The sequence below is a fragment of the Akebia trifoliata genome, chromosome 16 (assembly GCF_017979445.1).
Source record: "Akebia trifoliata isolate Shusen 1 chromosome 16, ASM1797944v1, whole genome shotgun sequence".
NCBI classification, from domain to species: Eukaryota; Viridiplantae; Streptophyta; class Magnoliopsida; order Ranunculales; family Lardizabalaceae; genus Akebia; species Akebia trifoliata.
The window spans coordinates 1-116,359 of NC_141390.1; the positions used below are offsets into that span (position 1 = coordinate 1).

Consider the following 116,359-nt stretch of genomic DNA (forward strand, 5'->3'; position numbering starts at 1 on the left):
AAGTGGGTTAAAGGAGTAAAAGAGGAAATATTGTAAAGTTAGAGGGGCAAAGAGGAAAGGTAATAAAATGAGCCCCACAAAAACTGAATATATATAGGGTCAGGTTCAAGAGCCAATAACATAGCCAACATGTTTTGTCCTATATGGGCTAGAAGTTTCGGAATGTGCTGATTTTTTGTAGGGGTGATCTCTATGGTGAGGGCATCATCCTCGCATAAAAATCAGCCCATTCTGAAACTTCTAGCCCCATCAAAAGTGGTTTAAAAATTAATGGTAAAAACTGACGGTCCACTATTCAGCTTGTAAACTTCTAAACATACATAGAGAGTGAATGCACACACCATCGTATGATAGTGCTCTAAGGACATGTCTGCTTACAAACACAAAGCATTCTCTTGGTTTCCCAACCTGTTATGCACAAAGAGACACTATTGTGCAACTTTACTTTGTATTTTTATTTTTTTAATGTTCAGTCTAATAAGTCTATGAACATATTCATCATAGACGATGAATCATGTCAAGTTTAACTAAGAAACTGATATAGTATTAATCTCTCAGCTTCTACTTGCTGTGGGCACTAAGCTGGAGCATGTAATTACTCAGTTGGCCCATGATGTTGCTGAAAAACATGTAGCCATAGAAGGGGAGTTGGTAGTACAGCCTTCAGATGATCACTTCTGGTTCCGTCGCCCCCGAATTGTCCTCTACTTGATTCATTTCATCCTCTTCCAAAATGCTTTCGAGATCGCATTTTTCTTCTGGATATTGGTATGTAGTGAATATTTCAATCAAGAACGGTTATTTATTTTCAATTTGGTTGCAGTAGCTTTCAAAATCTGATGCTTCATCCATTCAAATGTAGTTTCAATATGGCTTCGACTCCTGCATCATGGGACAAGTCCGTTATATTATTCCAAGACTTGTAATTGGGTAGAAAACCTCTACTTCCCCTGCTATATATATATATATATATATATCCTTTTAGTCTGTAAGTACATAACAATTCACACAATCTGACATATGATGTGGTTTTTTTTTTTCTTCTTCTTAGAGTGTTCATTCAGGTACTCTGCAGTTATAGCACCCTACCACTGTATGCCATTGTCACACAGGTGAGTTGTTATTTCACCTAAAACTTGTCCTTTGGAACTTTTGAATAAGGTTGATGACAGGAATTTTCTTGATTTTTGATTTATGAAGATGGGAAGTTCATTCAAAAGCGCTGTATTTGAAGAGCATGTACAAGAGGGCCTAGTTGGCTGGGCTCAGAAAGCAAGGAAGAAGGGACTCCGAGGGGTTAATAAAGGCCCATCCCAAGTGCAAGTGGGTTTGAAAGATGGTCCTAGTTCAAGTCCTAGCGTGGGGGGTATTCAGTTGGGGAAGGTGGGACAGAAAGAATCTCTTTCTGCAAAGGAAGAAGGGAATGCTATTCAACCTAGCTAGATCAAGAGTCATGATCTCTCTCTCTCTCACTCACTCACTCACTTGTTAATCATATATGTTTAATGTGTTGGAGTGTGTACTTTCTTGTTCCTTGCCCTTACTCTCTTTTTTGAGCCACATCACCGAGCAGGTGATGATGGTTCAGGGCAAAGTTTTTTTTAACTTACCTTAAAATATGTATGGTTCTGTAACATGATATATGGGAAATGAATTAATCTTGGGTCTGTCTAGCTGATGAGTTGGTGGGTCACACTTTGTTTGCTGCTTGATAATTCATTTTAAGCAGCACATCTATCTAATCCATGAATACTGTATAGGTTACAATTCCTCAGAGGGAATTCATATTACAGCATTACTATAAAATCCATGACTGAAGCACCATAAATACTATATTAAAGGAAGGATTTATTGTGTTTTTCTCTCCTGGCTTAGTAAAATTCGAGGATTTCTCTCAGTTTTTATTATTTACAAAAGAAACTAAAGAAGGTGCATTTACAGTCATCGGATTAAAAGTGACTATCAGATTTTTCCATCTTAATTGCCTCTCAATGAGTACTGTGTGTTTAGTGTGATTGCTTTATCTGCATGTATTCTTGTTGTTGCTTATCCTTAATGCAACTATCTAATGCATGTCATCGATGTATCTTTAGACACCAAAACCATTAACTATATAGGATGAAATCATATTTGATCAAAGCTACTCTTAGATAGCCCTATTGCAAGGCTCTAAGGGCTATTTCCTTATTTTGCTCCTTATGCAAATGCAATAATTTCAGAGGGCTACTATTGGCACCCCAATTTTTACTTATTACACCTCCAATTAAAATAATGAAATAAGTAAATGGTTAAGAATAAGTAAAAGTTCTCTCATTTTCTTTTATTTTTGTTAAGATTTTATATAAGCCTAATCATAATCCTAACCAACTATTGAAATTGTTTGGACAAGTGTTGTAATGTTGAGATAATAATTTGAAACAAACCTTTTTAATGTTTAATGGTGTGTTCTCATCTTTAATTGGGGTGTGATAAATAATTTATAAAATTGGGGTGCCAATAGCAGCTCTCTAAGTTTATGATGCATCAATTTTTACCATGATAACAAATAATGTAATAAATAGGTATTAAACGATATAACTCCAACCTAGGCATTAAACAACAAAAAAAAAAAAAAACTATTAAACAACGTTGTTATTCAAAACGCTAAGCATATAGAAAAGCTCTAACCGAGCAAAGAGTCCAAAATTGTCAAAATAATTATACTTTGCAGGAGCAAAAATGGCTCTAGAGTCTATTATTTGAAGGAGGGGAAAATGACCTGAAATTCCAAGAGCTAATCCAGCATCATCTACTCGGCCTACTCGATTGACAAGCAAAGCTATTGTAAATCAGAAATGTTTTATCTATTTGAAATTGTATAAGTCAGAAATGAATTAACAAATATGAAGCTATCTTTGACAGAAATCGTTTAATTAATAAGTGTATAATATGTTGCAAAAGTAATCATTATTTTAATGATCAAGCTAAAAAATAAAAAACAATTTTGACATTTACATTAGATCCATAAGAATAATTGACAAACCCCAAAAATGGATAATTATAGATTCCAAAGATCGTGTAATTGATAATAAGAGAATGTTAACAGAAAAAAAATTTGCAAGTTATAATTGAAGAAATAAGTGTCAACTAGCTTTATTGATAAAGTCTTTGGGTGATGATATCAAAGATTTGGGTTCAAATCCCACCAACATCAACTTATTGAACTCATTAAAAATAGGTTGTGTCTATCATATATATATACATTGAAGGAAGCTTAACGCCTTAATCCTATAATTTGGAGAAAATATAAAAATTGTTTGTTAAAGGACTTTTTATCATGTTTTATCTTAAGTTATCGTCCAACTTTAACATCAAAGGCTCTTTGTCAAGTACCACATCAGTATCTAGTGACAAAGAAAATACCACAATCGATCATTTTCATTTAAGACCTTACGGTGTTGATGATTGGGAAAAAAATATATATTATATGTATAATGTATTAAGACTTGTTGTAGGATTAGGTCATTTAGTTGAAAAAAAAATTACTAATTGAACTAATTAGTCCAAAGATTTAGAGGTCATTTAGTGGAAAAACCCTACATAATGGTTATTAAGTAAATTTTTTGAAATTAAATGAGGTTTGTACTATATACCTTATTATCTAGGGAGGTATGTTTTTTTTTTTTTTTTTAAGAATATAATAATAATAAAATATAAAAAGAAAAAGGAACGGGAGATCCACCGTAGAGGAATGCTTTCGTGTGGGTGAGGTAGCATTCATCAGTGAATCCCTATTTTTTATTTCCTCCAATAATTTCATTTGTCCATGCCCTCTCACTCTCTGTCATGAAAAAAAATTTGCTCATATTTGAGTCCACAATTCTCAGGACTGGCTCCTTACTTCCCAAACTCTCTCCTCTTTGTCCGTCTCCTATTAAATTGGGTTTTGTTACTCTTTCCTCTTTATTTTATCTAATATCTTCTTTCAAGATTTCTCAATCTATATAGATTACTTCTTCTTTTTTTTTTCTTTTAATTTCAATTAATGCCATTGTAGAACAAAAAAAAAAAAAGATTTTTTTTTCTGGATTCGATTTTGTAGTATATATGTTGATAAAATTGGGGTGTAATCACGGTGGGTATTCCTAGGGTTCCTTTCTTTTGAGAGAGCGAGGGATTGGGTTTTGGTTGAATCGAAATTTCTTGGATAGGTTTAGAGGGAAGTTGTAATTCCATGACGAGTTCTTGTTTCTTTGATGGTGTTGGTTAAGAATTAAGAGGCGAATTGAAATATCCTATAGAAATTAGAATAGAAGAGTTGTTGTTCATTCCACTTTCTCATGTTAATTTTGGAGTTGGATTTCAATTGTTTGTGTTAATCTGTCTCATTTGATTTGATCTGGGTTTCTGCTCTTCCCTTGTTTGCCCTACCCAAAAAAAAAAAAAAACTTGGCATTTGTCTTATATTTCTGCATTAAGCATCATTTCTGGGTGTTAATAAAACCGATTAATCATCCTTACTTGTTATATTTCTCTCATCCGAGGGGCTTGGATTCAGTCATTTTTGCAATTTTGGAGAAATTGAGAGTGATTTATTGGAGAGAGAAGATCGAAACCTTTGGTTTGGGGGGAAGAGAATGGAAGAGGAGATCATTTTTAAGGAAGAAAGGGACGGTGGTTTGCATTTGGAAGATGAGACCAATTCCAAAGATCCCACCTTGACCTTGTGTGCTGCAGAAATGGAAACTGATGAAAGCAGAACCGATTGCGAAAAAGTTTTAACATTGGAAGGAAGTGAGGGCGAGGGAAGTAACATGGTTTTCTCTAGAGAAGCACAAGCACCACTTCTCAACAAAGACCCAAGAACATCTGGGGGTGGGGGTTGTAGTTGCAACAATCCCAAGAAGCTCAAATCAAGGATGACAGTCGAACTTCAAAAAAAGGACAATAATCATCGGCATGAAAAGAAGCTCAGCAAACAAGATAGGATTGATTTGGGCCGTGCGTTTCAGAATGCTGTTAGCTCTCACGAATGGGAGCTCGCGGAGAGTCTGATCCTGTTGGCAGACCCACAAACTCTTAATGATGCCTTGTGCATCTCCTTGGATTCCATCTGGTTCTTAAGTACACAACAAGAGCTACATGGGATAACGAGCTTGATCAAGAAGATCATTTTTAATGGTGCTTATGACTTTACAAGAGCAGCTCTTAGAACTTCGTTTCTTGCTTCATGCGTCTCTGCGTGCCAGAGCCGAACAATGAGTTTGGCAGATACAGTGACTCTTATGGCACAAAGGTAAAACTTATTGCTCCAATTTGTATCTCCACTTAATCCTTTGCTTCGCAATCATCATGATATGTATATTTTTTTTCTATTAGTAAAGAAAAGGGTAACACATAGATACATGGAAACAACATTCCAAATAAGTTGAAACGACCTTCCTATAGATAATAGAAAACAGCGACGGCTAAGGTCCTTTGCTGCTGATAAGATCCCGTCTAAATACTTCATCCTCAATGAACGAACCTTTGTGCTCCGTAAAAGAAAAAGACCATTTAAACTAAAATGCTTTGATGTTGATGATAGTAGTTTTTATTTCTTCATAATTTCCTTTAAAATCTCTATGATTTGCTTCCTCCCATAAACCCAAACAAATAGCAAGCAGAAGCATTTTCCAAAGAAGGCGCTCTCTCAAAGAAACGGAGGAAAAATGCCATCTACCACAAACTTAGAACTCAAACCCAGTCATTGTCAATATGGCCCCAAATTGATAAAAGAAATAGTTCTAAATATCTTGGGTCAGCAAATGGTTTGTAGGTTGTCCACTTGATTTCGCATGTAACAACAATGGGTAGTCTTCTAGACGTGGGATGTAAATCAAGTCAGCAGTCACGGGTTCCAATGGAAATTCTGTAATTGTTTGGGTTGTAGTTTGTTTGGATCTAGAATTATTTTTATCCATTTTATTTTATTGAGATTAGTTTTGGATTAGAATTTTTTTTTTAGATGTCTTTTAATTTTTTTATAAGTCATATAAGAGTTTAGGTACTATTCATGTCTTTTTTCTTTAGGCCTTATTTTGAGGGAGATCAAAAGTTGTCATATTGAGTCAATTTTTGTGTCATTTGATAAGTTATTCAATAACCTATCCAATGAGTCCAAGATTTCACAATTTCGGTAAATTTTGATAAAGTTATGGTCAAAATACCAATGGGATGTCAGTCTTACATGAGATTGACTTCTCAAGATTAAAATAGTCAACTTTCAATTAATTCTACGATTAGGGTTTTGAGTCTAGCTTATATATATATTGCAATTGTAATTAGTTTGTAGAAGTTGATGGAATAAAAAAGGAATTTTGTAGTTTTTTCCAGTGATTGGAGGCCATCCATCTTGGTGTATTCGAAGGTACTATCTTTCTAAAGTAGAACAACCTTTGAATTGAACAAATCCAGGTTGCCTTGCATCACATCTAGATCTTAAAGATCAACTATAAGGATCTCTTACAGAGATGTGTTGCACTGGAAATAGAGTATCTTAGAAAGAATCCTTGACCATGAAAACAAAGAAGCTTAGATAAGTATTGGTGGTACACATGGTCAATGATTTTTTTTTTGTAAGTAAAAAATTTATTAAAGAAGAAAAAATTCCTAGAAATACAATAGAAAATAAACATACAAAAGAGAAAGGAAGCAAGCAGATTACAATACTCTCGAGCCCCACATGATATGTCCCATAGAAACCAAAAATCCTCAAAAAAGCTCATCTACATTCCTTAAAGCTCCAACTCTGAGAAAAGATTAAACTAGTAATGGATATGAGAACCTTGTACATGGTATGCTCCTTCTCTTCAAGGCTCCTACAATTCCACTCCAACCAAATACCCCAACAAATGGCAAAATTGGTTAACAACCAAAGATCTTCTTGCTTTATGTCAAAGATCTTTGTAAGGCACTAACCATAAAGGCACCATCTCTAATCCAAATCCAAGTTTTTTTATAATAAGAGGGTATGCCAATGAATCCACAAATGCTATAATTGCGTGAAACAATTTCCAATCATTAAGATTCTAATTAAAGCCAAGGTTTAATGCAAAGCTTTTCACCATCCTAGATAGCAAAGTCCTCCACTTTTTATGAGAAATAGCACATAGAAGTCAGAATGAAGTTTGGACAGGGGATTCAACGCATCGTAAATCCTCCCAAAAGTGAACTCCTTCTCCATTGACAACCAAAAATGTAATCTCTCTAGAACTTTAACTATGCTTTGGGGATACCTTTGCAGATGCTATGATTGTTAGAATTTCTAAGAGAACTTACCCTCTACTCAAATTTCTCTATTCATATTTCTCCTTAATGTTCTACCCCCACACAAAGACAAGTGGTCCTCCTTATATATCCTTAGTTGCTTATTTAGGAAAGACAACTCTAAACCCTCAAGGGGTTGGCTCAATGATAAAACTAGCGACGAGGCTTACTCCCTTTAGTTGTGTGTTCGAAATTGGGTTGTTTCTTGAGTTACGTTATTGCATGTTGAGAAATATCCGTGAGGTAGGGAATTGTAACTGTTAGGACTATTCCCATCCCAAAGGGTGTGGGGATATCTTGTTATTTCATAATAATAAATAAATAATTGAGGGAGAGACAATTCCATGGTTTTGAAAGTTTTGATTCCCAAGCCTCCCTGAACTTTTGGAAAGTGATGGTCTTCCAATTAACCAAATGATACCTAAAAATGTTCTACTAATAATGTCATGCTTTTCTTGGTCAATTGGAGGAATGTGTGTTCTGTCAAGAGTTTGGGGCAATCTCGGCTTCAAGAAACTAGGGATTTTGAATGAAGCTTTGTTAGGAAAGTGACTTTGGAGATTCGGCGTAGAATAGGAAGGATTGTGGCGGAAGGTGATATTGGCAAAATTTGGGGAGGATCCTATGGGTTGGGTGAGTGGCGATGCTAAAAGTCTGTATGGTTGTGGGGTGTGGCAGGGTATTTTAAAGATTTTGCCTCAATTAAAAAAATGGTCACTTTTTAGGTGGGGAGGGGGAACAAAGTTGGATTTTGGGACACTTGGGGGGGGGGGGGGGCTCTTTTAGGTAGAGATTTATTGTGTTATATGCGTTATTAGTAAAAAGAACCACCCTATAGCCATCTTTCGGGTGTTGGATAGTGGGACTATAGAGTGGGACTTGGGTCTAAGGAGGTTGTTGAACGATTGGGTGATGTTAGAGGTTTCCGAGTTGATTATTTACCCTTGATAGTGTGTCAAGAGGCGTTAGGGAGGAAGATGTGTGATTGTGGGCACCCAATAAAAAAGGCTTATTTTCGATTAGAGACTTCTATAAAGATCTATGTAGGAGTGGGGATTCGACTTTTCCTCATGTCGTGGTTTGGGGTCCGAGCCTGTCATCCAAGGTAGTTTTTTTTTGTTTGGACGACCGTATGGGAAAGAATTCAAACGCAAGATCTTCTAAGGAGAAGGGGTTTTTGTGGCTTGAACGGGTGTTGCATGTGTTTGTCAAGCGAGGAAGAGGTGGCAAAGGTGGTGTGAGCTCATTTCTTATCCTTGTTTGGGGTGGATTTTTGTGTTCCGGGTTAAGTTAGAGGTGTCCTTGGGGAATGGTTTCAATTGGGATTGAACTTTCGCCATGCCAAGAAGTTGATTTGAAGTTTAACCCCATTTGTGGTCTTTTGCGGAATTTGGACAGAAAGAAATGCGTGAACTTTTTGAGGAAATGCGCAATCGGCTCAAGAGTTGATTATTTCAATTCTTGGGCTCTTATTCTTTTGGTGCAAAATTTTTAAAGAGTTTAAAAGGATTTTTTTTTTTTTGTGAGGGCTTTTTTGACCGGTGAGAGAACATTTGTAGTATTGAAATCCCTAAGTTGTTTTTTTTTTTTTTGGAGGGGGGGGGGGTGTTTCTTGGGGAGGAGCATCTCGACCTTTTCCTCAATTAATGAAAAAAACTAATAATTCCATAAGATATCTCTAATTATTTATCTAGCAAATGTGCCACTGAGTTCGGCATTAAAAATGTGGACACAAAAGAAACCTATAAGTTGCTAAGGGTGTTTTTAATCAAAATCATCTTAGCCTCTTTGGAAAAGTACTTAAACTTCCAACTGAGACTCTCAATCATCGGGTCACACAAGGCTTTCTATTTACAGATTGCTTCTAAGGGATGACCTAGTTTAGTAGGTATGGAATCAATGTTGTCTCCTAAAGTGCTCACCAAGAGTTGAAGTTTCGCTATCTGCTAGGCCACTTGAAGGGAGAGAAATCAAGGAGTTTTTCAAGGAGTAGCCAATAATTTTCATGAGTTGAACTTGTAAATCTCAGAGCTGATGTTCTATTGGAGTAAGCTAGATCCAGATTTTAGATAGGTACTTTTTTTTTTGAGGGGTTTGTTTTTAGATGGGAGTCTTTGTACTCGATGTAATATTGTAAAGTCTAATTCTCCTTTGTTCTTTGGCTAGTTATCTCAGCCACATTTCTCTTTGATGGGGATATCAGATTATTACTCTTTAACTATTACCATAAGAGAAGGGAATCACGAGCTTCCTTGTGGATTGGTTGGTGATAGCTACGGAGAGGACTTGAAGATCCCCCATGTGCAAGATCTTTTGAAGAGTACATTGGAAAGTGCATATGGGTTGCATTTGGATCGAGGAGGACTTTTTGATTGAATTAGAATGACCAACATGTGACCATAGTGCTAGAATACTTAGGATTTATTTCATTTTCTATTTTGGACTTTATTTTAATTATTATTATTTTTTAATGTTTTGGGCTTATTTTTATATTTTATTGGCCCATGGTCATAATATAAATTTTTGGGGGTAGTTTCGTACTTTAGGTTGTCTTTTATTTAAGTTTTTAAGGTTTGAAATTTTAGGAGAGAAAAAGTTACGAAAATTAGATATTTTTTGTAATTTATCTTTTACTTAAGGGTAGTTTAGGTCTTTTCTCTTTAGGGTTATGTTTTTACTATTTAAGGACATCTTTATGTTATTTTATGGAGGCTGTTTTTAATATAATTTACAGAATTTTTCGTTTTCCTATCATGAATGTTGGGGCATTCATCTTAGTGAGTAGAATCATTTATCTCTTTTATTTTTTTCTTGGTTTGCAAGTATAGTTTAATTTTCTTCTTCTTTCCATAGTTTTCTATGATTTTTTTCTCTTACGAGACCCTAGGTGAGCCCTTACCAACATTTTTTTTAGATATCCTACACATACTAGAACCTACCAAAACCCCTCTCAAAATTACCATGTTGCTACCCAGCCCTAGCCCAAACCAGTCCAAAATCGACCAAAATCAACCAAAATTCATCCCTATTTGCTACTCAATTATTTACAGCAAGCTTAGACCATCCTAAATTCTTATTTTTATTCATCTAACCTTATTCCAACCCTAGATCTAACCTTTAGGAACATCAATTCTCTAGATCTTCTTAGACATTGTTAGATTAATACCCTAGGCTAGTTGGAAGTTCCGCCTTCCATAAGATCCCTTAATTTAATATTTTAGATTCAGATCGGTGGGACTTAAAATATTGTCTAGAATTATTTGTTAGTTATTTACTAGACTTTTCTTATTTTTTTGTGATAGAATCTGGTAGCTTGTAATATTCCTTGTCATTGATAATTTTTTTCATAATCTCATAACCATCATTTTAATTAGTTCATAGTCATGCATCACTCTTTCTCAATAAAAAAGAAAATTTACTTATAAAAAAGAATTTTCGAACCCGTTTCAAAACAACATAACAAACCTTCTAAAGTATTGCATCTGATATGTGGAAGGGCTAAGAAAAAATATTATTGTTGGCTTCCAAGAAAGATTATATATCAATCATCTACCTTTATCCTAGAAAACTTCCAAACTACTATTCTCTTCTTCTTTAGAGACTATCCTATCCAAAACCTTAATGATTATGATGAACAAGAAATGCAATGAAAGATATTCTTATCTCAAATCTTTGGACCTTGTTAAACAACTAGAAGGTGATCCATGCATCAAAAGAGAAAAAAGTATGGGAAGAAATGCAATTTTTAATCTATCGCCTCAATTTATCCCCAAATTCCAATTCTCCCTAGGACATAATTTAGGAAATTCTAATTTATATGGTGACCTTTTCCATATTGATCTTACACCATTCCAAGGACATCGCATCTACTTCTAGAGCCTATACTTTCACTATGTCGTTGGCAATTAGGACCCCATTTAGATTTTGATGACCTTTGATAGACATTCCTTGTTCTTGAGACAGGATATAGACCATGATCTAGGTGTTAAAAGTTTTGGCAATAGTCTTGTACACACTCCTCGTGAGAATGATGGGCCTCAAGTCCACATGTTGATGATCCCTTGCTTCTTGGAGATCAACGTGATAAAAATATTGTTAAAAATTGTAGCCCAAATGGACCTTTTCTCGCACCACCTCCTAAAAATCACTAATTACAATATCTCAACGATTGCCTTAAAAAGGGGGGAAAACGAAAGGGAAAAAAAGAAAAATAGTAATCCTTGGGACCTAGAGTTGTATCCCCTTCCAACACTTTAGTTGAATTCCAAATCTCCTCTTCCTCAATTAGTCTTTACTTTAATCTATTACCTTGGGTGATTCTCTATCTTAAGAATTCCCACCAAGCCTTAATCTTATCCTTGAAATTTGGATCCTTGAGCCGCATGTTCTCGAAAATGGAGGGAATATGATAATTGGATCAGTACCCACAGCCCAGTATCAGAGGAAAATGATCCAATGTCAGTCTTTGAATGATTGATTGAAGCAGATTAGCACAGAGCTCTTCCTAAACCTGTTGATTAAATTAGTGTCTAGTCTGCTCAGGATTGAATCGTCTTAGTTGTTGCACCAAGTGAAATTTCCTCCAACTGAAGGAAGATCCGTTAAAAGATTTTTGGTCACACAATCATAGAATGCTCTTTTGCTCTTTTTGACTCTGCTACCATGTCTGTCGAAAGAAAACATAATTAAATTGAAACCCCATCTATGCACTAAGGGAAATGCCACTATATAATGCCATCCAACCCCTCCTAGAACTAGTTCATGAGGGTGTTGTTCGTTGGGCAAATAATAGGACTGCTCCAACTAGGTTATCCTCAACATCGATGGGGTATTTATAATAGGTTAAAAAACATTAACTTTTTCCCAGCAATATGTGAATGCATCTTAAAGTTTTTCATTGCATACAAAAGTATGCAATGTCATAATGACCTATCGATGACATATGTAATTTATTGACCGGAAATAGCATAAGCAATCATGTAGCAACTATTACTATAATCTGTTGCAGTTGGGCATCACTTCAATTTTGGGAAAGGGAACGAGTTTTAGCATTTAGTTGTATCAAATAATTTTTATTTTTATTTTATTGTTTAATTGTCTCAAATATTGCTTTTAAGTATGATATCAGCTCATGGATGTGTTTGTTTTTCTGCATATATAGCAATAATATTTGAAGAATTATACAGTAAACATAACTTGGTACTAGCTCATCCTCTAGTAAGATAAACTTAAAAAACAGTTATTTCTAGATTTGTTAGTTTTAGTTACTATTGATGTTACCTAGTTCTGCAATGCAATGCTTATGTTCTATTTGTTTAACCATTGCTTCTTAACAGGTTGCATGAGCGGCTCCAGGAATGCAATGGGGATGAGGTATTGAAAGCAGAAGCTGGTGCCAAGGTCCAGAAATTTACTGAGTGGGCATTGAAATGCATAGGTTTCCATTCACGTTGTCAGGGGAATAGGGATAGGGTAAATCAGAGCTCAGCAGTTGAAATCCAACTCCAATTGTCTGCGTTCAAGGCATTCCTAGATCTTGCTGGTAATCAGCTTACGGGAAAGGACTTCACAGAGGCCTTTGATGCGGCATGCTTCCCTCTCACACTCTTCTCTAGCTCTTTTGATCCCGGTTGGGCATCTGGGATTTCAACAACTGCAATCCAGGGTTTGTTGGGAATGTTGGTAGAAGGGGGTGCAGACAATGTCAACCAATGCTTTCTTGAGGCATCACGTTTTGGGAGCACTGAGCTTGTTCGCATTTTACTGCAGGTAACTTCCAATTTGAAATGTTTCATTGTATAAATAACTAATATTTATACTTACTAAAAAAAAAAAAGACTAATATTTATAAGAAGATTAGTTTGGGAACACACACTCAAGGGTCAGAATATATTTAGTACCAATGTTTTTCTTTCCTAAGCTGCTGGATTTCCTTATTCCTCCTTTTCTTTTGATGATGAAATCTGTGGTTTAGATTGCTCAAAGGAACAGTTTGGACATTGATGTGGACCTGGCTTTGGGTTTTGCTTCCCACTACTGCAAGATTGGTACAATGGAGTGTCTGGTGGAAGAGGGTAATGCCGTTGCCTTTTTAGGTCCTTTGATGAGAGCTGCAGAGAGGGGATGCATGCAAGTTGTTCAATGGTTTGTACAAAGGGGCTGCCAGGACATGGAGCTCTGTCTTGCCCTTACCGCTGCCACCTCCAGCAGCCAAGTCGAGATTGCTGCTTACCTCCTCCCGCACGTCCCCCAGCATGTCCTTGCTGCCCTGAGCATCGAGATTCTCAAAGCGGCTGGTGAACGAAGTGGTGGTTCCCTTGATGGTGTTGCCTTTCTCCTTTGCTCTGACTTTCTTGGGGACCCAGCTGCCACCTACTCTGTTGCAGACAGCATTGCTAGGTCAGATGATGAGGCTGTTGCTCCCGAACTGAGGGCATTTCTGCGGGAGCATTGGTCAGAAGCAGCCTTCTTGGATGGCTTGATGTTTGAACAGGACCATTATGTGAATGTGATGAGGATCTTGAGGTGGGGCGAGTCTCCTATATGTCTGAGTGACCTCCCTGCACCCTTGAGGACAACTATAGCCTATTTGCCACTCTACAGGGAATGTGCAGATATGGGTGGTAGCTTGTTATCACAACGACTAAGGGGACAACTCGTGGAAGCAGCAAGAAGGCTCGGAAATGGGCCTGTAGACGAGACAAGCCATGGGAGGGAGCTCCTGGCTGTTTTGGAGCAACATCTTCCACCGTTTTTGCTTGGATCATCACGTAATAATGTTTCTTCTTAGTGGGGTCGATTTAGTATCATCTATCAGATTTTCAATTCAATTCTCTCGTATATATATATATATATATACATACATATGTCATCATGTCATAAAGAATGATAATCTTTAGAAGGTTATATAGCTTATGAAGTGATTTCCATTATGTGGTTTGGCTAGCTTATATAACTGTTCACTACATCATTACTCTACTGGTCCATTCATGCATGTGCCCATTTTGTATATGTAAGAGTAACTTCAGTTGGATTGAGGATGAGAGAGTACGTTGTGCTTTGGTCATTCACCACCCTTGTACTTACACATGCATAATACTACATTCTTGTCCATCTTTTTTGCTCACCAGTTCTGTTTTTTAAGCTCCTAGTGATCGATCAGATTGGTAAATCATTTCCATAGAAACTGTGTTCATCTTCTTTACAAAGGTTCATCCAATGAACTTAAAGCATGATGGACTTGTCTCAAAAATCTTAAAAACCCAGCCAAGTTGGCTCGATTATATTGAATTTAGAGTTATCTAAGACCCTGAAACTCGTTTGGACCACATCTCAACCAAGTTAGACTGTTATATTGATGTTTATTAAATTCCTAACTTTAAATTAATTACATGCCCCCTTTGACTATGTTGTCCCACAACTAAAGTAGATATTAGTATTTTATGTGCCACATATTGGTAAACCCCACCATTTACCACTATGGATACAAAAAATTCAATTTAAATTGTTACACTTTTAACATTTGGTACGAAATCAACCACATAGCCAACCCACCCTAAAAAAGGAAGCACATCAATGGTTATTGTTGACACACCCCCCTCAATTTTTGGAATTTCTGCATCACCCCTCATTTTGGTGATTACTTGCCCCGATCCCATAATTTTTTGTTTTGGGATTTAGATACCCCTTTACATTTTGGTGAATATTTGTCATTAGAGACATCCTATGTATTTTCAAATTGATAACCTGCCATATTTGACCTTGTTGCCCTCTCCCCTCAATTTTTAGGGTGATTTAGACACCCCTCATACATTTTGGTGAATATTTGAGATATCTATCTAATAACATGTGGCCAAGGCACTTGAGCTTTTTTCCTCAATTTCTGCAATAGTTTGTAAAGTTCATGTTTAGTTTGTTTTTTCTGTTTATATTGAAGGCCATCTCGACCTCTTCCGTTTTTCTTTATCAATAAGTTTGCCCTTTTCTCATTCCTAGGTTTAGAAGTTTTTTTTTTTCTTTTGTTATTATTATTATTTTATTTTTTGAGTAAAGGAGAGTTAAAGGTACTACTTTCTCAATTAGCTGGAAGGTGGAGGTGTTGCCAGTGGAGGCCTTCGTGAATTGATACCATGTATTGCAAGAACATACTGTGAGGTGGATGGAATCTTCATGGAGGTAATAATCAGAATTCAGAACTACTATGTAACTAATATTCTTTACTGGGTCCTCTCAGCACTGCATACTGCTTCTTTTGGTTGGGTGCATATACAAACTATTTGCAAGGAAAATTTGAAGTTACAACAGCACTTCATGCATGATATATTGGATTGATTATACCCGTACATGTAAATAGCTGAAAATGTCGAACAAAACAATGGAACATTAAATAAAACTGCAAATAAGTTCTTCCTAAGAAAATTGATGACAACCTGCAATGTGTCACTGGCTCTACATGGAAGGGATGGAGTATAATTTTATCAGCTGACTCAGAACTCTTCCAACTCGACTTAGTTTGGCTTTCCAATTATTCGTGATTTAAAATATGTTGGAGTTGGACCATATTTTTCACCACACAAGTCCTGAATCTCCATGTCATAATTTCCCCCTCTTACCAAATCCACATTGGACCTGAATATCCATGCCATTCTCTCCCTCAAATCCACCATTGACATTAAGTACTACCCAATTCACATTTAAGGAGACAAATGAGAGCCAAACTCATCTTATTAGTCAACCTGAGATAATTTCAATCCAGTGTGAACCCTCTTCCTCTCTTCCTGCCGAGGCCGAGATGACCAAGTCGTTCTTGGCTGACACTTACAACAACTATGCATCCTCTTTCTAACACAGTCATGGTGAGCAGCACGCCTAAAACATTCTTTACCATCTTTATTACTGTAGATTCTCAGTCAGTAGTTACACTTTTTGTAGGTAAGGAACATGTGTGGGATGGGGTTAATGTTCATTCATTGAATTGAAAATGTCTAAGTTCTAGCCTTTTTGCTGTCTAAGCACTGTTTCAAGTATCCATATGTATGATTCCTTTCAAAGCCCTGGTATGAGCTTGAAGCCTTAGCACAATTGGCTTGACATACTGCAACCATGAGGTCGCAGGTTCAATCTCAGCTCTCTGTTCCACCTCCAACACACCCACCCTTCCACACAAAAATACACAATGACAGATATATGTGATTCCTTCAGTTTCTGGACTCATATTTCTCAAAGAGCTAGCTCCTTCAGACCCTTTGATTCTTTTTACTAGAAAACATATCTTGGGCGATCACATTTTGTTTCTTTGTTCTTTTATTTTCTCTTACAAGCTACTGAGATTTTTGGATGGTTAGGTGCATAATGATCCTCTGCGTGCGCCTGTTGATGGTCCCACGCAATGGGTGAGTTTGATTTTCATATTCTTGGTTAAAATTCATGGGCTTTTTTTGTATAAACAAGAGTTAAGTTTTCTTCAATCTTGGAAATTGGTGCTTTTCATTCTTGGGAAAAAAAAAGTCCAAATAATATTCATTGACATTCTCCTGCTTGTTTCATAGCCTCTACGCAATTTGGAGGAGCTACTGGAAGAACTCATCGCAATTGCTGTAAGTTCAGTGCACCCTAAACTTTGTAAAGATAAAATTTGGATGCATAGTTGTGTCAGGATGGGAAGAAGCTCTGTCCCTACCCATGATATTCACAAAGCACACACGCAGGCTATGTTTTCTCTTGGTGCTAGTATGTTGTCGATGTGAGTAGTAAGGGTTCATCAATTTGCTGAACCCTCTTACTGATGGTATATATAGTTTACGCTTTAATTCTTTATAGAACATAAATGTTTTATTTTGGAAGGAAACATGTTAAGGTGTTTTTTTATATGATAGGTTTGGTATAGTTTAGCCATCTTCAACATGGGGAACCTTACTCATTCAGCAAACCCATGCTGCAGTTGGTTGACTTGTAATGCATTGGGGTGAAAGATCCTGGTAACCATCTGCATTCATCTTCTCACCAGGGAGATCTTGTAAGACAAAAGTTATCGATGACTTCAACCATCTGATGTATAGAATTTTTGGAAGACTTTTTTGATCGATTAAAATTTTGGAAGATTAGTTCACCATCTTCCCCCTCCTAAACCATCCACAATTTTTTAATACAATCAAATAGTTGGAGCAAAATGAGTTGAATTGGCCCGGGTGTTCACTTTGGTGGGAGAGTAAAAATTTATTTTTCTCAACTCCTTTATTTTTGTGTCCCACATGTATAGCATGCCAAGGGGAGAGCTTCCGTCCTAATGCTAATAATCATCTAAACAGTTACTTAACCTTAAATCATTTTAGATTTTAATACTTACATTGCTTTTATTTTATTTTCTTGGTATCTCAAAGAGGGTCAGCAAGGGGAAACAGCCGTTCAAAATAGATCTCTCACCATTTCGTGCTGAAGACTCTTGAAATCACTCAAAGGGTAAGCAAGCAGAGAGGAAGGACACTAAAATTGTATTCAACCCACCTTGTTGATTGATCAAACTTCCTTTGGTGTTTATTCATTTATTTGTTTATTTGAAGTGATGAAAACATGCCACAGACCAGGTTAATACTTTTATGGAATGCTAATAATCCAGTATGTAATTGAGGTGATGAGACTCTCATTAATCCTTGCCAGACACTGTATTTGGGATTTGTGCCCATAGTTCAGAAAATGGTTTCAGTTTGGCAGCAAACAAACAAACTGTTCGTGCTGGAAAAATGTAGGGAATATTTTGGATCAAAAAGTGAAAGGCCTCTCGCCTGGGTATTTGCCACATGACATGCACATACAGGGTCAGGCCTCAGCATCCCCTGAGAATCCCAAGAGGGGGAAGTTAACCTGAGTACCTAACCCTCATCCATCCCATCCCATCCCCCCCGCCTTAACACCCCACCCCCGCTTGTTTTTTTAATTTGTTCTGAATAGTTGCATGTCAGACACACTTAGAAACTCTCATTCAGCTACTACCGGACATATGATACTGCCTCTTTACATTTGTGTTGATCTGGAGTATCTCATCATTGGACCTCAATGGGGAGACTGACTTTACCAAAAACTACCTTGATCCGATGATTTAAATCATCAAAAAAATGACAGTTTGTCTACACTGCTTTCGCAACATATATGTGATCATAGGAGAAAATAATTGGCCAAGGGTAGGGACTCCATTTAGAGTCTTCCTCTGGACACCACCTCAGTTCTTTTCCCCACCCATCGCTGATTTTGGGCTACTTAAAGACTGATATGAATAGTGTCTCCTTGATGCAAATTGTACATGCGTTGTCAAAAGTAAATAATAAATTTCATTAGACCATCATCAAATTATTCATTGCTCTATGGTGCCGTGTCGTTCTAAGAAAATGAGCAACTTCATGTCAAATGAAACAATCCCTGCATTTGTAGTCACAAGGGGGTGTTGGTACAAATGAGCACATCTGAGATGGATGCGTCTTGGGATGGGATTCCAGACTTTAAGCCCTTTGAGGATCATCTCCCTAATAACTCATTGCTAATAGCTATCCAAAATATTGATCTTTCCTCAAATCTCTGGGTAGCATGGCGTGCTGTAAGTGCAGTACTGGGGACAATGAATGGTGATTTCAGGACATATTCTGATTCCAACTCCCAGTTTACTCAACCAATGCAAGTCGGAGCATTTATATCCCAACTACCAAGTTAAGTTAGTCAATGGCGCCAGTGATTAGTGGGTTTGGAATAATAGTGTTGACCCATCTAAACAGCTCATGTCTAAGTTCGGGATGTCAACCCACTGGACCCGTTTTGACACATTTAATTGTTGTGTCGTTAAGATATCATTTTAATTAATTAATTAAACATAAGAGGTATCTCAAATACCAACAATATTTAAGGATTTTTAAAATTACCCATATTTTTACTAGAAGTTTGTATAACTTTTTCATAATGCATTTTTTTTAATTTTATAAAATACAGGTGTTTAAAGTTATTTTTCAAATAATTAAGGGATAAGTTTTAGTTTGCTGTTGACTGCATTATAGAGGCATCCAAAAACATACCCAATGCTACAGGGATGTAGAGGACAAAATCCTGAACATTGAAAAAAAAATTGAGGAAATGGAATTTATTTTTTCCACTTAAGATTAAAATATTACTGAAACAGTTACAGAGTTCAGATTACCTATTTAGTAAATGTTTCGGGTTTGGGTGTGGTAAATTTTCAGAGTACCCTTACCTCAACATGACAAGACGGGAACCATTGCCATCCCTAATGCAACAGATACTGCTTCATTTTCGAACTCATTGGCCCTGGGAAAATACTCTCTTTGAAGCTTTCTTTATTTGAAAGAAACTCCAAACCATACTTTACTGTCGAATCCAACATTTAAAAAAAAAAAAAAAAAGGCTACAAATTAACTGAGGCTAAGGGCTGATGAAAAACATTTTGTAAGTAATGCATCTAATTATCATCTCCAGGAATATGTCTTGATTATACAATAAAACCATAAATCAGAATTTAGTGTAGAATTATTCTCTCTACCACCCAATTGTGCTAATGCTCATTACTCCAAAACCATCCAATTAATGGTCCACCACTGCAATGGGTCATGACCAAAATTTCCATGCAAACAAGCATGCCTGATAAATCACAACCACAAATGAAGATTTATTTAAATGTCCGAACATTCGCTTAGAAATGAAAGAAAAATTTAATACAGAGAAAGGCCTAGGTGTTGCAGGCATCAACAACTCTCCATCACTGTCTCAACTCAAGGGTTTCTAGGTTATGGAAATGTCTGGTTAAATTACCGATCAAAAACTGCCTTTTACAGTTTAAGACAAAATGTATGATAAGCTCATCACCCAATTCTTGGAGCAGATGCTGGAAGAAAAGATGTCGACAAAATAATTGAATTGAGGCCTTATACCTACTAAGACTTCAGATGGTGTTCAAACAATGATGCCATCTCGATCTGCAGAAAACCAGATAACCACAACAGAATTCAGTCATCCAACCAAAAAACTGATTAATGAAGAAAAACGTGACAGGAGATCTAGGCCTTTTTAAATACTTTGCATTGGGAAACCCACCAAGGAAGACCTAAAGAACAGTTTGTACAGTCCTACAGGTATGTACACGTGAGGATGCTCACTGGTTCGAAATGATGGGGCTCCTAGTAGGTACTTTGAAAACCCTTGGGAGTCAACTAAGAAAATCAACAATATTCAATGCAATCAATGTATTCAATTTTGGTTTTTATATCTATTTCGGTCAGTATGGAAATGAAAGTATCTCTCATATAAATGTTTAGATCAGTGTGAATTAATACAATTTTAATGAAAATATTGAGAAATTCTCATTGAAAAAATATAAAATGATATATTTAAAAAAAATGAAAATACACTCAAAAGTAGGGGAGTTGATGACTATCTGTTTAACTAGAACCAAAATGGAACCGGACACGAAAACCCGAGCTCTAGATCCCCCTTTTCCTATACCAGATCAGAGTCAAGCATATGGAAAAACATTTAGATTTTATATAAAATGAGAATGTCAGTCACTACAGCACCCTTTTTTTTTCTAGGCAAGCAAGGGGTTAATGGTCAACAGAGGTGAAGGTTCAACTGAATTTGATAAGTTGCTAGGTCATGGGATCACCACTCCCCAAGCTCCTTACATAAGGTGTGTTTGAAAAGCACGTCTTCACGGTTTGAGAGTCTAACTAGCTCAAGTTGTTGAATTATGAGTGATTGGAAGAAGCAAGTAATGCGAGTCGCCAACTACTTAAAAATCGGACTTTTCAACTTTCACCCTAAGAGGTGAAAGTTAGCAACCCACTTGAGATGACCTAAAAATCAGGTAAAATCTCGCTATTCTTCTGTTGTTTTCCCTTTTTTTGTTAAGCTTCGTACTTTTGAGACCTCTCGTCCCCTTTTCTAATAAAATTTCAACTTATCAAAAGAAAAAACTCTCACACTGACCTTTCAAAAGTCAATCTCAAAGGAAATGCTATGACGCTTAGAATATATCAAAATAACATGATATACGGATACCTAATTAATCGTAATTCATTTTTATAATAGATGAATATTGTGTGTAATTTATAAGTACTAAGTAAAAGCAATTTATATCCTTTACTATTTTAAAAAAAAATTATCTATTTTTTTTAGAACTTTTTTAAATATATATATTTCAATTGTTTGCCAAAATATTCAGTGATCTTGAATTTTTATTTTTTATTTTTTATTTTTTTCGTTAAGTTGTGATCTTGCATTTTTTACCTCAAATTTGTTGTTCACCGATTAGTTCACTAAAGGAATAATGATTTCTACATAAATATATACAAAAAGGAATTGTCAATTAAATTTCATGTCGAGCCTTCTCAAATAAAAACATTTTGATATATTTTGTAGAAATAAATTAAAAATTAAGACTCCACACGCGATATGTTATCAAAATATCCCACCTATTGGAAATAATCTAGTTATTTCAGTATATTTCATTCCTAGTTGTTTTAGTCCTAGATTATTTCCAACACATACATTCCCAGTTAAACTAGGTTGCATCACCAGCATCTGATCTCGTTCATCTTTAATTTCATCTGAGTATTGAAGATGATGTTTGTAGACCCATTGGTCGGGGAAGGTTGAAACACCTCTATGAATAAGAAAATTTCACCCCTGGTGCAAGGAACTTGCATCAGAACACCTAGATGGAAGGAGACCACCGCTAATTATAAGCCATAGACATATTACAAATGCATAATGTCAAACATCAACTGGTAGGTTCCACCAACGACTGGACATCCTGACCATCCTATCTACCAAATTCTTTGAGATGTAATCCAAACTAAAAAAAAAAGATGTTGGATCTCTCTTAAGGTTTGGACCATATCATCAGAGTAGTTTTTGATCTATGAGAAGTTAGATCATTGGAAATGGTGGACCTCAACTCTACCGCATGTGCCTGTGTGTGACCCGTGTAGTGGATGATGACGCTTATTTTTTTCTTTTCTTTTCTTTTTTGAGTTGTGCCTTCCTTGTGTGAAATTTTTTGCCGTGTTTTAAATTTAATGTTAGTTATTGGAGAGAAAAAGGAACCCTTATAGAACCCTCAACACAATTTTTTGTGACACCACAAAATTGTGAGACAGCAGCTACTTAATAACAATACCCATTTCATGGTATATACTAAACTTACAGCTGTCAGAGCAGCCTCAGCACCTTTGTTTCCAGCTTTACCCCCTGCCCGATTTAAAGCCTGTTCGTATAACCAAACACATACTTGTCAGGCCTCAGATCCATTTGATAATAAAAGATGTGCCTCTTTCATGAGGTAGGAGCAAATTATTTTGTCTCTAGAATAACTTTATCTAAGAAAGTGCAATTGGTTAATTTGTGAACATTGGTGCACCATGAAAGAGCAGGAATATCGCAAGTTTACCTGATCCATGTCATCGCAGGTCAGAACACCAAATATGCATGGAACTCCTGCAATATCAGCAGAAAGAAATACATTTTTACATTTCATTTTTCAACCAAATTTATGGCTCTCGGAGATCTTCAAATTAGAGGATGGCAATACAGAAAATATCCTAACTATATAATAAATGCAGGAATTGTACATAGTCTATAGTTAATTGGGCATTCTGTTCATTCACAACTTATTAGAAAACAGAATTGCCAACATTCCCAAGGAGTGGGCAGTATTCTGAAGTCTTCCTTGCTAAGAGGGAACTCATTTCCCCTTTCTATTGTCAGTAATTTTCTTTCCTTTGATGGGGAAGAAAGTTCAGCTCACTCTCTAATAACACCTTGTTAAGACAGAGATCTTAACAGATAGATTAGACCAAGGGAATATAAAAAAACTATCATCACCATCCTTCAAGTTTTTCCTAAAACAGAGAAAGACCCACTTGTGGCCCATTTAATCTTTTTTTAACAACCGACAATACTGGGAGCTAATCTCTTTTTCATTGAAAGATAAATAGCAACCAAGCAGTTTTATGATGACCATAGTTACTCTTAGTCTGTTATTTTTTATATTGGAAGCATTTTCGCATGAGATCATTGTATGAAATTCGAAAAGTTCGACACTAGATCACACTGTAATTCAATCTTTAAGTTTCTCCTTCTAAGTGATCATTGATATTTTCTCATAAGTAAAAAAAATTGATGATTGATTTAATTCTATCTACAAGTAATAATGTTTTTCTTTCTTTTTTTTCTTGAAGAATTTTCAAGAATCATTGTGTTTCAACAGATTTGTTTCTAGGGCTTAAAATGGGTCGGATTCTATCCAAAATCCAAGTGATCCATATCCAATTTTTAGCTTAGGTTCTCAAGTATCTGAATTAAAATATGGGTCGGATATGGGTTGATGTCCCTTGACCCAAATCGGATACAGATCGAATACAGACCCATCCCTATATCCAAATGATATATTATTTTGTACATTGTATATATTATATTTTTATATTTTTTAGTCTATCATTCATCAACAAATGAGTGTTAGGGGTAATGGTCAAAACTTCTTTTCAAAAGTGGAGGGGTCTTGAGTTCAAATCACATTTAAGCCACATTTTTTAATAAATTACTTTGTAATTGTTGGAAATTATCCGGCCCGACCAATCCGAATCAATTAATTTAGTCGAATCGGATCCAGATATGAGTTTAATAGAAGTAAAAATTTTGGATATGGTTTGAGCTAGTAGGATCCGAGTCGGATCCAGATTTGGACCCGAATTAAAAATCTAGATATGATATTGATAGACATATATGGCCCGAACCCAACCTGTTTTAAGCCCTACTTGCTTCCAACATCATTATGGTTACAAGACTTGGATTTGGTAATCAAACCCCATCCACTGAAGACTCAGGGCCCGTGTGGATACAGGAGCCAAAAGTACTTAAAACATAAGTACTTTTATAAGCACTTTTTGAAGTACTGTCTGGAGTAGGTAGATAATTGTTGTGTGTTTGGATGCAGATTCTGAAAAGTACTGTCAGAAGTACTTTTGATATAGTTTTGTGTTTGAAAAGTAATTTGAATTCTATTAAAATGATCAAAATGCCCTTATAAGTATCAGTTACTATTTTTAATATTATAACTCAATAAATTATTGTTCAAAAGAAATAAAAGTTATTGTTTTTATCCATAAAAACTAATATAAACACCCAACAATTATAAACAAATAGAAGATATTGTGAGCAAATATATACAACCACTAAAAATATGAAAAAGCTTCATCATATCAATGGATAGTAAATTTGTGTAACTGTTCACATCAATCTTGCAATAAGAAAATTTCAACCATGGTTGGAATGTTCATGGATAAATCATTGAGTAACCAATTGGGGGAGGTAGAAATCCAAATTCAAATGCTACATTAAAAGACTACCACCACATCAATAGATATAGATAATAATAAAATATTATTTAATAGCATTTTTGAGGATATGCTTGTAATTTTCAAATTTTATGAGGGGCATTCTTGTCCCGAATGCTACACCAAAAAGCTACCACCACATTAATGGATAGTAATATAGTATTACTGCAATTGCATTTTTGAGGATATGCTTGTAATTTTCAAAATTTATGAGGAGTATACTTGTCCCAAATGTTACACCAAAAAGCTACCACCATATTAATGGATAGTAATATAATATTATTCCAATTGCCTTTTTGAGAGTAGGTTTGTAATTTTCAAAATTTATGAGGGGCATACTTGTCCCAATCCCGTCATTTTGACAATGTTTTGTAGCTCTGCGCAATAGTAGTTTAGAGAAGTAGCACTATCGGTATTCCGTGAAAAAGCACTAAAATGACTCCACAGTAAAGTAGTTCTTTCCAGGAGTTATTTATCCAAACACCTTTAAAGTGCTTCCGACTTGCCGCAAAAGTCAGAAGTACTTAGAAAAGTCAATCTACACAGGACCTCAACTTCTAAGAGTAACTGAATATTTAGTTAGTCTTGATCATATTAATTGAATATTAAGAAGATTCACGAGGATTTTGTAAGCCAACCATCAGCAACCAAAAGCACCCAAAAAAAAAAAAAAACTCTATGTTAGGAGTGGGAACGTCGTCAAAAACTTGAAATTGGACTATTTTATGTGAGGAAATCAAAGCTAAAAAATGATATAATGCAAAGAATACTAGAGCAATTCAATATAGGGCAAAGAGAAATAGATTTGAGATAATATATATAAAGAAGTACTTTGGAAGACCAACCTGAACTCAGACCCGCTGAAAGAACTCCAGAGGCAGCCGAATTAGCAACGGCATCGTAGTGAGAAGTATCACCTCTTATCTATTGACAAAAAAAATTGGCTGCCGGTTAGTGCACTAGCAAGAAGCACGTACCCGACATCACCCATAGAAGAAAAAGAAATGAACAAAAGCTCTTGTGATGAGATACTATTCATTATAATCAACACAGCATATGCATAAATGGTATCACAAGAAGAAATAGACAACAATATGCTTAATGTAGGAGGGGGGCAGGTCAGTGGTTATTCCATAAAAGTGGGAGGGGCAAGGAAGTAACGTCTACTACTTTTTTTATGGGAAAAGCAAAAGAATATGTCTACCAGTACAATTCTTAAAAACAATTATGTCTGATAATGCATTAATAAAGTAACTCAGGTAATTTTTGTTAATATAATCTTAGATTTTAAATATATCTAGAACTCAATGATGGGAGGTACAAAATTGCTGGCATTTAGCCAGTGATAAGCGAGACATGAAGTTTTCAAACAATAATATGATAAGGCCAAAGGATGAAGCTAAAGAAAACAATGTGAAATAACTCAAATAAACATGTATGGACAGATTGTGGACAGAATGAGCATTTTTGTTTTTGGATAGATATAAGACCTTATTAATAAAACAAGCAAAAAAAATGCAAGTACAACTCCAGAGGTAAAGAGAACATGCCAAGGCTATAGAAATGAAAGGAAAAAAAAAAACAGCTTATTATGGGCCGAAAAAACAGCCAAACCCCATTTGAATACAAGATCTCCAAAGAGTTTTCCCTTGCGCTCTTTAAACAATACAGACAGTAAAGTTTTAATGTTGAGAATGATATTTTGGAGGTCTTCTTTATCACCAAAAGCCCTATGGTTTCTATTCTTCCAGATTCTCCAATAGATAGGAAAAGTGGGCATCCTCTAAATGATATACTCTCTCGAAGAAAAAGTTATAATATGCCAGATACAACATACATATATGCTGGAATCACGTAACATCCAGGTCACTATGAATTAATGGGGGGGAAAAAGAATACTGGGTGTTATGAGCTATAGATAATAGATGAAAAGAAGGTTCACAGATTCGATGTCTCCCTTACAAGAGAACAAAAATACACCACATAAATTTTCTTGTCTGAGGATACAGTAAGGATTTTTTCAAGAGAAATAATCACAAGGGAAAAAAAGAAAATGAAGGAAACTTTGGAAGGGATCATAGTTCCCCAATGGGGAGAAAAAAATCTAACTGGAAAAAACAACATGCGGTCCCAAACCTAGGATCTCCTGTCCGAAATGGATGTGCTACTCAAAATGCTTGAGAGTTTTGAGAAGAGAGTAGAAATCGAGTCTAACTCCCAAACATCAGTCCTTCTGAAACGAAAAACCCAAGACAAGTCATTATCATTTCAAAAAGAAAATTTCCGAAACAAGGGATCACTCTTGCACGATAGGGCGGGAAAACTTACTTGAGGGGACTCTCACCACACCATTTGTCTTCCTAAAATCTAATTTTATCCCCTCTTCCAACCTTAAAGCCAATTCCCCACGAAAATTCCAACTATACTTTCATAATCCCTTTCCACACGCCTCACCCATAAGAACCTTGGAAGACCACCTTCGAAGCTTGCTCTATTGAAGGTCTATGTACACCACCTTTGTAGAAGGTACTCTCGACATTGTCAAATGGCCACTAAAGACATAGATGTTGTCAAGTACTATAATTGATTTGGATGCTTGATGATAACTTATCTAGCTAGAAGACACTTGAAGCCCTATCGGTAAGACTTGACAAGCTGGAATAGCTAAGGCGCCAAAATGTCAAAATGGGGACTCCAACTCTATTAGCGGTGGGGTGGGGTTTAGTGGGAGGGGAGGGGGAGCAAGATAAAGCTTTGGTGGCCCAACAGTTGAAGTCTACCGAGGAGAAACGTTGCCCCTTAAACGGGAAGCTATTTTCTCACCCAAAGGAAAAAAATACAATGGTCGATAAGGAAAGAGAAGTAGAGCCCCTAGAGTGAGTCCTCAAAAGTAAGGGGTTAGTGAGGCTAAACAAAAAAGATGCATGGCCTTGCACGAGCTAATGCCTAAACCTAGCAAGACCAAGTATTGACAGTATGCAGAACCTTACCAAGGAGGTCAAATCCATGATGCACAAATTGGAGCACTTTCTAACTAATACTTTGAACTCAATGATTATGGATTCTAATTACCTATTTTTATCCTAATTAGTGGTTAAACATACTAACCAATTCAGATCCACAAATTGAGATATGTTTTGTTCAGTTGATTTAAAACACAAGCAATCTCACATAAAGCATGCAACCAACACACGAGATATTTTACATGGAAACCCCAACAGGTAAATATCCACAGACCTAGTCCAAACAAATGCACTACAACTATTCAAGAGCACAAACGTTAACACACTCAAGACAAATTGTCCAGACTCCAGACTTGAATCCACGATCTATCAATAATTTGATTCACCACACTTTATGTATCCACACAATCCGAATCTAAGAACCACAATTGTAGCACACTAACCAATCTGATAGCCACCGGATTAGTGGCACAAACTCATTTCCACAAGCAAGATCAAACAGAAATAGATTTATAGTTGATTGATTATTAATCCCCAGACAAAATGATTTGAAATAAGATTCTTAAGTTTGAAAAGCAACTATGGTTTTCAAGAGAGAGGAGATATTTTTCGTTCTCTCTCAACCCTAGAAGATGAGAATGAATTATATATGGAAGACAAAATTCAAAATTTTAAAAAACTAAAATAGTAAACTATGTTCGATCAACTATAAGGACATTTAGATCGATTGGATCCTTAGTTTCCAAATTTTTGCATCATGAAATTAAAAACAAATTCCCATCTTTCAAGCATAAATTAATAATAATCTAACATCCTAATGTGAAGCGTTTCTAGCACTTAACAACCTAAACGGATACGATGCGCATGTTAGATTCTCGATCAAAAGGCCAAATTCATCGTTTTCAATCTTCAGACAGATTGTGACACAACGCATTCTTTTGAAAACAAAACTATGCCAGTAAATATATTCCTAACACTAACTAGTCAAGTGATAGCAAGTAGCAACCCCACTTGCCTACACGAGAATGAAAGGGACTTATCTCACCTACTCAAGGAAAGAAGCAAGTGAGTCTCAGGCCCCCACCCTTATGAATATAGCCACCTCTGTCAGGGATGGGGAATGAGACATTTTGTTGAACTCAACTCATTACCTTGAACTTCCAATACCCTTTTGTCACCTCCTACTCTTTTGTCTCCTCCAACCTTTTCCGTCTCTTTCCCAAGCCTTACTATATTCATTTGACCTCAAAAATCATTTGTGACACCATGGTGACAAAACAGCCATCCACTTAGCTCAAGTGGAACTCTTAACCTCCCAAAATGAATTATGACACCACGTGAGCAAAGGCCTTATCCACCTCATACAACGCCCTAGAACATTGGCGACTCCACTGTGAATTATCACACCACGTGAGCAAAGGCCTTATCCACCTCATACAACGCCCTAGAACATTGGTGACTCCACTGGGAAGCTAATTCACACCAAACCAAAAGAACTATCAAAAACCAACCAGTGCCATCCTGGAGCAAGACTAGGCCAGATAACAAAGTCAACCAAAAGAACATTGGTGACTCCATTGGGAGGTTAATTCACGCCAAACCATAAGAACTATCAAAAACCAAGCAGAGCCATCCCAGAACAAGACTAGGCCAGATAACAAAGTCAACCAAAAGAAAAACACCCAAGTCGTGAATACAATATATAATTTCCTCCTCAAAGGTCTTTAACGAAACCAATACTTCGTCTTCAATAAGCTTCATCTTAACCACTCCACACTAGAGTGGTCAGTGGAGCTAACTCTCCCCCCCCCCCCCCCCCCCCAAACACTCACACATACCCCGAGTCCAACTTTGAAGCAGCCAACCCACTTCAAAATCTTGGAGGAACCCTTCCTTTAACTTGGCACATGCCCCTCCTTATATTTTCAAAATGAAAACATGCCCTCGGCATTTTTGTGAGTATTTGAGATGCCTCCGTACTTTTTAGACTGCTGATATGCCCTCCTTGACCTTGTTCTTCTTTTATATACTAATAAAAAATGACCTCAATACCTTCCCCTCGTCAACATTACCATCAGTCCATCACCATTGCCACCATAATCATCATCATATTCTTCGTTTCCTCACTGTCGTAGTCATGATCATCATCATTATCATATCGAGAGATTGAAGATGGCTGATTTTTGGCAGAAAAAACAAAGGTTTCCAAGTTATTTTTAGTTGATAAGAGAATATTGAGGTCAGGGGGTGTGTCAAATATTGGAAAATAATAGTGTTCTAAATATTTACCACAACGTGGAGGAACCACGTGTGATATGGAAGAGAGAGTTCCTTCAAACTTTGAAGCGGTATGGCTGCTTCAATCCCCCGCCCCAATTCGGCTAAGATGTAGTCGCTCATAAAACCTTGTGCTATCCTCTTTGATTACCTCCTTCTAAGGATTTGGGAGAATCTGATGCAAAACCCCATCAATGGTCGACACTATGGTATAATGAAAAAGGAGAATGTAGAACCGATCCTTTAAGAGCGAATGTTGATTATAAAATTTGGTTTGAATAATCATTATTAACAAGAAAAGAAATATTAGACACTTTAATAAACTAATCATTCATTTTTCTTATAAACCTAGAAAAGAAAGAAAAGTATGTAATGAGCGAAAAGTAACGTAGAAAAACACGCCACATGGGTAAAACAATAGCATCTAGAAAAGACCAGTTGATATTGTGAGAGGAATTATACCACAGCTCCAATACACAAAACTGCTTGATATCTTCCCAATTTCCCAAGCCTTTCCGCAGCAACAGGAATTTCAAAGCTACCAGGAACCCACACAACCTGGCAAAAAAAAAGTGCAGACAACAATCGCTGAGCAAGTTTAGGCCAAGAGTATCATGTTAGTCAAGTTCACAAAATCTTTGCATTTTTTTGTCATGCTATAATCATGTTCAAATGGTGCTTATGGATTGGTCCAGACCATTCAATTGGTTGGCTAAGAGTCTTGGATGGACGATGGTCCAAAGTTATCTGAAACCAAGTGATCATTAGATTCTTAACTGGAAATTTCTTAATTTCTTTTCCCACAAGTGGCTGATAAATATGTTTGGGGGCTATGGTCCATCTAGAAGTGGTCCCTTGTCTGCATTGGTTGTGAACATACATGTGCTGTGCATACAATACAGTGTAAAGGACAGAAAGAAATTGCATCAACCATGAACGAGTTATTAATATAGTTGAGAACTGCATTGTATTTCAAGGAATTACATACATCGATATCATCTTCTCTAACTGAATATCTCTTGAAAGTCTCCAAAGCTCCGTCCAACAGAAGCTTCGTCACAACCTCATTAAATCGTGCTACAACCTTTGCAACAGGAGAAAATGAAAACATATAAATTACAGATATCAAAGGTTGACAGTCACTAAGAAGAACCCACCGATTAATTCCCAGATGGCAAAAACCTACCTAAATGATAAAAATAAAAATAAAAATCCTATGAGACAGAAAAAAATGATCAACTAAACACAACATATTTGGAAATTTATAAATGCTGGATCATTTTAGCAAATCTCTCTCACTTTAAAATAACAGCGATGACTAGTAAAAGTAAGCTCGAAATCCCAATCAGAACTAATTGATAGAATTGAAGCAATCAGGTTCCTAGCTATTCATGAAACTCCCTATTTGTATACCACATTTTCTATAAATTCTCATATCAAAACAATTGGAAAATAAAAAACACTTGTTGCATTAAACGAAGTTACCATTAAAAAACACAAACATCAATCTGAGAATTAAAACCCATGATGGGTACTTCTCTCAGAAATCAAAATCCACTTGACTATGGTGATGAGACATACAAATTTGATGAAATCATTGAAACCCTGATGACATTATCCCAGAAACACTAGAATTCAGAGTTCAAAGCTTTTTATTATTATTATTATTGAAGAGAGGAATTTATTGAGCTCTATATCCCCAAAATTTGAACTTTAAACTGCATTTGGTTCTGGATATTAAAATAAAAGATACAAGTAATGGTGGAAAGCCCACAGTCAATCCATAAAATAAAAATTTTAAAAAAAAAAAAAACTTACGACAGCGAAGCGAAGACCCTCTCCTTTGGTTATAGATCCCACCAGATGCCGAACAGCAGATGTTTGTGCGAACGAAGAACGTCCCTTTCTCTCAAACATCACCATTTCGGTGTTGGGTTTGGGAGAAATTGTGCCTGAAAGAAATGAAATTAGAAACAATCATCAATCACTAAAGGACGGAACGACCCAACAGAGAGAGTGAGGTGAGACTTGAGAGAGAGAATGATCCATCCGAACTCGAAAGGAAGGAAGTGGGTGTGAATAGAATGACACTTACCTTGAATCGAAGTTGAAGTTGAAGCAGAAAACGAAAGCAGGGATCTTGGAAAGTACACAGGAAGAGATGAAACGATCCTCTGAGAATGGCATTTCGGTGCAGAGCAAGGCCAGTAACTTAGTTGTCGCGGAAGGAAAAAATCGGTCGCTGAGAAGGAAGCCATACCTCTCTCTTTCTCTCTGACGGCAAGTTGGTCTGATGGGCAAAGGGCGGAGAGAGCGGAAAAATGTTAAAAGAAAGAAATGCACGATTGCACGCTAAAGGCACGACAACAACAATAAGTTGAGACTTGAGACTTCAGAGAGAGAGAGAGAAATCTCGGTTCTTACTTCTTACCATCACAGCGATTTCAATTCAATATTTTTATTTTTTTTTTAAAGTAGTGCTGGGGTGACACTAGATGTACTGCGGTTTTTTACATTTTCAACGTGATGGTGATCAAATAATCGTAGATGCTGTCTCCTCACGATACGACAAAACACATCTACGGTTATCTGCGCACTCCACGTCAGAAACGTAAAAATCGCAGTAAATCAATAGTCACTCCAGCATTAGTGCTTTTGAGGCAAGTGGCAAAATAGTGATAGTGGTAGATACACTATTTTTGTTGATTTGTGTTAAAATTTAAAAGCAATGAATTCCTCAATTTTTAATAGAGATGTTCTTTTGCCACAACTACTTTATTTTTACTATTTTCACACCAATCTAAAATCTTTAATACAAAAGACTAAATTCCTAAATAATTATAAGGATTTAATCTAATTTCAATACTGTCACATATGTTTATGACTAAATAACCATTAATGTTATTGACAATTACAAGATGACTAAGGTTAGTGTATTTGTGCGTCCAAACAATTACAAGAATACCATGGCAAAGACTTCCATGAACACTTTTAAACAAAAGATCGATGAATTCGCCATTATTTAAAAAACAAGATTTTACTATTTTTTGAAAGTGATGAATTTATTGTTTTCACCAATGTCAAGCAATGAAATTTAACTCATAACGTAATTTTTCAATTTAGAAATTTGTTTCATTAATATTATACATTTTCATTTTGGTATTTAGTGAAGTTGAACGAGAGTTCTTTCAAAAACAATGAATCTGTTACTTTATTTGTTTAATGCAGTGAATCTTATGCTTTTGAAGGTAGCACATTATTGAATAGATCATTGTGAGATATCCTAAATGCAATGATAGTAATTAAACGAGCACTTAGATAGAAAATGATACTCTAATTGAAATTAGATATTGATTTTGCCACTTTAAACAAAAACAAAAAAATTGAAATGCATTTGTTCTTCCATATAATTTTTCATTCTTAAAAAAAAAATGAAATAATCGCTTGATATTGGCGAATTTACTTTTTTTTTTTTTTTTTTTTTTACAAATTGCACAACGAAAAATCTATCTAGAATTAGATTTATAGGTATTTATTTGATACAAAAAAACTATGCATCATTCAAAATTGTCAAATCCAAGCATAATCTTATTTATGGCACAACTTTTAACTTGGCTGTTTGTTTTGCTATTATTTATGTATTTTGGATATTTCATGAAGCTCCATCAAATGGAAGCTCATCACTTTCAAAATGAGTGAATTTTTTGCATCAATAAAACAACATATTCACTAATTTCTTTGTTTAAAAGTATAGAATTTGTTGTTTTTACTAATTTATGGGTAAATTTTTACAAAATCTATTTAATAAAACACAGTTGAGTTGGAACAATTGTGTGTGGCACAAATGTCATATCATCTACAGTTTTGTGAGTTAAACCTCCAATCAAGTTATAGTGTCATGGGGCTCATTATATTTTCTTTATTATTCCCCTCCTCTAATTTTATTATATTTTCTCTTTACCCTTTTAATCAATTTTATTATATTTCATCTTTTACTGCTTTAATTTTAATTTTATTTCTTTTATTATTCACCTCCTCTAATTTTACTATATTTTTTCTTCTATCATTTTGATCCACTTTATTATTTTTTATCTTTTATCCCTTTAATTCTAAATTTTTTTTATATACTCTTCCAATTTTATTTTTTTCAATTTTACATTCGTAACCCGAAAAGATGATGCCCATCCTTCTAACTGTACTATATTTTCTCTTTTACCCTTTTAATCTACTTTATTTTTTTCATCTCTTATCCCTTTTTTAATAATACCCTTTCATTAAGTTATAATCTCTTGGGACCCATTTTCTTTCATTTACTCTTCACCTCCCCTAACTTTACTATATTTCATATTTTACCTTTTTAATTCACTTTATTATTTTTTATTTTCGACCCCTTTAATCTCAATTATTTTATAACAATTTTGTAAGTTAAACCTCCCGTCAAGCGATAGTTTCATGTGACCCACTTTATTTTTTTTACCATTCACCTCCTCTAATTCTACTATATTTTCTCTTCTACTCCTTTATTCCATTTTATAATGTTTCAATCTTTTATCTCTTTAATCTCATTTTCTTAATAATACCCCACTAACTTTATTTTTTCACTTTTACTTCCTTATTCTAAAAGAGGGTGCCCACTCTTCTAACTTTACTATATTTTCTCTTTTAGTCATTTAATTCATTTAATTATTTTTCATCTACTACCCCTTCTCAATTTTTTTAATAATACATCTTCCATCAAGTTCTAGTTTCTTGGAACTCACTTTATTTCATTTATTGTTTACCTCTCCTAACTTTACTATATTTTATCTTTTACCCCTTTAATCCACTTTATATTTTCTGTTCATCTTTTACCTCTTTATTCTTTTTTTTTATTATAATAATACCCCTCCAACTTTTTTTTTTGCTTTTACCCATTAACCCGTGAGAGGATACATGTCTCGTAGGCATGGATGAACTAAAATAGTTATATAATAAAAACACATCTGAGTTGGAATAGTTTTGTGTGACATAAACATCTAATCAACTACATTGTTGTGTGTTAAATATCCCATCAGTTTATAGTGTCATGGGACCTACTTTCTTTCATTTATCTTCACCTTCTCTAATTTTACTATATTTTCTCTTATATTTATTAATCTACTTTATTATTTTTCATCTTTAACCCCTATAATCTCATTTTTTTTAATAATATCCCTCCAACTCTCACTACAAAACAAAGGGCTTTTAGAGGCTTTTTTTTTTTTTTTTGTGATTTAGTGAAGCACAACTTAAACAACAACATCAATGGTGATTTTAGATCAAGTGCCTCCCAAAAGACTAAATCAGTGGCATTTGGTCAGAAACGCCTCAAACGATCAAAAAATCAAGGTGAATTTTGGTAAAATGCCTCCAAAAAGACGATTAGTAGATTTGATTTTTGCAAAACCGCCGATGAATCTAGGTTTATTTTGGTGCAAGGATTTCTCTCTTTGATTTTTAGGGGTGATTTTCTCGTAGGAGCTCTAGAGACTCTCAATCTTCCTCTCTCTTTTCATCTCATACTCTCTATCTATCTCTCTTACTTTGAATCCTATAAGACTTGAGATTCCAATTAGATTATGGTGGTTTGATTGTTGGTCGTGATTTCCCCTTTTTCACTATTTGATCCTCCTTCTTGCAACCATCTTCCTCTCCCACTATTTGATCTCTCTTTAAATCTTCAAAGTTCAAACAACATTAAAGATTACAAGTAATTTCAGATCCTCATTGATGGTCTCTTGTTCTATTTATAAGATTTTTAGTTTTAGTTCTAAATTGGATGTTTTAGTAATTTTAATATAATCTTTGTTTGAAATTTGTGGATTCGAGTAGTATGGGATGGATTGAATTCCAGAGTTCCATTATCATCGAGCTTGTGTGAACTATTCATTTCTTCATTGATTGTAAGTTCCACTATTTCTCCTCTCAAACTTGGTTCTTAAAGCATTTTTTATTTTCAAATACTCTTAACGCGGTTTCCATGGCTGGTGAAAAATATTTATGAATATCTAATTTTCTTGTTCACATGAAACCTTAATGGTTGACTTCAAGAAGTCTCAATTACCTAATTTAAATCAATAAAATTTGTTCTAATTACGGTTTTGATACACTATTCATTTTATTTACGAAACATGCATGTGGTACACTGTTCACTGTTAAACATGTACTAAATTGTAAGTTTAAAAGTGACGAACTTACAATTTGTAGATATTAAAAATGATGAACTTAGGATTTTGTAGACACGTGAAAAATGAACAGTGCGGGAATTAAAATGAACGATACAACAAAATTGAAATTTTGACATATTCAATGCACGATTTGGAGATTCACCCTTATTTATCACATCCCAATTAAATATTAAAACAGACTCTTCAAATAGGTTTGGCTCAAATTATATTATTAACATTATAACACTTGTTGAAATTAACAATTTTCATAGTTGTTTACAATTATGAGTAGAGTGCTGATTTTCTAGCTAGAAAGACTTCATTGGGTCAATACTCGACTAATGTGGCACAAATACATAATCATAAATCTTTTCCCTTGGGATACACAACTGCAATTGCATAACATGAGGAACAAGATCTATGATTTCGTGTCCATGCCACATCAATCAGTATTGACCGAGTGAAGACTTTCTAGTTAAAAAATCATTGTTGTTGTGATCAGGCTCATATAAACTCTGAAACCTAAGGGAGGGATTACCGTTGGTGCTCCATCTTGTACTTTTTCTTAATGATTCACTTATTTTATTTAGTTTTAACTGTGGTATAATAAGTCAAAGTTGGGGTGCCAATAACATCTCTAAACCAAGTTAAGAGGCTCTCATCTCTTCTGCGTGTGTGGTGGAAGGGAGAAAAAACGAAGTAGGTGTTTGTTTCCACTTCTAAACGCAGCGTTTCGCATTTTTGCGCTAATAATCTGTGTTTTTTTTACTGTGATTATCGTTTGATAAATAATAATAATAATAATAATAATAATTTACAAAAAATGACGTCACGTTTTTAAACGCAAATATTAAAAGCGGATATCAGTAGCTTTTCCAAACTGCGTTTGCGTTTGCGTTTGCGTTTGCGGAAGATTTTTTTACCCAAAAACGGCTCGTGAGAAATTACCGAAATTGCCCTCATATTTCGCTGAATTTACAAGTCATATCCTCATTGATTTTTTACCCCTATCTTCTTGACAGAGGCTCACACACCCTAACCCTAACCCTAACCCTCACAACAGTCATTACTGTTTCGTTGATAGCTCTGATCGACGACGACAAGCAGTTATGGTTTCTGATCGACGGCAAACACGCGATCGACGATAAACATTGATGATTTCGTTGGTAGCTCTGACGACAAACTCAGACAACCTTTCGACAGCAGCCATTACCATTTTCGTTGGTAGCTCCGATAAATGACAAACATTGACGATTCCTGAATGACGGTAAGGCGAACCAGCATTTCGTTGTCGAACATTCGCTCCAGATCATTGATGAATGTGTGATTTTTTTTCCAGATATTTGAAGGTTTTTGAACTTTAATCTTTGAAGATTTTCGAGCTTTGATCTTCGAATTTTTACCCTTCCAGATCTTTGAAGGTTTTTGAGTTCCAGTTTTTATTTGATTCTTTGACTCTTTTTAGAATCTGTGGGTTGTGGAGTTCTTGTAGAGTTGATTGTTTGATGCTTAGGAATTTTTTTCAGAATTTCTTAAATTTTTGTAACAAAACTTAGGGTTTTTTTAGAAATCGCATCGCATGTTATCGGGTGTTCGATAATTTAATTTATAATTTTATAAAATTATAAATCGAATTGAATGTTATTGTGTATTTGATAATTTAATTTATAATTTTTTTTTTTTTTGATAAATTGAATAGAATATTATCGTGTATTGGATAATCTAATTTACAAATTTATAATCGAATATTATTGGGTATTCCATAATCTAATCGAATACCCAATAACATTTAGTTTGTAACATCCGTTGGATTTCAAATTCAAATTGGGAAAAATAAAATCAAAATCCTAATGTAGTTTGAATTGAATCGAATATTATCGGGTATTCTAGATTCTTGGTGGTGTTGATGTTTTAAGTCACAATTGTTCTAACACAATGTTGTTGTAGTTGTAGTTGCTTTGTTAAAAATAAAAATAAATATATCAATAAGGTTTTTTGTTTGGGAATAATCCTGTTCGTAGTGAAGGTTTTGTTAAATTTGTGTTAAATTTTATTTGATGGAGTAAAATTTGGGTTTGGGTTCAATCCAAACCCAAGACCCTTATAGTTGTGCAATTGCCTCGAGTCTAAGTTTGATTAGTGGGCCTAGAATCTGCATAATTAAGATTTAATTAGGACATTCTTGGAGTTTAATTAGGTGTTATTAATAAGTCAGGCACGTGGGTTAATTTTTGTAGGAGTTTTTAATTTTATTTTGGAGGAATGGATAAGTTTATAAATTATTGGGATATATTTTGTAGTTGAATGAGAATTTTTTTTGAGTTCAAAATCTTGTATGCTAAGAGAGATTCTTCATTGAGTGGTGTGAGAATTTTTAGGGCTATTCGTTTGAATTTTAAAAGTTGACTTATTTTGCTTTTTTAGCTTTTAAGCCAAAAAAAAAATCACAATAACAGTGGTTGTTTCAGCTTTTTGTGCTCCCATAAGTATCAACAAAAGAAAAAAAAAATGGCTCTTATTTTGAGAAGGAGGCGCTTTTATTTTGCTTATGCGCAGGGTCGATTATTGAAAACGGCTTAGATACAAAGACCGAAATACCCTTCACCTTTGTTTGAATTTCCAACGAATAATCCTAAACCCTATTTCGTTCGACTCTCAACGAATGTAAAATCCCTTATTCGTTTCTCTCGTTGCAGCTCGCAGCCTCTCTGTGATATCTTCTTCTTCCCCAAACCTTTTAGGTTTTATACTTGAGAGATACCAAGCCTGATTTGTGCGGTTAACGAAATTGAAAGAGGTTTCATATTCATCCACCATTGAAGCTCACTCCACAAACCCTAGAACCAAAGGGGCTGTTCGTTTGAGATTCAGAAGCCGGTCTTTTCGCAAAAATTACAGGTATGCCTCTCGCTCCTTCCTGTGTTTCAGTTTTGATTTTGTTTTTTTTTTTCCCCCTCTATTTGATGTTAATCTGTAGAACCCATTTCTCCATTTTATTTCTCTTTCATGAATTTTCGATTATGGGTTTCTTCTCTTCTCTGGTTTTTTTTTTTTTTTTTTGTGGTATTTAAGTAGATTTCCCTTAACTATTTTGTTGTTTCTACGTCCTCAAGTCTACAATTGGTACAAGGATAGGAAAATCACACTTACAAATAAAAAGCCTTATAATTGTAGAGATTTGGGAAGAAGGGCAAATTTCTTTAGGAATTGATAGGGTGGAACAATGACGATGTATCCTGCGATTTTGTTTTAAAGGGTCATTTCTACTCTTCTATCAAACCCCTCTTCAAACAAGATCATGGATTTGGAATCGAAATTTTATGATGGATTTATTAGTTTTAGACAAGATCATGGATTTAGAATCGAAAGGGCATCTTTGGGTAAACGCAGATTTTTTTTATGTTTCATGGATTTAGAAATTTTCACGATTTTTTTTAGAATCGAAAGTTTCCATTTAGAATTGAAATTTTTTTTTATGTTTCATCAAGTTATAAATACTCAAAATTCTCATGATTTTTAAATTCTTGATAAAATCTTGATTTTTTTAATCAAAAAATAAAAAAATAATTGTTTTTCAACCTCTCAAGATTGAAATGTTTTTAACCTTGTTCAAGTCAGGCTCCTTTTTTTTTTTTTTTTGATTTTCACAACTTGATGACATATTTTATTAAATAAAAAACTTGAGAGAGGTTATTGGCACCCCAACTTTTACTTATTGCATCACAATTTATTCAAAGAAAGATTTATCCGAGAGAAGTAGTTGCATTTTTTATTAAAAGACTCCCTTGGAGTTCTGACAACTACAATGGAAATTTTAGGGGCTGTTCTTTTGAGTTCGATGTAGAGTTCAGAAATCTTGTAGAAGGTATATACATTTTGAGTTCAACGCAGAAGTGTTGTGCTGATGAAAAAAAATATTGTAGAAGGTATATACATGTTGATTTTAGCTAGATTGGGTGGACATGCCTATCTATTTCGACCTTCCAATCGTAGTGCCATCATTTTGGATGGCACGAGCACGGTAATGGGCACGGCCATGTGGGCACATTCACCACACAACATGCCACATGTTGGCATGATGTTATGTATGCCATCCATTGTTGTGATATTTGGAGAAGTCCATTTATTTAAGAGGTAAAACCATACTTGTAAGAAAAATCATAGTTGGAGTGATCCTTTTTTTGCTTCAAGATAGGTTTGATGCGATGTATTGATAAAAATTGGTATTGGGGATTCTAGTGATGAGAGGTACAAGTTGAAAAATGTTTGATGTGAGTAGTGGTGGGGTTAAGCACCTTGGCTAGTCTACCAACGTACTTGATTTCATTTATGGATCTTGTTTTCTTCTATTCTTTTTCTCTTTTCTTATCTGTTTATAAGTGTGGGGGTGAGGTGAGGTGGTCGGTGGAATATCCTCTCTAGTACCTTGTCATTAGAACAATTAGACAATTGAGATAACGCCACTTGAAAAAAAAACATCAAAATACCTTCGTACAGGAATTGGAGTTCATTGATCTTCTTATTTTGTTTTAAAATACATTAACCATACTTGAGCATGAAAAAGTTCCATTATTATTTTTTATTTTTTTCTGTTGTTGTTGCATTTTTAGCCTTTAATTTTGTCTACAAAATACATTGAACCGAATGTAAACATTAATAAGTTTTAAAACGTGTTTAGGTAAATTGTTACTGCTTAAGCCCACGAAACGGCAATGTTTTATAATGTTTAGACGAATTTTTTTAATAAAACTATCATCTAAAGTGTTAACTTTGGTGTTACAAGAAAATTATAACAACAAGACACATATTTTTCACAAATCATCGACTAAAGTGGAAGAGTAAAAGATGATGGTTTTCTTATATCAGAAAACCCATTTCAGGAATGTATCCAACTGTTCCTAATTGCAATTTTTGGTATGGCATATGGGTCAGTCCAAGAACAAAACAATATGATTGTGGATCTCTCACTCGAAAATATGGTCAGACCCACAAAGTTCCTCCCACCAAAAAATCGAAAGAGTTGTGATTATTTGACACTCTTTTTTGGTGCACTCCCTTCATAGAATCATATGAAATCATAAATATTTGTTCGTATGTATCTCGAAGCAATGGATCTATGGTTCTGTGAAGGATTTGTACAAAAAAGATCGCCAAATTATCACAATTCAAATTTAAATGAGACTAATTTTACCTTTTTGAGTTTTGACGAACTAGTAAAGATCACCTAGATAAATTGATGGTTGTTTGATCATTGTTGTATTGAAGGGAATAAAGATCAAGGTAGCATTAGAGGATTCTAATGAAAAAAGTTGAGAAAAATATCTAGTTGAAACAAAAAGTTGTGTATTACTTTGTTAATTTTGCTGCTCATGTAAAGATGGACTATCTGTTTTGGCCTACAAAACTTTGCAAAAATAAGGAAGAGTGAAATCAAGAAAGAGTGCAAAACTATGTGGAATTGCTAGAGTACCAAGCATGTTAGTTATGACCAAAACAACGTTATGAGTTTATTTATTGTACTGATTTACAAGTTTATTTGTTCTACCCACCAGCTGAATTATATACCATTCTTATATATACCAACTGAACTATATACTGATTTACAAGTTTATTTGGTGAATTATATAGATATTTGTTGTATAATGGTTCAAAACATGTTGATGTACGTATTATGTATTTTTTTTTAATGTTAATGTGTATGAAATATTGCATGGATGATAGATTATGTATTATGCAATGTATTATACATGTATTTTTTTTATCAGAAAAATTTTATGTCCATTTTTAAGAGGAGATGTTGCCGAAATTTCGATAGAATTATAAACTTTATAAATTTATTTAAATTAAAATAATTATTTTATAATTGTTTAATATAAATTTATTATATTTATATATATGTAGTGTAATTATATATTTATTAAGGTATTCTGATAATTTTTTATGCATTTTGGGTGCATTATCAACATTGAGGGTATTTTGGTCATTTTACTAGAATCCAGTAATAAAAAGCTGTCAAACGAACATGCTTTTCTGGCTTTTGTGCTTTTATAACAAACAAGCTTCTGTTAGATGTGGCGTTTTAGGCTCTGGGCTTCTGCTTCTTCCAGAAGCCAGCTTCTGGAGCTGAAGCTGGCTTCTGTAAAGAACAAACCCAGTCTCTATAGTTGCAAACTAGCAGGGCATGTTGATGTACACAAGAATTTGTCTGATTTTTTTAGCCAATGCGTTTCTAACCTGCAATAGTGTTTAAAGTTCAATGATTGATTTGAAAAGACAATAAAAATTTTAAGTGCTGATTTGACTGAAGTGATTTAAACATGTGATTCTTAATACAATCTTGAAGGTGTTTGGGATTTGAGTTTGTTAAAGAAGGACAATCTGCATTTGCTGCTGAATACGTCTTACGTAAGTATTTGCTTCCTCATGTTATTTCTTCATCTTTACTTGATTGACAACTTAAGCTGCTTTTCGTCTTGTGAATCTAGTAAACTTTCTTGTTTGACAATGCCATTAGGTTCCTCGTTATGATACATGCTTTGTACGGTTCTACTATTATATGGGCTATAATTTGGACATTTTAAGGAGTTGTTTCATGCAATTATGAATAGGGGTATTCTAGTAATTTTTGATGCATTCTAGGTGCATTATGTTGGATTGCGTATTATGCAAGTCTTTTGTTTATTAGGAAAATTTCATATGTCTATTTTTAAGAAGAGATGCTATCGAAATTTCTATAGAATTATAAAATTTTTATAATTTTTTAAAGAATTATAAATTTTTTAAAATTAAAATAATTATTTTTATAAATTTTTAATATAAATTTATTATATCTATATATATATAATGTAATTATATATTTATAAGGGTATTCTGGTAAAATTTTATGCATTTTGGTGCATTATCAACCTTAAGGGTATTCTGGTCATTTTACCCTAATACAGTAGACTCCAGAAGTTGTATCGAACAATAATTACCAGATTCTGGTAAATAACACAACACTTTTATGAAGCTCTATCAAACAAGTTTTTCAGTGTTTCAGCTTCTGACAGCAGAAGCTGACAGTAGATTTAGGAAGCTGTATCAAACAGGGCCGAAGGGTTTTATTGGCTCACGTACCTCCCTGCGGCAGAATTTTGGATCTTTAGTTCAGATTCAACTCCAGAGAGTCCAGCTCTCATTGGTTCTGTCTCTATCTCTCTTGTTCTTGATTATAAGCATTTCTATTCAGCACTTAGAGCTTTCACTACTTATTATTTCAGTTTTACAAAACACGCAAGTCATAGAAGAAGAAGGATTGGACGACAATGGCGTTCGTGCTTAAAGCTCCAATTGGTCTCATCTCTCTCCAAGAAAAACTAAATCTTGTGCCCTCTTCTCGCAACAACTTTACTCTAAAAAGTCGCAGATTTCTTACCATACGGCAATCATCTTCTATGTCAACCCATACAACAACTGAACAACTGGAGAAGAAACCTTCCTACTCTTTCCCAATCATGGTAACAACAAACCCAACTATCAATTATCTTAGTTTCTTCTCTTTCTCGAGTGCCCTTTTTTTTTTCTTTTTCGAAAGATTATGTTATTTGCCTTACTTTAATTTTGATTGTTTTATATGTATTTTGCATTTGGTATAAGGGATGAGATGATTATTCTTAGTGGATATAAGATGAGATGTAGTAATACCAATGGTTGTAGTTACTCTAGAATGGATATAGAGGTTTTTTTTTTTTTTTTTTGCAATAGTTTTGATGTAGATCTGCTTGTCTTTCACATATTCTTTTTGATATGTAAAGAGATGTATTAATAGAAATGGAAGGAACAAGGAAGGAGGTCAAGGAGACTTACCTACTTATAGAATGAAAGATAAATATGCATACACTATGAATTATGTACTGAATCCCATCTTAAAAGGAAATCCTCAAAAAATGCACCCCACCCGAAGAACATGAGACGCTTCAAAGGTTCTGATGTTTCGTTCTTTTCAGATTCCCCAATGAATATTCTTTGAAACGCATAACTGAACGACTAATTCTAAATTTATGAAACTTTTAGCCATGGTTTAAATTTCCGTAGCATTCTAGAATACTTCTGATTTTTGCCGTTGGAATGAAACATTGATCCCAAAACAATTAATGTTTCAGTCGAGATTGTCTCAATTTTTCCTTATCCAAAATATTCTCTTAAGATGAGATTTTAAACCTTGCTCCTAGCCTGTTACCTTTTCACATTATCATTTTCTTCTTTTCATTTTTTAGTTTTTCTGTTCTTTTTTTGGTTGTTGTTGTTGTGAATGTCCCATCACACAAAAGGGGAATACCATTTGTGCATGTATGTTCGACTATGTATAATTTTTTTTTTTGTTGTATTAGGTTACATCGTTTCCTAGAGACACTAATTCTTATCTCTATTTGCCTGGTCTGACTCTTTCCCACTCCCTCAAAACATGGTTTAAGGGCCTTGGTGAGTGAAAATCCCTTTGAATTAGGATCATCTCGGACTCAACATCACTTGGAAATACATCTTTAATCCAATGCAACTTAAAATGAGAACAATTAGATGGTCAATGGTTAGAATTTTCTCTATCATGATTGCCCAAGCAAATGCCACTTTAGACAAATAAAAGCTCTTGAAAAATGAGAGCATCTCCAACAACATCTCAAATTTTGGTGGCAATTTCAAAATTTGGAACAACCTCTATTAAATTCTCTCCAATGCAAGTGTCAAATACCCTTTAAAAAATGGAATATGCTAAAACCAATGCTATATTTGGCATTAGTTTTGGAATATCTTAAAATGTGCAAAAGTGTCTTGGATTTTTTAAACCAAAAATATAAAAAAGTATCTTTTAGATTTTTTTTTATCAAATTGCCATCTAAAACATACCAACAATATTTTTTTTAAGATGAAGCATTGGAAATGCATGTGCCAAATATAGTAATTTTGCACTTTATTGTCTTAAAAATGAAATTGATAGAGGCAAATAAAACATTGCCATTGGTGATGCTTTGATGGTTAGAAGCGTCGATGAGACAAGGAAAATTAACCGATAATGTTCCATTTCAATACTTAAACCTTTCCTTTTGTCATCCATCCTCGAGGACACCATGTTCTCATTTACTGTTTCTCCATTGTGCATTTCTTAACATTTGCTTTTCATCATCCGTTTTCTCAATATGGAAAATAAAAATAAATGGATTATAGAAAATTTTACTTCTAGAGACTTTCCCAAAAGAGCATGAACTGAGGTAGTGAGAGCAGAAATGAATACAACTGGATTAATAAAAGACGTGGCTTACAAAACTGAATGGAGGAACAGGATTTGTTCAGCCTACCCCAAATTTTTAGGATAAGGCTTTGATGATGATGAAACTTGCCAAATTATTAGACTATTCATTATAATTTGGCATGATTTAATTATTAAAAAAATGCTACCTAGCTTGTAAAACTAAAATATAAAGCATGTATATTGTACATGTATTCATGTCCTGGATTTTGGGGATGAAAGTCATGTTCTCGTTTCCCATACTAGTGTTTGTATCCTTATCTACAGCTCGCCTGAAATTATTTGCATGTATGATTAATTCTCTTTCGTTGCTTGTAATCTTTTGCAGGTGAATGGTTGCACTGGCAAGATGGGGAAGGCAGTTATAGAAGCAGCAGTTTCTGCGGGACTCCAATTGGTTCCTGTGTCATTCAGCAGTGAAGAGGAGTCTGATCAGTTAGTGCAAGTAGGTGGTAAGGAGATTCATGTGCATGGTCGTTCTGAAAGAGAAGGCATTCTCGCATCTGTCTTTAATGAACATCCGAATGTTGTTGTGGTGGACTACACTGTACCTGCTGCTGTAAATGGTAAACACTTGTTGATCTTCTGTTGGCCATCCTTGTTAGGAGAGAAAAAACCTTATAATAAGAGAATGAGTTTCTGGCAGACAAATCAGTAGATTTCATAGATGTGACAATGCTAGAGACCTGATGCAGTGACCTAATGTACAATCAGTGATATGATATCAGAGGATATTTCTATTCTATTAGCTCATAGAAGCATTGAACTAATATAATTATAAGAACATGCTAAAACTATATGAATATTATTCACCTTATACAAGGGCAGGCTTTTTGAGGATTTTCATTCAATAGGATGATCTGATTCATTGGCATTCTTAGTGTCTTGTATTGTTTGTTTCTTATGTATGTTCTGAGGGTTAAGTAATTTCTATCTGAGCAACCCCCCCTCCTCTATATTTTGGGTTTTCTCTGCTCCTTTCTCTTTTAATAAATCGACTTTTGCCGACAAAAAACTGATAATTTTTCCGGTCACCCTATACAACTTGTCTCAGACACTTCTCCGGATCCCAATAATTTAAAAAAATTCAATTTTTTTTACATGTAGCTTTATTGCAAATGGTGCTATTACAGTTGTGCTATGATCTAGACCTCTAAATGGTCTATAGCCTTTATAGCCAGCCACATGGTGTACATCTGAGGAATTATACGATGCCAGTACCATGAATCTTTATTCTCCATTCAATTCTATTTTGATATATTTCCTACATTTGTTATTGATGTTTCTGTCTTCCATTCTTCGAACTTTCTCTCTACCCATACCACTGATCCACTCACTTTTTGATTTTCTCTTACTCATTTAGGGCATTCAGTCTGCAGCTACATTCTACTTGTTATGTCATTAGTCTTTGTCGTACATAAACAACTCATCTCAATTGACTCCCCTTTCTTCTATTCCCTAGTGGTGCTACTCCAAAAATGTTATTTTTTCGCTATTGTCTCATCCTACACTTTTCACTCATCTATCTCAAAATCCTCTTGTTGGCTGTACTCTCCTCCTATGAACTGGTTGTTTCTTGATTGCCCGACATTTCGCTCCATAAAGCATAGAACTGATCTTGCTGCCGTCTTATTAACATTTTGTAGGAGTATGGAGTCTCCCAAGTCCAAACTGACCCAATTAGATGATCTTAGCAATCTAACCTCTAAACTTATTTTCCCTCTAGACTGTCCACTATTGTTTTTAATGTCGAAAGAACATGGTAGGTCAGTTGGATTGACTTTTACTAGAGATGCCCCCCTATATGCATATTCTTAAAACCTGATTGGACTGGATAGTTCAACTAGTCAGCGAAAAAACAGTCCCGATATATCATCCCAAAATTTTATTTTTCATCTATACTTCTATTTTAAATAAAACATAATTTAAAACAGTTATTTACTTAAATAATCACATTATGATGCTCCGGATTCACTATGCTATCAAACAGGATTAACACAATTACATCTCTTGTTCATTGACGGTTTGCGGACACTGTCGAGGTGGAGCTCATTGAATGGTTCTCATGTCTCCTGATGTGAGCCACAATTGGAATGAGTTTGTTTATAAACTATATATTTAAGTTATAAGGTGTGAATTACTTATGACTGTCCTAATATTTAGTCGTTTATGGTTTATACATTATTTTAGTGTTTTTGCATTGTATATCATCTGTTTTTTCCTTTGGTTTCTAGATAATGCGGATCTGTACTGCAAAGTTGGAGTTCCCTTTGTAATGGGAACTACTGGTGGAGACAGGGAGCGATTATATAAGACTGTGGAAGACTCGAAAGTTTATGCTGTAATCTCACCACAGATGGGAAAACAGGTGGTTAACACTTCTGATTTTAATTCAATTGAGAATTCTTCCTAGTTTTTTTTTCTCATTTTTCAATGACACCTGTTTGGGTTGTTTTTTATTTAGGTTGTTGCATTTATTGCAGCTATGGAGATTATGGCTGAGCAGTTTCCTGGAGCCTTCTCTGGCTATTCTCTACAGGTATGCTCTTATTCTTATTCTTGAAGGACTATCTATTCCCTCAGCGTTCCATTTTATGTATAAAAATTGCAAAATTTTCTGAAATATTCAAAATTTAGTTCAGGAAATAAATGTTGAGAACTTATATTTCACAAGATCACCTACCTGATTTGAAAAAAGAAAAGAAAAGATGGTGGTAGGGCATCATGACTTTTGTTGGAGTAAGTTGTAAAAGAATTGAGACAGAAAAAGAGTTGGAACCTTGACCTTCTAAATATTGAGAATAGGACTTCATATGCTGCCATAAACATCAATAGATTCTCTTTTATATAAATTGTCCACATCTCCAGATTTGCAGCCATTTACTGATTTTATCAAGAAGAAATTAGAAATCCTTGTCAATTGTGTCCCATTGAAATGTTTTCTGCATCTTTTGGCTTCAGTTAATATCTATCTTAATTCAAATTTTTTTTTTTGGTTTAATAATATCATAGATTGACCTTTAATATTATATGCAACGAAGTATTATTATATATTATAGTTCAAGGCTGGTCATTTTTCAATTTTATTTGTTATAGATATCTTCATGATCATATCTTACATCTTCACTAATTTCCAGGTAATGGAGTCTCATCAAGCTAGCAAATTGGACACATCTGGAACAGCCAAGGCTGTCATTTCGTGCTTCAATAAATTAGGCGTCTCTTTCGAAGTGGATCAGGTGTGTAAAATACATAGATCACATAACAGACATTTCAAGAAACTCGGTTTCATTCCTACTAATATTTGACCTTGTTTCAACCTACCCAAGAAAAAGCAATGAGAAGCTAACAAGATTCATTACAAAAGTTGGTATTTCAATTCATAAGGCCTAGTAAGCCAAGGTGATAAAAGACTGGTCAAGTCAGAAAGTTGATCACCACGATTATGATTCAAAGACGATAGTTTTCAAATAGAAAACCCTTACATGCAGATTGAGAGAAATTACAAAAATAGGATTAGAAATACCATAGGTGGTCAGAAATTGGGTATATATGGTTTCACTGTGAACTTCTAAAAAATATAAAAAATAAAAATAAAAGAATCGAGCTGGAGTGACCTCAGCGGGGGACACCTTGATGTGGTGGCGCATGCATGTCCGTAGATGTGTTTTATTCATATCATGGAGAAAACTCATCTACGGATATGTGTGTGCTACCACGTCAAGATGTCCCCCGTGTGTCCCCCACTGAGGTCACTCCAGCATTAATCAAAATAAAAATACAACTATCATCGACTACAATAAGAGGAGGTTTTGAGGTACATCGGTTGGGCAAGCATTGACCCTTCATAGATTTGAAGGTCGATTGACTCATCTGTGATGTGATTCTTCAGCCGTTAGTTAAGCATAGAAGGGATAGCTTGTGTTTTGGAATAAACTATTTTAATATAATCTTTTGTTCATCCACTATATCCAACAGTTTTATAACCATTACGTTTTTTGTGCTTCATGAATCCCTATGATTGACTAATATAGTGCTTATATTAACAGATACAACAAATTCGGGACCCCCAAGAGCAACTTGAGATGGTGGGCATCCCAGAGGAGTACTTGTCTGGCCATGCGTTCCATATGTATCATCTTACATCACCCGATCAAACGTAATCTTTGGTGTATATTTTTTTTGCTTGGATTTTGGCAACTTTTGTTTCCCTTCACATCTTATAAGGCATTAAATCGTATTTGTATGTGCAGAGTTTCTTTTGAGTTTCAGCATAATGTTTGTGGTAGGTCAATATATGCAGAGGGTACTATTGATGCTGCCATTTTCCTGGCTAAGAAGGTAATAAGTGCTCCTCGTCCTTTACCTTCTAACGGTTTGATCAATTTGTTTACTTTGCGATTGTTTAAAATATTTTGCTTTAATGCAGGTTCAGTCCAGGGCGGAGAAGCGAATCTACAATATGATAGATGTGTTGCGTGAGGGTAACATGCGGTGATTGATGAGTTTATTTATCTATTTAACTACCAAATTTTGTTGTAATAACTTGATGGTGTCGAGCTTAAATAATGTGGAGGATTCAAATTGAAAAATCAGGTAGAAGGCAGTTTGGAGTTATTTGAAGTGTTTTTTTCTATCTTTGGCGGTAATGAAGGAAATCAAAGTTGCATGTTAATGAGGGTTTTGTAAGCTCGGTCCATCAAGCCACCAAAAATATGGAAAATACATGAAGAGAAATGGTTTTGGTTTTTACATCCTCTTTTAGTCTCTCGGGTTGGTTTTAAAATAGGGAAAATTACTTCGTACGACTCAGTTCTTTCCAACCTTTGAACTGCAATTGCAATTCATTCCCGAATGAATAGTGGAACAACATAATCATAATTTAAAAAATTTAGATATAATTTTTATTTTATTTTATTAATTTTGATGATTTATGACAAAGTACAAAGAACAGGGAATGATTGATTCGATTTTTATTTCTCTATTATTATATATGCATTTTGGATATTTTAAGTATAATTAATTATTATATATATTTATAAAGATCTAGTAGCGATGAGTTTGCAATCGCTCTCCATTACTTATTTATAGAAATCAAAATTTGATGTTACGATTTAGCCTCAACTTGGATGTTGTTAAATCCCTTATCTAATAAAAGTTTTGAAATTTCTAGTTGCTCTCTCATCCCTTGATACCAATGATGGGCTTCAAAATTTGAAGGAACCCTAAAAAGAGACTAACGATAGTAGACAAGATTGTGGGATAGTTTAATTAGGAATAATGTTGAAGTAACTTTGAATTATATATCGTGGGGGAACATTTTTGACGTGGATGTGTGTCAGAATCATAGATATTTTTCATCGAGATCTAACGTCCCCGATGTACATTTCATGTCACTCCAACTTGACCCTTTAATTAAAGAGAAATTCTATTGTTGCACCAATTTTTACTAACACCACCCCAATTCATATCTAAATCATCAAAGAATTAGCACATCCCAAGATGGTGTTAGCAAAATTTGGTGTGCAATAGAATCTCTCTTTAAGTATCCTTGTACAATTTATGATCAATCGTTATAAAGGAGTAGTCTCATACAATAATAATAAAGAGACAATAATAATTAAGAGACTAATGATTTTCTGACGTCCCCCTCTGATATATGTCCCCATCATAGAATAGTGGATCATTTATCTTGGGGATACGTCAAATAATAAATCTTTTTCTAATGTATCCTGAGGCAAATGATCAACAATTTTGTGATGAGGGTATTGGGGGGGGGGGGGGGGGAGATTTATGTTAGGGGGTGGCGTCAGATTATCATGATTCACGACTCTAATTTAAAAGTTTAAATATTTGAGTTGTGATAATATGACACTCCCCTCTGATAGCCTCCATTACAAAATCGTAGGTCATTTGCCTTGGGATACACAAGAAAATATTTATGATTATACGTTTCCCGATGATTTTGTGACAAGGGCTTTGTGGGGTTGGGGGGTCAGGAAGTCAATACTCTAAATGTTGTGAAGGAGGAGTTTGTAATAAAGCTGAAAAAGAAAAGTTCGTGGGAAGTAGTTTCAACTTTAGGGGGAGTATCGGTAAGAGACTTTATTTTAACCATTGTAGTAACTGTAGAAGTACACCTTCGATTTCTCTCCACTGGTAGCGTACACCGTACTACAAGCATTTGCCGCGGAAAATCTGATCGAGAGATGGAAAACCGCGAAGATTTGAAATCAATCCTTCCGTTGTTGCCACTGGTGCTTCGATCATCATCTCTGTTCTGGCCTTCTCAAGTTGTGGAAGCTTTGAAATCGATGGCGAGAGGGCCTGATCACAGTAGGGTTGATAGTGGTGAGGTTCTCTTCCTCGCCATCTCTGATCTAAGAGATTCGTTAGGTTTATCTTCTGATCCATTGGCTTTTTCATCCGCAAAAGGATACTCTCTTTTCTTCGACGAGGTACTCAACTCACTCCAATCACTTTTCTTCCTTTTGTCAATCAATTCTAATTCTAGGGTTTTATTTATTTATTTTGTACGAACTAGTTAGTTATTTAGTAGTGATGATTGATTGATTGGTAATTTTGTATAGTTGATGTCTCGTGTTGAATCGAACAAATGGTTTGGAGAGATTGTTCCCCAATTGGCGAATTTGTTGTTACAATTGCCATCTTTGTTAGAATCGCACTATCAAAATGACGATAGGGATCAATTTCTTGATGGTGTTGGTGGAGGAAATAAAAAAGAGGGCTTTTTTGTTTCCTCCACCAGTGTTGAAACTAATAAACTTCGCTTGCTGGGTCAGCAAGAAGCAGGCCTTGTTCTTCTCAGTCAGGTACTCTCTCTCTCTCAGCCAAAATTGAATTGAAGCATATTATTTAGGTCTATTCGTGTTGAATATTTTCAAAATAAAAATCAGTTTTTGTGGTTTATTTGATTGATTTTTCTTAAGTTAGATTTTGGGTTTTTTGTGTGTATGAGGTTTAGTCTTACATGCGTCATGCGAAAGGGCGATTGGGCGCTTTGAGGCGCACTTTGCATTTCTCATCGTCGCGAGGAGCTGGGAAACCTTAAGTTTTCGGGGTACGAAACCATCTAACGGTTGTGATTGATCTGTCACGTGTGATGGATTGGGTGCGATCTGCATCGGATGATCACGTTAGTATCCGACCGGATTCGATGGATCAAACTAATACCTGATCAAGAACGATCTGATACGTTGAATCAAGTTAGGACCTGATCAGGTGTGCTGATTCATGATTGGTATCCGATCATGGACAATCAGATCTGTTAGATCAAATGACAATTGATTGGACGCAATCAGAGCCACTAGATCATACCGATTTAATTAAAAGGTGTTGATTGAAAGACATGAGATACATATCTTCGATTGGATGCAATCTAGATCGTTAGATCTAAGATCATACATAATCCAACGGCTATTAAACCAAGAAACATTAAATCATGACTCTTGGTCAACAGACACAACAATGGCTATAAAAAGCCAATCATAAATTAGATTTCTTCACTGAAAATTTCTGTGTTCTTCTCTTTCTAAGTTTAAGCTCTTGGCATCCTCAGTTTTTTTTTATTCCCGAGTGTTTTAGACTAAATCGGACCATACATAATCTGATTTAGTTACTTGAGTGTAGACTTCTCTGTATTTTGAAGGCATTTGTTCTTTGACCCTTGTGTACTATGGTTCTAACTAGTAGGGGAGAATATTTATCTAAAAGAGATTGAATTAGATTCGAGTCTAGAAGTTATTCTTCTTCCGTCATTGAATTACTCCAAGTTTTAAAAGTCATAATTTCCAACAATTCCTACACCATTCTAAGCTTTTTCTTTTACTTTTCTACTATATATACTCTTTTTAAATATTTTTTTTTCTTCTTCAAAATTTTGAGTTTATATGATCTAACATACTTGTTAAATATGCAAAAGATGATAAATCATAATGAAATTGGTATTAAAAGATTTTAAAAAAATCTTTTTTTAATCGATCAAGAAATTTTATTAGAGAAGGAAAGGAGGACGAGAGACCTAACTTCGAACAAGGACACACAAAGCAAACTCGAGAATTGTAATGTTTATTTGACAATTATGATAATAATTGTGAATATTTTATATTTTTCAATTTATTTATTTTTAACGTTTAATGTGGGGTGGGGGGGGGGGGGGATATACAATCTTGGCCTATTTATTCATCTATGTAAACAATGCTAGGTATGTGTGTAGGTGTACTAAATAGGAATAAGGTATCTAATTTGCACCTTTGATAGGCCTGAGACATGAACACATAATTTGCTTTAACAACTTAATAATGTATAGAGGATGGAAAATACCATCTCTTATACATTTTTTCTAAGGATGAATCAATTCAAATAAAGATTAGCACTATCATATGTGGTACGATGTTTGTTAGGACATCCTAACATACAATATGCATCATTCATTGATGGCTTAGATGGTGTGATTTTGAATCTTATGATTTGTGACTTTGTGTTGCTTTCCAGGAGTTGACCGGTGCTCTTCTTGCTTGCTCTTTCTTTTGTCTGTTTCCAGTCAATTATAGAGGTGCCAACCATCTCACAGCTATCAACTTTGATCATTTGTTTGCGTATGTGACCTTTGGCTATACTTCTATGCATTCCTTGATCTATCTTCACATAACTAGCATAATCAGTATGACTACTGTTAAAAAATATGCTTTCAAGTTTTCTAATCGTGCTTCTCTCCTTCAATTTTATAGTGGAGTATATTTCATGGAGATACATAATCTTATGTATGATTCATGAGTTATAGAATTTTCTTTTATTAAATGACAACATTATATCAATTAGGAAGTGAGTTCCATGTGCAGGTAAGATTTCTGTAAACTGAACTAAGCTCTATAGTCTGTAGCTGTTTAGTGTTGTATAATATGGTCAAGCAATTTTAAAGATACTACAAGATGTTGGATGGAAACCAAATTTGGTGGGTGTAAGTCTTCGAAGACAATTCTTTAGGAGTGAAAAAAGGGAGAACAAGGAAAATATCAACAAAAGGATGGTATAGAGTCAAAAAAAGAATTAGCTTTGATGATCTTGTTGGAAATCTTACTTTAAGCTTGGACTATTACGTCCTTCATGTACTCTCCATGACTGCTAGAGATGGAACTTAAGCTTCTTTAAATGATTGGTGAGTAAGACAATATGATTGTGGGGCATTCATAATATCCTTGAAATATACAGTTGTAACAGTTACAATAATTATCATGACCCTAAACATGAGTATGTTTACCCACATGCTTTATTGGTTCCATCCATAGCACAATTTATTTGTTTATAGAAGGGGGATATATTGATGCTTTAGGTCATTCCTCTTAGATTTGCATGTGCTTCCTTTCTTATATTCTTTATTTTATAATAAACTAGTGTTTGTCCATGCCTACCAGCATTGACATCCTCTTTGGAGTTAAGGGGGTAGAAGAGGAAAGGCAATAAAGTTGGAGTTGTTATTGGAAAAGGGGGGAGAAGGGAAAGGTAATAAAAAAGTTGAAGAGGCATTCTTGGAAAGAGGGGGGAGGGGGGTAAAAGAGGAAAGGTGATAAAGTTGGAGGGTATTTCTGGAAGGAGGATAAGAGAAAACACAATGAAGTTGAAAGTTGCCGAGATGCGTTGTGAGATTAAATCTCAACCGCTCTTTGTGGGGGGATAAAGTTTGAGACAGGGGAGGGGACAGCAATTGTTTTATTTTATAGATTCCTCCTTATCACCCTTGATAGTTTTTGGATGCCATGGAAGTATTCTTGGCATTTGTGCTCCAATGAACTAATGGACCCTTAATTCTACTGTATCATCTTTTGGACTCTTTGAATGAAGCTATTTGTTATCATTGTTGTTGTCGTTGTTGGAAAAAATCTGTGTTGTTGACCGAAGTATTTGAGATAAGCATGTAATTGTTAGTATTATTTACTTTAGTTCTTCCTGTTAGTCCTATTTATTTGTTATTAAAAGTTTCTCAGTGTTGTGGCTAGCGAGAAATTTACTTTGTTGTTGTCAAATCTGTGTTTAGGTAGATTTCAGAACACTGATCTCCCTTTCCATGTTCATATTTTATATATGACAATATTAATTTTAAAACAGTATTTTCATTTCATGAAAAATTCGTTTAAGCAAGACTTACTTTTTTTAATCTTGTATATTTTCAGGAGTCTTATTCCCAATTACAGCGAGAGTCAAGAACATAAAATAAAGTGTGTCATACACTATTTTGAAAGGATATGTTTGTGCATGCCAACGGGCTTCATCTCATTTGAACGGAAAGTTCTTCCTCTGGAACACAGTCCCCTTTGTGTTTCTTATCCAAAAGCTGATTTTTGGAGCAAGTCCTTAGTTTCTCTCTGTCATGTTGAGGTAACATGTGGAAAAATCTCAAGCATAATTATGTTATCGATGATTCAGATTTACCTTTACACTTCCCTGTCGATTATTCTAAAATGACTCATTAGGTGGGTTTCTTCTTTCCAGGTTTTTCAGTCAGGCTTTATAGAAGATCAGCGGAGTGAAGCTCTTGAAGTGGATTTTGCCAACAAGTATATCGGAGGTGGCGCTCTTTATAGAGGTTGTGTACAGGTTTGTTTCTTAAACTTTTTGTATAGATAAACCCTTGATCTTTAAATTCTGCTATGAAAATGAGGCATGCATTTGTTACTTATGTGATCTTTCCGTACATGCCCTTTAGAGCATACCCAACAATTTGGTATTACCAAGCAAACCACAATTTTGCATATGCGACTTATCTGGTTATGAAATTTTATAAACTCCTTTTGGTTTGAGGTGAGGAAATCATTATTTCTACTTTTTTGCTCGAAACTTGTGGCTATTTAGATCACAATATGACCTTCGGAATACTTTGGGGTTTTAGAAGTGACCATCACTCAGACTAGTGATGATTGCTCTGACTAGTTATGACTATGAAGGAAACATCCTTCTATTGTACAATGCATTTGCAAGAGTCGTAGGGTCTTATATTTTTTTTAATCATTTTGTGGCCAAATTGGGGGGTCTTGTGTATGATTGCCTTCATGTTCATTTTTTGCCAGGTTAGCGAAGTTCTCTACGACAGATTGTGCATTATCCATTTTATAGCGGGTTCATCCCTTATGTATAATCCCTCCGACAGTGATAACTTTTAGAAATTTTCCATGTCGGACATGTATCAACATATGCCTCATGGAACATCCTAACATGTATGTAGTTTGACCATTGATTTTAATAATTTCTATTAAAAATGACTTTTAAAAGAGGCTTGGTATAATCCATCCTTCATATGCTACTTCATTAACTTGGTAAACAGAACAATGGTTTGATATTAATGTATTTTTATTTGGTTATGGTGTATAACAATATTAGAATAAACAAATCAGTCTCGGGATTGATAGAACGATTTGACTCAGAAAACTCTACCTTGGGTGCAAACTCATACCAATCATTGACGTTTCTCTTGAATTCAAAGTCCCATTATTACTTGATCCCAACCCAAATCATGGAATTTTCTATGGACTTGTTCTTTTTGTGAAATGGAATATAGATTTGGAAACTGCACTTGAAGAGGTGATGCATCACATGAGTGATCCTCGAAGCAGACTGTATTCTCTTTGCTTATTCTGATAAGTACCCTTTTACAAAACTCATGAATGATTTTGATGATATCTTTTTGCTCTCCTCACCCACAAGATCTCACGTCTTCATTTTCTCATGTAAAATTACTAACCCTGTACTATGCCTTACTGACATTTTCCACGAAAGTTAGTGGCAACACCTCTTCAAAACCATTTACCCAATAGTGTTGAGTTAATATTGTTTATATTTCTAAATCCTATGTTCTCTTGTTTTTTGACAAACAAATGAGTTTCCAATTTGCTAAGAGGGATTTGTGGTTACCATCCCTATCATTTTATGAAAAATCTTAATAACCTTGTCCGCTTGTAATTCCACACTCCTAAGCATTGTAAAGAGAGACATATAGTAAATCATAATACTAGCAAGAGTGCTTGTTCTCAGTTACAATCGGTATCAAGGATCGACTTTGACTCTGTATTTGTTTGCTCTAGTTGTAGAAGAAATAATTGCTCATAGCAGGTGCCAGCTAGCTTAGCTGGTAAAGTCTTTGGGTTCAAATCCCGCCAACAGTGAGTTACTGAACTCATTAAAAGAGGGCGTATCGATCAAAAAAAAGTTTGAGAAAATTTAAACTGATAAAACGAACAAGACATGATTGCTCATATTCAAGAGCACGTACCTTGGTGTATGTAGGGATATCGATGGATCGGGTCCGGTTCAATATATTAGGTACTTAGAACCGGAACCATTTTATCTTTTTGGTTCTTGTTCTTGTTGGTTCCAGTTCTAAAATAAGTGGAACTGGAACCGTTAAGAAACATGGGTGCCTGTTGGTTTCGATTATCAAGAATTGAATGAGAAAAAAAAAATTTTCCTTTCAAAATAAGTAAAGTATTATATACAAAAATCTCAACTTAATTACAATAACATAAGAAGAAGAATGTGGATGGAGAATGTGAAAGAAAATATGAACACTCTTTCAATAACATAAGACGTAGCTTCGGACATGGTAGAATGGAGAAACATGATTCGTTTAGGCAAATCCCAAATCTTTGGGGATAATGATGATGACTAGCAAGGTTGTTTTATGAATTTTTCTTTTGAGTGTGTGTGCACACTCGGGTGTGCATGTGTGGGTGGGAGTGCTTGTGTGCCGGCATGCATGCGTGGTTTGGATTTGTCATATGTAGTGTTTCTCTCTGCATTCATATTGCCAGTTCACCTTTTGGCACCAGAACCAATTTGCAGTTTGCTTAAATGAACCATTCGCCATCTTTGCCTATTGTGAGCCACATCAAGTTTGTTGGCTTGATCAATTGAATGTTTGAGAATCTTGCATTATTTGTACTTAATATTTGTGACTAAAAGAAATGAATAGCACATAAAGACAGAAAGCCCTTGAGAGTTGAAATTGTTGAAAATGTCAAAGAGGACCTTTTGAAGAATGTACATATACCTCAATCAAGAAAAAGGTTGTTAAGAGTTATCTATAACTAATTTTTAACAAAATGGTGTCAGATTTTGTCATCCTGGATGACTCCTGAGAAGTCAATCTCATTAGTCAAGCTCTTCATAATTCATATACTATTTTGTGCATGGTGGTTATCCCCCTTTTATCAGCAATGTAAATTACACTATAATTATCCAAAAGAAGGAGTTGCCAGAGTTCTTTCGTGTTTTATTATCTAATTAGATGTAATTACCAGTGTTCTTTTTAATTATATTGTTCCTAGATTTTGTTGCTTGGAATGTACACATTTCTTTTTTCTTTTGGTTCTCACATGGGTCACTTTTCTTTTGTGGTAAGTCACATGGGTCATTCATCTTATTTTAAAAAAAAAATTTAGTGTAAACTTTGATCCTTACTTTTTATTGGTGTTTGTCATGTGATGTAGGAAGAGATCCGTTTCATGATCAATCCTGAATTAATTGTTGGCATTCTTTTCTTGCCTTCCATGGAAAATAATGAAGCTATAGAAATTGTTGGCGCAGAAAGATTTTCAAATTATACTGGGTGAGTTCATTTTACAATTGTTAACTTGTTTAATTTGTGAAATACACAAGACTTGGGTCCTAGTGTTACTTTTTCTAATTTTGTTTTAAAGGAAAGCAAGGATGTCAGTATTTTGTAGATTAGCTGGTGAAGACTGGTTTTGAAGCCTTTTTTTTTAATCAGTTAAAATTTTATTAGAAAAGGGGACAAGATGGCCCCAACAAACTTAACAAAAAAGAGTGAGGGCCGATTAGGCAGTCATTTTCTTTAGTCAGGAATGATTAAAATACAATTCAGATTAGTCTGCCATTTTCTAGGTAGAAGTTGAAAATATATTAGCACAACAGTCTGAAAGCCCTAATGCTTCGTGCAGGATTGGACATTCATCCCATGAATGTCCTTAAAGCCATTAAAACTGCCTAGCACCTGTTTCAGATTCCAAAGATTCCGCACTACATTTAGCATGTGAATATGCGAGGCAGCTCAAGTCTGAATTTTCTTTAATAAAAGATTATCGTTGTTTATATTTTTGGTAATTTGAGGTCTTAAAACAGAGACAATCCTTTGGCTTTGCTTTACAAGAGGCCCCAATAAACAAAAAGAAATTTCCCCCCATTATTCTGGAATAAAACATTGATAAGTAATGGTCTTTGGTTTTCAACAAGCAACCATTAGTATTAAGCTTGCTACACCTTCCTTAAGGATGCCAAACTGCATTGGAAACATATTGCATACATCCATGGTTCGTGATACTCCAATCCTTAAAAGGACCATGCATGTGGCTTCAAATGATCCAAGTTATTAAGGTTGTGGCACACAACTCGAAATTGCTTAGATGTGGGTTTGATATAAAATTTTCAATGTCATCATTTTGGAATGGAGTACTCTGCAAATGCAGGTTTCATTATACCATTGCATGATTTTTCCCTATTTTTGTTCGTGGGTTATGCTATTCTCTCATAACATTACATATTAGACTTGCTATTTTACCCCCCAAATGTGATTGTGGATTAATCTATCTAGTTTAATTACAGTGGATCTGGGCTGTCATATTTGGCCTCAGATATTTACGCCCTTGTGAAACTTGTATACTGTTTCATTTATTTATTTTTTAATCAAACTTTCATTTATTCATACACAAAATACGATATTTAAGCCATAGGATTGTATTAATGAATGGTATTAGCGTATTAAATGAACATGATATTGCTATAATGGTTTCTTGGACTTATTTTATTGTACAACCTGCATAATCTCCAGGAGCATTTTTTTCTCAACTTGTAAAATTGTATTTGACTTTCTTGGCTTATACTATCATCTCTGATTTTATAGGTATGCTTCCTCATTTCGTTTTTCGGGGGATTATCTGGATAAAAAGCCAGTAGATTGCATGAAGAGACGGAAGACCAGGATCATTGCGATAGATGCATTGTGCAACCCAAGAGAGAGACAATATGGAGTTAAATGCCTCCTCCGGTATGATAAGTTCTTGACATTATAGATTACTTTTGAAACTGCTAGTTCTTACCAATCAAAATCGAAGAAGTGAGCGAGGTTATCCAGGCACACCATTTTGTATGGAGGGTCCATGTACGACACTCATTGGGTAGTAGTACTTCCAGGACATCATTTTATTTCTATAATAAAACAAATCCAAATAAATGTACCCACACCCATGGAAACTCTCTCCTGGGAGAGTTTGCTTTGTGCAAGTATTATTACCCATATTGAGATGACAGTTGTACCTGCATAACAATGGGAGAATGCCCAGAGATGGTATAAGGTCAACACATTTATTGAACTAATGTGCATGTTTGAAGTAATGGATGGAACTAACTCTTCTGGGTGCTTTATTTAGCCAAAATTATGTTCCTCATTTATTCTATTATGTAATCATCTATCTATAGCTCTGCATGTTACGGGAATGTTGTTTACATCTTACATCATTTGATATACTTGTGTCACTCCAAATGTTTGTTTACAACAGGGAGATTAATAAGGCATTCTGTGGATTTTTTGACCAATCAAAATATCAACACTACCAGAATGTTTTGCAAGAGGATGAATTTGACGGAGATCATCTCAATTGGTTAAATGGAAATGGTGAGGCCGGAAATGTTCTTTTGGTGAGAACCCTGAGTAAGCTTGTCCCTTGATGTTTCTTTACCTATTTTCAAAAAATCATAAAAATAAAGATGTATATGTATCGATTATTTTAAAGAGTTTAATTGCCGGTGTACTTCTTTGGATTTGTTTCATGACCTGACATGGTATGGAGACTGGGGGATTGATTTATACAATTTCAATTACATATCTTTATCCATCTCAAGTTCTTGCCTTTTCATTTTTTTTTTGTTTGGGCTTGACTGTTGGTTTTTTAATTTTTAGTTGCATGAATCTCCCTCAATTGCTGAGAGATCAGATGAAGGAGAAACAGGGATGGAATGGAGTGGAAGTTCCCCTGGTGAGCATAGTAGCCAGGATCAGAAAGTCCAAGAAGATATTGGGATTGTAACTGGGAATTGGGGCTGTGGTGCTTTTGGGGGAGACCCACAACTTAAGGCTGTGATTCAGTGGCTTGCTGCTTCTCAGGTGATTTTGCGCACCCGCCTTCTTTGCATTATTAATCTTATATTTGGATCTTGGTGAAGTATTTTGTGCAAATGTTAAGAAAATGAAAATGAAAATGAAATCCTGAAAAATGCCATAGCACCTGGGCTGAGGATGTCATTTACCTCCGCTGGTATTGTCATGGTCCCCAAGCCTACTACTGGAATTCTTGCCACATGCATTCCCAGATCTCTCGTATTTTGTGCTTCAGAAGCTAATCTATGTATATAAGACCAAGACCCTCTTGTTGAGGCAGATTGAATGTGCTTTTTGTGATGACACGACTGTGTTTTGAATCCATCTTAAAAACCTCCTTTTTTTTGTTGTTGTTGATAAATGGAATATATTGATAAAGGAGGGAGAACAAAATATAAGGAGGCCGAGATGGCCTCTAAAAAGCAACAAAACAAAGAAAAGGAAAAAGCCAATGATCACATAAAGAGTTTCATTTAAAAACAAAGTCGTCAAAAGTGATCCCCGCAAAGTCTATGTTTTGTTTTGACTAAAGGTACAATAGGCCCAAGATCTCCAGGAAACCGCCGTGAGAGCTTCTTCTCTTACTATTGAACACCCTGTTATTTCTCTCGGTCCACACTCCCCAAGCAATAGTCAAGGGAAGCATCACCCAAAGGAATCTTTTTCTGGCGGAAAAGGCATTATTGTCCCACTCTTCTAACAACAAGGAGAACTTATGAGAAAAGATCTAGTTAATTCGAAATAGATCAAGGAAAAATGACCAAATATTATAAGAGTAAGAGTAATGAATTAAAATATGATCAACAGATTCCCCATCCCTCAGACAAAGGAGACAACAATTTGGAGTGATCCAACCTCGAGCAATCAAGTTATCCATTTAAAGAATCCTCTCAATGAATACCAACCAAACAAAAAAGCAGATTTTAGAGGGAACTGATTTGGACCAAATGAGGAACCTTGAGGAGGATCGCTCAGCCAAAGGGATGAGCGACTTATGAAAGGATCTGACAGAAAATCTCAAATCCTTAGCCCTCGTCCATTCCCACCTGTCCTGTTCACTATCGTTGAGATGAAACGAATGCAAGAGATCAAGGAAAGATGTCTCCTCAGTTAGTTCCTAATCATTAAAGTTTCTCTTGAACCCCAGGTCCCAGTTTCTCCTTTCTTTTCTATCTAATGAAATTTATACCGATTAAGAAAAACCAAACAAAAAAACCCTGTTCTATGGACCCTTTTAAGCGAATTTTCCCAATAGTAGACTCTGAAAAGGGCACCCAATGGTGGAATAATTATTGGCTCATGATCCTTTATCATAATTATAAGTGCGAAACAATTTAAAATATAAAAGTACCTGGAACTTGTTGTTAATAGGCTACCGGTTCTGATCTCCTTTTGTGTGGATAATTTGACCAACAAGGACAGTATGTGGAACTTATTGTTGTTAATGGGCTACCAGTTCTGATTTCCTTTTGTACGGATAAGACACCCTGGTTCCAGCAATCATTACCAAAGCAGATCACACAACAGGGATAATAAATGATGAGGTCTATTCACCTAGATTCGAAAGGAGGGATTGATGGGGTGGCAAGCGCAACCCATGTGTCTCCATGTACTTCCAAACTGTTCGTAGACCATCCTTGAACTTGACAATCTATCTCTTAGTACTTGATTTAAGACTTCCCAAGGCTGAAATATATGTTCTTGTCCTACGGATGTTGAGTCATGGTTTGAAATTCGGAAGAAACAAAGAAACTCATTGTTTTTAAAGTTTTTTGGAATGACTTTTCTCAAGTCTTTTCTGAAGACGTTTTTAGTCCAATGAAATGTTAAAAAATATTAGTGTGGTCAATACGAAAAAGGGAGTGGAAAACATCTCATTCTTATGATAATTATGAATTGATTGGAATCGTCTTATTTGACTAGGAATTTTTTATGTTAATTCATGTTCTTAATCTTCCAGGCATTAAGACCTTTCATCTCTTACTACACATTTGGAGCCGAGGCCATGCAGAGTCTAGACCAGGTACTTTCTTTTGTTGCTGTCAACTTCTCAAATTATGATACTTTGGCATTTACCAAATGTCAAATGTCTACTAGATCTTTGGTAGAATGTACTTAGCCAAAAACAAATCTTTGTTAGAATGTAATTATTTGGTAATGTACTGTGCCACCTCTTTTCACCATTAACATACCTAAAAAACAATGGAATATCAGACCTTACTTGTCCCCATACCTTCCCAATTTCTTGGTGAATATCTTGAAAATTGTCATTATGGACTTCATCATATTAGCAAAAGAGGAAAATAAATCTTGGGTCTGTTACATGGCTCACTTACTCATGGTTTCTGTTGTATTGTTTCAACGTCCAAAGATGGGGTGTATCGAAATATTCTTTCCAGTAATCCTTTTTCATCTGACTACCATAGTGTATATTATTTTGGGCTTTACAGGTAAGTGGATGGATTCTATCACATGGATGGACAGTTGGAGATCTCTGGAATATGTTGGTCGAGTACTCCTCTCAGAGGTTAAAGGGAGAAATTCACACGGACTTCTTTACTTGGCTCCTTCCCAACTTATGTTGATGTTGGATGACCAACATTGTATGTGGTAACAATAATTTCCAGATTCTTGGACAGTTGAAAGTGTAAATGTGCCTTTTTTCTTTTTAAGCCTCGCCCATTGTCAGAAGTCCTAAAGTTTGTGTGGGTGTAAACCAATGGAGCTGAGCTTTGTTATTGAAGCACTGTATGGCATGGTTTTAGTACTCGGAATTCTGCGTTGTCTTGTCCCCCACTGATACTGAGTTGACTCATCCTAGTCATGTCATTTATAGCAAGATAAATCGTTTAACTCGGTTTACAATTACTTGTTAATACATGTTTATATGAAAATAATTACAACCGTTTAACTTGTCATCTCATTTTTTCAAGTTCTTAGTTTCATTTAGAAAATAAATATTTAAATTATAAAAAATTATTTTACTAAAAATACAGAAACCTGGTTGACTTTTATTGACTCCACCAAGTTCGAGTCATCTTATCATCAAATGAAATGTGGTGAATGATGGTTCACAAAACAAGAATGTTTTAAGCCCTCTTGGGGTTTGGTTAGGCATTTGGAACTATTCTATTATGTTTTGATATGAACCTAATGAATATGTCGGCCTAGTAAAAAGCCGAGCCTTACTAACATGGTTTTTAAACTCGTCCGAGACTGAGACGTATCGTCCGAGTTAACTCGGTATCAGAGCTGAACGAGACCAACTCACAAAGTGATTTTTTTGACCGAGTTTTACATCTTATGTACAAATTTTCGAATTATCTCATGAGACGTCTCAAACGTATCGGAAAACTCATCCGAGACGACTCGGTATCGGAGCTGAACGAGACGAGACGCGATACCGAGTTTAAAAACCATGCTTACTAAGCTCCTCGCTAAAGAGTAGGTCAAGTGTTAGAAACCCCACAAAACTATGAATTTTTTGGGGGCAACTTTCCAGGATCCTGTCGGTCCTTGATGCATGTAGGACTTTCCGAAGGGGTGGTGCATGTGACTGGGATTAGTCCCACCTGAAGGGTGGGGATACACATGATATCCAAACACAAAATATATATGTCAAAAGCATATTGCGGTGTAGCCGATAATGGTGTTGAAAGTTGAGCATTTTTGAGGTTGTAACATACTGTGTGGAGGTTCTCACTCTGATACCTTCCTCTTTTTGGGTTTCGCTAATTTTGTGTTGGTTTTCACATGGGCAGTCTAGTAGCTATTTTTCTATATTGTCCCTTTTGAGATTTAAATTTGAGACGTGGAATTGGTTCGATATCATTTGATGAGAACCTAATTAATACTTCAAAAATATTAGGGAAAATTATTTAGACACTGGTTATCTCAACATTACAACACTCGTTAAAACAATTTCAATAGTTTACTATTATGATCAGGCTCGTATAAGCTTAAACAAAACAAAGTAAAAATCTAGAAAAAAAAATTGAGTGAGAACTTCTATTGGCACCCCAACTTTTTCTTATTCTTAATCATTTACTTATTTTCTTTGTTTTTAATAGGGTGGGGTGTAATAAGTAAAAGTTGGGGTGCCAATAGCAGCTCTAAAAAACAAATGCCCTCATTTTCAACATTTAACAAAAATTTCTTATTTTTTCTACCTAAAAATCGACCATCTTCAACCTCTATAGTTAAATAATTTATTGAAAAAATTACTTAAAGAACCTTAACAGAGGGATTTTTTTCTAAATACTGCGTAGGTTTTTGGCGATCTCTTAATAATCCATTTAGTAAACTTTTCATTTCTTAACAGTCCCTGGACGTCATCTCACGTGTATGATGTCATTGAAATATCTAAACTACCCTTTTCTCATCTTCTACACAGGTTTTTCAACGACAATTGCGACATTTTTTATGAACGTCGATCATTTTCGATGTTCTTTGATCATGAATGACGCATGGAGAATGATATTATCTTAATTTTGAACATCTAGATGTATTTTTTTTATTTATAAAAAAAATGAAGAAGAGATTCAAAATGTTTTGGTTTTACATTGTAACTTTTGATTTGCAACTATGATTTATGAATTTTAGGTATTTTGAGGAAATTTATCAAGTTTGGAAGTTGGAAAAAGCAAAAACAATGAAAAATGAAAAATGAAAAATATGGTTCACATTATAACGTCGAGTTTACCATTTAATTACTGTGGAGTTCTACGATTTTTTTCTTATGAAAATATTGTCGAACTCGACTGTAATTAAGTAAAAAAGTTGACTTATTGTTGAACTCACCACTTAGGTTGAGTTCACCACTTTTTATTTAATTATTGTCGAGTTTGACAATATTTTCGTAAGAAAAAAATCGCCACTAGACAATAATTAAATGATGAACCAAACAATAAAAAGTGGTGAACTCGACGTTGAAAATGTGAATTAGATTTTTTTCGTTTTTTCAACTTCAATACTAGTAAATGTCCTAAAAACACCCAAAATGCATAAATCATAGTTGCAAATAAAAAATTACAGCTTAATCATAAAAAAATTCGAATCTCAACTTTATTCTTCATTTTTTTTAATAAATCATCGAAATAAATAAATAAAATACGTCTAGATGTTCAAAACTAGGAGAATGTCATTCTCCATTCGTCATTCATGATCAAAGATTGTTGAAAATGATCCCAATCGCCATTGAAAAACCTAACTATGTGAAGAAGATGAGAAAATGGTAGTTTTGGAAATTTCAAAGACCTTATATAGGTGAGATGAGGTTCAGGGACTATTAAGAAAAAAAAAGTTTAGTAAATGGACTAATAAGAGATCGTTGAAAACTTAGGGACTATTTAGAAAAAAGTCCCTCCACCAGGTCCTTTAAGTTGATTTTAGAGATTTTACAGTAATTATTTTATTATAGAGATTGATGGTTGATTTTAGGTAGAAAAATAAAGAAATTTTTGTTAAATGTTGAAAATGTGGGTAATTATGTTTTTTTTTTAAAGAGCTGCTATTGACATCCCAACTTTTACTTATTACACCCCACCCCAATCAAAATTATCGGATCATTTTATTTATTTATTTTTGATGTCACAAGGTGAGCCCATGGATCCTTAGTAAGGGTGAAATCCTTACTAACTTAGTAAGGCTATACTTTTTTTTTTGTAATAATAATCTTTATTTTATTTCATTTTTAAATTTAGTGAGGGACAGTTTCAAAACTTGAATACCAAGAAACATGTAAGGGGGATTTTTTATTTGGAAAAATTACTTAAATTCCCTAGGCAGAAAGTAATCCTTACGTTTGAGGGCTTCAGCTTTCGGTAATAGTCCATTTAGTAAAACTTGTAGGGTTGAGCTGTAGAGGAACCATTGGTTTTGTGCACCGACTTCCACTAAAGAAAGCCAAGTTTTAAAGAAAGTTGGCGCCAGAACACAACTACTCTAGCACATTTCATTGACATCTTTGAATTGAAATTCATTTTGTTGTCGAATTAGCAGGCGAATGTGAGGCCATATTAGTAGATAGCAGAAAATATTTAATTTTCATTGGATCCCAGTATGAAAACTAGCTACTTCTGTCCATTAACACCATTTACTATCATTGTTATGTTTCCCTTTTCTTATAATAGTTGCATGTTTTTTTTTCGAGGTCAGGGTTTAAGTTGGTATGCCAGATGCCTTAGAGATGAGAGAGATACAATCCTTGGTGTGCCCAAGGCAAAGAGTGAGGTTCAAGTCTGATAAGAAATCTTGTGCTTGATGTTGGGTATGATTTCTTGAGGAGGAACTCTAGGGACTAGGGGTCCCTCCTATGCACTGAACATCCCCCCATGTTTCAACTCTTGGGGTGGGAATAATCTATCATGTTTAATTTTGGTTCTTTAGGATTATCTTGTCTTTTTTTTTGTATTTGTATTTGTATTTATATTTGTAATCATGTATGATAGATCAAAGCTTACCACAATAACCATTAAAGATAGATGGAGCTTCACAGGACGAATCATGCATGACAAACAATGAACGATGTATACACGTGGGAAAAAAATGATTGAGGACTTCATATCCACCACAGCTTTTAATACAATTTTTGAGAATATGGATTGAATGGTGAGTTTGATTTATGAACTAGCACTCCTTACCCAATACAACAATAACTGAATGAAATTGTCAGAGGCTTTCTTGGCCACTATCTTTGTTTTTGATACAGTTCTAGTTTAAAACAAAATTGAAATGTTTGTTTTGATTTGGAAACATCGAAAAGTTGGATAAGAATTCATGTTTTGAGATATCTTAAGTTATTTTTTACACTGATTCCTGTTGAGTTTAGTCCCAAATCGAACACTCATTGCCCTGTCTCTCTCCTTATAAGCTCCTGGGCCTCTCCACTCATTGCCAATTGGTTTTGAGTTGCACCCCCAAATTTATCATGGTATCAGAGCATGCCTTTCGCTCCCCCACATCACTCAGTTCATATATCCACGTGCTTTGGCTTCGTCCGGCCTACACGTGAAGGGGCGGGGTGGTGTTGAGTTTAGTCCCACATCATACACTTATTACCTTGTCTCTCTCCTTATAAGCTCCTAAGTCTCTCCACTCATTGCCAATTGGTTTTGAATTGGGCTCCTAAATTTATCAACCCTAATAGAATTTTATAGAAACCAAATCATATCTAGAGATAAACTCTATCCCTAATAAATCTCAACCAAATCAATCTAACCTTATCTTAATCTCAATAGATATGATACGGTGTGCCATAATACACCATATTACAATACAACATAACTAATTACTCTAATACCCTCCCACAATCGCATGTTCCTTTAAATAAGGAGCGCACAATTGGTTAATATCAAATTCTTTGAGATCGAAATTATTAAATGCTTGGTATTGCCAACGAGTATCCATCGTGCTTTCAGTGGTCATTGACTGTCTGTGAAGCCATCATTGTCGCATCACGTTCATCATGGTGTCTGTCGGAGCCAGTGGTCACTAAATTAGATTATATGATCTCTCCCAAAAGCATTTGATTGGATAACATGATTTGATAATTATATCTCGATTGAGATTATAAATGGCAAAAAAATGAAGACTATCAAGGAGAAGGAAATTGTAGAATACGAGTTGGAGATTTTATTCATGAAAAAAAATCTAATGAATAGTAGCCTACCGACAGTGTTGCCAATGTCGACAGTAGAAGGTGGATTTGTTAGATCGGCCTCTCAAAAGAGACTATGCTCTAATATCATAATAAATTTGGGGGTCCAACTCAAAACCAATTGGCAATGAGTGGATAGGCCCAGGAGGTTCTAAGGAGAGAGAACTGGGAACTAGTATTAATGTAGTGTACAAGAACCGGTACACTAGTAGAGTTTGGTTTTCAAAACATTGATAACTAAACCAATTCAATTGATACATTTTAGAAAGGGTGGTGTGACATGGATTCTCTATACTATAATATGTTTGCTATTTCTTTACAGGTTGACATGAGGGCACGGATTTATGGGGAACAAAATAACACACACAGTGTGAAAAAAGCCCAAATTTGAAGCTCTTGAGCCGTCAAATTTCATAAATTTGACGAACCAAGAGGTCAAATTGGCGTCGAATTTTTCATTGTCAATTTTTTTTTTCAACAGGTCGAAACTATCAAATTAATAAAGGATGGGAGAAATTTGACAATTCTAAACCGTCAAATCTGGAAACATCAAGAATTTTGACGGTCCTAGACCGTCAAAATTCAGTTTCTAAAATTCGTGGGCGTTGGCCCGTCAATTTTTTCTGTCGGATTTTCCAATTTTCACATAGTGATATACATACATTTCCAGTTATCTGACTGAGTTGGGAATTACTTAACCTTTTATTGTGTTTGTGATGGAGGAGATGAGATTTAACACAAGGTCCAAATTGTGGTTTATTAGTTCCTCAAATTGAGTTACCCTATTTTGAGGATGTAATTATTTGTAAGCATACCTGTGTTTGCGCACCTGTGGTTGTATGTATATGTCAGTAATTAGATTTGGCAAGCAAGACCATATACCCTAGAGAGGGTATCAAGAAGAATTTAAAATCTATACATATCTGCCATGAGACATTTGGTGTTGATTACATTCAAGATTCAAAATACTATTTAAATTTGATGTTTTGGTATCTTGAAATATAATCAAAGTATTTTATTTAAAATATTTTTTTTTTCATAAATAAATAAAAAAATAATAAATAAGTGATTGAAATGAAGGTTAAATCAAAATTTATACTTTTTTATGCCAATATCATTCTGAAATAAATATATCTTGGATCATTGTACTATAAAAGAACTTTGGAAATGATATATCATACTTTTCCTTGTTTTGGAAGAATTTTTCTCTCCTCTATGGTTCAAATAAGTTTTTTTGTTCCTCTCTCTCTGATTCCACCCTGCCTGTCTTTCTCTTATAAAACAGTAAAAGAGCAAAAAAGACAGAATGTTTCACTCAAAGTATTTCGAAATGGAGCAAAACTTTGAACTTTGATTACAATCATGATAGTAGGTTGTTCGAGAAAAAAGCCATGTCACCTTGATTGCACTGTAAGAACACAAGTTTTTTGTTTACTGGTTTAAGTGATTAAGAACTGTAATTTTTTTTAATATATAAAAATACTCACAAAACACATGGGATTACAGTTGTTCAGAACATGGAACAACAGTTTGCCTACAAGGGGCACAAGTAAAATCGATTGGATTTAGCGGCTAGTATAACTGAAGTTTGATGTAAACCAAACTAGAATAATACAGAGTAAGTACTCTTATATGTTTGGATTACAAAACGTAATTTGAAATTACATTGCATTTTTCATTCATTTGTTCTAAATTAAAATAGATGTTAAAATTCACAAAGTCGATACAAAGTGAAATGACGACCGTTTAAAAAACAAACCAATTGAACTCCATAATGGTGGGGGGATAGGGGTAAATGCCCTTCAATTTTGATGTTGTATTTGATATCAAGGTGAATATCCCAACACTAAATTTTGAGTTTCTGAAATCCCAAAACTTAGCTTTGGAGGAGACCCATTGTAGCACACAGTATCTAGTTTCCAAACAGTAGGTAATTATGTGCCTTATTAAAGCAAGTCCACAATGAAGATTCTATTAGGCAAACAATGATTTGTTTGCATCTCTGCACTGCAACACAAGGTTGGGATTTATTCCCTTTTAGTGGCCGACTGGCGACTTGGTATAGTATTTTGCCACTATTGGAATGCCAACTTTGCCAAAGGTCCTCACAATGTATTGAGAACAACGATGATTAGTGGCTCGAGTTCGACAGATTTGAGAGCAATGGTTTATTACTTTATTTTCACCTACAAGTGAAAAATAGATTTGACAGAAATTCCACAACTTTTGGATTTTGATGAATCCTTTTGGTTTTCAATGAAATTGCACATCACACCACCTTGATGTCTCAATGGACTGCACATAAGCAACACACTTCTGAAATAATCTTTAGACCATATGACTATCTCAATGGGCTGCACATAAGCAAAACAGTTGCTACAATGTAATGCTTTGAAGTCAAATAAAAAGATAAATAAATGGAATTTGTGCCCCTAAATTCAACAAATTCACAGAAATTCTGATTTTCTGAAGGCTAGTTAAATCTCTCAAAGAGGTAGTAAAGTGTTTTCTACCAATAAAGACTGGACAAATTGTTCAAAATAAAAACAATGGTAAAAAAACTCATCATCTTTTATTTGAGAACCAAAAAAGAAATATCACCCAATGCAGCTTTCTTCCATTTGTCACTAAGCACCATAACTTACCTCTAGATCTATTTGCAAAATGTGTAACTTTTCATCTGCAATGTCAAAAACAGAAAAATCAACACATTGAATCAAAATATTCCAAACTATACTTAGGTAATAATGCAAGAAACAGATGTGAAGGTACAAAAACATGCCTAAAGCAAAGGCAAGGCCTCATGATCACTCTCTGTGTCTTGGTGTAACTCTTGTACTTCCTCATTCTTTGAAACTTAGTTTAGAAAAAAGAGAGGCAATAAGGCTTTATGTTATATGAAATACGATATAAATGCTTTATTATTACATTTACCATCTATACCTTGGGAAACATCAACTGTATGATGGTACAATTTGCACAGTTTTTTGGATAATTCATTTCATGCATCCATGAAGATTTTGTATCTCTCGTTTGTACGTGCTGCAATACGAGCACATTAAGTAGCCTCTCAACACAAATAGTTAAATATCCATGTTTTTAACATTTCCTTCTCATCGCTCATCTTATGTGAATCGTTAACCCTAAATTTGCTAACCTCTTGCCTATCATCAGAATCAATCAAATTCCCACCAAGAATTGTTGGAACTTTATCAACTTGCAAGTTTTATCTTTGGAATGTTTCATCCAAAGCCTTAGCTGCTTTTGGCATTAAACACCCCAATTTGAACAGGTCAAACTCGAAAGGGGCACGCAAAAAAAAAAAAAAAAAAACATTTTTATCAAAAAATCGTCAACGGACCTAAGGGCCCAAATCTTCAAAATTCGGCGTTTTATTCAAAATAAAGGCCTTAGGACTTCCAAATAGGCCTATGGGCCCATTACGCGACTTACTTAATTTCTAAAACCCACTTCCCACCATAAACTTAAACTGCACCACCTCAATCCTAAACCCAACACAATCCTATACATTACCCTAAACCAATCTTAAATCCAACCATTACCCAATACTCAAATTCATAAAATTGAAATTCAAAACCATTCTCCTAACACATTTCTTAAATCACTTCACCACCCTATCCTACTATTCTCCCAACACACTCCTTAATCACTCCACCATCTTATCCTACTCTACATTTAACTTACCCTCCCATGTCATTCTCACGATCAATATCTCAAAACCGTAAGATAAATTTCATTCTTATCCTCATACAATTGAAAATTTCAAAAGAAAAATAAAGCAAACAAAATGTCATTTTCATTTGTTTTTAGAGTTGGACCCTTTTATCCCTAAAAATCACCCTCCGACTTTATATAAACCCCATCTTTTCACAAATCCAAACACACTCTCAACCTCATCTAAAAATATACTCACACCCCCCCCCCTCCTCTCAAGTTATCTTTCTCACACTCTTAAGTCACCACCTACAAACTCTCAACCTCCCTAAAACACACACTATACCTCCCTAAAAATATATTATCAGCCCCCTCTCAATCTAAAATCTTTATTCACCTTAATTATCTCTTCTCTTCTCCAAAAGTCTAACACAAATGCATCATCAAGATCAAGAATATCAAGAATTCAAGAAGAAGAACAAAAATGAGGAATACAAGCTTCAAGGTAAGGTTTAGTAGAAAATAATTCCCATCTCTCCTCTCTCCATCTCCTAACCTACTTCTTTCACTTCTTCATTTTCAATTTTTTTGAAATTCTACCTCCATAAAAATGTAAATATTTGTGCTCTAGTCACCATGGGGTCCCTCTCATAATGAGGTAACCCCCATGATCTAGGCTTTAAAAAAATCCCTCAAAGATTGAGGGTACAAAATTTCATTTTCAATAATTTTTCTTTCAAATTTTCTAAAAATGAAAAATGACAAAGCCATGGGTTACCACCTAACGTGGAAGAAATAGAGTGTGTAATACATTTCCTATTTCTTAAATGGATCCCTTTACCTAGATTTTAGATAGACTAATCCTTTATCCGTACGACAGTCACTACAAAAATAATTTTTCGAAACTATTTTCCAAGTACTCATTCACATCTTTTTTTCTAAAAAAAGAATGGTGGCAACTCCAAATCTAAGTAGTAGAGATCTTCGAAAACGAAAAAATTCATGTTTATAATATCAATTGGACTTCATCATCACTCTCCTCACTGGTGTAAGTACCTTGTGATTATGGTCGTCGTTAAAAACTGACACTTTCCATTTGGTGGTCAATATGTCATTTGTAATTGGCATGGTTGCCTTGCATCCACATTTAACAGTTGAATAACTTCTAGTTGTCTTTTTTCCTATTTTCATTCCCAATTCTTACTCTCTCATCGATCTTTTTTATCGCCTTCGAAATATATTTTCCTTGATGTGAGCAAACAAATGTCTTTTTGATCACCTCATTTGAGCCCCATAAGGACTTAGAAGTAGTTCAAGTCCGAATCCAAAATCCTTCTTGACGTTCGTAATCTTCATAGTATATTTTCGCTTCCTCACTTGATTTAAAAAACATCCCCGCATAGGGTGATTTTAACTTTTCAACATCTTTGTTAGGAGTTTGGAAATCAACATTTCCACCACTATGTATGTGGATTGTTGATGATCCCACAATGCATGTCATCGATAGGGACTCTCACAGAATGTCAATACCAATTGTATCCATGAATAGAACTCACAGAAAGTAATTGATGGGCTGCTCCAACTGATAAGAGATGAGAATTTAGGTTGGGAACCATCCATGGACTAGTGAAAAAGTGTTGGGTTATGTCTTCTATTATTGTATAAGGGATTGTCGTCGATTCAAACTGGATCTTTTGATGATCTGTTAACAACCCGCATGACCCGTTTAATTGTCCGGGGGCGAAACCCCTGGGAAAATATTGAGCCCATTTGGTTTGGTTTTGGATTCGACCCGTTTAACCTCTTTGTAACCCCCAAGTATATAAATGGTAAGAAATGAAACCCAAAAGGGTAGTGAGATACATACGAGAGACAGAGAGAAATTGTAACATAGTTCTTCTTTGGTTAATATAGTGAAATCGTCGTTTTTCGCCCGTGGACATAGGTCGATGCTTTGACCGAATCACATATATCTTATGTCATGTGAGATTCTTGTGTTCTTGTTTAATTTATACTTCAGATCATAACAGGGGCAGAGCTAGTAAGGAGTTGATGGGGGCAATTGCCCCCACAAAACTTTGAGACACCCCTATATTTTCAACTAATTACATGCCCCATTTGTCCCCATTTCCTCACCTCTTTCCCCATTTGCTCCCACACCCTCACCTCCCTCAAATTTTTGCCCCCACAGAACTTTGAGATGCCCCTATATTTTAAACTAATTACATGCTCCATTTGTCCCCATTCCCTCAACTCTCTCCAATTTTTACCCTCACAGAATTTTGAGACACCCCTATATTTTCAATAATTACACGCCTCATTTGTCCCCACTCCCTCACCTCTTCAATTTTTTGTTGATGACATTGCCTCTTGATCGGGACTTCTCAAATATTAATTGGACAACTTAAATATCATTTTCTTCAATTTCTAATTAAAAACCTCTTAATTTCTCTCTAAAACCATTTATCTTCACTAAACAACTAACCATAATTTGCTCCCACTATAGGAAAATCCTGGCTCTGCCCTGGATCATAGGGTTTAGTCTAACTAAAAGGAATCGCAAAGAAATATGAAATCTCAACAATGTAAATATAAAATTTAACTGTCAATGACATTTCTAAGTAATACATCTTCTTTGTAAATGATAGTTCAAATCTCTAATGTTCAAAAGAGAACATCAAAACATAACTGTGTAATATAGTGATTACCCATTATGCTTGGCGTTAGACACTGTCATAGGGTGAACCCAGTATTCTTTCTAGTTTCTCCAAGATGTTTGAATTAAAGAAAGATTTGAACATAAAAAATAAAAACAACAACAAAAAATTAGGAGGAAAAAAAAAGAGGCTGTAATTTAGTGTTAGAGGACTCAAATTTTTTTTTTTCTTAAAAAAAAAAAAAAAAAAAAATGGGGTAGGGTTTACAAGCAGAAGAGTGAATTGGCGGGAGAGAGAAGAAATAAAATACTTTTTTTTTTCAAAGATAGATTGACTCGTCCGAGACGAGTTGACTCGTAAGACTCGTTACCGGGTTTTAAAACCATTGGCCCAAATAATTAGAGATAGAGAGCACTGCTTATCCATGTGCCCTGTAGCACTAGTACAGTGCTCTGCTCTGTGGGCGGGGGTTTTGTTCAATCAAAGGGAGAGGAAGAGTGGAGAGGGTCGATTCTGAAATTCTCAAACGAAAATCTCAAGTATGTATGTATGAACATCCTTCTCTTTTAATCTACAAAGTACTGAACCCAATATATATATTTCAATACTTATTTTTTGTTTTTAATCTAATAATTGGAGATTATTGAGTTTGTTGAAAATTCAATCTCCAACTCTGTTAAATGAAACAAAAAAGCAAGCTTTAAATTACGTTTATAAATATTATTTATTTATATCTTCCTCATGGATTAAGGAAGATAATACCCATTTCCCATAGATATATTGTATTATCTAATAATGGGTTTTTTTTTTTTTTTGGAGGGGTAGATTTGAAAATGGTGACGCTGCAATTAACTAAGACAAGGTTCCAGTGTTTGTTTCCATCTCTAAAAGAGGCTTCTTCTACTCTTATTCCTTTCTTAAATCATAAACACACAAATTTTAAAATTATTATGTCTTCAAGGATCAAGTTCCCCATTCTGGTACACTCACAATTCTTTTCTTTTCTTTTATTTTCTTTTCTTCTTTTTTGTTGACAAATCATTTTAATGAGTCTAATTAATAATTGTGCATGTCTACATAATTAATTATTGGATATGTCTTAAAGGAGGTGGGTAGTGGGAGGAGAAGAGGAACAAGAAGTACCAAACTACTGAGGGCTTCTAATGAAGTAGTTGAGGAGACTGTTTTTGATGATGGAAACAAGAAAGAGCGAAAAGCAAAATCCAATAACAAAGATGAGGAAGATGATGATGACATACTTATTATGGATGATGAGGAAAGAAGAGAATGGAGGAGAAAGATTAGACAAGTTATCGACATGAATCCCCATGTCGAGGAGGAATCAGACCCCATCGAAAAAACTAAGAAGATGCAGAAACTTCTTGCTGACTATCCACTTGTTGTCGACGAGGAAGACCCTGATTGGCCCGAAGATGCGGATGGATGGGGATTCAACTTGGGCCAGTTTTTCAACAAGATTACCATCAAGAACGTCAAGAAGGATGATGATGATTACGACAGCGATAAGGAGTTGGTGTGGCAAGATGATAATTACATTCGTCCAATCAAAGACATTACCACTAATGAATGGGAAGAGACGGTCTTCAAGGATATCAGTCCTCTCATAGTTTTTGTTCATAATCGATATAAAAGGTTTGTCTCTCATTAATTTGTCCATATGTCTTTTCTTTTTTCCCCCCTCTTATATCAATTGAAACTACTGCATTGATTATCGCTTGCATTTCTAACATGAAAATACAAAATCCCTTGTCGAAGTTGACTTTTGATTCCCTTTTTCTAAGTAATGACATATTGGCAAGTTTGTTCCCTTTTTTTTTTTTTTTAGGGTGAAATATGTGTGTTGAAGATGTATGAGATTTAAGGTCTGTTTTGAACACAGGTCATACTACCAACACTCACAAACCTTACCAACTTAGCTAAGTTGGCACCTTCTCCTTCTACTATTAGTTGCAAGTTTGTCAAAAGTCCTAAGTCCTTCTGATGATGTTGTAATCCAATCCTCCTCATTAGTTTAGTTCTTACCATGTTATATCCACAACTGCTGCCTTTTATTGGCATTAACCACCCAAACTACCTAATATCAAGGTGGTTTTTTTTTTTTTAATAAGCCAAAATTATTGAAAAGAGGATAAGAAGTCCTCGAGGAGAATACAGGGACAAAGGGGAGAGAAGACAGATAAAGCAAAAGATCATTCCCTAATTACATTTTCCCATCTAAACAAAAGATCTTCAAAAAAGAGGCCTCTAAACTCCTTGAATTGCTTACTTCAAAATAACAACAAGCCCAAAACATTAAAAATAATCTCCAGCAAGGTGTTCTTCCCCTTGAACGTGCGTAAGTTCCTTTCACCCCACAAGCCCCAACCGATTGCAAATGGAGTAAGCTTCCAAAGAATTGTCCATGTGTTAGAAACAGAGTGAGATTTCCAGCTAAAAAGGAGAGGAACCACCGAACTAGGAAAACTCCAAGGGACACTAAACAAAGAGAGAAAAAGAGACCAAATGCCATGTGCCACCTCACAATGAATCAGAATGTGATCCACCGACTCACCACTAGACTTGCATAAGCAACAAAAATCAATTAAGATAAAGCCCTTATGTCTAAGAGAATTAATTGTTAGCACATTATTCAAAGCAGCCAGCCACATGAAAAAGACACTTTAGAAGGGGCCTTAGAAGCTCAAATCAAGGAAGATGGAAAGCAAACCTCAGTGATGTCATCTAGAAGCAAATAAAAGAACCTAACTGTGAAGCAACCGTTCCCGTTGCCTTTCCAAATTCGACGATCCTCTTTGTCCATCGAAGGCCTCAAAGAAGCTAATAATTCCAAGATAGAGATTGCATCCCCAATCTCCCAATCGTTCAATCTTCTTCTAAAACCCAGATCCCATAACTCTCCCCTCTTAGTAGGAATCAAAAAGGTAGAGACATGCATTATTTTCCTCAACGAAATCGAGTACAGCCCGAGAAATAGAAACTGAAAAGGAGTGTCAATGCACCAACTGTCCTCTTGCTTTAATGTACCTAAATGGGGGATCTTTTGAACTTACTCTTTGGCTTGAATCTTGCTTTCGACACTTCTCAGCTCTTCGTACAATCTGTAAACAAAAATGGGGGTCCTGAATCCATACTTTTCTGAGTTCTTATCAAGTAAGTGGCCATTGGGTGTGGGATGATCTTTCACTCAGAAGCGAATAGATCCATTCCTTCCAATATTTTATCTTCTAATTTCTAAACTATGAAGAGATTGTAATGTTCGAAATCCTGAAATACTGAAAATGTGATATTCATGGAATTTTGGCTTTTTTAGGTCTTAAATAGCATCTCCTGGAGTCACATTTTCCAAAGAGAACTTCTATTGCCACACCAACTTTTACTAATACCACCCCAAGATCTGTGCTAATTCTTTGATGATTTCTTATGAATTGGGGTGCTCTTAGCAAAAGTAGTTGTGGCAATAGAATCTCTCTTCATAAATCACTCAATGGGAACTCATGCACGCTGTTTACACTGATTCTAGGCTTAAATCTGTGTTTTTAAGGTACAAAGGAATGTTTGTTTCAAAAATTTATCTGCTTTATTTGCTGGGGCACACATCATGGGGAAGTAAATGAATTATTGGAATGCATTATGGGTTTCTGGATGTTTCACTATTTCTTGTATGATGTCCCATTGGAATGTTTTATCTATATTAATTTTGTGCTCGTTTTGAGGATCACCTTACTATTAAAATAGAGTAGTGATAATCTGAGTTACCCACATGGCATACTTAATCGACACCCCTAACATGATTTGTTCGGAAACCGTAGATCTATACTCCTCGGTATACACTCTTTATAGGGAAGTGCAGTTGTGTATCCCGAGGCGTGCAGATCTACGGTTCCGAACATGTCATGTCAGGGGTATCGATTGAGTATGCCACGTGGGTAAGTCAGATTATCACAATTCAATAAAATGTCGACTCCAGTCCTGGGGTTGCAGCAAGTGTTCATTAAAAGAGGATAGTAAAGATTAGTGTATGCTAATTGAGGATGTATCCTTTGAATCTCTTAAATCATAAAAGCTTAGATATGCAATCGGCTTCTGTTCTTCTCTATAAGATCTCACAATTGGCTTCAAGTGATACTATGTTTGAATTTAATTAACAATTTGAATGTTGGTATAAAATTTTCTTTTGGATATGATCTTCTTCAGACCCAAGGAAAATGAAAAAGTGAGGAATGATTTGGAGAAAGCAGTACACATCTTTTGGAACTCCAGACTGCCTTCCCCAAGAGTAAGGAAATCAAATCCATTTTAATCATCTCCCTCCATTGTTTTCGAATCCCATTTCTGTAGATATTACTGTTTCCTGACACTCTAATAATATTGTATGAACAGTGTGTTGCCATTGATGCTGTTGTCGAGCTTGATCTGGTTTCTGTTCTCAAAGTCACAGTCTTCCCTGAGATTATCTTCACCAAAGCTGGGAAGATTTTGTACCGTGAGAAAGGTAGGTATTAACTTATCAAATAATCAAATAGTGGGTGCTATTTCTTTTACCTCTGCCATCATTCATAATCACGTAACTCACCATTTTTTTTTATAGCAATTCGAACAGCAGATGAGTTGTCGAGAATAATGGCATTCTTCTACTATGGGGCAACCAAGCCACCATGCTTGAATGAAGTTGGAGACAACCAAGAAGTGATCCCCTCCCGTCCCAAACAACAGCAAGTAATACTTGAAGGAGAGAATTAGTGTTGTATACAGATTGATGTGCCAAGTAAAAGCAATGTAATTTCAAATTACTTTTTGTAATCCAAACATAAAAGAGTACTTTGTATTATTCTAGTTTAGGTTTACATCAAACTTCAGTTATACGTGCCATAGGTAGTCATCGAGTACTGACCGCTAAATCCAATCAATTTTACTTTTGCCCCGTGTACGGGGGGGTAGCCTTTGCTGCAAACTGCTGTTCCATGTTCTAAACAAATGTGTTTTGCGAGGATTTTTGTAAACAAAACTCGAGTTCTTACAGTGCAATCAAGGTAAACATGGTGACATGCAGTAAGGTGATTGTGTATTTATGTTTTTTATCAGCCAGGAGGGTGATTGTGTTATATCGCTTATTTTCCCAAGCAACCTACTATCATGATTGTAACCAAGGTTCAAAGTTTTGTTCCATTTCGAAATACTTTAAATGAAACATTCTGTTTTTTGACATATTAAAATTTTGAATGAAACAAGTTAAAGCATATTGGTACCAATAGCATTTGCTCTTTTCTGTTTTACTAGCGAGGGGTGGGCAGGGGAAAATCAGTTCATTGAGAGAGGTGGGGGACAAAAGTCTTATTTGAACCATGGAAAAGTATGATATATCATTTCCAAAGTTCATTTATATACACTTGAAAATTTTAATTTCTATTTTTATTTATGCATAAAATACAATGATCCAATATATATTATATTTATTTCAGAGTGATATTGGAATAAAAAGGTATAAATTTTTTATTTAACCTTCATTTCAATCACTTAAAAATTATTTTTCTATTTTAAAATATTTTGATTACATTTCTAGATACCAAAACATCCAATTTAAATAGTATTTTGAGTCTTGAATGCGGTTCCACGCCATGTCTCATGAAAAATATAGATAGATTTTAAATTCTTCTCCAGGGTATGGCCTTGCCAAATCCCATTATTGATGTATACAACCACAGGCGTGCAAACACGTAAGTATGCATACAAATAAATACATGGCAATGGCATCCACACAATAGAGTAAATCAATCAGAGGAACTAAAAACCCACATTCGGGACCTTGTATGAAATCTCATCTCCACCATCACAAACACAGTAAAAGGTTACTCAGTCAGATAACTGGAAATGTATGTATGTATGTAGTAGTTTTCCCAAAAATAATGAGATAATTGGAATAAAGCCATTCTTCTATTCAAGTCCTGGTGTCGGCAGTGAACTAGTAACTTGGAGTAAGCAAAATTTGATATGTATAGTCTCAGACTCTCAGTAAAACAAGCAACTGAGTCGTTATGATTTTTGAAATCAACTAAACAACTCATGGATTGGAGACAACCAAAGATCCAACTAGTAGCCCTTGTTCCCACGAATCCGTGCCCTCATGTCAACCTGCAAATAAATAGCACACATATCATAGTATAGAGAATCCATGTCACACCATTTTCTAGTATGTATCAATTGGGTTGGTTTAATCATTCCATGTTTTGAAATCCAAGCTCTGCCAGTGTACTGGTTCTTGTTAATGCCAGTTCCAAGACGAAATAAAGGAGAAGAGACATCATGATTGGGAACCAGTGTTAAAAAAAAAAAATTAAGTTTTATCCATCTTCAACCATTCGGTCAGGTGTTAATCTAGAATGTCTAACCAATGGGCCACCACTTAGAGGGAACAAACATCAGTTGCTTGATTTTAACGTTGTGGCATCAAAGTGATCCATATACTGATCGCCAATAGGGGCTATATCAATTAGCAAAAATCCAACTGACCCATCTTGTTCTAATCTACGTTAGATACTTCACTCAGCTTTTCAATCCAACAAAAGATCGAAAAAGAAGGCATGTGGAAACATTTAGCTAACCAGCTCAATGATTATGGATCGTGACATTGCTCTGCCAATAAAAGGCCATGGGAAGCTAACGCCAAAAAGACCTCCTGTAATCTTTTCATTGCATTTGGCTCCAGCAATGGGTCTATGCCAGGGCCCCGAGTAGTTGTCTTTTTACACTAGAATGGATGAATTAACTGCTCATGTTTGGAGAGGGGGAGGGGGCTTTGTTGTATGTTATTGTCCAATGCCACAGTTCTGGTTGATTGAGTTGAGACTAGACAACGAGATAGATGCAGAACCCAAACTATGGAGATCATCTATAAAACCGAGAGTTTTACAGAAGATAGGGCCAAAGCAATGCAGTGGCTTTAGCAAGGAGAAGCAAAGAGGTTAACCAGTAGATAAGATTAGTGGGTCAGAAATACCACAAAATAACCAGTTATGTCTTCTAGGTTTAGTTATTTATAAAGAGCAAGAATTGAGAAGGGGGGGGGGGGGTGTTTATAGGTAAATGCTTGGTTAGTGGTTAGTGACAGGTAATATACAGGTAATATGGTCAGTGGTTAGCATAAGAAGTATGGATTCAAGAGGGTTTGAACCTAGGACATGGGAACAATTCTCCACATGTCTTGCCACAATAGCTAAGTGGCACTTCTTCAGAATTTAGGTATTTCTTGTCCTTTAATCTTAACAATTGGTTCATCCCTAAAAGCATCCCAACTCCTGACTAAAGTTGCACTACACATATACTGTCTCGGACCTATTTATCTAAAAACCTTAGTTTTCAGTGTATCCTCCATTGTTGTAGTTACTGTTTTTTTGCATTTATCTCCGTACTGTTTTTGTATACCAACACTACATCATTTGCAAATAGCAGACACCAAGAGACCTTTCCATGAATATGAACAAATAATCCAGCCATAACCAGTGCAAACACTAGTTAGTCCAACATATATGTCCTTAGTAACATCAATATTTATTTTTGATCGGTCTTAGTAACCTCAATATACTAGCTTTGAACTCCCCTTTTCCCCCAAAACATGCCAAATTTACTCTCTAGAGAATCTATCATATGTTTTACCTATAATAATAAAACTATTCATTTCATACTCGACGAGACGATCCTATTGCCGGTGTAGTAAACGAAGACGAAGCACGATCTTATTTATTTTATACTTCCTTCCGCTTTCGACCTTCCCTAGGTAGATATCCATGAAGCAGCTTTTTCAACTTAAGTGAATAGATCCGTTATTTCCTATTGTAGTGGTTCCCTAGTTATCCATGTCATTTTCTTCGAAAGAATGTGTCCTGAAGCCATCGCAACTTACCAGACAAAGCCAAGACGAACCCCTTTCCACGGCAAAAGCAAGGAGTACGCACAAGAATTTCAATTTTCTTCCTCTTTTTCCAAAACCTTTTGATCTAAAAGTATTATTTTCTTGTCTTGAACCATAATCCATTCTCTCCAATTATTTCTGAACCTTACCAGTCAATCACTAGTTTCTTTTGTGTTTGGTCCCCCCACCCAAAAAAAAAAAAAACATTTTTAGGAGGATGTTGAGAAGGATGAGTAGAAACACAATGAAATCTTGAATTAGAAACAAATGCATTCTTGAAAATGTAGGAGCAGCTCCAAAAGGTGATAAAATATGAGAAAGTTGACCATGATGGTTTAGGTAATTTACAATGAAGATTGATAATAACCTTGTTTAAAAAGGACATACAGTAAAGGTTTTAAAAGAGTGAAAGAAATATTAAAATGGATGTCAATGCAGATAGCGTTGATTTGATAATTGTTGAATTAATGAAGGAAATGGATTTAGGTAGATTTAAATGGATGAACATAATTTGTAGAACTGACCACAAATCTTTGAGGTGGGGCTTTGATGATGATGATGATGATGCCAGAGGAATAAATAAAGGAAAAGGTTGCAAAACCCACCTTTTACCTTAATCATTCTATGCACTGGGATTTGATTATTGTTATATATATAATTTTTTTTATTTATTATTATTTTATTTCTATTTTTATTGTTTTTGAAGAGGGGGGGGGGGGGGGGGGGTGTTGAGAGTCCCAAATTTCCCCTACAATCCATCAGTTCCCACAATCTAACTCTTGGATTTGAAGATTCAGGGGCAAATCCCCTACCTAAAGGTATTTTTGAATTTCTCCTGAAATCCAATTATTTACCACACTCTACTTTAGAATGTGCTCCTCGAACACTAAATAAGTCATATACCCCAATTAAAGTGACCACCTACAAATTCAAGTGATCTTGAATGGATTTGGGAAGATTTTAAGTAAAATTGTCTAATCCTTCTCTAGTTCCACTAATTTATCTTCGTTCCTTTGTCATTTTCAATAGGGATTCATCACCTTGGTAACGAGAAGACAACACTTTTAGAGCATCTTGACATGTCTACATGTATTGACATGTCATGGGAAACATCCTAATTCGTATGACACGGCACCCTTCATTTCAATGTTTTTTTTATTAGAATAATGATTTCTAAAATAGGCCAGTGCCCTCAATTCATCCCCCCATCCATTGTAGATATGTGTCTCATCATCCTACACATAACTAAATACAAACATTATTGGTTCGATGCTCTTGCCTCCAAATCCAAGGGCTTGATAATAATAAGACCACGACATAGTACATGGTAATGCAACTTTAGTAAAGAGTAATGACATACGTAGAAGAAGGGACAGCCAAAGTAAGTCCTACCTTATAGGGGGAGGGGGCAAGTGAACAACAATAAACATAGAAAGCATATTGAGGTTAAAAACATGCCTGGCCTCTCTTGCAATTGAAATAGGTTTCTCTAAGCCCCACACACTCAGTCGATATGGCAGGGCTCTTTTCTCCTGCACATTCTCTATATGTTCTCTTCTCAACCTAATAAAAATACAAAACCAACATCACAAAACTGCGTAATCAGACATACATACATTATGGGTTGTTAGTCATCTCAATTTTCAATATAGAATTTCCACATACCCATATCATGTTTTCTTTTCACACACACACGCACAGATAAGAGTGGTTGGTTGGTTGGTTACCTTAACACAATCAGTTTCGCTGAGACACTTGACCAGTTCCATTGCGAGGCCTTTGCAAGACTTTGACATCTCTCTCTCTCTCTCTCTCTCTCTCTCTCTCTCTTCACAACAGATGATTTTGAAGGAGAACTGGAGAAAACCTCCCACTTGTGTGTTAGGCGGTGTTCGCTATCAATGGATCGGATCAGTCCGAAGTTCGGTCCAATTAGAGTCCGAAGTTCGGTCCGATTAGAATCCGAATTTATAATTTATCAAATCGGTTCTAAATCAACATCTCCCAGTCCAATTGAAAATTCTCTCTTTTCTTCTCTCTCAGCGAACACTTTTACGCGACGACATCTCTGCAATTTCTGATTGTTTTTAAAAGGTATACACTTTTCTTACATTTTTTACATTATCATCTATGGTTCAAGATGTTAGGGTTAGGTTTTCTTCCATTAGTTTCTATTTTGGATACTTTCTTTGATCATCTAATAAATTTCATCATAGTTTATTTTCTTCTTTTTTCTAAGATGTTTTAAGTAATTTGGTTCCTCCTGTTTGATTTGGTCAATTGATAAAAATTAATTTTAATTATGGTGATATGCACTTCTAATCTTCAACTGCTTCTTAATTTTACTCTTTGAAGTGATTCCTCCTGTTTGATCAATTTTTCTCACTCCAAATTTCTTTCATATGGATGTTGGGTCCAAAAACTACACATTAGATCTGCTGTGAAACTTGGTTTTCCCATATTGAACAAACAATACTTGATCCTTGTCTAAGAATCTGCCTTGCTCATCAATTTAACTACCCTGGCTGATGGATTTCTTTCTTAATAGTCCCTAAGTTATGGGCGGTAGCTTGATAATCCATTTAGTAAACTTGTCTTTTCTTAATGGTCCCTCATTATTTTCTAGCTCGCCACTCTTTATTTATTGTCGAGATTGCCACTTTTTATTTATTGTCAAAATCAACATTTTTTTATTTATTGTCGAGCTCACTACTTTTATTTATTGTCAAGCTCACCACTTTTATTTACTGTTGAGCTCGCCACTTTTTAACTATTGTTGAGATCAACATTTTTTTATTTATTGTCAAGATCAATGTTTTTTTATTTATTGTCGAGATCAACATTTTTTATTTATTGTCAAGCTCACCACTTTTATTTATTGTCTAGCTCACCACTTTTTATTTATTGTTGAGATCAACATTTCTTATTTATTGTTGAGCTCACCACTTTTTATGAATGTCATAAATTGACTAGTTATTACACTGGTTTATATGTTGTACACATTTACCACAATAAAATATCACATTGTTCTAAGCATGATTCTCTTATCAGTTTTCAGAGTATTTATGTACATGACTTCCATTACAGTAATGGAGTCACTTGTTGATAACCTAGTTATCTAGTTATAAACCACTTGAGGGGTTGTCTTTAGATGGAGGTCAATCTCACTCGGGCTGATTACATGTTATTAGTTCTTTACCTACTCCCTTTTAAATTCATTTTGTGAGGGACTATTAGAACCCCAAAAATATGTTTGAAGTACTTATGAAAAAAAAAAATTGTTTGAAGTCTATCAAACAATTGCATGACCATATCTTAGCCACACACGACAAGTTGCAGACAATCCTCTATAATCTAAATGCCCAAATCTCTCTTCTATTATTTGTATTCCTTTAGTTTTGTTGCACTCTACACTTTCAAGATTTATTTAGTTTTGTTGCAATTCTAAACGTATGTGGGTTTTTATTGGGCTTCTGAGTCAGGCTTGGCCCATCCCTAGGCCCAATATGATTGGCTCTAAATGATTCCATAAACACCTTTAAAATAATATTCTTATTTTGTCTTATTGAAAAAAAAAACAGGTTTTGTTGTCAATTTTGAGTGTTCAATTCGGACCCTCACATTCCTATTCCTCCGCTTGCTTGGCTTATCTTGCATAGGCTGACTACTCTACCTACTATAGCTACTTCTAGCTTCTATGGTAGAGTGCAGGAAAGAGGTATATCTAAAGTAGTTCTATCACTTGCTCATATGTTTGCTACTAGAACACTACGGCTTAATCTGATGTTTCCTACTTTTATCTAGTTCCATCAAGTGTAGCACGTAAGCTTGACTTGACTAAGTGCTAATGGTAATCAATCCCTTCCATTTTTAGCAGTATCAAATTGAGCAAACTATGGGTGTCCCTTCTTCATGGAATGGAACTATCTCTTCAAGTGATTTTTGTGTTGCTGCAAGAGCCCTTTCTGAGAAATGGAAAGTAGCCAACCCTGTACTCCCTCCATGGACATGGATTTCTTCTCCAAGACCATCTTGGGTTGCTTCTCGCGAGGCTAGTGATGTTAAGAATTCTTATCAGTCTTTTTTTTTTATCCTTTTTTCTTTTTTCCTTTTTGTGCACTATTTGTTCCTCTAAAACATCAGTTTCTTGCATTTATTTCGCCTTTCTTTCTTTGTTTCTCCTTTTTCAGGTAGAAGGATATTTATCTCTCGAAAACTTGTGTTGCCACGAATCCAATGAGGTCAGTCATAGGTACCATTGAAACTCAAGTTTTTCAACCACTTAGTTGATGTTTTCTGCCTTTAGAAATACCTTTACAGGAAGATTGTGATGATGGAAGTTATTCTGGGAAAGAAGATCCTAATAACAATGAAAATGAAGAGCCTACTGATAATGCAACATTGGTATAACTCAATTTTTTCATCTTTGGCTCATATTGTTGAACATAATCATTAAAGCTTATTTACATGAAGCACCATGATTCAAAGATTAGTACCACATAAAAATCAGTTAATTTAAGCATGCGATATAGTAAAACAGAAGATTTTTATTGATATGTTGAATGATATGCTAATTCTTTATTCTTGCTTTCTCCTTTTTTATTCCGTTTGAAAGGTTCACAGCTACAATCAAGAAATACATTTCTATGACTTCCACATAGTGTACAGTACTTCATACAGGGTCCCTGTGCTCTATTTCCGTGGGTATAACTGTGGTATGTATATACATATTTCCAATTATATCATGCACAAACAATTGATAGCAAATAGTTATCATCCGATACGATGAATCTCATATATATATGATGACATTTTTGAAGGGGTTGAATGACCATATGATTAAATGATGCCCATGCCACATGAAATTATTCGCATTTTATGATAAGCACCCATGTTTTTAAAAAAAAATTGTACAAAGTTCCACGCAAGATTTATGTAGTCAGTCAGAGATCCAAGAGTACAAGATTCCTGTATCCAGACTTTGAAGATATCCCAGGATGTAAAGTTTCTATGCATGTTTGCATCTATGCTAGTATTTTAATCCATGTTTAAATCTATTTCCAAAGTAACCTGTTGTTATGTGTAGATGGACAACCTTTGGCATGGGATGATATTGAAAAAGACATTTTCTCTTCAGTGAATACATTCATTGTGTTGGTTGGACATCTTTGCACCTTCTCCATGCAAAGCTTTTATTTGGTGGAACTCGCGTTGTATTTTATAGATGGTTTGGATTATACATAACTTTCGTTTACATCTTGTCACCATTTTCTTGATGCTTCTGGTGATGGAAGATTAGTTAAGTTGTGAAGCCATGGTCTCGGTCTTGTCACTTGTGCTCTAGAAGTCTCTGGTAACATTCATTTCTCATTCATGGCAGGAACATCCCTACTTAAATCGACCGTGGTACACATTACATCCATGTGGTACCAGTGAGTGGATGAAGCTGTTGTTTCTTGATATTACTTCACTTACAAAATATGAAGCAATGATCGGGCAATATTTGGTGTCATGGCTATCAGTTGTTGGTCAAGTAGTCGGTTTAAGGGTTCCCCTTGAAATGCTTAATTAACTCTAATTTGTATTATACAACTTTTTTATGAGTTTGCTAGGAAGTAGTAATCAAGGTGCACTGAAAGAGAAGAAAAAAGAAAAACTTCGCTGGCCCTGCACTGAATTTGCATCCTTGCCCTGCACTGAATTTGCATCCTTGTTCTATGAAGTAACATTATATATATTTGTGTCAATTGCTTTTCTCTCCTTTCTTTGGTGTCTTAGTTCTGCAACAACGTTTGGATGAATGACCATTGACCTGATTTAACTAATAGAAATCTGTCCAACCAAAATAAGTATTTGTATAATAATAATTTGTTTGGAGTGTTTTAAGTAATAACAACAAATAGCATAGCTAGCTACGTACCCACCCACTGAGATGTCAACGTGGGTTCAATAGGGTTTGAACCAAGGTCACACGCCTTTACCAATGTAGCTAAGTTGGCACCTTCAAAGTTGGGCTTATCTGACTTCTAAACAAATTTGGAAAAATCACTTCCATTTTCTGTCAATTTTTCAGATATAATTGAAGACATAATTTGAAGAAGTTGAAAGAAGATGGATAAGTATTCTTACAAATATGTAAATTGATTACAATTAAAAAACAAATATCCTACAAATTTAAAATTAAAAATTAAAAAAAATTTAAAAAAAAAAAAAAAGGCAATAAGATTTTATGTACTTTATCCTTCAATTTTTATTTTTTACTGTTCTTTTCAACCTTAAATCCTATCTAATTCAACCTTCCAACCTCAAGATTGTGTCTTCTAAAGTTGAAAAATGAAGGTTTGAAGCTGAGGTTGCATAGATGAAAAATAAACCTTCGATTTTTCTCCCAAAACCAGTCATCTTCAATCACTTATGGAATTTCGAGATTTTTTTTTCGTGGATATAGTAGTGCATTTTTTTTTCTTTAATGGGTGCTAAGTTGGGAAGCAGATCCTGTGTAGCACACGGTTCCTGTAACACCCTGTAGCACAGATCCAACTAATGAGAGAGAGTTATCTTAGAAAAAAAATTAACATCTCAACCTCTTGTGATCATGACTTGGGTATGATTTAAAACAATATATCAAAAAATAGTTTTTTTCCTCCAGATCCATGTCTTTGAAAATAAATGACTATCGAACACCCAATATTTTAAGTGTGAGATCTAATTGTATGGATGATGTGGCGCTCTTTCAACCGTTGGGTCCGTGCTACAGGGTGCTACAGGAATTGCATGCTACAGAAGATCCACTTCTGCTAAGTTGGATATAGAGATAACTAACATGAATTGTGGAGTATATACTTTCTAGTTCATAGACAAGTTTATCATTATACTGCCTATTTAGCTCCAAGTAATGATCATGCAATAAGGTTGTACATTCGGTCTACCCAAGCCAAACCAAACCAAATTTTCAAGTTCAAATCGAGTTTTGTTAAATTCAAAATCGAAACTGAAATAGAATTTTTCGGTTCGGTTCGACTCCCTTTTGTTTTTTTATTATATATTATTAAATTTGTTTTTTTAAAAAGAAGTATATTAAAAAAAATATTTTTTTACAATTTAAAAACAAATTATTGATTGAAAATAGTCAAATGAATTTTTTTAAGAAATCTTATAAAATGTTATAATTAACAAAAATTCAAATAAAATCTTTTAAAATGTTATAATTATTAATAAAGAATGTTTATACTTGTTTAAAAATCTTCAAAAAATTAAAAATGTTATGATTTACATTCGTATTTGATTACAATGAAGAAAATGGTAGGAACTGCATCACAATAATATGAGTACATCCTAACTAGGTTGTCAGTTACTCACATATCTATCATTTCTACAACTCAAAAAACAAAAAAATTTAATTCAATTATAAATTCAATTGTCCTAATTCTTGTTCTAGCCAATGCAATTCTCTTTGTTGTTTTTCTTTCTCAACTATTCACCAATCTTTTAAGCAGATTAGTACTTTCACTATCTTTTGAATTAAATGATTTCTATATGTAGAGAGAACTCATTCACTTTAACCAAATTCTAATAAGAATATATAAATGATTTTTGTAGAAGATCAAATTACGATTTAGAGAAGAAAAGAATGGAGAAAGTGGGAAGAGTCGAACTTGACTATCTCACTATGAATTGTGGTATATGTATATATAGAAAAACAAATAAAATTATACATATGCCCTTATGACACATATATAAAAATTGATATATCTAATACTCCCCCTCAAGTTGGAGAATATATATCATATAATCTGAGCTTGTTACACAAAAAAGTAACTATATCACTTCCCAACGACTTAATAAACAGATCGGTTCATCTGTAGACTTGACATACTTTGTGGCAATTTCATGACTCAAATCTTCTCACGAACAAATAACAGTCTGCTTCGATATACTTCATCCGCTCGTGAAACATCGGATTGGAAGCTATACACATGACTGCCTAGTTATCACATAAAAGACTCATAAATGTCTCTATTGTGAAACTAATATTTTGGAGAAAATGTCTCAACCAAATAAGTTCACAAGAAGTATGAGACATGGCTCAATATTTAGCTTCTAAACTTGATCTGATCATTTGTAGACACCCCATTTTCGCACTCGTATGATTAATCAACTCGTTAACCCAATTACGACGGTTCCAATGATAAATGAATATTCTAAAGTTTTTATTTGTTACTAAATGTGTTTCCAAAGCTCGGATGCGATATTTCAAACAAGCAAACTTTAGAAACCATGTTACATTAGGAAAATATGACCCAAAACATAGAAATCATCATTTTGAAACAAAAAAAAAGTTTTACGAGAAAAATCACTAAAAAATGGTCAAATTATCAAAATATCCCTGATGCCAGAACATCCCTAGAGGCTACGTTACGCTTAGAAAAATCCTTTCGAACACACAAAACAACAAACTAAACCAAATAAACTGTTTCATCAATTTTTAAAAAATTTAACAAAATTATGAAAACGCCCCTCATAGGGTCCACGATTATATCAAGTCAAAAACCTATAAATGACACAAACTAATATTCTCATTGAATTCCTTATGACAAAACTGAGTCCAAAACATTTCAAAACTTTAAAAAACGACATTCCAACTCAAAAGTCCTCTTTGATGATAAAACGATAGTTTTTTAATCATAAAATTCAAAAATATGAAACTAATAATTAAAATATTAATTATCGTAAAGTGAAATCTTAATAAATTAAATTAAAATTTTTGAACAAATAAATTGAATTAATTAAACCTATGGGCTAAATTTTAAATGGTGACCCACTTGATATTTAATAAAGAACCTTCCATCGGGGGTCCCAAAGAATTTAGAATAATTTAATAAATAACCCTCCATTGGAGGACTCTCCAAAATTTAAAAAACTCATTCTCTGTAAGTCAAAAAATTAAAATTTTAAAATTCGACCTATTTGAAAATTAATCTAAACCACTTAACAGATTAGTTAGAGATAAACCTTATCTCTAAGAGACCTAATCAAATCATAATCTTATCATAATGCTCTTTAAAAAGGAGCCTTCACCATTTAATTTTAGAGGTTTTGAGAAATCCTAGAAAATAAAGGTCAAAAACTCTCCAAAACCTTCTTAAAATCCTAAATATGGAGCTCCTAGTCAATACCTAACCCTCAAGCCTTAATTTTCAACCTAAAAATACTCAAAAACACCACAAAAAGTCATAAAAACATTCATAACTAGAAAAAGAAAGTCTCATCTTAGAGATCAGGAGCAAATCTAGAAGCAAAGACAAATTGAGAAGATTCATACGAGGAATGCTCACCACCAATTTCTGAAGGAACAGATCGTCGCAATCACTCAAGTAAAAAAATAAATGTAATTTATTTATTTATTCTAGATTTAGGCTATTTTACAATGTAAATCTTTAGGAAAAGTAAATACCGACTTTCGTCGGATGGGATTGGTGTCTAACACCTTCCAATCTTGTAACTTGATCCATGTATCCACAATCTCTTTGTAATTATGTGTTTCTTGTCTATTTAGAGTCATTTTGGGTTCCTAGACCATAAAACTAGGTGGCAACTCCTTAAAAAATGAATTTGTACTCGCGGATCGATGACACTTTTCATATCAATGTTTGATTCTTACTTTTCCATGGTACAAGATAACCTCTTATGAAGGTACAATAACTGGTGGTAGGCCTCATGTTTGAGGAAAAACCAACCCAATCTGTATGTGTATATCCTTCAATTTGAGTATGACCATTAGACTTGTGCAACAAACCACGTCCTGAAGATCCATTTAGGTACTTCATAATAGGCTGAAGAACTACCCAGTGTGGCATCCTAGGTCCTTCCATAAACCAACTCACGATGCTAACAACATATGAGATGTCTAGTTTTTTTATGGTGAGGTAATTCAACATTCCAACTAACCTCATATGTCTGTTGGGATCATCAAACGCATCTCCATGTTCAACTGTAAATTTAAGCTTTTGGTTCATGAGAGTATTCATTGGTTTGGACCCAAACAATATTGTTTCTTCTAACAAATCTAGTACATATTTTCTCTAAGAGAGATTAATACCACGACTTGAACGAGACATCTTAATACCAAGAAAATACATCAATTTTTCCAAGTTTTTGGTATGAAATTATTGTTGAAGATATGACTTCAACCTCTATATCACATCAGCATACTACCAATCAAAACAATGTCATCAATATAGACTATTGGCAACACATACCTTTTTTTAGTTTTCTGATGAAAAATTGAATGATATGTCTATGACACCACATCATCCCAAATGCAAGAACCGCATTACTAAACTTACTAAATCATGCTCATGGACATTGCTTCAAACTATATAGTGTTTTCCGAAGCTTACACACTTTTCTAATCCCCCCTAAGAAACAAACCCAAGTGGTTGTTTCATATGCACTTTTCTCATGTAAATCACTATGTAGGAAGGTATTTTTAACATTTAATTGATATAAGGGTCAATCAAACATAGTTGCTAATGCAATCAACACTCGAACCGAAATAATTTTCACAATTGGAGATAAAGTCTCAATATAGTCAAATTCATAAGTCTGTGTGTATCCTTAGTAACTAGTTGAGCTTTCAGTCTATCAATTTGTTCATTATAATGAAATTTAATAACGTAGACCCACCTACAACCGACAACATATTTCCTAGGAAAAAGAAAAATCAGAAACCAAGTATCATCATGATGTAAAACATCCATTTCATCAACCCTATCTTTCCTCCATCCTGAATGAGATAAGGCATCTTGGAGATTTTTACAAATAGAAATAGAAAAGACATTAAAGATAAAATAAGACATTGAAGAAAACAATGAAACATAAGAAATAAAATTAAAGATATGATGTTTAGAAATACAAAAATGGGTATCTTTGCGAATAACAATAGGTAATTCTTTAAAAGATGAAACAACATTCATTACCTAAAGGAAATAAGGTACTAACATAGGAAGTGGAGGGGGAGGTGGATCTCCAGACATCCAAGAAGCTGGTGTTGGCGGTGCAGTAGTGGTCCTCATATAATAACCTTGAAGTTGTGGAATAGGACTGTGTTCATAAATAAGAATATGATCAGGTAAAGGAATACTATCTAATATAGGATCAACATATAACCCAATAGAAAAGTATAGTACAGATTCGAAAATGTAACATTAGCACAACACAAAGACTGGGTTCAGAAATAAGAATAGGAACAAGTAAAGAAATACTCTTTAATGTAGTATCAACAGATGACCCAATAGAGAAGTGTAGACACCTCAATTTAAACGGGCCACTTCTCGAAAGGGCCCAAAAATATCGATTTTCCAAATAAATGGGCCAACGGGCCTTAAGGGCCCAAGTCATTGAAAAGTGACATTTTTACCAAACCGAGGCCCCTAAGACCTCTCAATGGTTTAGGAGGCCCACCAAAAGGACTCGGCCTACCTTACGCTTTCCCAATATTCATCGCTCCGCTTCCAAAATCAAAAACGCCAAATTTTCGATAAAGTTCACCAACAGGCCTAAAAAGCCCGATTCGCCAACACGTGGCATCTCGATCAAACCAATGATTTCAAAATTTTCAAAAAAATAAATAAAATTAAAAAAAGAGACTTGGGACGCCTACCACCTCATATACCTTCCACCGCTCCATCTCCGAATCCAAAAAAATCTAAACCCACCTAAGGCCCATAAATCCTTAATTCTTCAAAATCCATTTTTCTCACCCCCCTAACCTAAACTCAATCCCACATCACCTAAAAATCTAAAACCAACCTACACCTTCAAAATCCATTCCAAAATAACCCCCAACCAATTCCTAAAATCCAAAACCATTTCATAACCCAAGCCCAAAACACTCCAAAGCCTTTAAGCCCAAATCCATATCCAATTCATATCCAACCCACAACCCTAGCCCATCAACCACTACTCACATCAACCAATCACCATCTTGATAATCAAAGATGACACATGTCATCACCCCATCTCACCTCCCTCACCCAACTACATACCCCATTAATTTGCATTAAATCCCATCTACCCAAACACATTTACCTACACCCCTAACCTATACCTCCCCTAATCTACCCTCATCATTCCCTACAAAACCCACATCTACAACCTAAACCTACACCATCCTCTCAAGTCAAACACTCAACCTCTCCCATCAACCTATCTCAACCCTTCATTTCCAACCACTTTGACACATGGCATCATCTCCTTCACCCTCCCAAAATATCATCAACCACCTATTTAAATCATCCATTCTCTTAAACCAAATACCATTTAATCTCAACCACCATCTTAAACTCACCTCACCAAACACTCCACCCAAATGGGTTGGGTAGGATCCAAACCATTTGGGTCAAAACTCACCCATTTAACCCTCTTTCCTAAATACCCTCCAATCTCCTCTAAATTACACTCACTTCTCTCTCAAACTCCTAACCATTTTATCATTTTTCTTCACTTCACCCCATTATATCCCTAAAATAACTCCTCAACATCTATAAATACCCTCATCCTCTTCCCAAAAATGGCCCCCAACTTTCACTACCAAATTATCTCCAACTCTCACTACTAACAACCATCATCAATCCTCCTCAAGTCTCATATACAAAAAAAAATATTATTACTCCACTCATCTCTCTCATCATCTCTTCTCAACTCCTTCAACCATACAAGAATTGTATTTTCATAAAATACTAAGGACTCAAAAAAAAAAAAAAAAGATACAAGGTGGGTTCAAGGCAATCCCCCCCCCCTCTCTCTTCTACACCCTCTCCTCCTCCCTCTTCTATCACCCTCTCCCCTTCATTTTATTTTTTAGGATGAATGGACCCCAAGGCTAAAGGTCTATAAGGGTCATTTTCATCAATGGAATGACCCTATGATCAAGCCGAAAATGAACCCCTATCTAGGGTACAAATGCACAACACATGGCACATCGTTTTTCGTATTTTTTTAATCAAAATGACCTAGTTGAGTTGAGGTTACCACTATTTAGTGGGGAGAAAAGAGTGCCTAACACCTTCCATTTTCTCCAACCAAGCCGCTTACCCAAATCTCAAGGGTTGATTTACCTTTATCCATCGAGAGTCACCAAATATCAAAAATGTCACATTTTCTAAAAAAAATGCACATCAGGTGACCATTCACACCCACTTACCAAAAATGAATGGTGGCGACTCTAAACCATTGTAGATGTGGTCATCGTAATGACGAAATCCCGTGTCTACAGCTTGGCGACTCCACTGGGGAGTAAAGGTTCTACCCTCGTGTCAACTCGGTTATTTTGGAAAAAAAAAAGGTTTAAATTTTTTTTTATTTTTGCAAGCTAACAATACTTGTTGTATTTGTTGTATTTATTTTTTAGGTAGGTTTCCTTTATTTATTTACTCACTTGAAAAAAAAAATAAAAAAATCTGATTTTCACTTTATTTCTCCGATTATGTCCTTTTAAGCATGTGTATCATCAAACAAATGAAAAAAAAAAATTTCTTTTTTGGCCCAAGCCAAAAACCAGAGGCAATGTACCTCAAAATGGGTATAAAAAAAATTTAAAAAAAGTCGTTTTTCTTCTTTTTTGGCCGAATGGACAGTCGAACTTAAAATGATCATAACTTTCTCGTCCGATCTCCGATTAGCTATTAGTGCATATCGATTTGGGGTAGAACAAAATTTTCTACCAAATGTGACAAAGTCAACCACATTTTAACAAGTCAGAATCGATTTTTGAGTTCATTTACTATCGTTTACGCTATCATTTCCGTTTGACGTCTCGTCGCGATACAAAATGAGTAGGAAAAAAAGAGCATAAAAAAGGAAAAAAATTTGGCCCAAGCCAAAAACTAGAGAAAATGTGCCTCAAAATGAGCATAAAAAAAATTAATTAAAAAAAAAATAATTAAATAAATAAAAAAATTTCTTAACTTGTTCCTTATATCAGTCTTGGAAACTTTCCTTTTGGAACTTATTTTTTTTTAAGTTTTAAAGCTTCAAAAGATCAAACGGATTATCTTTTTCAAACTCAAGGCGTACCGCTCGCCACTTTTTGATTGATCAAAATGAAAATTCAAAGTGATCATCGGTTGGACTATAATAAAAAAAGAGAAGTTCTTTTATGATTAGTTCATTCGTAAAATTAAAAAAAAATGATGAAAAAAAAAAAAAAAAATCGATTGGTTGATGCTTAACTATGAATTTGCAACCCTTATGGACAAATTATCTAAAAAGCTATGATCTGGCCAACAGGCCCACTCATCTGAAAAATGCCCCGGGCACACCCTATCCTATTTGCACACACCACTAGCACGTTTACTTTACTGTATTGCATGCTTGCATGTCCCTAATAGCCAACGTGGCACTAGTGCGTGGCCCGGTCTCCTAGGAGATGCGACGTCATTCATGAAAACCACAACTCCAATCACGTACCGTAAGGTATATAAAACTGGGGCATCAATACCGTTTGATCAGGTGATTCTGAAAGGTATATTGATACACCCATGTTGGAGCGACCTGAGACTTTGTCTTATTGTAAGCCGCACGGTCACATGTCCCGATTGCCAACGTAGTACTAGTACGTGGTCGGTCCCCTCGCGGGATGCGAAAACCATTTATTAAAGCTACAACTCCTGACTCGTACCTGTAGGTATATAAAAGATAATCCAAGTACATCAATTGCACTTCTTGGTCAAAACCAGTGCCTAAGCAAGATCCTGCCCCGCTGTACCCTACTGTACGAGGGGGATAGACTACGTCTATTCTAGACGAGAGGTACTTAAGTGGGCCTTTGCTCAGCATCGTGCGCCACTTCTCAACTGGGGATCAAGCTGGCTGTTTTTGACTTCATAGAAGTGAATTGAAGTTTTAGATTATCACCTATACGGTATATCAAACCAAGTCACCACATACCGTCTGATTGAGTACGCTTGAGAGGTATATAGGTGTGCTTGGGCAAGAGTGACTAGATAAAAATGCATTGCAGTAGTAAGCTTAGAGTCTAGAAACCTTCCCTGTAAGTCACGACTCGAACTTATCGCGGGTGTTCCCGGGTTGTTGAAATGAAACTTGATGATTGATGTATGTGAATGATGTGAATAATGAGATCAAAGTGTATGATTGTCCTCAAGGGTCAAAATTTTGTTTTCAGAAATTAAAATGGGTACACCGACCCAATAAAGAATCCATTTCTTGCAAAAATTAATAATGACGCAGTCCATCTCGATCCAATGATCATGATAGGCCGGGCCATTTAAATCAAAATGAAAATCAAATTTTCAAAAAAGAAAAGTGTTTTCAAGAAAGTGTTTTCCATAAGAACAAAGATTTTCAAAAGAAAAGTAACTTTACATTAACCTTGAAAATGTACTGAACTATTCTCTTGTGTCAACTCAGGATGCTGGCTACAAGCAATAACCCAATCGACCAATTGGTCAAAATAACCATCACGGGGATGCACACCGTAGAGAAATTCAACTTTGCAAAATTCATGTTGAGATGCGCCCTGTACTTTCACGAGTTTGAGATAGATTGGAATCTTTTGCGCGCTATGGCTAAGCGTTGGAACCCTTATCTTCACATCTTTCACATTGGGCATATACACTTGTGTCCTACCCATGAAGACTATTGTGGTATCATGGGGATATCTTCTTCAGGTCCTCTAGTCAGGCCTTCATTGAAGACAGGATATTCTGGTGACCTCGCCACAGGCGTAAACATTTCAAAAGAAGAAGCCAAGGCCTTAGTCCGTAACAGGAGATTGGATTTAGTACCCTTATTGAGTCCATACCACTATCGTAGTCATCCCATCAATGTAAAACTAGAAGCTTGGAGAGCCAGTAGAAACTATCGGTTATGTTTAGGGATCCTAGCCCAATACATGCTGACCTCCAAAAGTGAAGACCAAACTATTCCTGAGTCTTTCATAGACATAACTTCCCAGTTCTCTAGAAAAGCCAATCCCGTACCTCTTATTCTAGCTGAAACCTTCTCAGGTTTGGATGCCATAAAAAATGGTGAGGGAAGGGATTTCAAAGGAAGCCCTCACCTACTTTATATGTGACTCTACGACCGTCTCAAAATTGTGGACATTCCTTCAACCCTCGAGTATAGGCCAGAGCACTTTTCTAGGAGAAACATGTTAGTGCGTCACAACTCAGTCAACGCTTGGGGCAAATGGTTGGATTCTCGTCTTGCACGTCATATTGGTTTGAGATGCCCTTGGTGGATGACGGACTACCCTATTTTAGGTACTAAAGGATCCTATTATGTCCGTTTGATCGGACTGGATCAGACATCTTTTTACCAACCTGCTTTGATCCCAGAACAGTATGGAGTACCTATAGAGTTTTCACTACCTCAACACAAATAATTCTTTTCTCCCGAACCATTGACTGAAAAGTTAGTGCATTTAATTGAGAAGGCTTGGAACAATTGCACCTTAGGGTATCCAGGTGGACCAGCAGAGTTCAAAGAGTCAATCGTTAGAACCAAAAGAAGCAAGCTTAATTGTCCCAGCAATCCTGATGACGATCAAAACAAATCCAAGCGTCCATGTAAAAGAATGTAAAACAGGGTTATTTGAAAGTTGTAATTCAATGAAAATCCTATTTGTCAAACAATTTTCAATAGTTTAATGAAATTTCTTTCAGTTTATTTGTGGATAATCATGGCATAAATGAATTGTTTAATGGATTGGTGTACAAAATTCAAAATGTAATCTTCTTTTTCAAAATGTCTTACCGACTCCGTGTCGATGCCAGTTCCGTGCTGATGTAATCATTTTTAAATTTTACCAACTCCGTGTCGATGCTAGCTCCGTGCTGATGAAATCGTTTTTAAAATTTTACCAACTCCGTGTCGATGCCAGCTCTGTGCTGATGTAATCATTTTTAAAAAAAATTTATCGACTCCATGTCGAGCCAGCTCCGTGCTGATGAAATCATTTTTAAATTTTACCGACTCCGTGTCGATGCCAGCTCCGTGCTGATGAAATCTTTTTAATTTTACCGACTCCGTGTCGATGCCAGCTTCGTGCTGATGTAATCATTTTTAAGTTTACCGACTCCGTGTCGATGCCAGCTCCGTGCTGATAAAATCATTTTTAATTTTACCGACTCCATGTCGATGCCAGCTCCGTGCTGATGAAATCGTTTTTAAATTTTACCGACTCCGTGTCGATGCCAGCTTCGTGCTGATGAAATCTTTTTAATTTTACCGACTCCGTGTCGATGCCAGCTCCGTGCTGATGTAATCATTTTAATTATACCGACTCCGTGTCGATGCTAGCTCCGTGCTGATGAAATCACTTTTAAATTTTACCGACTCCGTGTCGATGCCAGCTCCGTGCTGATGAAATCGCTTTTAATTTTACCGACTCCGTGTCGATGCCAGCTCCGTACTGATGTAATTCTTTTTCAAAATATTTTGCCAGTCCCGTGTTGATGCTAACTTTGCATTAATGTCGGCTCCAAACCAAAGAACTCTTTCTTTAAAACTCATTCGCTTTAAAATAAATAACTTTTACCCGACCTAATAAAATGTCAGGCATGTTTCTTTTTGTAAACAAGATAGTAATGCTTGGTCTTCTGTACCCAAAGGTGGCCAAACGAAAGAAGTACAAACACCCTGAGAAGCCTCCGTATTTCCTTCGATCTACATCAACTATGAGCAACTCAGAGGACCCACAACCTACGACAAGTGAACTTGTCGAAGCTAATGCAATGATAGCGAAGCTAATAGAAACAACGAAAAGACAAGAACAAATGTTGATGGCTGTTTTTAGTAATACTAACTTCCTACAAGCGCAAGCCGCTCAGCACCAAGCATCTGGATCAAATCCGGAACCCCTTGAACAGACACGACCAGATCAACAGACTACCCCACCTCCTACGGTGCCAATGTATCAAGTCCCTCCACTTTACATCCCACAGAATCAACCACCTCCGGTGGTAATCCAGATGATGAGTGTGACTTCAGGGTGCCTGAGGCCAAAAATGCCACTGATAACAAAATGGCCTAGCAGATAGAGTCTCTACAAGAAGAAATGAGACGAATGAAGGGTACAAATACTTTAGGAGGGACAAGATTCAGGGACCTTTGCTTTTATCCTAATTCACAGTTGCCAGCCAAGTTCAAATGTCCGGAGTTTGAGAAGTACAGTGGGGTGGGGTGTCCTCTTTCACATCTAAAACTATATTGCGGATCCATGTGCCAATACGGCGAAGATGACAGGCTACTGGTGCAGTTGTTTCAAAGAAGCTTGACAGGGCCAGCACTTAAATGGTTTTCCGGATTGGACCATACGCTTATCAAAAGTTGGCAAGACTTGGCTGAAATGTTCTGGCATAATTATCGGTTCAACACAGATGTAGGTCTGGATCGAAATGATATGGCCAAGATGACTAGAAAGCAAAGGGAAACAGTAAAAGAGTACGCCCAAAGATGGCGGGAGTCTGCTTCACAAGTGAGGCCTGCAATGACTGAACAAGAGATGAACACCACGTTCATCTCAACACTAGGGCATGCCTTTTATACTCATCTGGTTGGACACACCACAGGCACCTTCTCAAATTTAGTTCAAGTGGCAGACCGGGTCGAGGATGGGATCTGGACTGGTTTAATATTTGACTTCACAGCCCTAAGTGCAGCGGCAGGGACATCGGCACAGAAGAAGTTCGTGCCTTTTATCAAAAAGAAAGATGAAACTCAAGTCAACAATGTACAACCCAGCCAACATCTTTTCATTCAAGCACCAGTTCAGAGGCCGCAAGCACCACAAGTCCCTTGGGCGCCAGTACCTCGAGCTGCTTGGGCTCCAGCACCGTAGAATCCTTTTCAGACAGTTCCTCTGCAAACACAACCAGCACCACAGTATGGGCAAAACCAGCAAGCACGACCTAACAGGGTAAATAGAGTGTTTACCAGATTGCCCATGACACTATCAGAACTACTGCCACTCTTACTCAGAGGCGAATATCTGGTAAAATGTCCACCAAATCTTGAGGCTGCAAAAGGGCCAGGGTACAACCCTAACCTATTTTGTGAATTCCACTTGGGTGCACCAGGGCACTCCACAGATCAATGCTGGCAGCTCAAGCATCAAGTACAGAACCTGATCGATAAAAAGGCCCTCATCCTAGATGGACCTGCCAATCCGCCCTAACAACAGAACATCAATCAAAACCCCCTACCTACTCATAATGGAGAGGGGAGCGAGCACAGGGTAAATGTTGTCTACGGAGAACTTGACTTCAATCCCTCAGAGTTAATAGCGCCTATCGGAGCAAAAATCAGAGTCTACTTAACAAAGGAACCAAAAGCACCTACGGTTAACACAGTCGACCACCACACGACAAACTCATCCCAAAATTCACTACCACCTCTCAGATTGTCTGACCTCACCATCTATCCCACTCATCAAACTCCCAATACTGCTACTCGACCGCCTCTTATTATACCATATGCATCACAATATATGATTCGACCACCCCTTCACATACCATACACCGCATCTTCACGTCCACCACTCATCATCACATACACTCCATCGACTACTCCTGCTACCATTTCATCCAAATCATCATCACCACCCCTCATTCTCAGTGTTAAACCTGACCCACCTCCAATGACCATCCGCTCACCTAAACCATTCCCCTATAGCTCCAACCAAGCAATTCCTTGGAGCTACGAGACTACCATCACCACAACCGCAACGGTTGAGACCATGAAGAAAGTAATGGTAGCTGACATTGGCCATATGACAAAGACAGGGAGGTGCCAAAAGTTGCTAGAAAAGGGGGGAAGCATCAAGGAAGAAACAAAAGAAACAGTGAATGAGGAAAAAAGAAATGAAAAGGGCAAGGGCAAGATAAACGAAGAGGACAAAGAAGAGAAAACAGGGAAGGTGACAGACAAGGAAGCAGCAGACTTCATTAAACTCATTCGTAAGAGTGAGCACAATGTCTTGGATCAACTGAACAAACAGCCGGCTCAGATCAGCATCTTGGGTCTGCTACAAAAGTCAGAAGAACATCAAGAAGCATTGTTGAGAATTCTGGGAAAATCGCATGTACCTACAACTACTTTGTCGGCACAGTTAGAACAAACGGTGGGTCAAATCATGGCTCCCAACCCCATCATCTTCACAGAAAGTGAGTTCGTGCCAGAGGGACGGGGGCACGTCGAGCCACTAAATATCATGGTCATGTGCAAGGGCATGATGGTTGCTAGGGTGTTAATCGATAATGGTTCAGCTCTCAATGTCTGTCCTCTCGAAACCTTTCGAAAACTTAATGCGGACTGGTCGCATGTTAAACCCAACAATAAGGTTGTCCGAGGTTTCGACAGCTCGAGAAGAGACTCTCTGGGAGAGATAAATTTACCAATCACTATAGGACCCTGCACCTTCGAGGTAACATTCGAGGTCATGGAGATACCTACAACTTTCAACTTGCTGCTGGGCAGGCCATGGATTCATATTGCTGGGGCAGTGCCTTCCTTTTTACATCAAAGAGTCAAATTTATTATGGGACAGAGGAGGTATGTACAGCAGAACTGTATTGATTCCAGCTGGGAGAGCTCCGGATCTCCCCTTTATTGACATAGAGATGACGAAAGACAATGCGTTATATCATTCTTATCAGTTTGCTGCTGTTAACCACGTTGAAAAAGGGAAAGAGAAGGTGAAGGCAGAACTATCAAGGGCAAATCTGATGATCGGTCGGGTCTTGAAAAAGGTAGGTTATCGACCCAAGCAAGGGTTAGGACCTTGAGGAAAAGGGAAACCTATGCCAGTTGAAGCAAAGAAACATACTCCTTATTTTGGTTTGGGATTCAGGCCCACGAAAAAAGATATTATGGAAATGAACGACAAAAAAAGGGAACTCCGGTTAGCTAGAAAACAAAATCGTGAGCCTAATGTTTGGAATCTAGGCAGGATTCCTCATATCAGCGTCAGTTTCCCGAAATCACAAGTCAGACCCGACAGTCCTTCAGAACCACTGTCAACAAAACCAGCCAGAAAGAAGAAAATAGTGAGTTTCAAACCCCAGCACAGTCAAGAAGACTTAGTCGTTGAGTCCCAATCATCCTTCATAGAAGGCATTGATATCTTATTCAATGAGGATTCCGATGAAAGTCTATCAGAAACGACTCCAGAATCTACCAACATGAAAACCATCGTGAGCCAAGAGAAAAAATCACCCTTCCCCACTGGCATCGACTGGGCATCAGTCGTCGTCCCACCGAGTTTGGGAGGGACTATGCCCCCATCTGATAAAAATCAATCGGAGATCATGGTTATCTCCGAACCACCAACCAAATCACCTAACACATCACTTTCACATCTCATCCGTCCCCTCAGAAAAGGGGAAGTTCTGAACAATTGGGAGGAATTCCCATTGACCCTTGAGGCTGTTGAGGCCTAAAAAAAAAACGTTGTTAAACGAATCTAATTTGCCCGAGGATCATAACGAGCCCTCATCCTCGGGTAAAGACTGTTTTGAGGGCTCCCTATCTTTATTAATGAATTCGCATGATTGTTCTTCTTATTTCAGGTATTCGAAAAGTAACAAAAAAATAAATATTCCTCAAAAAGTAAAAAAATCAAAAATTTCTCAAAAGTCAAAAAATAAAATAGCTTTCAAAATTGCAAAAAAATATATATTTTTCAAAAGTCAAAAAAAGAGTTTTCAAGGGATATGTCTAAATCAAATGAGTACCCAGATAAAACAGAATTTGAAAGGGACGAGTATGATTTCGATATTGAACTCGACTTTGACCTCATGGGGATCGAAGAAGAGTCTGAGGACGAAATGGAGTACCCGCCTAAAGAAATCAAAGACTTGGTAGAACGTCACGAGAAATGTGTTCAGCCAAACATTGATGATACAGATTCAATCAATCTTGGTACCGAAGAGGACCCGCGAATTGTCAAGATCGGAGCCTTATTAACGTCACAACAAAAGGAAGAAATGATCAAACTCTTACAAGATTATCAAGATGTCTTCGCATGGTCGTACAGGGATATGCCGGGATTGGACACAGATCTTGTGGTGCACAAGTTACCAATTACCTCCGGAAGCAAGCCGATCAAGCAGAAATTGAGAAGATTAAAGCCAGAATGGACCTTGAAGGTCAAGGACGAGGTCATGAAACAGTTCGAAGCTGGATTTCTTGCAGTCTCTACGTATCCTGAGTGGTTGGCTAATGTCGTCCCAGTACCCAAGAAAGATGGGAAGGTACGCATGTGTGTTGATTATCGGGACCTAAACAAAGCCAGCCCTAAGGATGATTTCCCACTTCCACACATCAACACTCTAGTCGATAGTACAGCAGGGCATGGCATGTTCTCGTTCATGGACGGCTTTTCAGGCTATAACCAGATAAAAATGGCGGAAGAAGACCAGGAAAATACTGCATTTATCACGTCATGGGGTACTTTCCACTATAAAGTCATGCCATTCGGGCTGAAGAACGCAGGGGCGACTTACCAACGGGCAATGACCGCACTATTCCACGATATGATCCACAAGGAAATGGAGGTCTACGTAGACGACATGATTGCTAAATCCGGCATTGAAGAAGATCATCTGGTAAATCTAAAGAAGTTGTTCGACAGGCTGAGGAAATACAGTTTAAGGCTAAATCCTGCAAAATGTGTATTCGGGGCAACATCGGGCAAACTACTGGGTTTCATCGTCAGCAGAAAAGGCATCGAGATAGATCCGGCAAAAACCAAGTATATCCTCGAGATGAAAGCACCCGTTTCAGAAAGAGATGTTCGGGCATTTTTGGGAAGAATACAGTATATTAGTCGTTTCATTGCTCAGCTCACGCCTATCTGTGAGCCAGTCTTCAAGCTACTAAGGAAAGACACGCCAAAGAAGTGGAACAAGGACTGTCAGGAAGCGTTCGACAAGATTAAGCAATATCTGCTCAATCCACCAGTACTAGTCCCTCCAACTCTAGGGCGACCGTTGCTGATGTACATCTCGGTGCAAGAAACTTCAATGGGGTGCGTGCTAGGGCAACACGATGAATCAGGAAGGAAATAACAGGCCATCTACTATCTCAGTAAGAAATTTACCGAGTACAAAGCAAAATATTCAACGCTTGAGAAGACTTGTTGCGCATTAGTCTGGGCATCTCAACGACTACGTCACTATTTGTTGAGTTACTCGACTATGCTAATAGCAAGGATGGACCCCCTGAAATACCTATTCGAGAAACCAGCATTAACAGGTCGCACTGCAAAATGGCAACTATTATTATCTGAGTTTGACATCACCTATGTCACTCAAAAAGCCATCAAAGGACAAGTAATCGTCGACCACCTAGCCGAGCACCCGTTGCCTGACTACGAGCCATTAAAAACGAACTTTCCTGATGAAGCCATACTGATCACTGAGGTTGAAAACGATAATGAGGAACCAGGATGGAAAATGTATTTCGACGGAGCAGCCAATCAAAAAGGAAATGGAATAGGGGCAGTTCTGATCAAGCCAGATGGATCCCACGTGCCAATCGCAATCAGACTAAAATTCCAATGTTCCAACAATGAGGCTGAATACGAAGCATGCATAGCAGGGTTGAAGGCAGCACTGGATCTCGAGGTAGATGAAATTGATGTTTTCGGAGATTCAAGCTTAGTAGTCTATCAGACGACTGGAGAATGGAAGACCCGAGAGCAAAGACTGGTCCCTTACCATGAATATCTGGAAGAACTAAGCTCACGCTTCGATAGGATTTCATTCACGTACATGTCGAGAGCTAAGAATCAGTTTGCAGATGCACTAGCTACACTTGCCTCTATGATCAACATCTCGAAAGACTTAATCATCGACCCTATTGAGATTGGAATTCTAGATGAGCCAGCCTATTGCTTACCCGTTGAAGTAGAAGAATCTGAAGAAAAGCCATGGTATTCTGACATTAAGGCATATCTTGAAGATTGAACACTCCCCTCAGACGCAATGCCAAATGATAGAAGGACCATTCAGAAGCTAGCAGGACAATTTTTCTTAAGCAACGGTATTCTGTACAAGAAGTCACACCATGAGATCTTACTTAGGTGTGTGGCTGAAACAGAAGCGAAACGACTAATTGAGACTGTACATGGAGGAGTCTGCGGACCTCACATGAATGGTCATATGCTTGCTAAGAAGATCATGAGGATGAGATACTATTGGTCGACAATGGAGAGTGACTGCTATCAGCATGTCCGTAAATGTCATCTATGCCAGATTTATGCCAACAAGATCAACGCTCCACCTTCAGAACTGCATAACATGACCACTCCTTGGCCTTTCTCGCTCTGGGGCATGGACGTCATCGGTCAGATCTCGCCAAAAGCTGCTAATGGGCACCGTTTCATTCTAGTGGCCATCGACTACTTCACCAAATGGGTAGAAGCGGCGTCCTATGCTAATGTCACCAAAAGCAATGTTTTGAAGTTTGTCAAGAATAACATCATCTGCCGGTATGGACTTCCCAGCGGATTGGTAACTGACAATGCTAAAAACTTCAAGAACAAGATATGGTCAAGATGTGCGAAGACTTCCAGATCACTCATCACAACTCTGTACCCTACAGACCTAAGATGAATGGAGCAGTCGAGGCAGCCAACAAGAACATCAAGAAAATCATCGAGAAGATGGCAGTTACGTACAAAGATTGGCACGACATGTTGCCTTTGCCCTTCACGCTTATCGGACTTCGTTCGAACTTCAACTGGGGCAACTCCGTATTCATTGGTGTATGGAATGGAAGCAGTCTTACCCGTAGAGGTTGAGATTCCTTCCCTCCGAATCTTAAAAGAAGCAGAGTTAGATAAAACTGAATGGATTCAAGCTCGGTTCGATCAGCTGAATCTGATTGAAGAGAAACGCCTCGTAGCCATTTGTCATGGACAGATCTATCAACGACGAATAGCTTGTGCCTATAACAAGAAAGTTAAGCCTAGGGATTTCTCGCCAGGAGACCTGGTCTTAAAGAAGATTCTACCAATTCAAGAAGACGCCAGAGGAAAGTTCAGACCAAACTATGAGGGACCATTCATCATACAGAAGGTAATGACGGGAGGAGCTCTGATTCTCACAGAAATGGACGGACAAGTCTTCCCGCAACCGATCAATGCTGACACTAAGAAATATTACGCTTAGACCTGACCCTGAGATGACGAAAGGCCATTTTTGTTATCCCAAACAAACCATCACACCCTAGTCAACCCTTTTGAGCCATCACGTTCATTTCTTAACCTAAGACTGGGGTAAGTCAACAACTACAAAAAAAAAAAAAAAGATCAGAAAGAAATAAAAAAATCAAAAGCATCAAAGTACTCCTGGCCCGCATGAGGATAAACTGTGAACGGCTAAAAATACAAAAAAATCAAGAAAGTCAAAAACTCGAACACTTGATCTTGGCTCGACCCAAATCTCCAGCCTAAACAAGTTCGAGAGACGCTGGGAGGAGACATAGATCACTTTTCCGAAATAAAAATAGACGAACCCATGTTTATTCCACTTTAGATAAACTAAGACCCAGACCTTAACCTTTTTGTAACCTTCCACTACCATAAGCCTAAGCCAACGTTTCGTCCTACTTAAAGTCCTTTTTGATCAGGAAATGTTCTAAGGCAACATAATGACAGTGGCAGCACCAATGATCTTGCAACTTGGTCCGGACCTCAAAGTTTTGTTAGTCGTTGGAAGACTGAGAGGGGAATCCAGATCGAATATTCGAAAAAAAAAGTACTCGAAGTACAGAGTAGTCGATCTCGCGGCTCAACTTGAGTTGTCGAACCACAAATAGTCGTCAGCAAGCTCGAGAGGGGAATCTAGATCTATTACTCAAGAAAAAGTGCCACTACAAGAGTAGAGTCGTCGATCTTGCAGCTCAACTTAAGTCACCAAGCCACAAAGACACATAGATTCCGAGCAGAATTGTAATGAAAAATCTAGAAAAACACAAGCATGGTCTGAAAGGGCATAGTGAAAACCTGAAAGGGCGCTATGAGTAAAAGAATTAGACTATGATAAGATCAAAGCCACCAGCATGATGAAAATCCCAAAAAGGACGTCGATGCGTAAAAATGTGGAAACCAGGTCTGATGAAAATCGTAATTGGCATCAGGGGCAATAAAGGTTAACAAGAAAAAAAAAAAAACAACTCCTGGCCCGCAAGAGTATAAACTGTGAATGGCAAAATCTTTCCAAAATCCCGAGACCCAAAATAGTCTTCCAATACCATGGCACTGGGAATGACTCTAAAGGAATCAAAAGAGTAATTGACGTTTTTATCCTCTGTGATTGGCAAAAACACCAAGATCGTCGCAACCAAAGGTTTTACAAACTTTGAATTTATCGCACTCATTTGATAAAGATATTTCATAGAATTCCAAAAAAGAAAAACTACTATTTTGGTCGATGATGAAGATTCTAGGACTTATTCAAACTTCAAGTTTTCAAAACATTAGATACACCTGAGGCCAAGTAAGTACAAAACTTATTTTCTTTGCATTAATCTTTCAACATTTTGTAATGAAAAGAAAATACAAAAAGAGTTAATACAACGTGATCAATCAAACATCATGAAAAAAGAGTCAAAGCATTCCTACAAAGCAGGGATCCAGGCAGCCCGACTCATCATTAATTTTTTAGCATCCGAAGCATCATGACTCACTAGACAAGACGCAAAAGGCATCGAAGCAGGGACCCCGAGCGAGTCCCTTCTAAGATTACTTTTCGGACTGACTGAGGTAGATAAACCATTGATCATCGAACTCGTAGTTGCAGCAATGAAAGAGTTTATAAGAATGGTCCAACTAAGGAAACCATTGTGAGTACATAGTCTTGATCATGCTTATGAGATTCTAAATGAAGATGAGTACATGTAAACATTCCCGAGGGGAATTGGACTAAAACCATTTGGATTGAAGTCAGAAGCTTCTCGAGAAACGGTCGTTGTTATCATGAATCACATTAACCTTGTTGAGATCCTTATGGATGTGAATCAGTAGTCCACCGTACTTTCTAGTATTGTTTCAAGAGCGATGACTCTTGAGGTCGTATCAACAAGCGTAGCAGAAAACTGCAATGGAGCCCTTCAAGTGATGACAGTAGAATTTCAAGTCCCTTCACCCTAGTTCTGATTTGAGAAAATTTCTTTGTAAGGTATTGTAAACAACATGCCTAGGGGATTTGAATGGTGGTCGATGTTTCCTTGGATCATTTGTGTCCTAGTCCGATATTAAGGTGTCGAAGAAGGCCATCAGGGTGGTTAATCCAAGAAATGCCAAATGATCACTCCGAGGTCATATGGGTCGAACATATAGAAGTGGATGACAAAGCAGTTCACAGTACATATAGAATACTGATTAACTCTGACCTTGGATTGGGAACAAAGTGATGGGTTGCTACCTTAGATTGACAGTGCGAACGCCTGGCAAGTGTTATGACTAGTAACATGCCAGCTAGAGATATTGGTGTGATAATGAATCAAGAAGTGCGAAAGAGTATGTTGATACTGTAAGAGAGTAGCACCGATGCAACAGGTCTTGGTCGATTCAGTTCCAACAGCAAAACTCTCTCTTGGATCAGTGACAGCTGTTAACAATCATATTGCTAGTGCTCTAAACAGCAAAACTCTCTCTTGGATCAGTGACAGCTGTTAACAACCATATTGCTTGTGCTCCAACTGCAAAACTCTCTTTTGGATTTGTGACAACTGCTAACAATCTCAGTGCTTGCACCGTTGAAAGGATCAAAGGTATCAAAGGAGAATGAATGAATTGAGAGGGTTAGCTTATGATAGAAACAGAGCAAGATCAACAAAAGAAGGCAACAAAAAAAAATCAAAAAAAATTTTCAAAAATCTTTCGAGTTGCACTCAACTCTGATTTGTCAAAACACGATCGAAGAAATAGTCGGATTTCAAAACTCATCAAATTTTCATCAAATCCAAGATCTCACACGAGCTCCGCGCCATCGAGATCAAGGAATTAATAAGGCAAAACTCTATCAGACCCCGTGCTTGAGTAGCCATTTTCCACAAAAATCTTCAATACAATCGATAATTCGAGATCGTGTTTTTACATAATTTTTTTGGCCCGTACAAATAGGGGTTAAGTCTATTCTTTGCAGTTCTTTGCACGTAATTCCTGCAAAGAAGGGCAGCTGTAGACACCTCAATTTGAACGGGCCACTTCTCGAAAGGGCCCAAAAATATCGATTTTCCAAATAAATGGGCCAACGGGCCTTAAGGGCCCAAGTCAATGAAAAGTGACATTTTTACCAAACCGAGGCCCCTAAGACCTCTCAATGGTTTAGGAGGCCCACCAAAAGGACTCGTCCTACCTTACGCTTTCCCAATATTCATCGCTCCGCTTCCAAAATCAAAAACGCCAAATTTTCGATAAAGTTCACCAACGGGTCTAAAAAGCCCGATTCGCCAACACGTGACATCTCGATCAAACCAATGATTTCAAAATTTTCAAAAAAATAAATAAAATTAAAAAACGAGACTTGGGACGCCTACCACCTCATTACCTTCCACCGCTCCATCTCCGAATCCAAAAAAATCTAAACCCACCTAAGGCCCATAAATCCTTAAGTCTTCAAAATCCATTTTCTGCCTCACCCCCCTAACCTAAACTCAATCCCACATCACCTAAAAATCTAAAACCAACCTACACCTTCAAAATCCATTCCAAAATAACCCCCAACCAATTCCTAAAATCCAAAACCATTTCATAACCCAAGCCCAAAACACTCCAAAGCCTCTAAGCCCAAATCCATATCCAATTCAGATCCAACCCACAACCCTAACCCATCAACCACTACTCACATCAACCAATCACCATCTTGATAATCAAAGATGACACAGTGTCATCACCCCATCTCACCTCCCTCACCCAACTACATACCCCATTAATTTGCTTTAAATCCCATCTACCTACAGATCACCCATCACCTTTCTCTCAATCAAACACATCTACCCACACCCCTAACCTATACCTCCCCTAATCTACCCTCATCATTCCCTACAAAACCCACATCTACAACCTAAACCTACACCATCCTCTCAAGTCAAACACTCAACCTCTCCCATCAACCTATCTCAACCCTTCATTTCCAACCACTTTGACACATGGCATCATCTCCTTCACCCGCCCAAAATATCATCAACCACCTATTTAAATCATCCATTCTCTTAAACCAAATACCATTTAATCTCAACCACCATCTTAAACTCACCTCACCAAACACTCCACCCAAATGGGTTGGGTAGGATCCAAACCATTTGGGTCAAAACTCACCCATTTAACCCTCTTTCCTAAATACCTCCAATCTCCTCTAAATTACACTCACTTCTCTCTCAAACTCTTAACCATTTTATCATTTTTCTTCACTTCACCCCATTATATCCCTAAAATAACTCCTCAACATCTATAAATACCCTCATCCTCTTCCCAAAAATGGCCCCCAACTTTCACTACCAAATTATCTCCAACTCTCACTACTAACAACCATCACCAATCCTCCTCAAGTCTCATATACAAAAAAAAAAATATTATACTCCACTCATCTCTCTCATCATCTCTTCTCACTCCTTCAACCATACAAGAATTGTATTTTCATAAAATATTAAGGACTCAAAAAGAAGAAAAGAAGAAAAAAGATACAAGGTGGGTTCAAGGCAATCCCCCCCTCTCTCTTCTACACCCTCTCCTCCTCCCTCTTCTATCACCCTCTCCCCTTCATTTTATTTTTTAGGATGAATGGACCCCAAGGCTAAAGGTCTATAAGGGTCATTTTCATCAATGGAATGACCCTATGATCAAGTCGAAAATGAACCCCTATCTAGGGTACAAATGCACAACACATGGCACATCAAAATGACCTAGTTGAGTTGAGGTTACCACTATTTAGTGGGGAGAAAAGGGTGCCTAACACCTTTCCTTTTCTCCAATCGAGCCGCTTACCCGAATCTCAAGGGTTGATTTATCTTTATCCATCGAGAGTCACCAAATATCAAAAATGTCACATTTTCTAAAAAAAATGCACATCGGGTGACCATTCACACCCACTTACCAAAAATGAATGGTGGCGACTCTAAACCATTGTAGATGTGGTCATCGTAATGACGAAATCCCGTGTTTATAAGAAGTATGATGTATATTTGAAAAATGTACTATCAACACAAACAAAATGTTTGCGTAATATGAGACTATAACACATGTAACTCTTTTGGGTACAAGAGTACCTAAGAAACATCAAGCTCTTGAGATCTAACTTATCATGACTATAACCCAAATGATGAACAAAATAGGCACACTTAAAAGCACAATGAGAAAAATGAAAAGTAGGACAATCAGAAAATAAGATTTGATATGGAGAAGTACCATCAAAGACATCAGTAGGCATATGTTTGATGAGATAACAAGCAGTAAGCACAGTCTCACTCCAATAATATTTGGGAACCTTCATCTGAAACATGAAGGCACGAGCAACCTCAAGAAGGTGGCGATTTTTACGTTTAACTACCTTTTTTTGTTGAGTGGTATGAACACAAAATGATTGATGGATGATACGGTGAGACTGCAGACAAATAGTATAAAGACCAGTAAAAAATTCTTTTGCATGATGAGAAAATAAAATACATAAAAGAAGTATTAAATTTGGTTCGAATTTTCATATGAAACTGTTGAAATATATTTAACAACTCAGAACAATCCTTTATTATAAATAACCAAGTCATCCACAAAAATAATAAAATATTAAAACTTAAATAAGTAGTGGGGAAAAAATCTCATAAACTAGAATGCATTAAATGAAAATGATTGAACTCTCTATGAATCACACTAAGTGGAAAAGACACTCGATAATATTTGTTAACTGTCATGCTTTACAATTAAGTGTGAAGTTTTTATTGGTAAGAATTAGACTCTGTAAAACATGAGGAGAATGATGACCAAGCCGACAATTCCACTAAAAGGTGTTGGAAAATGAATGAAGAGCTATTGGAACTAGAGTATTGTTGAGAAGATAAAGACCATATATTTTGTGTCCGCCACCAATCAGCTTCTTCGTCTTTAATCTTGAAACACACTATGAGAATGAAAAAATATTGTTGAATGATCCAATTTTTTTGTAAGTTGACTCAAAGTAAGAAAACTAAATGGAAATTTAGGAATATAAAATATCAAGGATAAAGAAACATTAGGATTGGGTTATGAAGTTCCTAACCCAACAAATTTTGAAAATGACTCAATAACTAATTTAATATTTTGACAAGAAAATGGATAAAGAGATGATGATAGGTGAGAATTACTTGTTATATGATTTAATGCAGTAGAATCAATGATCCAAGGGTTCGTAGATGATAATAAACAAGTGGATATCTTATTTGTTTGAACTAAAATAGCAATAATTAATGAGTTGAAGACTAGCTTGTCATACTCCTCTCGAGAAAAAACAATGGATTCATTCTCAATACTCTAATCAGATGAAATAATAAACTAAACAACACCCTGAATTGGAAGTAATGATGTTTGAGGGATAATTGGTCTCCCGTGAAGATCCTAACGAAAGTTAACAGTGCGCTTATCCTTACTATAACGGGTATACTTTCGACGATCTTCACGACCTCCCCCTGAATCTCTACTACCACCTCTACCTTTACGACCACCACCACGTCCCCTACGACTACCTCTGTGACCACGATGACCATGATTTCTAAGAGTAGTTAAAGCAGAGCAATCATTCGTAGGTTGGCCACTATCTAATAAAATGACTTTCTTTAATTTGGAAAAAATATCAATCAAAGAAAGAAAATCAAGACTTCCTAAAATCTGAGACTTGACTGCATCATACTCTGATCAGATGGATGAAAGAAGACGAAGAACACCAATATCCTCTCTCTGCTTATACACTTGAAGGATATCATTGAAAATATGTTGATAGTGATTCAATTCTTTACGCATATGCATCAATAAAGCGAATGTATGATCCAAAGTTGTATCATCTTGCTGTAAGGAGAAATATTGCTGAGTGATCTCATAAATTCAGGTTATATTGTTGGATCTGAAATACATGTGCCCCACTTGTTTCCAAATCTCCTTCGCAATATTCAAAAACATAAAGTTAACATTGATCTATGGTTCCATACTGTTCCACAATCAAATAACAATATGAGCATCTTCCTATTCCCACCATACTTCATTGACTTTTTTATTAAGAGAATTGGACTTCGCTTTGGTTAGATGAGATTTTTTACCCTTGATCTTCAAAAATATTTCCACAACTTTCAACCACTGTATGTAATTAGTTCTATTTAAGTGAATAGAAGTCATTTGAGTTTCAACCAAATTAGTAAATACACCCAAGATAGTCTTCTACTCCATTATAAAATAATTGATTGTCCAAGAATCAATAAAATTGCTTTACAATTTTTTATGCTTACCTCACAAAATTAATTGCGAACGGAGAATTTTTCAAATATTTTCGTGAACGATTTTTTACCACCAGAAAACCTCTTTGACACAAATGTTGGATTAATGTAGGATTTATCCTAGTGTTAAATGAAAGTGGAAGAAAAAATAAAAGTGAAAGTAAGAGTTAAGTGGTTTGTTTGTAAGTTGTGGTGTAAAATTTTAGTCCCACATCGGATAGAAACAACTAAAGAGTGTAACTCTTATATAGAAACTTTCACATAGTGTAACAATTGTGAGAGAGATATGGGTCAAGTCCACACGCACGTGAGGGCCCATGGGTTCTAAAAGGGAGTTAGACTCATTGGTCCAAAAACCTTAATGCGATGGGTGCGCGTGAAATTTGAAAGG

At 35.9% G+C, this 116,359-nt stretch overlaps 8 protein-coding genes across 17 annotated transcripts; 6 read left to right on the top strand and 2 right to left on the bottom strand.

The window, feature by feature from the left end:
* Positions 1-532: 532 nt before the first annotated feature.
* LOC147382102 (MLO-like protein 1) lies at positions 533-1,678 on the top strand (the record flags this gene model as incomplete). The annotated part of the gene is made up of 4 exons (XM_086428385.1): positions 533-768; positions 863-930; positions 1,052-1,112; positions 1,201-1,678. Coding segments are annotated over 4 exons (608 nt in total), but the record flags the coding sequence as incomplete, so codon positions are not given.
* A 2,091-nt stretch (positions 1,679-3,769) lies between these two features.
* LOC147382103 (ankyrin repeat protein SKIP35-like) lies at positions 3,770-17,942 on the top strand. 4 transcript variants are annotated; one of them, XM_086427546.1, is made up of 7 exons: positions 3,770-5,275; positions 12,624-13,056; positions 13,262-14,057; positions 15,340-15,462; positions 16,608-16,679; positions 16,836-16,883; positions 17,667-17,942. In XM_086427546.1, the coding sequence occupies exons 1-4, from the start codon at positions 4,617-4,619 to the stop codon at positions 15,405-15,407; spliced, it is 1,956 nt and encodes a 651-aa protein (XP_086283672.1). In that variant the 5' UTR covers positions 3,770-4,616; the 3' UTR covers positions 15,408-15,462; positions 16,608-16,679; positions 16,836-16,883; positions 17,667-17,942. The 4 variants fall into 4 exon arrangements, with proteins under 4 accessions (XP_086283672.1, XP_086283671.1, XP_086283674.1 ...); XM_086427545.1 differs by having other exon boundaries at positions 3,771-5,275; positions 16,632-16,679; XM_086427548.1 differs by having other exon boundaries at positions 3,773-5,275; positions 15,370-15,462.
* A 1,985-nt stretch (positions 17,943-19,927) lies between these two features.
* Positions 19,928-32,279, bottom strand: LOC147382104 (6,7-dimethyl-8-ribityllumazine synthase, chloroplastic-like). The gene is made up of 8 exons (XM_086428844.1): positions 32,010-32,279; positions 31,733-31,866; positions 30,903-30,998; positions 30,377-30,472; positions 25,520-25,598; positions 22,730-22,776; positions 22,487-22,546; positions 19,928-20,258 (listed from the first exon to the last, which is right to left on the bottom strand). Exons 1-8 carry the CDS (start codon positions 32,170-32,172, stop codon positions 20,217-20,219), a joined length of 717 nt encoding a protein of 238 aa, XP_086284970.1. The 5' UTR covers positions 32,173-32,279; the 3' UTR covers positions 19,928-20,216.
* Positions 32,280-37,144: 4,865 nt separating this feature from the next.
* On the top strand, positions 37,145-50,134 carry LOC147382105 (4-hydroxy-tetrahydrodipicolinate reductase 2, chloroplastic-like). 4 transcript variants are annotated; one of them, XM_086428097.1, is made up of 11 exons: positions 37,145-37,366; positions 38,796-38,997; positions 42,443-42,504; positions 43,359-43,595; positions 45,711-45,948; positions 47,617-47,750; positions 47,847-47,921; positions 48,520-48,621; positions 49,432-49,541; positions 49,636-49,723; positions 49,812-50,134. In XM_086428097.1, the coding sequence occupies exons 4-11, from the start codon at positions 43,404-43,406 to the stop codon at positions 49,878-49,880; spliced, it is 1,008 nt and encodes a 335-aa protein (XP_086284223.1). In that variant the 5' UTR covers positions 37,145-37,366; positions 38,796-38,997; positions 42,443-42,504; positions 43,359-43,403; the 3' UTR covers positions 49,881-50,134. The 4 variants fall into 4 exon arrangements, with proteins under 4 accessions (XP_086284223.1, XP_086284222.1, XP_086284225.1 ...); XM_086428096.1 differs by lacking the exon at positions 37,145-37,366 and having other exon boundaries at positions 38,645-38,997; XM_086428099.1 differs by lacking the exons at positions 37,145-37,366; positions 42,443-42,504 and having other exon boundaries at positions 38,645-38,997.
* Positions 50,135-51,477: 1,343 nt separating this feature from the next.
* LOC147382106 (poly(ADP-ribose) glycohydrolase 1-like) lies at positions 51,478-64,462 on the top strand. Its single transcript, XM_086427799.1, has 11 exons — positions 51,478-51,840; positions 51,973-52,215; positions 53,897-54,000; positions 55,573-55,777; positions 55,892-55,996; positions 58,882-59,000; positions 60,312-60,455; positions 60,967-61,105; positions 61,368-61,571; positions 63,526-63,588; positions 64,016-64,462. The coding sequence occupies exons 1-11, from the start codon at positions 51,592-51,594 to the stop codon at positions 64,148-64,150; spliced, it is 1,710 nt and encodes a 569-aa protein (XP_086283925.1). The 5' UTR covers positions 51,478-51,591; the 3' UTR covers positions 64,151-64,462.
* Positions 64,463-75,974: 11,512 nt separating this feature from the next.
* On the top strand, positions 75,975-80,444 carry MRL7-L (Thioredoxin superfamily protein). 4 transcript variants are annotated; one of them, XM_086428880.1, is made up of 6 exons: positions 75,975-76,097; positions 76,380-76,534; positions 76,660-77,207; positions 79,770-79,851; positions 79,956-80,067; positions 80,164-80,444. In XM_086428880.1, the coding sequence occupies exons 2-6, from the start codon at positions 76,388-76,390 to the stop codon at positions 80,313-80,315; spliced, it is 1,041 nt and encodes a 346-aa protein (XP_086285006.1). In that variant the 5' UTR covers positions 75,975-76,097; positions 76,380-76,387; the 3' UTR covers positions 80,316-80,444. The 4 variants fall into 4 exon arrangements, with proteins under 4 accessions (XP_086285006.1, XP_086285005.1, XP_086285007.1 ...); XM_086428879.1 differs by having other exon boundaries at positions 75,975-76,093; positions 76,374-76,534; XM_086428881.1 differs by having other exon boundaries at positions 75,975-76,093.
* A 909-nt stretch (positions 80,445-81,353) lies between these two features.
* On the bottom strand, positions 81,354-85,340 carry LOC147382108 (cytochrome C oxidase assembly factor). Its single transcript, XM_086428334.1, has 3 exons — positions 85,209-85,340; positions 84,940-85,044; positions 81,354-81,704 (listed from the first exon to the last, which is right to left on the bottom strand). The coding sequence occupies exons 1-3, from the start codon at positions 85,275-85,277 to the stop codon at positions 81,663-81,665; spliced, it is 216 nt and encodes a 71-aa protein (XP_086284460.1). The 5' UTR covers positions 85,278-85,340; the 3' UTR covers positions 81,354-81,662.
* A 113-nt stretch (positions 85,341-85,453) lies between these two features.
* On the top strand, positions 85,454-89,609 carry ATG10 (autophagocytosis-associated family protein). Its single transcript, XM_086428387.1, is given in 8 exon segments — positions 85,454-85,575; positions 87,063-87,199; positions 87,356-87,554; positions 87,556-87,722; positions 87,802-87,885; positions 88,097-88,196; positions 88,568-88,719; positions 88,862-89,609. Coding segments are annotated over 7 exon segments (915 nt in total). The 5' UTR covers positions 85,454-85,575; positions 87,063-87,178; the 3' UTR covers positions 89,054-89,609.
* The last annotated feature ends 26,750 nt before the right edge of the window (positions 89,610-116,359 follow it).

Excerpts from the sequence above, each read along its gene's own strand:
- LOC147382103 (XM_086427546.1), top strand. The coding sequence starts at position 4,617 with ATGGAAGAGGAGATCATTTTTAAGGAAGAAAGGGACGGTGGTTTGCAT. Across the intron at positions 5,276-12,623 it reads GTGACTCTTATGGCACAAAG|GTTGCATGAGCGGCTCCAGG; the intron begins GTAAAACTTATT and ends GCTTCTTAACAG. Across the intron at positions 13,057-13,261 it reads TTGTTCGCATTTTACTGCAG|ATTGCTCAAAGGAACAGTTT; the intron begins GTAACTTCCAAT and ends TCTGTGGTTTAG.
- MRL7-L (XM_086428880.1), top strand. The coding sequence starts at position 76,388 with ATGGTGACGCTGCAATTAACTAAGACAAGGTTCCAGTGTTTGTTTCCA. Across the intron at positions 77,208-79,769 it reads GTTCATAATCGATATAAAAG|ACCCAAGGAAAATGAAAAAG; the intron begins GTTTGTCTCTCA and ends GATCTTCTTCAG. Across the intron at positions 79,852-79,955 it reads CCAGACTGCCTTCCCCAAGA|TGTGTTGCCATTGATGCTGT; the intron begins GTAAGGAAATCA and ends TTGTATGAACAG.
- LOC147382105 (XM_086428097.1), top strand. The coding sequence starts at position 43,404 with ATGGCGTTCGTGCTTAAAGCTCCAATTGGTCTCATCTCTCTCCAAGAA. Across the intron at positions 47,922-48,519 it reads TCTCTGGCTATTCTCTACAG|GTAATGGAGTCTCATCAAGC; the intron begins GTATGCTCTTAT and ends ACTAATTTCCAG. Across the intron at positions 49,542-49,635 it reads CTTACATCACCCGATCAAAC|AGTTTCTTTTGAGTTTCAGC; the intron begins GTAATCTTTGGT and ends TTGTATGTGCAG.
- LOC147382104 (XM_086428844.1), bottom strand. The coding sequence starts at position 32,172 with ATGGCTTCCTTCTCAGCGACCGATTTTTTCCTTCCGCGACAACTAAGT. Across the intron at positions 25,599-30,376 it reads TTTTGTGTATTGGAGCTGTG|ATAAGAGGTGATACTTCTCA; the intron begins GTATAATTCCTC and ends TTTTGTCAATAG. Across the intron at positions 22,547-22,729 it reads CCTGCGATGACATGGATCAG|GCTTTAAATCGGGCAGGGGG; the intron begins GTAAACTTGCGA and ends TTATACGAACAG.
- LOC147382108 (XM_086428334.1), bottom strand. The coding sequence starts at position 85,277 with ATGTCAAAGTCTTGCAAAGGCCTCGCAATGGAACTGGTCAAGTGTCTC. Across the intron at positions 85,045-85,208 it reads GCGAAACTGATTGTGTTAAG|GTTGAGAAGAGAACATATAG; the intron begins GTAACCAACCAA and ends TATTTTTATTAG. Across the intron at positions 81,705-84,939 it reads TCAATTGCAAGAGAGGCCAG|GTTGACATGAGGGCACGGAT; the intron begins GCATGTTTTTAA and ends ATTTATTTGCAG.
- LOC147382106 (XM_086427799.1), top strand. The coding sequence starts at position 51,592 with ATGGAAAACCGCGAAGATTTGAAATCAATCCTTCCGTTGTTGCCACTG. Across the intron at positions 54,001-55,572 it reads AACTTTGATCATTTGTTTGC|GAGTCTTATTCCCAATTACA; the intron begins GTATGTGACCTT and ends GTATATTTTCAG. Across the intron at positions 60,456-60,966 it reads GGAGTTAAATGCCTCCTCCG|GGAGATTAATAAGGCATTCT; the intron begins GTATGATAAGTT and ends TGTTTACAACAG.